General features: G+C 46.0%; 5 protein-coding genes across 15 annotated transcripts; 4 read left to right on the plus strand and 1 right to left on the minus strand.

The window, feature by feature from the left end:
- Positions 1 to 1,588: 1,588 nt before the first annotated feature.
- On the plus strand, positions 1,589 to 40,455 carry Cpsf100 (cleavage and polyadenylation specificity factor subunit 2). Its single transcript, XM_037416127.2, has 16 exons — positions 1,589 to 1,878; positions 5,145 to 5,410; positions 7,341 to 7,586; positions 11,854 to 11,942; positions 12,703 to 12,801; positions 14,476 to 14,598; positions 15,475 to 15,642; positions 17,237 to 17,334; positions 18,963 to 19,050; positions 19,762 to 19,868; positions 21,301 to 21,386; positions 23,843 to 24,087; positions 28,254 to 28,422; positions 33,052 to 33,104; positions 35,443 to 35,577; positions 40,338 to 40,455. The coding sequence occupies exons 1-16, from the start codon at positions 1,730 to 1,732 to the stop codon at positions 40,428 to 40,430; spliced, it is 2,214 nt and encodes a 737-aa protein (XP_037272024.1). The 5' UTR covers positions 1,589 to 1,729; the 3' UTR covers positions 40,431 to 40,455.
- Positions 40,456 to 41,093: 638 nt separating this feature from the next.
- On the plus strand, positions 41,094 to 60,274 carry Akt (AKT serine/threonine protein kinase). 5 transcript variants are annotated; one of them, XM_037416131.2, is made up of 8 exons: positions 41,094 to 41,245; positions 41,947 to 42,078; positions 43,659 to 43,828; positions 46,228 to 46,350; positions 46,925 to 47,036; positions 49,061 to 49,571; positions 50,946 to 51,401; positions 58,020 to 60,274. In XM_037416131.2, the coding sequence occupies exons 3-8, from the start codon at positions 43,684 to 43,686 to the stop codon at positions 58,254 to 58,256; spliced, it is 1,584 nt and encodes a 527-aa protein (XP_037272028.2). In that variant the 5' UTR covers positions 41,094 to 41,245; positions 41,947 to 42,078; positions 43,659 to 43,683; the 3' UTR covers positions 58,257 to 60,274. The 5 variants fall into 5 exon arrangements, with proteins under 5 accessions (XP_037272028.2, XP_037272026.2, XP_037272029.2 ...); XM_037416129.2 differs by lacking the exon at positions 41,094 to 41,245 and adding an exon at positions 41,346 to 41,521; XM_037416132.2 differs by lacking the exon at positions 41,094 to 41,245 and adding an exon at positions 41,625 to 41,779.
- Positions 60,275 to 63,599: 3,325 nt separating this feature from the next.
- Positions 63,600 to 83,917, plus strand: cn (Kynurenine 3-monooxygenase cn). The gene is made up of 14 exons (XM_037416133.2): positions 63,600 to 63,802; positions 70,701 to 70,770; positions 71,469 to 71,659; positions 74,871 to 74,919; positions 75,618 to 75,705; positions 75,767 to 75,935; positions 76,806 to 76,999; positions 77,148 to 77,205; positions 77,726 to 77,815; positions 79,499 to 79,556; positions 80,253 to 80,335; positions 80,524 to 80,625; positions 82,949 to 83,008; positions 83,601 to 83,917. The coding sequence occupies exons 1-14, from the start codon at positions 63,758 to 63,760 to the stop codon at positions 83,754 to 83,756; spliced, it is 1,413 nt and encodes a 470-aa protein (XP_037272030.2). The 5' UTR covers positions 63,600 to 63,757; the 3' UTR covers positions 83,757 to 83,917.
- A 3,960-nt stretch (positions 83,918 to 87,877) lies between these two features.
- On the plus strand, positions 87,878 to 97,900 carry LOC119164033 (RNA-binding protein Rsf1). 6 transcript variants are annotated; one of them, XM_037416136.2, is made up of 3 exons: positions 87,878 to 88,012; positions 95,878 to 96,398; positions 97,620 to 97,900. In XM_037416136.2, exons 1-3 carry the CDS (start codon positions 88,010 to 88,012, stop codon positions 97,630 to 97,632), a joined length of 537 nt encoding a protein of 178 aa, XP_037272033.2. In that variant the 5' UTR covers positions 87,878 to 88,009; the 3' UTR covers positions 97,633 to 97,900. The 6 variants fall into 6 exon arrangements, with proteins under 6 accessions (XP_037272033.2, XP_037272035.2, XP_037272034.2 ...); XM_037416138.2 differs by having other exon boundaries at positions 95,878 to 96,365; XM_037416137.2 differs by having other exon boundaries at positions 87,879 to 88,012; positions 95,899 to 96,398.
- Positions 97,774 to 119,722, minus strand: Pu (GTP cyclohydrolase punch). 2 transcript variants are annotated; one of them, XM_037416134.2, is made up of 6 exons: positions 119,359 to 119,523; positions 109,577 to 109,953; positions 100,726 to 100,891; positions 99,806 to 99,837; positions 99,550 to 99,634; positions 97,774 to 98,095 (listed from the first exon to the last, which is right to left on the minus strand). In XM_037416134.2, exons 2-6 carry the CDS (start codon positions 109,872 to 109,874, stop codon positions 97,963 to 97,965), a joined length of 714 nt encoding a protein of 237 aa, XP_037272031.2. In that variant the 5' UTR covers positions 109,875 to 109,953; positions 119,359 to 119,523; the 3' UTR covers positions 97,774 to 97,962. The 2 variants fall into 2 exon arrangements, with proteins under 2 accessions (XP_037272031.2, XP_075726962.1); XM_075870847.1 differs by lacking the exon at positions 109,577 to 109,953 and having other exon boundaries at positions 119,359 to 119,722.
- Positions 119,723 to 131,536: the final 11,814 nt, after the last annotated feature.

Genomic DNA, 131,536 nt, shown 5'->3' on the forward strand with positions numbered 1-131,536 from the left:
GCAACAACTAGCGCTTTTTTTTATTTAAATGCTTGCCGCTTCAAAACAAAAACGGCTGTTGCCACAATCTTTCTCTTTTTTCTATTTGGTTAGTGTTGGTCACTAGCGCCACTTGTGGTGAACGGCGCACCAACCATCAATTTCTTAATTTCTATGTCTGCCGCATCAGAATGAAAAACGCTGTTTTCACAGTCTTTCTCTCTTTTAAATTCAAGTAGTGTTGGTCACTGGCGCCACCTGTGACAAACAATGCAACAACCAGCGCCTTTTCTTTATTTAAATGCCTGCCGCTTCTGAACAAAAGCGGCTGTTGCCACACTCTTTTTCTCTTTCCTATTTGATTAGTGTTGGTCATTGGCGTCACTTGCGGTAAACAGCGTAACAACCAGTGCCTTCTTTATATAAATGCCTGCCACGTGAAAACAAAAACAGCTGCCACACCTTTTTAATTGATTTGTATTGTTCGCTAGCGTCACTTGCGGCAAACGATGCAACAACCAGCACTTTTTTTTATATAAATGTCTGCCGCATGAAAACAAAAACCGCGACCACACTCTTTTTAATTGATTTGTGTTGGTCGCTAGCGTCACTTGCGGCAAACAATGTAACAACCAGCGCCTTTTTTTTTATTAAATGCCTGTCGCATCAGAACGAAAACAGCTCTTGTCACACTCTTTCTTTCCGTTTTACTTGATTAGTGTTGGTCACTAGCGTCACTTGCGGTGAATAGCGCAACTACTAGCGCCTCCTTATATAAATGCCTGCCGCATCAAAACGAGAATTGCTGTTGTCACACTCTCTTTCTTTCTTATTCGATTAGTGTTGGTCGCTAGCGCCATTTGCGGCAAATGGCGCAACAATTAGTGTTTTTTTTATTTATTTAATAGTCTGCCGCATGAGTATGAAAACAGCTGCTACACTCTTGGTTTCTTTTTAATCCATTTGTGTTGGTCACCGGTGTCACTTGTGGCAAATGATGCAACAACCAGTGCTTTTTTTTTTATTTGAATGCCTGCTGCATAAAAACAAAAGCAGCTGTCACACTTTTTTTTGCCAGCGGTATTTAAGAACGTTAATTTTTACTAGTGTAGGTCGTTAGCGCTATTTGTGACGAGCGGTGCAGCAACTTGACATTTTGCATAGCCTTCGTAAAAGTTGTGCATAGTTTCAAACATAGTGTTTCTCACAATTATGTAGCAGGTTTTGAATAACTTTTTACTAAGGGGCTTTATGAACCACAATTAAAGAAACGCTTTAAATTTGATGATGATGATGAGTAGTTGGATAGATAACTAGATTAATATGACTGTACCCTTCAATAATGGCGGCGCACCTTTCTTTCCTTTGTGGGGCGGCGGTACAGTGGCTAGAATAGAGCCACTGTACTATTCTAACCACTGTAGCAACGGCTAACGTCATCTAGCCGTAATGATAATGTTGGTCGCGAGCGCCACTGCACGGCGTTTGCTCAAAGTTGAAGGCAGGGCGACTGCGCGAGCAAGTTCACGAGTCATTCGTCAGGCATAATTAATAAAGGGGGCGTTGGTGAAAGACATTTTGCAGACAATCCAATCCACGCAAGCGCGCAAAACATGTCAGATGCGATGCCGGCGTTTGTTCCGCAGCATCGGACTCTCTGAACTTTCACGCTCTCAAATGTGCATATTTTGACCGCGCAAGCTGTCTGGGTGCTCAAGCTAGGGCACTTAGGCGAGATTTTTTTTTAAATATGACGTCTATTATAAAATTGCACGCCATCTCAGGCGTTCAGGATGAATCGCCGCAATGCTACCTTTTGCAAGTGGACGAATTCAAGTTCTTGCTGGACTGCGGCTGGGACGAGTTCTTCAGCTTGCAAGCTGTCAAAGAAATGAAGAAGTGAGTATGCGTGTGCAACCCTGCACACTGTGGCTAGCAGCACTTGTCCCGCGGGTTTATTTTCTGTCTTCGCTTGTCGCCATACAATGCTCTGTGAATCCACAGCAAATGAGCCCAATTTTTCGTTAAGTGCATCCTGTGTAAAGACTAGTGAGTGTCCTTACGACCACTGCTTGTTTGCTTTCGTAGCCAACTTAAGCTCGAGGTCGCCGGTTCTCACGCCGGCCGTGTTTCAATGGGTGCAAACTGTTAAAACATCCGCCTATTTAGATGTAGGTGACTGGAGAAAAACCCCTAAGTGGGATAAATCAGTGTGGAATCTCCCACCACGGCGTTCCTCGTAACTGTATTATGGTTTTAGCACACAAAGCTCCGTAAGCCAGCTTTCATTTCAGCGTCTAGGTAAAGGCAATGATGCAAATACTAAGCATTTCGAGGCATGGTATTGGTTTAACATATGTAGTATGCTCCTGAAGGGCCACTGTAGTGTACGACTCGACAGGCGCAGCGTTGCATTATTTATTGTGTAAAGGTCACATCATAAAGTCTCGAATACATCACTGTTTCATAATTCATATGGGTAGGCACTTTAATTTAATACTGTTTCTCCGCGCGTCTCTTCCTTGTTTTGCTTTGCATAATACTGACTTTCACGTCAAGAAATGCGCATTTTAAAAATACTCAAAGGAACTTAAATAAGTAGAGCTTTAACAATGTGAACTGTGATACAAGCACAGTGAAACTTCACTTGAACTAACTTCAAGGGACATCAGGAAAAAATTTGTTAAAGTGAAAGATCCCCAAAGTGAAATAGCTATGTTGCAACTGGTTAGTAGGAGGTAACAAAACATCAGTTGTTTAAATGAAATTTGAACCTTTTCAATTGCAGTGCCAGTTACCTGAATCTGAATTTCGGCTTTTTTGGCATTATTCAAGAACATAGTAATTTTCTTCAGCACTTGTGCGCTTAGCACTTGTGCACTTCAATTCTTGCTGCTTCCTCTACAAGGGTTCCTTCTCTCTTATCCTTAGCTAGGATGCTCGCTATGATCTCTTTTGCAGACACAGTGGCCCTTGTCTCAATGCTAGTCATATGTGATGTAGTCCTCAATATCCAAAGTGCTTTCCGTACCCAGTCTTTCAGACAATTTCTGATCAACATGATGTGAGAGGCATTGGATGGTGTCCCAAAACATGTTTGTAGAACTGAAATGCATTAGCATTGGGTTTAACGACACTTCTGTGAGGGGTGCAAAGAAGTTCGTTTAACCGGCATTTGTTCAGGTGGTATTTTGCTGTACTACACTCAAAGTTTCAGTATCAAGTGGCAGCATTAATAAACATAACCAATCACATGGCAACATTTAGACACTGAAAGATAGTGAGTGCCCCCTATCGTATACCTTGCAAACACCTGTAAGTCGGCTTTTCTGCTAGAATGTTTTCCCATGAAACCTTTTGTTCCCAGACTGCGTTTCTTGCTCGAAGTAGGCTAACTTCTCCACATTCCAGTGAAAGAGCCAGCGCAGCACAAATGCCTTTCAAAACACACTGCAAGAGTGCCACACCTCATTGTAAATTTCTGGTATACGGAGATAAGATAAGAAGGGAAAGAGGGGGCGAGTGATGAACAGATAAGAAGAGGAGGCCTGCACGGAAGGTACAGCACAGTCACAGCGGAAGCTAGAAGAGGCGCCTTTCAGAGCCCTTTCAAAACACTCATTGGGTAACTACTGCAAGCACACTTGCTTGGTACCCACTAGGGCGTTAATAATAAACTTTTGGGTAGTAGGCCGGCATTCGCTATGCTATTTATCATCATTCTTCTGAGAAGCGTGGTATCCGCTAAACACTTGCCAGGAATTTTGTGCCAATTGTCCATGCAGTGGCGGACGACGATGAGGAATTAGGGCTGAAGTGGGTATGCGCCACAGTTAATAGGGAAACAAGAACAAGCTTGTGTAATGGGTTGGAGCATTGGATGGCCCACTCGTTGTGCTATTCACATTGTGCGACGACGGGATGTTCTTTCACTGTTGTGAAACGCTTTAAAAGTCGTATTAATGTGATTGCTTTCCCGGCATCAAGCCTGCAAGTTTGATGACAAGTCACAAGCACCGGTGTAGCTCAGTGGTAGAATATCGAGCTGGCACACAGTGGACCCGAGTTCAAGCCCTACTGTACCATTGGTGCTAAGTCATGCCTGCCTAAAGCAAGGTTTTTTTCTAATTTCGCGCGATGTGGTTACGGACACCGGCGGCAACAGTGGACAACATGCAACTGCGCGTGACCCGAAAAGTGATCTCTTAACAGCTATCGCTGTAAAAAAAAAATTAGGAGGAAATACCACGCAATGAAAAATAAAGGGTGCTTCAGCTCCACTGCAGTGAAACTTAGGGAAGAGTGAATCAGGCAAGGCACCGGCGTTTCCTGCTGCAAAATCTTTTACTCACAACCAGTCCACTGGTGCACCATCACTTTGCAGATACGCTTGAAAAAGTGGTGTTTCAAATAAGCGACATTACTGTAGGGATGCACGTTTGTGTCTCTGGTTTTAGACGAGAAATTTCAGTGCATCAGTAAATTTCGCTGGGCTTTCTGATACCACGGCTAAGCCAAACATAATGTTTTAGGCAGTATCAAGCAACCTTTAACTCATAGTGTGTGCATTATTAACCAAGGGCTTTACCCAATTTCTGTGGTGCATACTCGTTTATGATGGATTGTAATGATTACAGAACACACCAATAAGTCAATACCATGTCAAAAACACAGCAAGCCCAGATTTAAAGTGCGTTGCCTTTGAAAATAGTTTGTCTGCTAGTCTGTAATTGAGATAGTCCGTGTGGAAGACATGCTTATGCATCCGAAGTATTCGTCTCATAAGCTGTCAATAGCTTCTAATGACTGCTTCAGGTACAGTTTTCTTTCTACAGCGATTTAAGAGAGTAATTCTTTACAAGATTTGGTGGTGAAAATAAATCGCTTATTGCATTTTTAGAAGCAATGTACACCCTGACACTCTGCATTGTGATGCCATATGCAAGTTGCATGCCTTGGAACATTATATGATATTTTTGTGTGTTTTCATATGTGCTATAAAATGGCATGTGTTTGAGCAGTGACAGTTCCTTTCCTTATGTTTCACTCGTGTGTGTTTCTTTTTTATATGTGTTAATTCACTCCTGCGATAGCCCATCAAGGGCTGACAGTATCGATAACTAACGAACAAGCGTTCATAATGGCCTCGCTTTTTATGAACATAGGCATGCAAGCCAGGTGGACGCAGTGCTGCTCTCTTTTCCCGACTGTGGACACCTGGGGGCACTGCCGTACCTGGTAGGCCAGTGTGAGCTCAAGTGCCCCATCTATGCCACCGTGCCCGTCTACAAGATGGGCCAGATGTTCATGTACGACCTGTTCCAGTCGCGCCACAACATGGAGGACTTCACTCTCTTCACCCTCGACGATGTCGATGCCGCCTTCGACAAGATCATTCAACTCAAGTACAGCCAAACAGTCAATCTCAAGGGTTAGCTCGCCTCATTTGCCTGCCCTCTTTGCTATGTCCCTTTTTTTCTTCATACTCTAATTGAGTCCCGTAGTACAGTTTGATTTACATTTGTTTAGAGGGGTCAAGTGCATGGTTGTGGACGTGCTGTCTATAGGTGCTACGCCGCATTAGCTACAAGCTTTCCTTCATGCTTTTATTATGCACTGAAACCTCAATATAATCAACACGGGTATAAAGAAATATCAGTTATAAAGAAACAAATGAAAAATAGTCTTGTAATAGATGCAATGTTAGGAATAACCTTTATAATGAATTTTTAGATATAACAAAAGTATTTTGTAAAATGCAACTCTGTTTATTATAAGGTTTGAGTGTAGAACAACGACGTACCATGCAGCATCACAATGTTTGCTATCATTACAACATTTTTATCTGTATATTTTTGCAAAAAATAGTGGTGAAGCGGCTAAAGTAGTCCGCTGGCCGCTCTTGCTAAATGTGGTTCAGACTGTACTAGAACAGCTTAGTGGTTGACGGGTGAAAGTCTTTTTTCTGGTATATGCTCCTTTACTGAGCAAGTCTTTTAACCATGTTTTTGCTATGACATTGCTTGTCTATGTGTCCGCATCTTGCACATTGAACTGATGGTCCACTTAATTGAGGGTGCATTCAAAATCATCCTTTACTTCCTTATTTCTTTGGCACATAAGCCAAACAAATAAAGCATTCAGCTACTGCATAAGAATTTTGGTGCTGTGAACATTGCTTGCACCTTATGATTACTGAGAAAACAGATGTCAGAAACACAGCTGACATTATTCACTGTCCATTAGGAACATTACTGTCTTGCTTTAGATCTTCAGTTCAATGAATAATTTTTGTAGAAGGCAGCTTCATTTTTTTTTTTTTTTTGCAAAAGTTTCAATATCACCTATTAATTTGTTCCTTCAATACTTCTCAGCTACATATAGTTACATTAAAGTTGCTACAGAATTTCATGAGCTCTGAAAAAATCTCAGGTGTTCACATGCAGTTACATTCATAATTAATACATTGGTTGATTAATCTATTCACTCTTCTGTTAATTGATAGTGTGTAATATCTCAAAGAAATGCAAGTTTTATCACAGGGAAGAAGGTAGGCTGTTTGTTACCTTGGTGATTGTCAGTTGCATGGAATTGCCATAGGGCAGTCCTTACTGATTCTGTTAAAATACATAGTGAAGCCACTAATGCCCACAGACCACACTTCGATATAAATCATAATTACAGGCACTGTTACTGTCCTGAAGCAGTTGATAGTATGAGAGACATTGCAATAGACATATAATGGGCATAATCTATACATGCTTAACATACAGTACTTGAGCATGGATGAAGACAAAATGGGTGCGGCCGGGAGATGTTGCACTGGAACAAGATAACCACCAGTCGTTAAAAGTAACAAACTAGGCAAGTGCATGAAAGAAAGAGAGAAGGTTAATTGTGCAGATGAAATTGAGAACTTGCGGGTGCAGAATGGGAGCTGCAAGCACAGGCTCTATTTGATTGGCAAAACATGGGAGCAGCCTTTGCCCTGCAGTGGTCGAAGCCAGGCTGTTGATGGTGACAACGTTCATGTGTTGAATCTCAATCATAATGCACCCATCTCCAATGGGAAGTTGGGCTCATCAACTCGCAACCGATTGTAAAATACATGCAAACATTGATATAATGAACACTGATATGTCGAAATATCTGTCATAACGAAGTATATGAAAAATAATCTTGCAATAGACTTAGTGTTAGGAATAAACCTTTATAACAAATTTTAAGATATAACAAACTTATTTTCATGTCAGATGCAACTTTGTTATAATGAGGCTTGAGTGCATACTAGTGCTGCTAAAGAACCATGGCACCTACATCTCACTTTGAGAGGCAACGGTCTGTTTCATGTGTCACAACAGGCAAGGGCCAGGGCCTCTCCATCACTCCACTTCCGGCTGGTCACATGATCGGGGGCACGGTATGGCGCATAGTCAAGGACGGCGAGGAGGACATTGTGTACGCCGTGGACTTCAACCACAAAAAGGAGCGCCACCTCAATGGCTGTGCCCTGGAGACCATCAGCCGCCCCTCTCTGCTCATCACAGACTGCTACAATGCAAACTACGTGCAGGCACGCCGTCGGACGCGCGATGAGCAGCTCATGAGTAAGCGTCTGTCTTTATTTAACCTTTATGCTGTAGACTCCCAGTAAGTCGAACTCAAAGGTACCCTTGAACATGTCTGATTGCAACATGCCCACTATACTCAGCGACAACTTTTCTTGACAGTACTGTGGAAGCTACCGAACAGAGGCACATGCCTGCTATTGTAGTACAGTAAAAAAAAATGTAGTACAGTAAAACCTTATTAATACGAACTCGGTTATTTCAAATTTCTGCTTAATTTGAAGGATCTCTGCCGTCCCGTGCATTGCAATATAAGTTTGAGTGATAATTTGAAGCGCCGGTCAGCACCAGTCCGGTTAATTGAAAAACTGTGTACCATGTGCCAATTACCTATCCTTACTTCACCCCAAATCCGTGGAAACGACGGCTCTTAGGAGGCACAAGGCAATGCAGTGTAGCGATACTAATGAGTGACAGATGAAGCATCACAGCCACGCTTCTGTTAGTGCAAAAAAAAAAGACGTTCTTGTGATTGAGTTAAGTGTGCGTCTGCGGAGAAGAAGACGCACTTCTTGGCACCACAGCAGTGACACGTGGGCACCACGTCGCATGCTTCTCACAACGTCAGCTCGTTATAATTTACCCGTTCTTTCTGAGAATATAGCTAAATAAATAAAGGTCAGTCTGATGCTATTTGCAATGTATGCGAACTTACAATTGGGGATTGCTCCAGCAATTGGTGCACTAGCACTGCTGGTTGAGTTCCTGTCTGCAACGCCTACTTTGAAAACTCGGTTAGAAAATTTCAGTTATCGTGTTTCCCAGCCAAAACACATCTCAAATTTCATCACTCTGGTCATTATTAAATTTTTTATTTTACCAGTAAGATTGAGCAAATTGTCGCGTCAGAATACGATAACAATGACGCTGCGAGGAACAGGTGACATGCTTCCCATGTGTCATTAATATGTTGCAGTGAAGCCCTTTTTTTTCCCGCAGGCGCACGTTTTAGTTTATTATGAGACTATTTTTTTTAGAAGCGAAGCTTCTTACGTCATGGGTCATACATCTCCTGTTATCCTAGTCGTCGTAGTAGCCAGTTGCATTGCATTGCATGTCAATAAAAACGGTGTGACAGCATATCCACGGAGTGGAGGATGATGGGTGGGGCGAAGCGTTCACCAGTCCGTCCGTGCGTCCCTCTTTCTCACGTCTATAGTTTAATGATCGACTAGGGCGATTAAACTCCCTGCGGAGAGCTCCGCCCCACTCATCATCATTCACTTCATAAATATGCTTTTCTTGTTTTTGTTTTTGTCCCGCTGACAGCAGCGGTGCCCGCTGTTCACCCGTGTTTGCGGAAAAATTGGGCCCTGGTATTGTGGGAAAACGTAACATTTGGAGTTAACGCAGCAAACAACCACCTCTGATTACTTTCAATAATTCAAAGTTCCTAGCCCCCCAATATTTATAGGTTTTGTTAATTCCAAAACCCACCCAATTCAAAGATTTGTACAGTCCCAGTGACTTCGAATTAACGAGGGTGATTCCACGAGAGATCGATACGGGTCGAAAAGTTGATATTTTAGATTTGATTGCTTAGTTTATATTTTGTGCACATACCGCTCAGTAGCCTGAAAGTGAACTTTGTTTTTTCATTAAGTGCATAGTTTAGGAGGAAAAAGATATCGAACTTATTTTGTACAGAGGGACCAATCTCGTTCCTTGTCATTTTCGAAAGTTAACGACCATATAAGAACACAAATATTAGCTTGTTGAAAAAGATTTTTTTTTTCTAGTAAATGTACGTGTAATGAACAGTGAAGCAGCATTGTTTGAAGCTTGTATGCTGATGAAAGTATTTCTGAAAAATGTCTGAACAGGTGACATTTTTTAAAAGGTGCTTGATTTGAGATTTTTTTTTCTCCTAAGCTAAACTAGCTAGTGTTTCATAAATTAGTGACCTATTACAACATAATGTTTATAATATTGCCTGTCAATACCGTTGCTGTACCTCAAACATATATTTTATAAATGGCCTCAAACTTTCAAATTTGTCAACAGTAAAGCCTATTGAAAAATCAATATTAGAAAAACCCCATCCACGATTTTCTTTTTTAAATCTCATAAAATGTTCCTCACAGATGATAGAAGAAAAATATTCAAAAACATGTTGCATTATTTTATTTGCAGCGTAAATATTACGGGTGGAAGTACCAGCTTTTCGAGCATGCACTTAGGCAATAAATGCATGAGAAATTGGGCTGAAAAAAGTGGTATTGAGCTTCTAAGTCGTTTTAACAGGGCCATACTTAAAGAGGAGAAGCAGGTTAGCACACTGGGGAATAAATTTCTGTAAAGGCACATTTCTGGGGGCTTTGCTCAGCTTTAATGCCGGAGGAGCAAGACATAATGACACACTCTAAGGCAGTCCGTACATATTTGCAGACAACGCGATGTAATATAATGCTCTAACACCTGCATAGGACCACGCAAGGCAGTACATGAACACTTGGAATGACCCCCTCCTTTATCCCCTCTTAAGCTGAGGAATGCATTAAACAAAAGCCATGGTGTGCTCAAAACGCTGCAATTTTTTAGATGACTTACAGCAGTGCTTGACACTAACAAAACACAGCCATAATTTGTATCATTAGGTGAGGTTGACGAAATGCACCGAAAACATAGGCCTGCAACATGTGGCAAATATATGCACTAAAACAATCTTAAAGTAACGAATGCTTCATGTAATCAAGGTGAGCTACTGAGGTGCTGAAAACTTGGGTGTCTCGAGCGTCGGCTTGAAATGGCAAATTGAGGTATTTCAGAATGGGGTGCTCAAAACGGTCATTCCCGTTTACCAAATATGCTTTTCGTCTGTAAATATGGTCCTGTTCAAAAGACTTAGAAGCTCAATACCACCTTTTTTAGCCCGCGTTCTCGTGCGTTTATCGTCTATAAGTGCATGCTCGAGCAGCTAGAACTTCCACCCGTAATATTGTCGCTGCAAATAAAATAATGCAACATGTTTCTGAATATTCTTTTTCTACCATCTGTGAGGAACCTTTTATGAGATTTTTTAAAAAATCGAAGATGGGGTTTTTTTAAGTGTTGATTTTCAACAGGCTTTACTGTCGACGAGTTTGAAAGTCTGAGGCCATTTATAAAATTATATGTTTGAGGTATAGCCACGCTCTTGACAGGCAATATTGTAAACATTATGTTGTAATAGGTCACTAAGTTATGAAACACTAGCTTTTTTAGCTCAGGAGAAAAAAAATCTCACATCAAGGAACTTTTAAAAAATGTCACCTGTTCAGATATTTTTCCAAAACACTTTGCTGCAGCATACAAGCTTCAAACAATGCTGCTTCACTCTTCATTTGCGTACATTTACTAGAAGAAAAAAATCGTCTTCTTCAAGCTAATATTTGTGTTTTTATATCATCGTTAACTTTCGAAAATGACTAGGGACGAGATTGGTCCCTCTGTACAAAATAGGTTCAATATTTTTTTCTCCTAAACTATGCAGTTGATAAAAAACTAGGTGCACTTTCGGGCTGCTGGGTGGTATGTGCACAAAATATAATATAAACAGTAAAATCTAAAATATTAGAGTGATTCAACTAGAGATCGACCCGTGTCGATCTCTAGTTGAATCACCTACGAAATTTTACTGTACTTAAGCTTACTGATCATTTTTTCATTGATCTTGCTGATATAAAGGTTGCTTTATTTATTATGAGACTCAGACAGTTGCGGGAAGCCGCAGGCAAAATATAGTTATTGTTTACTTTGAAAAAATGCCTTCCTTTTTTTTCCATTTATTTAATAGCAGCACCTTTTCAGTTATCCAAAGTAAACATGGCATCAATAACATAGTGGGTGTGTGCGCTGCTGCAAACACGCCTTTCAGTTCATCGAGAAAAATGTTCTCATAATGTGGCACTAAAATGCGCCCTGAGTCATCAATAAATGTTTCTCGCATTCGTATTTGCATGAGTATAATTTTTCTAAACGAATTAAGATGCGAGCAAGTGACACCGAAATCAATGACAAGCTGCCGTACTACTTACGGAGCAACACGAATGTGTATTTTATGGCCCACTTTTTCTTATCTATATATGCATTATCAGACTCTCTACTTCCAGTTTTTGCTGAAAGCCACAAGTTGTTGGGTGACCGTGTCATGGCCCCTTTAATCATGTTGAGGTTCAGATGTATGGGGCAGTGTTGGCGCATTTGTTTGAATGTCAAAATGCCGTGGATATGGTACTGTGTGACACTTCTGAATGGTGCCTTCCAGCCAATATTCTCCAAACTCTGCGGAACAGCGGCAACGTTCTAGTGGCCGTAGACACTGCCGGCCGTGTCCTCGAACTGGCCCACATGCTGGTACGTTGAAACTGGTCTGCATTGATGTTACCCGTAGCACCATCTTGTGGTAGAGCAGGGCACCTCATGGCTTAGGAGCACTCGAATCAAGAAGTTTAATCAGACGTTTTTCTGGGGAGTCCATTTTGACAGCAGTAAAATGGATGAAATATGTCACTGAAACCTAATAAAAATGTGTTCTTCCATCCCCCTGTTCTATGTTTGCTGCTGCTAAACTTTGTTGCGTACATCATTTGTAATACTATGGAACCTAGCAAGGCTTCTTGCAGTATTCATACCACGAAATAGTTCTAGGATTTTATTACCTGTAATGTTTTTTTTTACTCAGTTGTAAGTGAAGGTGCTTTGTGTCTTAAAAATAAACTTTAATTTGTAAGGTTGTCAATAAGCTATTGTAGATTGCCTAGCATTATCATTGTTTCTGTGAATATTTCCAGTAGTGGACAGCCGGAGCCAGTTGCAGAGGCCTTGTTTGAAACGAAGAAATGCGCTCACGGGCTTAGGCACTTTGCCGATTGCAGCTTTTACAATGATGCATGTGGTTGTGTATGAAACTGAGTATAGTTTGCTGTATCTAATGCCAAATGCTCGTTGGTAAAATGCATGTGTATTTCACAAGAGATATGTGGCAGGCATCCAAAGTATGCACTCTCTACATTGTCCAGTCTGTTAGCTAGTTGTGTTCAGTTCTCAAATATGAGTTCAGATTTCTTGTTAAGGATGCGAACATATTGAATCGTTTTTTCATTTCCTTCCACAGGAGCAACTCTGGCGCAACCAGGATTCTGGCCTGATGGCCTATTCTTTGGCCCTCCTCAACAATGTCAGTTACAACGTGGTTGAGTTTGCCAAGTCGCAGGCGAGTGTGCACCTAATGGATGGAGAACAACGTCTAGAATAGTGATCCCTGTGTACCAATGGTACATCCCCCCCCCCCCCCCCGTGTAATTGCAGCGCCACGGCGTGAAGATACTGAGGGAAATTCTCTTTGGTGCATTGCAACTGTGCTTCAGAAGTAGTACACTTGATTCCATCTGATACTTCCTTTCTAGAAAACGAGTAGCCTGATGGAAAAGAAGTGACACATTCGCAGAAGTATCTTTAAAGTTGTTTTATTGATTTGTTATGCGTTGGAAAAATTAAAATGCCAACTTGCCATGCTTGTGCTTCCCCATAGAGGGTGACTCTCTTGGAACTGATCTATTTACTGGGCTTTAGTTTTGTTTAGAGTGTCTGATTTTTATCCAGTTGTGTGCAAAGGATGGAAATTTAATGGTCCATTCTGTTTTTTTGATGTGCAACACGGAAGAAACAGAACAGAGATGTAACAAAGGCTGTAAAACTGTGAAATGCTTTACAAGGAGGGAGTGGCTAGAGGTGTAGAATTCGCATCCGCCAGTGGCGGCTCAAGTTGGGAACACCTAGTTCGTCATGTTTCGTTCACACATAAACCAAGCCCCTATACTGCTGCATGCGCACAGTGCCGTGTAAACTTGGTGCATGCATTTTCCCATGCCCGACAATCTTCTTTTCTGGAATTTTCCAAATGTTGCAGTTTTCACAATTCTATACTTGTTCTCTTCTTTTTCTCAGTGTTGTGTATTAAAAGATGGAACAAGCCTTTGAATTTTTGTCCTTCCAGAATATTTTACCGCAAACTGCCTAAAAATCTGGACAGCCTGTTAGAAAAATACAGCCCAATCAAGTGGGTCACTTCTAAAAGAATCACCCTCTGTGCTATATGTATGCTGATATCAATAGATTTTATGCAGTTTATAACTTGTTTTACTCAGTGTAGCACTGAGTGTATTGTTGAGAACATTTCTTAAAATGTGTTCTATAAGCACATTGCCATTGAGATAAACAAGTTCTGCAAATGTGTTGTAAATTTGTACTTGTTGCTTTATTACTAGTTATGCTAATAAATTATACTTGCAGGCCTTAAAGGGACACTAAAGTGAAACAATAAACTAGTTGAAAACTGATAAATTATGGTGTGAAAATACTAGTGCTGTGAATTTCACCACATAGGGTTTATTAGTAAATGAAAAAAATTGTGTCGGAAGATTCACTTTTTTTTTTCACTGAAATCTCTGATGGTCGCATCACAGATTTCAAGTTCTTTTCTCATATTTTGGCCACATTGATTCTACAAAATTTTCTGGAACTTGGCATGTTAAATCCTTGACTGCTTTATCTTGAGCAGCTGAGAACTACGTAGGCCCTAGAAGACACTGAGAAATTCTGCGATGTCCTAGTGACTGGGTGCAGAAACGTGTTTTTTTTTTTGTGCACATTTTCTCGCTTAGCAAGCATTGTTTTGCAGAAAGCATGTTTATTTTTGGGGGGGGGGGGGGGGGGATTGCAAAAAAATTATTTATTCATATGAGAAAAAGCATCTTTCTCTTTACTGTCTCTTTAGTTGGCCGTACGTCTCATTGGCATCTTTTATAGGAGATTTGCAGCACACATCGCATATTCCAGCAGATTTCGTGGCAAGGAATGTGACAATGCGTGTTACTGCTTCTTCCAGGTCGAGTGGATGAGCGATAAAGTGATGCGCTCCTTCGAGGGGGCACGCAACAACCCGTTCCAGTTCCGACACCTCCAACTTTGCCACGGCATGGCAGAACTCGCCAGGGTGCCCGAGCCAAAGGTCAGCAGTGCGCTCCTGCATCTCCCTCCGCATAGGCGGTTATTTTGTTGTGTGGTTTTTTTCTCTCATCGGTAGCAGAGTCCACTTTCAACGGAGTATTAAACATGCAGATACCGTATTTTCTCATGTAAAAGCCGCACAATAAAGTTTTTAAGAAGGTGAGAAATGCAAATTTTGTCCTGCAAAAGTGACTTCGCGGTAGTTCTTCACGGCAATGCAAAGAAGCTAGCTTCACACCAATATGTGTTGATTAGTTTTGAAAAATTTTCCGTGAATTGTTGTTGAGGGTGCGGGTGATGTACCAAAAAATTTTCATTACATGTAGATATTGACAAGAAGTACAGCCAAGCTTCAATGTAACAAACACTAGTATAATAAATTAATTGTTACTAGGAAGGGAATTAAAAGTCCTGCCTTGAGCAAATTTTCAAATTTAATTGACTTATTTTCATGTCGAGTGCGACACTGTTGCATCAAGATGGTATTGCACTGGAACACACAAGGCAAACAGAATTTGATGGTGACTCAACATGTTCAGTGTATGAAATTAATAGATCGCAGTTGTTGTTATTGCAATTCTGTGCACTGTACAATAGACACTTATGGAAACGTGACAATTTTAGGGGCAACAATGTGCTTTTTTTTTTCATTTCCAACGTCTTAAATTTTGCGTCATATTGGCATAATTTTATCTCAGACACTTATGTCAGAGCCAGCATTATCCTTAGCAGATATATTTGCAGCGACATATTGCAGTTAACGAGCGATTGCTCGTAGCAGTCGTTATATTGAAAAAAAAAAATGATGCATTTTAGTTCGTGAGTGTTTGCACAGAAGATTGCTCTTACCTTACCCGGACAAAACAAAATTACATAGGTTGTGCTTGCCAGCATGGCTGACATGGAGTGTGGCTTTTCGCGAGAGCTCTTCATCCAGTGGTGCAGCAGCCCGCGCAACAGCGTGGTGCTGACGAGCCGTTCGGCGCCCGGCACGCTGGCACGGCAACTCATCGAGAATCCGCACCAGCAGTCGCTCACTATCACGGTAAGGAGTCCGACATCACACGTGCTAAAGAGGAAAGTAATTGCTGGTGTTTCAGTAAAATATAATTCCACAATGCCGACTCTTACCTTGTGAGGACGTTCGGCAAGCGAAAATAGATACAAAAAAAAAATCAATGCAAGCAGCAACACCACCTTCTACTTCCTGCTCTAAACAACATATCATACGAAAATTTTGATGGCATTAGTTAGGTCTTAGGTAGTTCTTAACTGGCAAAAATTAGATACTACGTTGTTTTCTGAAGGGGCCATAGTCTTGACATACCAAGTTTCAGAAAATTTCATCAAGCTAATGTCGCCAGAATACAAAAAATACACCTTGAAATCCGTGATGTCACAGGAGGAGATTCCGGCGTGAAATTTACAAGTGAAAGTCTGACCTTGATTTTAGCTTTTATTAATAAGCATATAATCGTGAAATTAACTACTATAGTGTGCTTATAGTACAGTTTATCAGTCTAAGCCAATTCATTGTTCCACTTCAGTGTCCCCTTTAATTTGCCAAAGTTTGTCAAGAAAGATCTTCTGTCACCGTATTCACAGGTTGCACTGCAATGCCCGCGATGAAGAATTAAATAAGCGGCTAAGCAAACTGCGGCTATCTTATGACTCATATCTTTTCTTTCATAAGTCGTTTAAAAGGATAGCTTCACAGGCATGGCATTAAGAAACAATACATATTGCTGCCCGAACAAGGCGATGGCATTAAAGAATGCTCTGAAACTGAACAGGAAAGTAGCCTACTGCACGCTACTATAGGTTGTGAAGTTCTCTTGTACACTTAATGTTAACATTACTATTATTATTAGCTTAACATTAGCATGAACTTTATTCATTTCTCAGCTTTTTATCTGCTTCAACACTCTTCTCGCTTGTTATCAAGCATACCCATTTGCCTGCCTGATGGCTGAATGTGGTGTAATGAAAAAAGGGAGATTGCTGCATAATCCACCCGGTACCGTCTGACATCAGCCGTTTGGCCACACAGTTGTCTACCACCCTTGAGGGATTCCTTCTCTTACTTTTAGGGCGCAGGTTCGCCCAGTAAGCTCTCTTTAAGTTTGTTGCCGATGTAGCCCCTGTTTCTGTCTGGGTGCTGGCCAGCTCACCGTCACCAACTTAACAATATGGGCCCTTAGCTGTTTTCATAGCAGTCCAAGTGCGTGAATGTTTAGGAATTGCGTACTTAGGTCTAGGTGCATGTTAAGAAGGAACCCCAAGTGGCTAAAATTTCCACAGTCCTCCACTGGCGTATTCCTCATAATCAAATCATCATTTTGGGATGTTAAACCCCAACAGTATTATTAGCAATCCAAGTAGATCATCTTCAGTGATAGCCACAGTTGAAAGCGATTCATGCTTTGACTACAATTATCTTTTTTGAGGGGAGGATGGTGATAAGTATTTACTGTATTTATATATTTTGTAGTCCAATGGAAAACCTCGGGCATGTTTAGTTGAGCATGCAGATTAGTGGGTTTCCTTTCACATAATCGTGGAGAATAAATTTTTTATAAGTGCCATGTGCTTAAGCATGTACCGAAACTAACTTGTTTGTTTCCCTCTCTTCTCCACAGGTCAAGAAGCGTGTTCGCTTAGAAGGCTCAGAACTCGAAGAGTACATGCGCAAGGAAAAAGAGCTTGCCGCAGCACGACAGAAAGCTGAACGCGATACGTGAGTATTTTTTTTCGTAAGAAAAACTTGACAATGGGCTAGTTGGTTAGGCATGGTCGATGTTTCCTACGCAAACTTCACAGAAAGAAAAGAACTAAGGCAGTGATTAAGGACATACGAAACACATCAGCACAATCGAATCGGAAAATGGTGGTTCACACCTACTGTTGTAGCACAGGCAGTAGCATTCTCCTGCTAATATCTAGGTTGTCTATTTCTGCTGCTCCTCTTGCAACATTGCTATATATGCATATTTTTCTCTGTGTGTAAGGGCCTTTCACGCTAGTGGCAAACCTCGCTCACCATTTGGCGTTCTCAGGCCGCTGTGCACAAGCTGTTTCCTACGCCCACGTCTGCCTTTCTTTGCCGCTCGAAGAATGGGTCTGAGACCCATTTTCGTGCCGTTTTCCATTTGCCGTAGAGCTATGTAGCCAATCAGCGGCGTAGGATCTACGTCGGTGAGCCACGTCGTCGGCTTTCCGCGTTGTCTGTGTCTGCCACGCACTGCTTCGAGCTGCTTGCTTCTTGCTCCGCAGTTTTCACGCTGTCAGTGTGGATGTCGGATGTTTGTTCCCAGGCTTGGTTCCAGCACTTATCGGAGCGTTATAACCTCTCCGGTATTCCAAAAAGTGCAGTGTAAAACCAAATAACGTGCAATAAATCTGGCGCCCGGACAAGTGCCACCTGCTATCAAGTGTTAGAAACAACTAACAAACGTGTAATATATGCTTAGAGATTCGAGAAGGCTCACTAAGTTTATAACATCGATTATTTGTTTATGACTCTCAAAGGTGCCGAATCACTTACAGCACTGTGTTGTCGAAGCTGAAGGACATGAGTCTAAAGCGAATATCGAAGCTTACAAGGTAAAGAACAACAGGCGGTCGTTTGATAGATTCCAGGTGGTCGACAACTACATATAGAAGAGCAGCCACATTTTTCGGAAGCTGAAATGTTTCACCGGCAAAGCTTGCCGTGCACATTGAACACCTTTCCCGCGGACTGTGGCGGCCGACAGTCTACGGCACCGCGCCATTAGGGCAGACTTACCACCAGCGTGAACGGGCCCTAAATGGCCCATTACGCTTGTAACTACTGCCTTGCCCAGGTTGCAACGAAGCCTCTTGAAACATCCCCAATCATTTTATAATCTTATGATATGATTGCATGCTTGACTCAAACTATAGAAATTATTCTGAAAATAACACGACTACCACCGATAATGCTGAAATCTTTGATGCCATATGTATAAATAGTGAGTTGCTTTACTGCAGATTAGATCACTAATGGCTAATCACTGTGATCATGTCACTATCAGAGCACAGCGTGTATTGCTTGTGCCCTGACTTTTCATTTCCACGGTACAATTTCGCCAAATCAAAAAAAGTTTTCATCGGTATGAGCGTTTGTTTCGCGTACTTCACTGTCATGACTTTGCGACAATGTGACGGTGACAAAATTAAGAGATGGTTGTGCATTAAAATTTAAGCACACAGCTTATGTGCAAAAGAGTGCAGACATTAGCACTTGAGATTCCTCCAGCAGGTTTTTCTTTTTCTCGGAACCCTATGGCTGCCCGTACACAGGCAAGTTCGGCACATGCGTTTCACTTTATTGTACTGGTGCAGGGAACTGGATGCTTCCGACTCGAGCGAAGAGAGTGAAGACGACATGGACATTGACGAAAAGAAGCCACAGCCAGAGCCAAAAGGAGAGGTGAGTCGCACAGTGACAGAGTGTAAATGCTTATAGCCCAGAGTGGCATCTCTGATAGCCCAGAGTACGGGCTCGAATAGGTTCATGCTATGGTTCATAGAAGGCTTAGTGTGGTCTAATTTAGAAATCGCAGTATATCAAGAAAAACAGCGAACCTTGCAAAATGTTTGAAGCTGTAACTGGCATGTATGTAACAAATGAACTAAAGAAGGACAATATCAAGTGCTTGTTTTTTTCTTTCTTAAATGCAGTGCGAAAGAGAACTAATAGAAAAGAAAGCCAAGAAAAGGGTAGGGGATGTTATTTGTGGTAAATGTAAAAAAGTAAAGCGGATGAAAAGATAACTCGCTGCTGGCTGGGACTTAACCTGCCACCTTCGAATAATGTGCCAAAGCTCTACCAACTAAGCTACAGTGGCGGTCATCCAACCAGCCACTTCATGGGACATAGATGTGCATTTAGACGTGGAAGTGTTAGTCAAAGTCCCTGGTAGCCATGACGGCGAGGGTGGAACATTCTTTTTCTGCCTGTTGATGTTACGCCACCACTTGATGCCTTCAGGTAGTATGTGAGAGATTATTGGTCAGCTGCCAGCTTGTAGCTCCCCTCATATAGTTTTCCTAGCAATAGCATGTTGTTGCCCCTGAAGGCTGCTTCATTTGTTGCGTGGGATTCCTTGCCTCCAGCTGTCGATGCACCTCTCGGTTGCAGGCGAAATCCAAGAGCATTGGCTTCTTCAAACAAGCCAAAAAGTCGTACCTCATGTTTCCAGTGAAGGAAGAGAAGATCAAGTGGGATGACTACGGAGAAATAATACGGTCAGTTGGAGGCTGTCTGGCTTTTTGCGGAAAACAAAACAAAAAAAGCAACCAGAAACAGTAGATGGAAACTTGTTGACATGGATTATGTGCTCGAATCTGTTGACATGGATTATGTGCTCGAGCGAATGTTTCGTCAAGTCCATTTGTAGAAATGTTGGCTCAAGTACACAACCCCTGTTTGCGTTGTTTTTTTTTCCCTTTCTTTCTTTCTTTCCTTCTTTCTTTCGGAAAAGTAATGCGGTTAGTTGGACGCCGTCTGGCTTCATACAAAGACACTATACTTGTAGAAACGATACTTGCAGCTTCAGGCTTTCTTGCAGCTGTATTTCACTTTCATCCACCTGCATTAGCCTAAATTTTCAAGTAATTCTGTTTTTCAAAAGGCGTCACTTGAGTGAGGCCCAGCACATCTGCATGACCATTGCAGGTACACTTTGTTGTAATGCAGCATTTCATTGATGGGGATCAATTTGCAAGGCGTAGAGTCATTTTGCGTTGGATGGAGAACAATTTTACAAATATGTGTCATACTTGTGGTTCGTATGATGGCTGAACAGTGCTCGCAGCTTTAATAGGTAGCGTCACAGCATTTCTCTCGAGTAATTTTGATAGGAACTTTTTTTTTCAGTGTTAGTTTGCTCTATGGTATCAATACACATTGCACGAAATTGTGCAACTGTATTTCATCAGTGAAGTCCAGGAGAGGCCTGGGATTGGACTGTATATGTATCGCTGCAGTTCAGGTGTGACCTGATGTGCTGCAGTCTTGCACGCCGCAGGTAGCGTCAACGAGATAGACCAGCACTTTTTGGCAAGCAGCACAAGCTTATCAGTGATAAGACATATCCATTGGCACAAGTTATGTGTTTCGCGATAGCAGGAAATACATAAGACACAGCACAATGTGTTTGTCGTTCTCAGTCTTTCGTGCCCTTATTAGACTTTTGTGGGATTACCTGCCGTGGTAAGGTGCATGTAAGGTGCCGTGCTACTATGCTTGACGGTGCGGTTTCGACTCCGTGGCCACATTTCAGGGGGGGGTGATATGCAAGACCATCCGCATATTTAGATTAAGGTGCTCGTTAAAGAACTCCTTGTAAACGAAATTACTCCGGAATCCTCCACTACGGCACACCTCATGATCATATTGCAGTTCTGGCATCTAAAACCCCCTATAAATAGTCTACAATTCACAACGACTAGCGTAGCTTTTTCAGTAATGAAACACCCACCACTGCTCAATGAAGAAGTTTATATACAGCCTGTCGAGCACAACACAGTCTATTGCTATGAAGTAGCGAAAGGAACTGTCGTGCAGTGAAGCGTGCGCCTACATTTCTTATATCAAAACTATTTTGTCATCTTGGTCAGGTTCAATATGTCTATGTGTATAGGGAAACTGTTCTACATTGTGTTGTGGTTTCTGCAGGCCCGAAGACTTTATTATCATCGACAAGACAGCACAGGAAGAGGAAACCGACGAAACCAAGGCCGAGGACGACGACCTCATGCAGGGCGAGTACTTGTCTACGCTTTCACAGCTGCTCCAGCATGAAATAGGCAAACATTGTTGGCCTATATAAAAACTGGGCTTGTTCATTGCATAGTATAGTCTGAGTGCCTGCACATCTGACGATGTATGCATGATTTGTGCATTCTTGCTGTCAGTGTTGATAATGTAGGGCCTCAGTTACTGGAAATTTCTCGAACTGAATCGCATTTTATATAAAAGAACACATTTAATTTGGTTATGTGCATATTTTTATATTGCTAACACAAAAGAACTCTCCTTAATGGGAATAAAAATGTTTGTATCTCGCTGTCTACGGAACCTTTCATAATATTGAGAACCCTACGCGAAGTGCATTTCTTAAATTAAATTTCCTTTTCAACCAAGCAACAGGATTGGAATATCTTTAATATCCCGCTTTCTTTTGAGAATTACATTGCTTAGAAGTGTTTGCAGTGGCTAGGTAAATGAGAAAGGACTAATACACATATAATGCATCGTATGAATAACTGCCACGTCATAAATTGAAAGTCCAAGACAAGTTATCCTTATCTTTTATTTTTTGTGCTTGGCCTTTCTGGGAAAAAAACATCAAATGTTTATGGGGCATGTAGCACAGCACCCCTAGACTCATTTTTCTTTTTCAGCTTTTTTTCAGTAAACGAAACCTCTTATAAAAAAAACGTAATTTCCTGGTTCTTTAAAGTTTATTGAAGAATCTACACAGCTAACATTAAGGCGCTGCCGCCTGGACCCGGCACGCGCGGCGGTGTTCCTCCGGCCGTCTCATTTGGATGGAGGAGGCGTAATTGCAAAAGGGACACAGACAGACGAGCACGCTCACATACATGCATATTCGCATGCACAAAAGAACACTATCGCGCAAGCGCGTGCTCTCGCCCACACACACAAGGGTGCACACGCAGACAGACGAGTGTGCACGCTCATGCATGCACATTTGTGTACACATGCACAGAACACACACAAAAGAATGCGCACACACGCGTGCACTCGACCACACGCTCACGCACAAAAGAACACACACACACTGCACGCGCACATTAGGCCCCTCACAAAAGTACACACACACACACAGTTTCGCATGGAAGAACACACACACAATCGCCTTCCTAATCGGCAGCACGAAGTCCTCACTTTTCAGCGGAGACTACACTTCACCGTATAAGGAAGCAAAAAGTGCAAACACCATCTTCATTGCATCTACCTCAAATTTTCGCTCACGGCCAACGCAGCTTTTCCGCTCACACACAGCCGGCAACGACATAATTTCTGCAAAACAAGTTCTTTAACGATGTCGCGCTTTAAAACAAGTTTCACCTAAGTGAACTAAAGTACTTTGGTATTGGGGTGACCGATCCTTGGCACCCTACAATTCGCAAGCTACTAGCATCGCCCATCATTTTCACGTTCATAGTCGCCTGCATGCGGCCTGTGCTTAGATGAGAAAGTCACATTCGCAACACCCTCGTACCGTGGTAACTTGGAAATTCTAAGTGTCGTGCCCACAACAAAATTTCGCCGATCATCGTGCTGGTGAAAATGACTGTAGCATTACCAGCACTACATTTTAGTTTTCCAGCAATGTGATGCTGTGACGACAGAGCTGGACTGTGTAACATAGCTACATATGCAGGGGTCGACAACGACAAAATGCATTCCTTGCAGGACAAGGCCGCCTAAATTGACACGCACCCATTCAGGCGGCGGTGGGAAAAACGATCACTAAATAAAGTAATGAAAAGTGTGGTAGATTATGTAGTCAGTCAGCTTAATACGTGTGTCATGGAGGCGAAATTTGCGAACAAGCTGCGTCACACGCAGTCGCCTCACACTGCTTGGCTCTGTCTCGGTCAAAGCATGCTACAGAGAACAACACTGTGTCAAGCTCAATTAAGAATGCATATTAGCGTTCCATTATTCCAGTCGCCACGTGAACGGCGTCCAATGTGCATTTCTCCAAGCATGTCTACAGCGCGGCGCCCTCGTTGTCGTCTGCAGGAGAGTAGGAACTTCTTCAATTACGTTCTCCAATGAAACGGCCAAAGAAACACCGCCGCGCGCGCCCGATCCTGGCAGCCGTGATTGAGGGCAGTATGCCATACCATGAATTAAGTAAACATCAGCCACTCATTGTTGAATATTGCATCTCCCAACACATACAGCAGCCATAAAAAATAAAAACACTCGTGTTTTGAGAGGCCACAACATTGTTTGGGAACCCTTCTTATTAGGAGCTGATGCTTGCTTTCATGAGGAAGGAAGGTGTGCATGCAGAAACAAGCTCAAGAGAGGATATCAGGACAAACCAAATGCATGTTTGTGTTGTCCTGACCTCTTTTTTTGTGTCCATGTTGGCACGCGTACCTTCCTTTGTCACGAATCCATACCAACCAGCTCGACAGCAGCAGTTATTCGTGATCAATGCTTGCGTGCTGTGCAGATGTCACAGAGGTTCCGACCAAGTGCCTGGAGAGCTCTCTGCAGTTGGACGTGAATGCATCGCTGCAGTTCATTGACTTCGAAGGCCGATCAGACGGAGAGTCAGTGCGGAAGATCGTGCAGATGATGAAGCCGCAGCGGGTAATCCTCGTGCGCGGTAGTCCCGAAGCCACTCAGGCCATGGCTGCGTTCTGCCGGTCATCGGGCTTGGTCCAAGGTCGCGTGTTCGCCCCACGGATAGGCGAGGTGCGCTGTTGTTTACACATAGTAGTAGTAACTAGGCTTGTGCGAATAGTGAATTTCATATTCGAAGTGAATAGCGGTTTTGGTCTAACAATTTCGAATAGCATGTATACCGCATAATATAAAAAAAATGGGCATATTTGTGATGACCTAACAAACCTGCACAATATTTTTTAAAAAATGAGATCAGGCCGGAGCAAATACAATTTTTTTCATCAAAGAAAGCGGCAACAACTTTGAATGGTAGCATAATTCGACTTTCGCTAGAATGCAAGCGTTAGCCTGTAAAATATGTTACTTCTTAAAATTTGCTGTACTTGGAGCATATAAGTAGGTATACCAAGCTTCTAAACTTAAAAAATAATTCTATACGAGAGCAATATCCTCCTTTAACCTCGAAGTGGGGCTTGGCGGCAGTGCTGGTTTCTTCTGGTTATGTTTTCATGGCTTCACACCACTCCACCGCAGTGAAACCATCTTTACAGGGTGACACATGCGAGCTAGTATGAATTTATTTGTTTGTTTCGAATAATTCGAAATTTTCAATATTTTAAATTCGATTTGAAGCGAATTTTAATATTGCATTATAGGTTCGAATATTCAAAGCATTCGAATATTCACACAAGCCTAATAGCAACATTTAAGGGCTAGACGTTGCATGTGTGTTATTGTGCACAGTGCTTGCAGATTGAAACCCGACGTATAGGGCTAAGTGGACCACGTATCTTCGTTTCTACCCTCAGTGAGTAACAACAGCAGTTCCCACTCACTGTCTTGCATCAGAGCCAACATTTCCTTTAGCGGCTAAATTCACGGCATGGTTATTTTGAGCAATATAATATCAGTCATTATGCTGAAAGTATTGATCTTGCGTTTCAATCTGTCAGCATTGTGCATGGCCTGTTTTTCCAGCCAGGTAATAGTGACAATGGCTAGTGCATGGGTTTGCCGAAGCATTGTCATTCTAACTTTTAAACAGCCTTCCGACTTTGCAGACTGATCATTTTTGCCATGAAATAGTATTTACAGTCTAATTCACTTAAATCGATCCCAGATATAATAATCTAACGGTTATAACGGCCATATTTTGATGCACTTACGGCTTTCCTATGCTGCCCTTTGAAACTGAGTCCACATACTGCGAACATTTTTTCAAAACCTCCTCCTTTTACAATGAACACTGCCGACATGGACGTGATAAAAATATGGCGCATACAAAATTAAAAAAGAAAAGCGAATGTGATATACGTGCTCACGCGTGCCCCGCCACAGTTTACTTCCGAAGAAGATATCGTAGACCGTGGCGAACCCCACACGCAGATTTCGGATGCCGTGAGCAAGGTTTCTCATATTCTAGGCGGTTCTTCACCGACAGAACGGGAGTGAGAGGGAAAAAAATGAAATCAGAGGCAGCATGAATACTTGCAGCCAGCTTTTTCATGGCGAACTTTTGTGACGCCGTCCTCGGCATCTACGACCCCCGCCAATTAACCAACAACGCCTTTGAACGCAAGAAGTCATAAATTCCCCCCAAACTCCCACCCGTCGAGAAGCCACCACTTTCTATTACATAAACGTTCACTGCGACGCTCAGCTCGTCGACACCACAATGTGCTGCAAAAGGTTTTCTGCCTTTCAGTAATGGCAGAGACCGGTCAATTAGTGATAACGACTTCTGCGCGGTTCTAAGCATCAAAATGGCAAAGTGGCCGGTGGCAATGAATGTGCCATTTTGACTCATCACCGGCAATCTTACCACAGTCATCTGCAGATATCTGCTGAGCGGATTGTCGGAGGGACAAGCGCATCATGCTGTCGGTCGAAAGTTCGCTGCCGCCGCGTCATGTGTGGCTGCTTGCGCACATTACTTACAAAATTGGTCTTCATTGTGTTAGACAAACAGGCTACTTGGTGCACTCGAGCGCGATTACGATTGAAGGATGCACAAAGACCACACAAACGCGCGCATGCATTGGACTGCATACAACCCGGCAAGTGACGACGAGAGCCGAGTAAGCGACACGCTGCATGCAATCAACCAGAAATTATTTGTTCGACGTGGCGGTACTACACTTCAATGGAACGGTGTGAGTTCATTGCAAACGTAGTTTAATAGGTGACCAGTAAAAGAGCGAGGGATTGTGGGATGCACCGTTTGCTACCGCCTTCCGGTTCGAGAAGAGTAGACGACAGCAAACCGCTTCGCCGCAAGCCTCAGATTATTCGGAATTCAGGCGCGGTCCCCCGTTTATGTTCGTTATAATAAATCATGGTCAATTGTTCAGCCGTTGGCTGTTCCAACTCGAACGTGAAAGGCAAACGGCGTGTATCGATTCCCGTGGAACAAAGGAAGAAAAATGAAGCGGGCTGCGGCCGTGAAGAAGAGAGCCACAGCGACAGGTAGCCTTTGAGTACGGAACGTGGAAGCCAGAGTGTGCGAAAACCATTTTATCACAGATGCGTGTGCATTCCAGACTAAAAAAAAAAAGCTTACGCATGAATTTGCTGCGAATAATATATTGAGAAATAAAGTGTCACACAAGCGCCTAGGAAATATATAATGGGAACGCGCGGGTGAAATTGACTTCCCATACGGGATGAGCGCTGGCCATTGCACCCATATATATGACAAAAAAAGGCAAAAGCTTCACTCAAGAGTATGTTTACTCGAAGCGCTGGACGAGTCCATTTGCGTTATCTTTGTCAAAATGTGCACAGGACGGCACCCAAAGAAAGAAGTGCATTTAAAAAGTGGAGGGTTTCGAATATACGGCGCCGACAATGTCTTGACTGTATTGTTTATGTGTCACCGTGCCGTGCAGCTTGATCAAGATCAGCGTTTAAATAAGCATCTGGCTTCGACTAAGAAATACATCTTATAGCGCGCTGAAGGCTAGAAAAAGAAGATATCTCAACGAACTCAATAAGTGCTGCGCTTCATGCCGATCGACCGACGATGTCAGCCGAAGCAGTGATCACGAAATGAACTCTTAGTATACTGCCACAGTCATCCCCATACCCTGAGACCTTTAAAATGGTGATTTTTTATCAGCAGTAACGTATCATACAATGAAAACTGTTTTCTGTATCGACTGATGTGCTAGCCAAACTGACAGTACCCCCGAGCAGCATAAGAGCATTGGAGATCATTTCAGTGCGATAAAAAAGTCTCCTTGCCGTTCATGGCTTTTGTAGCTTGTCATCGTCACAGTCATGGTTAGCAAAAACGAAAAAAAACAACTTCTAAAGCACTGACGTTTTATGGGAGGTGTTTTTTTTAACAGAGCTGTACAAAAATGCGCGCGTGCCGCTGCTAACCCGCGCTGTGCATCGAACCGAAAGCCGTCGTATCCCACAGTTTCCTGCGGTTGCCCATTTCACCGGTCACCTATTCACTCGTGAGCAAATGGTGGTCTCTTTAACACGCGGAAGGGCCTAACTTGTCAGTGGAGGGTTCGTTAGCACTTTGCAACAAGAATACACTGAAAAAAAAAAAAAAAAATCTTGGTCACCAAGTACATATTTATATGGGTGAGTTCATATACAATGAACTACCGATATAACGACCACTTGTCACGGCACTTTTGAGTTCGTTATAAATGGGTTCGACTTATGAGTATTGTGATTCCCCTTGTGATCACCCTTGCCTGTCATTTGCATGCATGAGGTTTTCCTTTAGTACTGACTAAGTTTGCCATGTTTACGTCAGTGAAAGAGATTTTGCTTTAGTGCCGATTAAGTTTTCCGTGTGTATGTCAGGCTTGTCAATGAAAATCTCTGTTGCTAGTACAATGCATGTTCTGTCCGTTGGCTCGTCTCCATCACAAACATTTTTTTAATGCTACCCAAACATTGTTATAAAGCTGGAACAACTTCCTCATCTTTAAGATATCATGAGGATTTATTTTTGCCCCCACCTGACATAGTGGTCTAGCGGTTATGCTGCTTGACCGCTGACCCAAAGGTCGCAAAGTCATATCCCGGCGCCGGCAACTGCATTTCCACGGAGCGAGAAGGCTAGAGGGCCATGTGCCTAGGTGGCTAGATATACGTGCATCTTAAAAGATCTCCACATTGTCGAAATTTCAGGAGCCTTCCTCTGTGTTGACCCTCACAATTGTATCGTTATTGTGATTCACGTTTGGTGACGTCTTGCCCCGCCTGTGCAGGTGGTTGACGCAACAACGGAGTCGCACATCTACCAGGTCAAGTTGCGCGACTCGCTCGTGAGTTCCCTGCAGTTTGCTCGGGCCAAGAATGCCGAGCTGGCATGGCTCGACGGCGAGATCGCGACAGAGGAGCATCTGGCCCCCGATGGGACTCGTGCCGAAACCATCGGTGGGTGTTGCATGTCTTCCGTTTTTAAGAATATCATAACTATCGTGTACCCGAAACCTTCTTGGAAGGTTTCAAGAAACACAAGGACTGTAGTGTTGACAAAAGGTAAATTTGTCATTGGTATGCACAAAGCTGTCAGAGAATTCTTGCGTATTCTCAAATGTAATGTGCCATAGTTTGAAAAAGAAAAAAAAATAAGGGGGGGGGGGGGGGGTGAGCAATTTACCCTAGCCAGGTAAAGCTTAAGGGGAGATGCGGGTCGAAAAATGCGAGTTTTTTTTTTCAAAATTACCGATTTTTTATTTTTGCCTGTTTTGATAAGATTAGTACCTTTTCTGTTATGAAAAAAATAGTACAGGTCGAGACTTAACTGGAAATGCTTTAAAATTTCATCTAAAGAACACCAGGTGCCTGTTAAAAAGTCGAAAGTGTGCAGTCTTCGAGCACCTTGCCGCCGATATTGCGCCGCCGCTAGCCATTGTTGATCGCATGAGTCGAAGAGTCGAGCCTCACTCTTCAAATAACAACAGTTTCACTCGCTGATGCAGTGCAAGAAATAATAAAAAGAATCACTCTTCTGTGCGTTTTTCGAGCGCCGCGACTGGCTTATCACATGGTACAAATCGTGGACCGCCATTGCTCGCTGCGCACCTCTATGTGCTGAGAAACCTATTTGTGGGGTCCATGTCTTGTCGAGCAGCGCAGCTGAACAAATGCTTTTCTCATGTAATTATCTCCGTTATGAATGAAACAAGGCATTGCTCGCAAGTGAAAGCCGTTGTGCGGCGCTCTCTGTAGGAGTAGGCTACGAGCAGCTGGTCCGATTTGTGGAAGTTGTTGGCTTGGAAAAGCCAATGCATCAAATTCATTCACACCCGTCAGCCGGAAAGTTCATGATGCGGCAATGGATGACGTCAGCGCCAATCTTGAGAGGTCGAAAGAGCTCGCAGTGAGAGCTTAGCAGGGACGTCATTGCCATTATGTACGACGGTATGTGGCACAAACATGGCTGCAAAATAGCATGACACTGGACTTAGTTTGGATTTCGCAGTCCTGTCGAACTTCTTCCTAGCTTGCAGTTGGCACAAGGCTCTGCCAGATGGAACGGAAGTTCGGCAAGCATTTCGTGGCCCTGTCTGTGAGCGAAATGCCTGTGAGGAGTCGGCTCGAAAAGGCCGAGAGGGACAAACTCATGGTGGTGGCGTATATTAGTCACAGTGGCCACTACAAAAAGGATTGTTCTTTTTGGTGTGCAAATTTCATGTGATTTAATAATATCGTTCAATATAAAAACTGAATTTTAACTTTAAAACTTGTCTTTCTCAAAACACAAATTTTGCCTTTTTTTTTAATGTGCCCCTCCTTTTTCGGACACTTCTAGTGCTCGCATCTGCATTGAAATTTTGCCCAAATTTTTTCCAAAGTATGACAAATGCAATTATCTAGTTTAAAGTTCAATACTTTAATGTATAATAAAAACATTCTATGTATAACTTTACTAGGGTAGGTGAAATAAGGACTTTTTACGTCTATTATTTTTCACGCATATTACATATTTTGTATGTGCTTCCTAATTAGTTATTTGCACTTTACACTTTATTTGAAGCATTATGAACTATGAATGGTAAAAAATTACAGAATTTTAGGAATGAAAAGAGGGGGGCAAAAGGGTTATGGTTTTCACTTTGTCATGTTGCAGAGTTAAAAGTGTGTAACTTGCAAGAAAACTAATTATATATTTAAAATGAGCATAAAAGGTTCCATAAACAGCTCAAGTTTCATTGCTGTAGGTTGAATATTAAAGAAAAAGTGTCTTCGAGTAGCATCTCCCCTTAAAAAAAAAAGGAACATCGGTCGATCATTGGGGTTTAATGTTGCCTGCTTGGCTGACATTAGGTCTTTCCTTGGTGCAGACACAGAGTAGAGCCGAACCACAGCCCATCATATACAATGCAAGAGTGTCCAAACTCAGCGCTAGAACTAACGTGCAGTGCTGGCTGTGGCAACCCCGGTAAAAGCATGGGCTCAACAAAAAGGAATTTAAAACGGGTGCATTGCTTGCACTAGATTTTCTCCAGCCGCCATTCAATTTTTTTTTATGAGCTTGTTTTGCAGCATCAGTGACACATACATGATGGGATGTTTTCGCTTTACGGTGCTGATCGTTTGTGAGGCACACTTTTATAGTTTAGGTGCCAGGCTTGATCCCCATTTGTTTAATTAAGATATCAAGTGTGCTTCTGTTGCCATTATTGAAATGACACACATTGTCACACAAAGCAAATTTTTTTTTATGGTTTGCAGGCTCACATTCATGTCCTTGAGCGTGAACAACACATGTACCAGTTTACGCATTCATCTAGTGAGAAGTTTATGACTTTTACCGTTAACAATGATGTGTTGACAATGTTTTTAGAGCATTGTGACATGTTTGCACTAGATATGATTCTAGATAGCCAACAAAATAATACATATCAAGCTAATCTCATGATGCACATAAAACTAGCACCTCCTGTTTTGGTTTCATAGGCGAGGGGCAATCTAACATTTTGCTTGCATATTTTTAAAGAAACCGCGTATATGGAATCTTTATGCAGCACATTGACTGGCAATAATTTGCACATTTAACATAACCGAAAACCGGAAAACGGCATTTGGAGAAAAAACTGGCTTTTTCCACTGGGGCTCATAGACTACTCTCCGTAAGCCATATGAGAGCCGCCATGTTGGGCTGTTGAGCTGATGTTTTCTGATTTTAGTATACCGTGACATAAATCAGTAAGGCCATGAAACATCGGACGCACCAACCCAAACCTTTTCATGCATATGTGTCTACTGTAACACTGTTCATTCAGTTGTTAAGGATACAAAACACAAAGGCCAACAGCCCAACATGGCAGCACTCAAACTCATCTGTAAAATATTATACTATACCTTAACCTTAAAGTAGGGCTTTGCGGCAGTGCGGATTTTTTCTGATTAAGTGTTTTCACGTCTTAGCACCCCTCTGCTGCAGTGAAACTATCTTTACTGGCGGACTACTATAAACTTGTTTGTTTATTTTGCATACTTCGAAATCTCCTATAATTGAGATTCGAATCAGAGCAAATTCGACTGTTGTAATATTGATTTGAATGTTCAAAATGTTTTAATATTTGCACAAGCCTACTTCTTTGCACTAGTACACTCAACAGCAAAAGTTTATGGGACACCGGTTCCACAACAAATGTGATTTTTTTTTTCTCTGTTACTGCATAACGCTTTTAGTCTAGCTGATGACTCTGTAGGTTGCATTACTAACTCTGGAATATTTATTTAGATTTTACGTTGGTAGACAAAGCCAAGATAAAGCTTTCATAAACGTTTCATGTTTCAAAAGTAGGCTTGTGTGAATATTCGAATGGATAGCTGAGTATTCTAATTCACTTCGAATTTAAATTGTCAAATATTTTCGAAGAATTCGCAATGAACAAATAAGTGTATATTAGTCCGCTTGTAAAAGTGGTTTCACTGCAATGTAAAGGTGCTAAGCCGTGAAAGCATCTGTACAAAGAAAACTTGTCTTGCCGCGAAGCCCTCCTTCAAATTTAAGGGGCCCTGCAAAACTTACTGAGCATAGTCAGAAAACGCTGCCGATCAGTAATCGAGGCTACCGAGAAGACGCGAGGCAAATATTATAGCTCAGCACGCGGCCTGTAGTTCACAATAAATTTTCAAAGCTAAAAAACTGCTTTCGTCCCTTGGCAAATGACACTATACAAGCTCAAAAATCGCTTGTCACTGCCAAGAAGGAATATACGGTTCTGGTTACAGCCATTGGCTGATATGAGCATGGCGCGTTCATCGTTACCAGGGCCGCCGCTTGTCCACGAGTATGTGCGCGATTGCACTGAAAAGCCGCGTAATCGAAGAAAAAAAAACGTGCTCAAGGTCACGAGGTGCGTACGACGTATTTTCTTCCACCGTGCCATTCGTCTCTACTTAGCTTCCAGTATTTCGTCAGGGCGAGGAGAGAGAGTGCAACTGCAGCGTGCGACAAATTTTTGGAACTACGATCGTACCGGACTGATTCTAGAAACTTTGTAGCAGTAAATTTGTGAGGCAACAAGCATGTTTACTGGCTCCATGGCTACTTGAAGAAGTGCTGCAGGGCCCCTTTAAAGGAACATGTTGCCCTCAAATCAATTCTTCATTTTATTAAGCTTGTTAAGATGGCTTATATGCTCTAAGTATAATAAATTTCAAAATGTTAAGTATCTTACAGGTTAGCACTCGCATCCTACCGAAACTACTACTCAAGGTTGTTTCGACTTCCTTTGAACGAAAAAAAAATGGCATTTGCATAGAGCCCCTATTTCAATTTAAAAGAAATATTGTGCAGGTCAGTTATGTCATGATAAATATTCCCTTTTTTTTATATGTCATACATACCATTCGAACTTGCTTCGAACCTAAAGTTCACTATTCGCACAAGCCTACCCAAAAGCTTTTGCTGTTGGGTGTACATAACAAAGTTCTCGTCATGTCACTTTAACGATAAGGAATTATATTTTCACTCTCTTGTCTTAACAATAACTCGTCATCCTGTATGAATGGGCTTTCATTCGGTCCCTTTTTTTTTTGTTGCAGATGAAGACGGTAGAGAGAGCATGTACATACTTCAACCATTGCCACCCAGTCAGGTAAGTCTTGTGGAGTATAATACCCATGTCACACAGCCATTTGGATGACCTTCCAACCGATAGTCTGTAGACTTGGTGGTAAAACAGGAGCTGCTACATGGAACATTTCAAAGGTCATCGAGTCCATAGTCTATTGTGTCAAAAGAGCACCCCACAGTTCCATCAACAATTTAATGGCCATTGAGCAACGAAAGCGGAAACAGCAAGAACATGGCCTCTCATTCGCAGTGTGCATGTGCTTAAATTAGAAACACAGTTTAACCAGCATGCTTTAAAAACACTACATTTGGGCATTCTGCAATATATAATGTAGTATTTTTGCCACTTCAAATGTGAGAACTGGAGCTACTGTCGACTACAGTGACATGCAGGCTGTCTTGCGGTGTTTTCTCCTCTACACTTTCGCTGCTCAACAACTTAAAACAAGATATGTATTTGTAGTTGTGTGTAAACAATTTATTAAAATCTCCGGAAGAACCATACATATTTGTGCTTTTAAGAGATTTATATTGTTTAGCCTTCAGTGGCGTGAATGTGAAAATAAAGATCCGTAGTGCCCCATAATTTTTTTGAGAGAAACGACTGAACTACTCAACGGCCTTTAAAAACTGCTGTGTAGCAGCACAACAACTTTATCGAGTCAAAAGAGTTGTGACGTTTCGATCAACTCGACGGCCTTTTCAGAGTGCCGGTGTGACACAAGTTTAACTGGCACTGCCTGAAGCATTTTTTTTTTCTCTAGATTCTTGCTTACGTGACAATAAATATGATTTCATTAACTGCTGCTCTCTTAGTGCCTCGGCTATACAAACTTACTACGTTCTAAGCAGACAAAGTTTATGTTAGTGGAAGTTACGTTTCGTGACCTTCATAAACAAGAGTGCACACCCAGGTGTCATCTGCATATTTCAGCAGCTATTTGAATTGCAGGTGCCAAACATGTATGCATAGTCAGATCTGTATTAAAAGACAGGATGCTATTCTTGCAAAGTACAGTTCAATCTCATTAATTTGAACATGCCTAATTCGAACTTCCGGTTAATTCGAACTCACGCTGAGGTCCCGTCAAAGCTATGTGTATTCCAATAAGCGAAAACGCCCTGTAATTCGAGAACACGCGAGCACTTGGGACGGTTAATTCGAACATACGGCGCTTCGAAAATGCTCTCAGCACTACGCCCAATGCCGTGGCGGCACCTCCGACACCTCAACTCTGTGCACGAAGGAAAAGAAAAGGCTGCTGTAGAATGTTTGCTCTCTCTCAAATGCCGATCTACGACGCACATGTGCCACGCTTCTCCCTTTTTCGTCCCTGCCACGCAAAGACCCTTCTTTTCAATGCTGTGCGTGAAGAGAGAGGGAAAAAATAAAAATAAAACTGTCACGGAGTGTTGGCTTTCTTTCACACGCCGGTGCCCTGCTTCCCCTTTCCCGTCTCTGCCATGTAGACCCTTCTCTCAGCGACGCAAGCAAAGAGAGCAAAATAGAAAAAAAAAAAACACTGTCGTGGAGTGTTGGTTCTCTCTCAAATGCCGATCTGCTTATCTCCCCGTGGAGACGCTTCTCCTTTCTCGTCACATGCTGGCCACGCTGCGACTGCAGTGCAGAGGGTGGTAGACCAGTAGCGGAGACGCAGGCGTTGTTGTCGTCTTTAGAGAGCGTCAGCGCTGGACGTTGCCACGCGCAACTTCTCTTGCCAGGAGAATGCTGAAGCTGAAGTAGAAACGCTTTGCAAGCTGCTTGCGAAGTTGACTCGCTGCTAGGCAAACATGTGCAGACGCGCATCACCGATTACTTCAGTTAATGACGGATGTCCTGTGATTTGTGAATAAGTGTAAGTCTTCTGAAACTTCCTCCTCGTGTGTTAGCTCAATGCACATGCGCCGCGGCACGGTGAGCCCTCCGTTCATTTAGCCTTCAATGTTCGAACTTCTTTTAATTTGAACAAATTTTCTGGCCACTTCAGCTTCGAATTATCGGGATTCGACTGTACTGTGTTTGTGTGTGTGCACGTTTTTGTGCGAGTCTAGGTCACAACCGACCAAATTGCACAATGTGGGTTCAATATGTCAAATGTATAAAGACTAGCGCAGAAACTAGTTATCTAATCACATTCGAACATGTGTACTCTCACCGACAACTTTGTGGCTGCAGTTCAAGAGGCATTCATGATGTTCCTAGGGTGATGAAGTTGTCCTTTTGGATTATGTGTAATTCATTTTTTATATGTCCATGAGCTTTGCAGGACTCCACAGATTTTTTAATGCATTTACAGAGAGAATGTTGCATAGTGATACTCATATCAGTTATCACTTTTATCTGTCTTTTTTTTTTCCAGGTACCGGGACACGCAACCATCTTCGTTAACGAACTCAAGCTCTCCGATTTCAAGCAAGTTCTTCTTCGCAATGGAGTCCAAGCCGAGTTTTCCGGTGGAGTTCTGTACTGCAATGGCATTGTGGCCGTGCGAAGGGTTGGTATCGCATTTGGCAGCCTTATAAAGACTCTGTATTAGGGGTAAATAATTTTAGCTGCATTGCTAGATTAACCTTCCACCTTACCATGAGCATGAAAGAAGGGGAACAGTTTGAGGGACTTATTTTTTCGTCACACACGATGAATAAATTTAACAGACAGTTAGGCCAAGCAAAGTGTAGGGTACAATAATGTTTGATCTAATTGTAGTGCAGTAATTATGATATAAATGGGTTAAAGGGGACAATCACCCTTTCCATCGGTGGGATCCGAACCAATGACCTTCGAATCATGCTGCCCCCTCATGCGTAGGTCATGTGCCACGTGATGCTGGCAAAATGAGTGCATCACACTCGTCACCTTGGCTCCAAGCAGCATTGGCGAACACTCTCTGGGATTGTACACACAGAAGCCCCTCAGAAAAGTGGACGGGGGAAACGCCTTCCATCGTAGCTCAATTGGCACAGCATCGGACATGTAACTCAAAAGTTGCATGCTTCGATCCCATCTATGCTGGAAGAAGTGCTATTCTGTCCACTTTAATTCCTTTCAATCAATGTCATAATTACCACACTACAGTTAAGCACAATAATACGTTTACGTTAGCCCAGTGTGTAAGTTGACTTTCCTGCAGCAATATTTTCTAACCAAAGCCTCCTGTTCCCAGACTACTTTTCTAGCTCTAAGCATGTTCACCCCTCCACATTCCAGCGAAGGTACAGAAGCACCACAAAGACATTTCAAAGCACACTGCAGGAATGTCGTGCCTCATTATATGTTCCCCTCGTGCAACAAGAGAAGGTAGAGGAAAGGCGAATGGAAAAAATTGTTTGTCGCTAGTCTGTGGTCGAGGCTGTCTGGTTGCAAACAAACCTGCTCACGCATGCGGGGTACCTATTTTTCAAGCTGTCTGTCATCTGCTGGATTCCTTTGGTTGTGCCATACCATAAGTCACCTCTCTTAGGGCCCAATTCATGCAGCCGTCCAATACTGTCACGTCACGGCACCAGTGTCCTTTGTGGAACACTGTCGCCCCGCCGCGGTGGTCTAGTGGCTGAGGTACTCGGCTGCTGACCCGCAGGTCGCCGGTTCGAATCCCGGCTGCAGCGGCTGCATTTCCGATGGAGGCGGAAGTGTTGTAGGCCCATGTGCTCAGATTTGGGTGCACGTTAAAGAACCCCAGGTGGTCGAAATTTTGCGGAGCCCTCCACTACGGCATCTCTCATAATCAAATGGTGGTTTTGGGACGTTAAACCCCACATATCAATCAATGTGGAGCACTGTCTTCTCCCTACTTTCCTGTAGGTAATGTCACATCGATGGCATCAGCCAGCATTTTTAATAGTTCCGCCAACCTGTCGTTTAAAGAAACAGCTGCTCTAAAGAAATGCTGTGTAATGACGGACACCGATGCTGTGACAGTGACATGATGGAGCGTATGGCCATTGCTCTGAGAAGAGGCTGAATTTTTTTTGTGGCTTGCTGTGACATATCAGAAAAAAAAATGCAGCAACAACAGACAGATTAGAATTTCAAGTTCCCACAACACCTCGCTGTAGCGCCATGAATTTTGACAGTGTCTGTTCAAGCCTGGGTAACTTTTTATCACTAAGAATGAATCTAAGTTTGCGTTAGAGAAACAACATGCTACTTATTTAGCAAATGTACTGTTACACGGTGACAACATCTTGAAGAATCTAGTCCAAAGCTATTGGCTTGAGATTAACGCCCATGGCGCACGGTCACAAGCAAGGTTTAGTATTTAGGGCCTTAAATTCCTGAATTACCATTGGGGGGGGGGGGGGGGAGCTGTCACATGTCCGAATTGGAATACATTCGACCTGACAATGCTGATAGCACTAATAGTGGTACTAATAGGGTAATAAACAATGAGTGCACATCATTTACAAGTTTGTTTATTCCACATTCAAGACTAGTGAAATGAGTAATTAAGCATATGTTCGTGACATAAGCTTGAGTTTTTTTTTACAGCATTGCAACCAACCACAACCATTCCACATTGAATCTGAAGTGTAGGAGCAATGCGACGCCTACCATATTAAAGCCATTGCTATGTTGAAATAAATTTTTCCCAGTGCATCAGGAAATAAAACGAGGTTTGTCGAAGTCAAGTATGAAATATTTTCTACGCGATAGTCTACACTCAAACCTCAGTATAACAAAGTTGTGTTCCGGTCGTTATATCTGAAAATTTATTGTAAGGGTTATTCCTAACATCATATTTATTGCAAGACTGTTTTTTATTTACTTCATTATAATGAATATTTTGTCATATCTATGTTCATTATATTAAAGTTTGGGCGTACTTCAAATGTTTTCAAGCACACTGCATTGCACAAAAAGTACGCTTTACAGTTTAATGAGTTGTGGCAAATGATGCTATGTTTATGCCAAGGTTCACTAGTGTGGCACCATGCAAATGGCATTAAATCTTGAGCCGCTTGGAAGGTAATTCCATTCTATGTGCCTCTGTGGCACAAGCACTTAAGAAGAAAATGTGGGCCTCATAGCAGCGGATAGCTAACAGTAGCCAACATTCGGCCAACTCTAAGCGATGTTGGTGGTATGTTCAAATAGGGTATTTAGTAGAGCTGTGTGAATAACAACATTTTGGGTACAAAGCACATTCGAATATTAATACGTGAGTGTGAATCGAACATTTTTTTTAATATTACTCTAACATTTCAAGAATATTTTCCTAATGCCTTGAAGTGAAATTGTGGGATAAAAAGCCGGAAGGGATCTCTAGGCATATTTTTAAGGAATAACAATACGAAAGTGTTTATTTTGGCTAGGTTGATGAAGCGCTGGCAGTTGGTGCTTCATAGCTACCTTATAAGAACGAGGCTTTGTATCTATGTGCATGACTTGGGGCAACTAAATTGTTACCCACAACACACGAATGGCAGAGGTGCCATTTCCTCGGTCTCTCCTTCTCGTTCAACATGTGGGGAAGCCCAACTGATGTGGCAGACAAGGGTGTGCTCCCTTTGAGTTCCAAATCTGCCTTGCAGATGCCTATCTGTGTAATAGCAGTGTTGCATGAGCTGCCACACAGGCGGTTTCGAAAGCCATTGAGTCAATAGTGTATCGAGTTAACTGAACACCCTACAACTACGCTGAGACGTTAATAGCTATTGAGCAATGGAAGCGGAAACAGTGTGCCTGAATCCCCGATTAGAAAAACAAAAATTGCCCCATTATGATTTAAAAGTACCATGCAAGTATTTTTGCCATTTGGATTGTCCGAACTGCTCATACTCTCGACCACAGCAATGTGGTGGTGACAAAGACGCCACTGTTTCGCTGCTTAAATACTTAAAACCAAACATGAGAGGCGCAAATGTTGTAGGCCCATGTGCTCAGATTTGGGCGCACGTTAAAGAACCCCAGGTGGTCAAAATTTGCGGAGCCCTCCACTACGGCGTCTCTCATAATCATATGGTGGTTTCGGGACGTTAAACCCCACATATCATCAAAACGGAACATGATGCATTCATAAGTATGTCTAAACAATTTATTTAAATATTTACACAAAAATTATAGATGCATATGTGTGTATGTATATTATTTCACTTACGATAACATGAAAGCGAAAAAAAAGTTTTTGTGCGCCACCCAATTATTGCGAGAAATACATGAATCACTCAACGGGCAGTGGAAGCTGCTGTTTAGCAGCACGATAACTCTATTGAGTTGATGGAGCTGCAGCATTTTGATGGCCTTTCGAAAGTGCCCGTGTGACATGGTTATAAAAACACCTGAAATTTTGGATGCTAAAAATCTTTAGCATCAGACTTTTCATACTTCGTGCCCAAAATTCTGGTCCAAAACAGCATTAATTTATCCCCCACCTCTGTCACATCTATCATCGCCAATGTTGGAAAGAGCATTTTTTTTATTCAATACATTTGCAACTGTAGCAGAGCTTGAAAGGCAGCTTTGCCGCAATACAAGAGTGTGATGGGGTGAAGCACATTGAAAATTTGAAGGAGCCACTCGCAATTAGAGTTGGCTGTATTTGTCTTCGGGAAATTCAAATAGTAAAATATCAGAGCAAAACCAATAGCTAACGCTTCGAAATTTCGAATATTCGCGCACGTCTAGTATTTAGCTGAGAAAGGCCTGCATTCCAGGCCAATTGCATTCAGCCAGAAATTATTGTCAACATTGTGGATTTCATATCCTTCATTATACAATGCGAGAAGAAGTGATGCGTCCCAACGGACACAGTTCCAGCACTCCATTGTTGTCTCTATCTACACGACATGTGGCCTATATCTCTGAGGCTACGTGCCACCTTCATTGATCATGTGATCAGTCATGAGATCAGCGAACACCTGTAGTGCCCGCACACTCCAACCTTCTATGTACTTTGTGATATTCAGCTGTTTTTGACAACATCGTAAATTAACTATGCTGAGTGCAGTGATATTTGGCTAACATGTATGTGACAAGAGCCTCGGCAGAGTTTTGAGACAGTTCCAAAAGTGTTATTATGCCACTATTTAACAGAATAGGAATCTATTATAGGACTCGTTTCCTGTAAAGTATTGTGTGCAAGTGTATTTCGGTACTGCTATCATTTCTGTGTTCAACCCAATTATTGTGAGAAATGCCTGAATCACTCAACGGCCGTTGAAAGCTGCTGCGTAGCAGCACGGTAACTCTATCGAGTTGATGTAGCTGCGGCATTTGTTGTTATTCTAGTTGTAACATGTCTCTGATCTTTTGCAGAATGAAGCCGGCAGAATCAACATTGAAGGTTGCCTGTGTGAAGACTACTTCAAAGTGCGCGAAATCTTATACCAGCAGTATGCCATCATCTAGAAATAAACATGTTTTTAGAAATGTACTCTTGTGACATGCCTCACTCTCAAAATATTTCATCCTGATGTTCTACCTGCTGCAGGACCTAACATTTAGTGGAACCGATTCATTTCTACAGCGAAAGCTGCTATAAGATCACAACAGCCGATTCTGGAACCAACACCAGCATTCGTAACCGCTATCGCGCCTAATGACCAAGAAAAATATCCTGGATCGAGCGGTATTTGAACTCGGGCTTTCTGCGTGGCAGGTGAATAGTCCATCACACGGCCACACGTTAGCGCTTGTAACTCTGTCGCAAAGAGACCCTATACAGGCTTCATGTCCAACATGAAACCATGTTAACAGGTGATTGATTGATTGATTTGTGGGGTTTAACGTCCCAAATCCACCATTTGATTATGAGAGACGCATGTTAACAGGTGTGTGTTGTAATGACTGGCGTATTAAGGCACTTCATGATTCCTTCCTTTTTAAACCGTGAATAAGTACTACAAGCAATTCATTTGTAGCTAGTGATTATTTTGTACAGTGAATCGAGTTTTAGCACTCTTTAATTTTGCTCAAGGTCATCGTGCAGCAATGTTTAAATTTGCCGCCGCAATCGCGCGAACACGCCGAACGAGAACTTCCCGGGAATCGTGCATCGTGACGCGGCGGTAGAAATTTACAATTTTAACTACTCGACCGCGCAAACGAGCGAGGTGACCTTGAATCGATGTGGCCATCGTCGTCGATGTTAACACGGGCCACGTTACACGAGTTGGCGCCTCATCCGTGCACGTTCATGGGTTCGATGTCGACGGGCGGCAAAAGTAAGCAAAATAATCGTGCCTGTCGGCTTCGATGCAGCGCATCCTTCTATAAAACTGGAGCAACTCTTTCAAATTGACGACGGCCTCGCCCATCATAACCTACTTGTTTGATATCGCTCGTGAACTTGGCGGAGAGGAGGGGCGCTGGCGCGGATGGTCACACACGGGAAACGTGCAAACAAACAAACATTGGAAACGACCGTGGGGGGCTTTCGGTGCGTTCTCGGAAGTTGCGAGCGACTCCGGCAAATGTTAACTTTTCCTGACCATGTGCGGGTAAGAAGTGTTTCCTTGTAGATCGCAAAATCACTTGACACGTGTTCTGTACGCGCGTCTTCGCTGAGCACGGTTTTACTACGCGACCGATGTTTGCCGACACGGAAGGCGGTGGTGGGAGGCGAGACGGACGGCACCACAGCCGCCGCAGTCGTCGCTAAGCCTACTTTGATGATCGGAGCGTGGTCTCCGGATTAATCGTTCGCCGGCGGTCGAAATTCCCGTTCTTACCGAGCCGCCTTCATGTTCACGTCGCCGGTGAGGCCCGCCAGTACGGCGACACGGCGTAGTAGAAGTAGGAAAGTGGCGTGCTGTTCTGATAACAGTCTCCCTTCCCACCTAGGTGTTGGCAGCGGGGCTGCCCGCCTTGGCATATTTTGGGGTAGCGGTCAAGCTAACGCTGCGCGTCTGTTTTTGTTCGCTAGGTTCGCTCATCGACGGAGCCTCAGCACTGACTGGATATAAGCGGAATACACCGGTGACCTGCTGCTGCTTCGGACGGCTTGTTTTACGGCATCAGTAATCTCTTCGGGCCGGGGTTAAACTGCGGCTGCGAGGTGAGCCCACTTGCTAGAGTCGAATTGCGTTGGCTTCCACTGGGGGATTACAGCCTTGTCGAATATTTTTGTGACTGAGGCTCTCTGCGTGAACTGTCATACTGTGTCCTTGCTGGTCGCCTTCGGGTCCCGTGAGGTTACGCCGCGTCGTGACCTCGAGACAGCGGCGTTAGGTATTTTACGCTACCTGACGAGTTTCGTGGCAGCTTTGTGTGTTACTTGTGTGGGGCGCAAAAGAACACCTGCGAAGATTCTTCCGCGTAATCGCTTATTAAACAGTCTTCGAATCGATCTCTCTAGTGTCGAGATCGTCGTGCGCTTGCCAAAATGTGCGCAGCACAGCCTTCGGTCAAATCTTGTTGACAGTGCCCGCCGCCTTCTCTCTTCTTGTTTGCGGCCAGCAACGAGTTACCAGCGTGAAAAACGAACAAAGTGTCTAACGGAACTCTCTCCGTGTCTTCCCGTTTTCACCTCGTGGTCGTATTACGCAAGGTCTAGCCGCTGCAGCGTCGCTTATCATCTGCGCCGTTAGCGCGAGTTAGTTGCCGTGTCCCCCTTCGAAAAAACACCTACGGCCACCGTCACAAGATGTTTGCGCGTCTTCGGTTCAGTCGGGCGACCTAACAGGCGAGGTCGTTCCCGAACTCGTCGTTGCATTACAAGTGCGGGTGACGACGTTGCTCGCTAAAAGCGGAAATGTTGTTCAGTGGACGACGCAGATTGTTGTTTATCCGCACCTGCGACCGAAAATACGCGCTAGCGCGCCGACATCCGCTTGCGATGGCGCTGTTTGTCTGCGCTGATCGTATCGTTGGTAGCTTGCAGGTTTAGTTGAAAACGGCCGCGTCTGTGCAATTTCTTTGGGGCGCGGAGAAGCGATACGGGGACTGGCAAACGGAAACGCAACCGAATTATCGCCCTGGGAGCCTGGTTGCTTGGAGATGATCTACGCGCCCAAGAGGTGCGAGAAACCTGACTTCGATGCGATTCGTTATGGCAGTAGCTCGACTGATTTTGTATGTTGTGTTATGTGAATGCACAGAATTAGCGGTGGCCCTTTCAGTCAACAGGTATTTCGGTGCGCTCGTCATTGGTCCCTCATAGTGCTTTATTCCATGCATTGCGGCTAATAACGTGCATTGCTTGAACTGTAGCGCCTTTGTGCCAAATTAAATTGCCAGTTTTACATAGCGTGTACTGCTTGCTACCTTTTGAAACTGCCGTGGAAACATTTTTAATTCAGCTAAATGTTTTCTTCTTTTGTTTTGTTCACATCATGCTCTTAGCCAGCAGGCGAAGTTGCACTGCTGTGACAGCAAGGAGATCTATGAAGTCCTTTTGTATTATACACCATATAAGTGTTGTGCGAACCATCATTTGCAGCAAGCTAAGCCAGATCATCGCAAAGCACTTCCAAGGTTAAAATGATGAGTATGTTAAGTTGTTTTTGGAAGCTCTGTTTCAGTGAAAAATGTGTGGGTTGTACTTGTAGGGTCTTGCCACAGTTGGTGTATGACATTATTGTATTTCGTGAACTCTGCTCCACATTGCGGGCTTTTACACAACATGTTGTCGTGCAGGCTGGCTTGGGCCGGCGGGGTCACGATGATGGAAGCGCCATTGGCGCCGCAACAGCGTGCCCCGCTCGGAATGCATCCAGGAGGCTTAGGCATGGCTCCCTTCGGCATCGAGCCCATCGCTGCCGACCCTGAGCCGTCCATCGTCAAGGAAGGCTGGCTCAACAAGCGAGGTTTGTCCCGAGGCACCACTGAGAAAATGCCCGTCCTTGCGATGGATCGATTCGCCCTTAGCAACACGGTTTAGGATCGACTTGCCTACAAAAGCGTGAAACTTGCTTAATTTGATACAAAATTCTGAGAACCAATCATTAAATCAGATGGAAGGGTTAGAGTGATGCCATATCAGTGATGGTGACTCTATTTGTGCATGCAACTTGTTTATGCTAGTTGTATCAACTTGTGGCCAAAAATAGAGCAAGATTGATTATTTATTAGATAAATTGAACTTTGTGCATAGTCAGCTTGAATTAACCTCAGTGGGCTGCGTGTGACTTCACTGTTGGGAAGACAGCACATGTTCCACTTGCTGCATTCCGGAATCAAAAAGTAGTGCTTTTCTGTTCTTCAAACGAATACAACCAAAAACTAATTGCACACACATTTGAAACCTAATGTTTTATTCTATTTAAGTCTAAATGGAACATGACTGACTGCAGATTAAATAAATATTTAATTGCATGCCAATGGCAACTAATTGCTCTAACTCACACAATAGAACACATTGCTTCATTTTCTTTTTTGGAATGTAGTAAATCTGACAGATTTAGAGACTGTGCATCATAATTCGTGCCTGAAGGAGATAAATTACAGTAGCCTCAACAAAATGAATAATGCACTTCATCCGCTTTAGTTCATTTCTATTTTCATCATAATTATTACACTGCAGTTAAAAACAGTGTCCTCTCTTCTTTATCTGACCTAAAGGCAAAACCCCATAAGGGCAAAAATGCACGTGATAGCAATGCTGTGTAGATCGCCTTCACGTGAACGGTCTCTTGCGCGGCCAAACCTCATCACGCGACAGCTTTGGCGAGCGAACTCTGCTGTCGCTGGCATGTGGATGTCTACTCGTACCGAAAGTGCCACTTGGTCAGCGGTATGCAATGCAAAAATAAAATGTGTTTTTGCATGAAACCACGAAACGTGTTTATTATTGCCTTGCAGCACTTTTTTTTTATGTACACACGCATACACATCTCATTATTTCTTCGTTTTGTATGCGTGACTCTGGCGGAGAGGGGGTCATTGTACTGCGGTACATGTGACAACAGGCAGTACGTCTACGTGACAACAGGCAGTACGTCACTGATGTACATCCTATTTCGGTGCTTCGCTATTGGCTGCAATCTGCTGCTTTAGCATATGACCTCCTGGTGTTGGACGACAGTTTTCAAATTTGAAGCACCGAGCGATCGCGCGACAGTTGCGTGAATTTTTTCTCTTAAGGGTTTGGCCTTAACGATCCGTTAAACTTATTTGTGTATAACAAAAAAATCAGCCCCTCAGTAAATTCCCCTTGTTTCGTTCAATAAGTTATAGTGTATGTTACAGCCGTTGCAATTGCAACATAAATATTTTTCAAGTTATTTCACAGCCATTCATGCTGCATTTTTAATAAACTTATTTCAATGACCTTTTTAAATTACATGCTGTAGTTATTTGCTCATAGCGAGCATTTTCTAAGAGGTAAGGAAATGTTTTGAAATCCATGCCTAAATGTCTAAATCCAGCCTCTTATTAAACACAGCACTGCCTTCACCAAAGCGACCGTGTACAGTGAACTATTTCGGCAACAAGTGATAAAAGGGATCTTTAGGCAAGAATATGGCTTAATTTATCATTAGCTCAAGAAATGGGGGGTCTCTTACCAAAAATGTGCAGCATGGGTAAAAGTAAGTCATGTCTCCAAGTGAGGACACCACGTCGCAAAGGGTTACCGCCAATTTCAATGGGTTATGTAACTTCCTTACAGTGGGTGTCCCAGTGGAGCCACTCTAGTTCTCCAACCTGTATTTTAAAGCCTTCTATAATGGTTTATGCAGTCATGCACTACGTCATACAGTATCATATCCATCCGCAATATGTTGTTGCACAACAATGTCGGTACGTCGTGAATTAATTTGCTTCTGTTCTTGCCACCGCCTTCTACAGCTTTTGCTGTTCTTTCTCTGATGTAAGCTTATTGCAGTTGAACTTCACTTGACATTTTAAAGGATTTTTAAAGTGTTTACTGAAAGGCTTATTCTTCTGAAGTATAGGTGATTCCCAAGGTAAAATAATAATAAATAAATAAAATGATAGGGAGTTCAGTAAATTGTATATCGTTTATTCATGCACAATATCCTCATGACATAGCATTTTAAATGGGGATCTAGCTAGTGGAGATTCTTCAGGAAAGGAAACGAAAGCAAGCCAGTTGAGGATTGTTGTATGAAGGAATGGCAGCATATTGGGTGCAACTGTTTCATTTAAATATTTCTCATCATTACTGCGGCTTAGCGACAGGTGTTTAGCTTGAGCTGGTGTCTGTACATCTTCTTTACCCGGCTTTTCAATGTGTTCATTCTAGGGGAACACATCAAGAACTGGCGGAAACGCTACTTTGTGCTACGCGAGGACGGCACGCTGATTGGTTTCAAGCTTAAGCCTGAGCATAGCCACGCCGACCCTCTGAACAACTTTACTGTAAAAGGTTTGTGCCAAATCAAGTCAATGTTTATTTACATCGTCCAGATGTGAGCAAGCCTGGGGAAAAGAAACAGTTCACTTGAAGAAAGCCAATGCCCCCATACAAGGCATACTATGGAGCCATACAAGCATGGGCAAATATTATATAATCAAACCATCACGTTATTTGCATGAAAAGATAGGTAATGTGCCAATGTAAACCTTGTTTGATTTATTGATGTTCACAAAGATAGAGACGCATGTAATGTAAATAAGTGGAAATAGTGATCTGGTAATTTAGTCTACTGAGTAATCCAAACCACCACCAACAGAAAAAAAAAACATCACACAATATAACAGCAATTGAGCTCTCTCCATACTATACAGCAAATGATTATGCACAAATTTAGTTACTGGAAGTGTTTTTAATACCACTTGTACTATGTTTCCCAAGCTGTTTCCAGAGTGTGAAAAACTATACCTTAAAATTTGTCATCCGTATTCAGTGTGGCAAAGAATTTATGTTTGATGTCGCACATAATTCTGGGAAACGGTCGGCCACAATGGACGGTAAGCCTTTGGTGTCTTATCTTTTGTAGGCTGCCAGCTGATGAAGTCCGAGCGGCCAAAGCCATTCACCTTCATCATTCGTGGCCTGCAGTGGACAACGGTCATTGAACGCATGTTCTGTGTTGACTCTGAAGATGACCGGTGAGTCCTTGCTGTTGTGGACGAGCTTATCCTCAAAGCTTTGTGTTTTTGATACTTCTGAAGATGTGTGTCATCCGTTGCACTGTGCTGTCGGCAAGTTGTTGGACAGCAGTTATTGACGTGTTTGAGTGCTCATCTGACCACAGTGCTCTTTGCCTGTTGCGACGTGCGTGTGACAGGCTGTCTGTAAATGTATAAAACTTGCATAATGTCACGCCAAGGTTCTGGCAACCTAAAGCAAGTGGAAGTGTTACAATTAGTAAGTGTATTTTATAGTAATTAATTGCAACAGCAACATAAATAATTATCTAGTTATTGTACAGTCAGTTATACTGTATTTTTTTGTTAGCCAAATCCAACGACCAACTTAAAATACATGTGATGATTATCTGCTGGCAGCAAGCATTCCTAAAAATATACATTAATTTTAAAATTTTCACATTAACACTGATGTTCGTGTCTTGTTAAACAGGATATGGTCATCGTCGAAGTGACTTTGTGTAGCAATGTATTTCAGCCACAGGGGGTATGGGAAAACTTTATGTAATAAAAATGTTCAATGTATGTGGCCTCCTCATTGCCAATAGTGCACAAAAATGGCAAATGCTAGTTGTGTATCCAAATGCAGATGCTATGTCATGGAGGGTTTGTGAAACTAAGATGCTCCTTAGGTCATCTCATGAGGACTGCCGGTTTACTGCAGTAAAAACGAATGTTCAAGGCAAAACAAAATGAGGTTTCTTATGTACGAGAAGGCTAGATAGTATTTTTAATGCTTTTGGGTAATGTCTAGGCTTGGGTGAATAGAAAATTTTAGGTTCGAAGCGAATAGTGATTTTGGTCAAACTTCAAATCGAATTTGAATAGTGTATATATCACATATTATAAACTAAGAGGGGCATATTTGTCATCACCAAACTAATCTGCACAAATTTTTTTTTAAAATTCAGACAAGGCCTGAGCAAATGCCTTTTTTTTTCATCAAAGCAAGTGGAAATAACTTTTTATAGTAACAGGATTTCACTTTCCATGGAATGCTAGTGATAGCCTGCGAAATATATGATGTTTTAAAATTTGCTATACTTAGAGCATATAAGTCATTATAACAAACCTTTTAACAGAAAAAAAGATTATTGATGTGAAGGTGATATCTTCATATAACCTTTAGGTGGAGCTTCACGGTAGTGTGAATTTTTTGTGATCACAAGTTTTCATGGCTCAGCATCGCTTCACAGCAGTGAAGCCAGTTTGAGAAAAAGTTACATGTAAATTAATTTGTTTAGATAGGAGCTTTCACTGCTTAGCACCCCTAAACTGCAGTGAAACCACCTTTGCAGAGTGTTTTATGCGGATCTATATGCACCTATTCATCCGTCTCGAATAATTCGAAAATTTTAATAACTTATATTCAATTCATAAGAGATTTGAGCACTGCATTCTTTGTTAGAATATTCAAAGCATTCAAATATTCGCTCAAGTCTAGTAACGTCTTGTACTAAATGCTTTATTTGTTCTGCTAGTAACCTTACCTAACAACAAGATACCAGGCCAGAAGTACTCTGTTTTATAGCAGGTGTGTGTTTATTTATTATATATTTTATTTATTGAATACTGCATACCAAGAACTGGTCCAAGCAGGACAAGTACAAGAGGCAGAATATAAATACAAAAGCACATGTAATAACGTAAGAATACATAACGAGAAATAGAATCGAAAACCCGTACTAACAGAACGCATAAAAATTCAAAATAAAGACTCATAAAAAATTTACATGAATTAGAAACAAACGCAAGTTAACAGTGAATATTTTAGCTCTAAACAACAGCAATTTCGCTGAGATAAGTCAGGCCGTTCCACTCTGACATGGTACGTGGAAAAAGGGAATATTTAAATGCGTTGTTTTTGGTGAAACACGGGGTAAAGAATCGCATACATTCTGCATTTTTTAGGCATTGCATTGAAAACCTGTCCGTCTATCTAACGGCCCCGCTGACCTCGTGGTGCTTTTCTGTGCTTGACGTAGGGAGGGTTGGTGCCAGGCCATCCAGCAGGTGTCTGAGAAGTTGGCGAGTGAGGAGGACGTCGAGATGGCAGAGCCCAAGGACGAGCAGTCGCTGCGCGACAAGTTCAGCATCTCGACGCGCACGTACGCGACGGGCAACCGCCTCAGCCTGGACAACTTTGAGTTCCTCAAGGTGCTCGGCAAGGGCACCTTTGGCAAGGTGGTGCTGTGTCGCGAGAAGTCCACGGAGTCCCTGTACGCAATCAAGATCCTCAAGAAGAAGGTGGTCATAGACAAGGATGAGGTGGCCCACACGCTGACTGAGAACAGGGTGCTGCGCAGCACAAAGCACCCGTTCCTCATCTCGCTGCGCTACTCCTTCCAGACGGCCGACCGGCTCTGCTTCGTCATGGAGTACGTCAATGGCGGCGAGCTCTTCTTCCACTTGTCACGCGACCGCGTCTTCACGGAGGAGCGCACCCGCTTCTACTCGGCCGAGATACTGCTCGCCCTCGAGTATCTGCACAGCCAGGTGTGTGTCTCGCTTGCCGCACCCTGCTTGATGCGCACGCATGAGCGTTCAGTGGCCTTAGGATGTACGTTATTGTTTTGCTGCTTTAAAGTAAGCACTCGAGTGAACGCTGTTCATATTGCTGGCCCTCTAACAGCCAGTTGATAAGGAATCAATTTTCATGCACTTTACAAATCTGTCAAAAGGAATGTGAATTGTCAACAGCCATCAACAGTAGTTTTACACATATCTAAGCCACTATACTTTTGCAAGAGAGTGAAATCTGATGAGATGCAGCACCTGCAGGAGTGCGAAATCCACTCAAGCGCAGGAACAAAGTGTTCCCATTAACCGAGGACCCCTCTGTGCTCTGAAAGGCTCCGTGTAGTCAGCGCAGTGTGAACTACTGATCCAAATGTGTATAGAAATCTCGTCGTCTCCACTCCCCATCGTTACCAGAAATTACTGTTAGGCTAATTGGTTATCCGTGAGCACTGAAAGAAGTGTCTGCTTTTCCTTTTGTGCCCTCCACCTTTAGATGTACTAGCCTTTTGTAGCCTTGTTGCCAAGGAAGTACAGATGTAGGAACAGCTGCATGCGTATTTTGGGTGTCTATTAATAATTAACCAGAACGTCAGAATATATTCCAAGGCCTCCATCTTCACATCCATCATGGCTTAACTATGACTGCAAGATATTCACTACGGTCACCATGTTTTTACATCGAGTAGTCCTTAGCCACAATATTATTTTCTTTTATACAGACCTTGCACGTTAACTACCAGGAATTGTGGCAACAGCATAGAGATAAGCGTAACAAACTTGTAGGAAGTGGTCACGTGGAGGCTGTGTTTTGTTGTATAAATGCATTCGTTCGTCTCCCTTTTTTTCTTCTCTCTCTCTCCCTCTCTCTGCCTACATAATTTTCAAACCATGTGGAAGGTCTCGTGTAAAGATACTACACATACTCTCTTATAATAAGTGTCGAACTGCCTTGGAGAGGGGAGGAAAAGGGGCTGGCTTCATGTAGACAGGCGACTAGAGTCATCAGTTGAAAGATAGCCTTTAAATGTTTCTGATGAGCAAAATCCTGCTAATGGTCTTTCAGTCTGGCAGCCAGTTGCGATGGCCTCGCTGCTTCTTTTCTTTAAGGCCTTGTTAGTTCTAATATTGGATTAAGATAATGACAAACCCAGCCTTGGAGGACAGGTACACGAAAGGATTAAATTGCTCAAACAACCAGTGTGTGTGTTTGGGAAATGTTCTCACCATCATTCGAGGCTGGGTCTGTCGTTCCTTCAAAGTATGTGCCAACAGGCTCAGCATCAGATTCTACCAACATTGGAGCCTGCTCCACTTTGCCGAGAACTTTCTCACATTCGTGGGCTGACACAGGGCATTATCTACCGGGACCTGAAGCTGGAGAACCTCCTGCTGGATAGGGAGGGCCACGTCAAGATTGCAGACTTTGGCCTCTGCAAGGAGGACATCTCTTTTGGGTCCACGACAAAGACCTTCTGCGGCACGCCCGAGTACCTCGCACCCGAGGTGCTGGAGGACACCGACTACGGCCGGGCCGTTGACTGGTGGGGGCTGGGCGTGGTCATGTACGAGATGATGTGTGGCCGCCTGCCCTTCTACAGCCGAGACCACGACGTACTGTTTGAACTGATCCTTGTCGAGGAAGTCAAGTACCCCAAGAGCATGAGTCCCGAAGCGAGACACCTGCTCTCCGGCCTGCTCGTCAAGAACCCGAGGCATCGGCTGGGCGGCTCGGTCAACGACGCCGCCGACATCAAGGTGCACCCCTTCTTCCGCCCCGTCAATTGGGACGATGTGGCCCAGAAGAAGGTGAGTACCATTCCTGCCGGTGTTTATCATTGGGCAAGTTGGGTTGTCATACTCTAACTGCCATAGCACGAACGGAGAACTTACCTAGACACCGTCTTTTCGATTGGCTGGCTCAACCCCAAGTTTTTTTCATTTTGTGATGTGCTGCACCAATTCAGAGTACTATTCTTGCTGTTTGGACTGAAGCTTGCCGCTTCACCAAGCTTGGTTTGCTTTTATTGTAGCAGTAATTAGCATGGTATGAGTATTCCAACCACACTAGTGGCATCAGTGGTAGAGAAATCAGGTGACTATGAGCTTTAGGGAGCCCTTAGCAGAAACATATTTTGTGAATGTGAGCGATTTTCATTTATTTCTTGAATTGTTGTACATGTATATTGTCTGCACTCATATGTTTTTAGTCCTATGGTATATTTCGTGTGTAGAAACGCAGCATTTTTTGTTCGAGGGGCCATGACTACCAATTTTTTAACGTAATCTAGTTATATGGTTTAATCCTTCTGCACTCACAAGCAAGTGGCAACGAGGCAAACTAAAAAACAAATAACACCAACGCACTTGCGAGTCATGATGGAGCAATCTGCTTGCTGTGCAAGTGTCTGCATTCGGGTGAATGGTATTGCCGTTTCAGCTTTCTTCAGCTTGCCATTGAAATCGAATTATTTAGAGCCGCTGAAACTGGTTGAAGATGATGGCTCCAACCATCATGTTTGACCCATGACGTCACAAATGCCATGGCAAAATGGCAGTCGCTGGTGGTGAGGAAGGTTTACAGCCAGCGACTTCTAGAGCTGGTATTGCGCTGAGATAGTCTTTTACAGTCCATTTTTTTATACACGTGCAGGCACAGTAGACATGTTTCTTAAATTTTTTCCTGGAAACCCCAAATTGTTAGACTACATGCCGTGGCCTCTTTATAGAGCCGTTCACCAGGCCCCATACCAAATTTTAGTTAGACCGGGGAAGTTGCCGATTGCCTAGGCTGTCCGATGAGGAACATTTTGCTACAAAGATTTTTTAATCGGTCCATTACGAGCTGAGAAAACTGTGTTTTTGAAGCGGCGCAAAACGAGCATGAAAGAAGGCGAGCTCGAAACCCTTGCCGCTCCTCCGCGTAGCCTTCGCAAGCCAAATCTCTTCCCTACCCTCTCCGGCATCCGACCAAGAGGTCACGTGCACATGTAGTGCCTGAACAAGCCCAACCCTCCAGCACGTGAGCGACGTTGTTTTGTTGACCAGGTTATTTTGTTGTCTACTGCCTGTTTCTGCGGGAAGGTATGGAAACGCTGGCTTAGACGCTGAATAGATGAGCACAATGAGTGCACAAACGCATAGGAGCGTTGCACGGCTGTCGTCTGCTCTATGCGCTGACTGCGGAATCGCAGGGGCACAAACGCATGCGAAACACCGGCACATTAGCCCCGCATCTCGTTGCAAATCACGGGGGGGGGGGGGGGGGGGGGGGAATGAAAAAAAAAACGCTCACATTTCTTTATTGCGTCTCATTATTTATCTAGAGATTAATCTCTTTGGGCAACAAATACATAAACTACAGGTTGTGTTTTAAATAACTTTTGCCATGTCATGTGCAGCTGTTGGCAACGTCAGAGCATAATCGTCTACTTAGAGAACCAACGTCGCTGCATTGCCGTGTACGTAGGGCCATTCATACGCGCACGTCATGCCCTCATTCTCTGGGAGCGCGCCCGCAAAAGGAAGGGGTAGCAACATTCATCTTTAAATTTGACCCATTTCTGCAGCACAAACCATTGGAAGTTTTGGCAGACGTGATCATGAACGCTTCATCTATGCATTGCGTTTGTAATCTCAAAATTGTCAAACCTTGTGAGTGGCCCTTTAAGCTGCTTTATGATAACGAAAGTTGTAAAAAAACTAAACTATTTTTTTCCAAAGTTAATTTTGGATTCTGGCTTCATAGATGCACAACTTCACCGATTTTCATGCAGCCTCGATCAATATCATAGCCATGACAGCCTTTTATATGACATCAGCAACTGATCGTGTTTTGTTAATTGCTCCTTTCCCCATCATTTTTTCACCACTGCACAATCTTCTGAGAAGCATTTTTCAGCTTTGGCACTCTATTTTAATTATTTTCGTTGGTCTGAAAAGCCCAATTTTCAGAGGGTGCAAAAGGGCATCAACTGTCACTTTGAGAAGTGTTTTAGAAAGCTTAAATAAAAAAATTGTGCCATTTCTCAGTCGTTAAAGTAAGAACTTTCTTCACAATTTGTATTCTTGAAAAGCTAGGACTGTAAAATTAGAAATTTCGCATGCCTTGGCACGTGTGAAATCCAGTGGCACTTTATTCAGCAAGATCTGTGCAGCCAATTTAAGGGGGGACGTGGCAAGTAAAACTAATTTTTTTATTAATGTACTGTTTGTGATGAAATTTGGTGTGTGTATGTGGATGATTGTGAGGATTCCAAATATGAAAACCGTTTTCAAATACCTCTTGTACTTTTTGAGTTACAAGCATAATTATACTAATTAATGCTCTTCACACTTGAAGAGATAATTATTGCTAAATGAAATTATTTTTTCATATTATTATGTTCCCAAAGCATCAACTTGTGCAAAGAAGCTATTAGTTGATTTTTCTAGTTCTTGTAACCATAAATAAAATTTCCAAAACATGGATGTTGTTTTGCGCACACATCGCAGTAATTATAAAATGTGTTCTAAAAATTTTAAATGATGAGTAAGAAGAGAGATAAAGCTTTATTGCACTGCTAAAGGCCTCCTGAGCCTAGTGCAAAAAACGGAACGACTCTATCAGTCTTTGTTAGAAAATGACAGATGTTCTAGCGAAGGCACATAGGCGAAAATCAAGAGTTGAGAAAACTGACTTTGAAAGTTCACTCTTGTTTGGAAGTTCACAACATGGCTAAAACACTCAGAATCCTCCTGGGCAGTAATCCTGAGATGCTGTGGCCTTGGCCTCTGTAGAGCGCAACCCAGTTTTGCGCTTCTTTGTCGTGGAACAATGCGCTTTTTGAGCCCTCTTTACCCTTTTGGCATCCTTTTCGGCTGCTCGCCGCAAAGAGCAGTCTCCTGGATTGAAGCCCAGTTGAGCAGTGATCTCTTGCAGCGCACTCTTGCAGCCACCATTGAAACGGCAGACTGCATCTGCAACTGCACTTTCCACACTTCGAAGGGAGGCGAACTGGCTCTTGGACTGGAGTGACCAAATGAGGCTGTTCATACTCTCCACAGCGTTCTGGGTTTTTCCCTGCGCACACCTTTCAAGGAGCTCTTTGTTCGAGAGGCGCTTGTAGATTGGCAGCAGTGCCACTCGCACGTGAGGGGGCAGTTTATGTTTGTGAGGCGGCAGCGGCTCTCCCTTGGCCAATGCCTGATTGTGCGGGCACCAGGAGTCAGTCCCACTTGGGCACAGGTTGTGGTGTGGATCCTGGTCTGTGGATGTTACATGGTAATAAGTGGCCATGATGGCCCTCTCCATGCCAGGAACATCGTTGGGGTGGCTCTTAATGGCCCAGCCATAATAATTCGTCAACTTCTTTATCAGGCCCTGCGTCAGCCGGCCTTTGCCACCCATGCTCAGTCCTCGGCCTTTGGATTTGTGCTCATCAAGAAGGTTGCGCAAGGAAGTGCCCATTCTTTTTTTCACATGGTTCACACACTCCTGTTTCTTAATCACCATGTAGCCATACACCTTGTCTTGCGTGAGGGCAAGGTACGTACGGCTGTCACCGTCGCAGAGCACATTGATGTATCGAAGCTTGTACTTGGTAAACGATCTTTCAAACATGATCCTAGCTGCTTCTACTTCCATTTGGCCTGCATTAGCATCGGTGTTCTTTTGGCACTGTGGCTTGTGTTTCTCAAGCCACTCCTCATAGTTGTCGTCACCAGGCTTGGGGCCAACAGCACAGCCTTGGCAGTAGTTGGACAGGACACAGTGGTCCAAGACCAAGCCTGTGTACAGCTCGATTACACAGCCCACGCCAATATGACTTCTGTGCCCCCTCGTCATCCACGTGCCGTCGTAAATGACGTCAATGTTGCCTGGCACTCCTCCTAGGTCCTTGTAAATGTCATGCACCTTCTGTGCACTTTCTGCTTCAATGCGGGTGGCAGCTGATGTGGTGGCAGGGTGGCTGTACTTCCTTTGCAGTCTCTGGTAGGACTTGTGGTGCAGTGCTCGATGCGAAATGTCCATCGCAGAAAAAATGTCATTTATGGCAGATTGTTTTCTGCCAACTGACTGCACAGCCCTCAAAGCACGCACGTTTACCTCAAAGGGGTTCGTTTTTTGTTGCCCGGAGCACCTCGGGGACGACCACGCACTGTTCACTCTGCCACAATTGTCACAAAAAAGTTCCATCCTCGCCGCGAGTCCAAGGCAGTTCGTAGTCTCGAGGCGTATCGACCCTTCGTCGCACTTGTTGCACTTTACTGACGAAAGCAGACCGTTCAGCATCTTCTTATTTACAATGAAGAATGTAGAGTCCTTACCGCCGTCATTTTCGTCGCAGCCTTCGTTCAGAAGCTCGAGCTTCCGCTTTGAAGCGGACTTCGATGCTACGGCATCCAAAACATCCCGCCTTGTCTGCGCCCGCTGCGCGATTTCTTCACTGCTCGGAATCTGGGCCGAAACTCGCGATAGAATGTTCGACGCGCGCACGCCCGGAGTTGCAACAACTGCCGACGCGGTGCCACCGCAATCGGGTTCGCGAGAGCGTCCATCACGGTCGACGGCATCCGGCGGTCTGACATACGACGATGTGGCACCTTCCACACTCTCGGCCTCACAACAATCAGCGAAGGGTCTGAGTAGAGGCTCCGTGACGCTCGAAGAGCATGCTCCGTCCGGAACTGCGACTGGGACGGCAGCCGCAGTCGTCTGCCCTTTGTTCCAAGCTTTCCGACGCTTGCCGTACTTGTGGACGCTCCGGAACTTTTTTTGCGGCAACATAGCACCGCAGTATGAGCAAGCACTCAGAAGAGACCACCGATGTAACAAAGCTTGGTAAAAAAAGCACGCGAACTATCACAAAAACAGCAAACTGGCAAAAAACGAAGCGCACGCCGGATGATTCTCGACACGGCGGCCGCAGATGCGCTCGCGCTTCCAAGGTTGCCAAGGTGCGCGGCGCAGCTTTGACCAGTAAGAGGTCGCGCCTGCTACCACGTGACCCGCGCAGCCAATTGCCGTTCTTCGTTTTCGTTTTTTTACTTGCTCCTTGCGCTTTTATTTTCACTCGGCGAAATACGAGACCACGACCATCGGGAAGCCGGCTTTCTCCTCTTTCCAAAGCTACCAAAATGGCGGCCCACGGTCAACAACTTGGCGCGTTTGTGCGGCGTGAACAACACCGTTTCAGGGGCTTTTTTTTCGCACTTTTTGGCGACTAGCCTCGGCAAAAACACTATTTGCGGGATTTGTAGCGCACGTTTCGCTGTAATATTTTAGAACAAGGAAGTTGAAGGTCTGAAGATTACGAAAAAAAATAAATCAGAAAATCGCATATTTTGACCAAAATCGGCACTTTACTTGCCGCGCCCCCCCTTAATAAATACATGATCAAATGATGTCATGAATAATTCATTTTAATACTGATATTATAGTCTGCATAAAAACTTTGTTTATATTTTGTATCACCTCGTGAAAGTACAGTAAAACCTCTGTGCCTCGTGGGGTAACCAAAAACGTTCGTTTCATCCGAAATTCGTATCACCTGAAAGCATATAAGTTAAGTATGCAACAGAAGAAAGCCAATATACACCTACGACATACATCTACGTAGTACCAAGTGCAAGTATAGCCTAAAGCATATTTAAAATCAATTTTAAAGTGCATAGCGCACGACTGGGCGAGATGCTGAGCACCTCGCAAGGCCGACATGAACATGGTGCCAATGTAAAGAAAGCTGTCACAAGTTTGCGTTAGCTGCCAGAGGAGGCGCTGGTTGGTCAGTGCGGAAAGTGCGCCACCCTCTCGCATGCAGCACCCACATCACAGTTTTTTGTGGTTACATGGCCAGCTGTGTTTACTTAGCCATCGAAATTGGCCCAGCCTAGCTCGGTGCTCTTTTAAACTGAAGCAGCAACTGGGTACTCTGAAAACGTCTCTCAATAAATAACCATCGCACACTCACTCAAACGAGGTTACCAGCTGTGATAAGTGGGTCATAAGCTACCTGTCTCGACAAAAAAGAACAAGGTGCAAATTTTTTGTCAGTGCTCATTTAAGGCCTCCAAGGTTCACACGCACTATCTCAAAGGCTACTACGGATCTCTGCTGGGCAAGTGGTGGTGGAGCACACATGCCCATGCGTGGGTTCCCGCACTAGCACCATTGCCGAGTCTTCTGCGACAGTGTGGGCTGCACCTGTTTTTACCTGTGCGGTAGTGTATGTTACGATGAAAATCGGTTTACAACAACCATACTCCATTACATTGCAAGCTAATGTGCCTCAGTCGGGACCACAGAGAAGTTTGTATCACCCCGAAATTCGTACAAGTTGTGATCGTATCACTGAGGTTTCACTACACATAAATGCCGAAGTTCTCATCTTTCTAGTTTAAAAGATATAACAGTTCCTGTCTAAAAACTACTTTCCCTTATTTAAGGTGACACCGCCCTTCAAGCCGCTGGTGACTTCCGACACGGACACGCGCTACTTCGACCAAGAGTTCACGGGCGAGACCGTCGAACTGACACCGCCCGAGGAAGGCCCCCTCAACTCCATATCTGAGGAGTTTGAGCAGCCGTACTTCCAGCAGTTCTCCTACCACGGCAGCACGGGCGCCCTGTGTGGTGGAGGGCGCGGCTACTCGGCCAGTGACCGCAAGGCCATCCTCTCCTGAGCGGAGGCCCCTCGTTGGAACTTGGTGAACAGTGCAGGGCACAGCTGAGGCACAACGCGTCATTTAAGACTGCTCGGTGCACACGCGTCATCGGCCACAGTGAAAGAAACAGAACACATGAGCCACTGAAGGATGAAGTGTGTCGTCTATCGAAGGTTACCCCCCCCCCCCCCCCTTTCTGTCATCTGCAAAGGTTACCCCCTCTTAATCCCTCCTGTGTTGTTTATGATAGTTACCATATTATGAATGATTTTACGATTGCAGAAACAATTGAATGCCGGGCATGTTGCCTCTGTGTCTACTATTACGTCCTTTTTTGCATGTTTCAGAAGTGCTTGTGCAAAAAAACACTAATGTCTCAGAAGGAAAGACACTCCGAAATATTTATTGCCTTCACCGTCTACATTCAACTCTCAAAGGGTGCAACGAATCATGACACTTGGAACACAATTCTTCTTTGGGCTTTGCTACAATGTCGTCTTCCGAGCTTGTGTTTAAAAAAAAAAAAACTGAGCAGCACTTGTTGGCATTGGTCTGTTACGTGCTATACTAAGGTAACAGCGACAACACAAATTTGATGGGACATCACGAAGGTGTAGTGTTTTCACTAAGGACGTTCATGATGCATGACTGCGGGTAAGATGTCCCTCGTTCATTGTGTCGATAACTTTTATCTAAAAATGTCCTTCAGAGATTTCTGGTCTCTTGTTTTTTGATGTTGTTAAGTAGATACTTTCAGAATACGCAAGACATTTCACCTGCCTATTCAGATGTCAATGTGTGTCTGCAAATGCTTTTGACTGAAATCACAAAGTCCAATTTTCAAATCACAACTTGGCATCTATGCACCACAGTTTTAGTAATAGTCTTGCCCTGAAAGGCTTTCTCGTGGCTTAAAATTGTGTTGGCTTGGCTAGATGTAGCACTTGATTCTTAAGTTCTAGACACAATTCTAAAACTTTGTGGAACCCTTAAATTCAAATAATTGTGGTCATTGAGGGTTCACTCTGAAGAGAGAAATAATGGAAGTTAATTTTTGTATATAAAAATCTAACCTGTAGGGTTTTAATGAGCAATCCATATTGCACACTGCAAGGTGATGACGTGCCTTTGACGCTTGCAGTGCTGTTTTTCTATATTTGTGGGTGTTCTTCAGCAAGTTCACACCCCCGCACTGCAGCCGCATAACGTTCTTGATAATGATAGCTTGATTCTTGGCAGACGAAAGAAGTACATACTGTTGCACAATATGCAAAACTTCGAAGTGCTTTTGTCCAATCACCTCGCTCTACCTAATGAAGTTCTAGGCCTTAGAACTGTAATCATTATTAAGATATCAACATGACAGGCTGGTGATATTATTTAAAGCCAATCCCAGCACTGCCAAAGCTTCCAAACTTGCTTTTCAGCATTAGCAGTGGTAAGAAATGCAATGAGGCCATCTTGTTGAAGGCAAGTCGGGTATGTGCGGAGAGGAAAGGGGGTTGTTAATAGAACTTTGCCTGTCTGGTTGCAGCCGTATTGGAGGTTTTGGCTTGTAAGAGAAGTTTAGAAATAGCAATGCAAGTAGTTGGCTTGTGCGAAGGAACGATGGCGTAAGTAAGAAAAAAAAAAAAACAGCAGCGTCACTCATGCACAGAACCTAAAAATCTTTTGTGCAAAGGAACAATGAAGGTGCACTAACATTGGGTCAGCTATCACTAAATCTACGCTGAGATTCTGTGCAAGCCATGCTGTGAGGCCTTTGTGGGGCACGGTTTCACTGGAACCCCTGGTTTTTGAAGGGGCGGGAGAGGGCAAGAGATGCGCTGCAGTTGGGTGCCGCGTTTTTCCTCAGCTGTATTGTAGTAGTAAATCCTGTGCCACGGATGCACTCGCATTTCTGCCCAACCAGTTGGTGCACCGTGCGCAGTGGAACCAACCGAGTTGTCCTTCCGCTCGACACCCAAGATGAACGGAATGCAACGTGTACATAATGTAAGGCCTGAGGTGGGGCTAATAAAATGCTTCACAGAGAATCGCAGCTGCCCTGTGTTACTACAGTATCTACTGTCGAGAAAACACATTATGCACATTACTATCAGATCAAAATAGGCAACATTGAAGCCAAAGATTGGTCATGCTTTCGAATCTAGCATCTACACTTCGTTTCACATTGACGCAATTTGGGACGAACTCTTAAATCAGTCTCAACATTGCCTATAACAGCCAGATTCGCTGCGACATGATGCATTTTCAATGAGCTATTGCTCATAGCTGTCATTTCAATTTTTTTAACAGTTTGGCATTTCAATTCATGTATACTGCAGATGCTATAAGCCACGTATGTGTCACAGGCCAAAATGTCCAATGTTGACAACACAAGCAGTATCAAAATTATGTCCGACAGGGATAGTGACATCAGTTTGCACGTGCTGTACCATGAAAGACTTGACTGTTGTGTTTGTGATGGGTCATGCTTTACGCCTTCATAGGTACCCATGTAGGGGGGCCTGACATACAGAACCTGTCCTAAATGTTCCCGGAGTTTTTTTTGGCAGTCAGCAGTCACCTGGCTGCCACAGATTACCGGTAATCTGCTGGGTATTCATTCTCGCATGAAAAACAGTCTCCACGTGAAAACATGAAAATCATTCTCCACATGAAAAAACAGTGATTCTTGTTTAGCTACCCTGCTGCAGTAATCTAGTGGCTAAAGTACCCAGCTGCTGACCCGCTGGTTGCGGGACTGAATATTAGCTGGGGTGGCAGCATTTCCGATGGAGGTGAAAATGCTGTAGGCCCGTGTGCTCGGATTTGGGTACACATTAAAGAACCAAAATAGTGTAAATTTCCGGAGCCCTCCACTATGGCATCTCGCAAAATTATATGGTGATTTTGGGACGTAAAACCCCACATATCAATCAATTTTTGTATAGCTAGTAAAGTGGTGTGCCTGAAGAAAGATGTCCTGTTGGACTACAGGAACTCTTGTTTTATGGCTGTTCTAGGTTCATTTGGGCGCAGTTTATAGTTTGAAATATCCATTTTTTTCTAAACATTGGGGTTAGTAAACCTTTAGTCTCATGTGCCCCTCAGATAACTGCCTCACCTTTGCAGAACTATGTATTTGCACTTCTAGACTTGTCTTTCTTGTGAAAGAAAAGCTGGGGAGATTTACTTCATGTCGCTTGCGGTACTAACCAATTGGGTTTATTGTCACATGTGAACTTAAGGCACTGTTTAAATATATTTGTAGCCTTATGCATGCAGCAGATTGCTGCCAATGGCCGACATCTGACACACCAAGAGAGGCGCTTGGGTTAGGGAGCCTTCAAGTGCGCGCCACCTTCAAAACTAGGCAGTGCGCACTTAAAGGCTCCCTAGTTTGGGTCAAATGCATGCCACTTGCCGAACAAGTGTCATCCGAGTGCGCCAATGTTACAAAATGGCAACACTAGCGCACACCGGAATAACGCCGGGAGCTGGTGATCGTGTTTCCCGACGCGCGCCCAAAGTCATGACGTGTGCATGATCTTGGGCCCACTTCTTGCAATATTTACCTGCATAGCATGTAGCGTGCAGCGTATTTTTTGCTCTTACTCCACTCGTGCTTCATAGATTCAAAGAATGTTTGCAGCAATCGACTCGGGAGGCAATAAACTCTGATACTGAGGTTAATCGTCGATTACGTGGAAGGGTAGTTCTTTAACGCGCTCTTCACACGACCGCAGAAAAAAAATCCGCTCAGTAATAAAACGGACACATTGCCCACATCTGTGCCTCGGAAGAATTTGTCCTTGAGGGCAAGTCTGGCTTTTATTGAGCGTCTATGCCAAAACCATTCATTTTTTGAGCACATTCGATGTCCTTAATTCGTTACAGTCTACGTCCCGAAACTTATTCCCTTGCCTCATCGACAAGTGGCACAGGTTGGCCCACGGTTGCAGACATATTACTTCAACATTAGGGCATCCATGCATGCTACCAGCTTGGGAAAATCTAGCCCATGACCGTTCGCTAGTATCGGACAGACACCATGGGGGAAGGACGTGTTAAAGAGACTATGATGCACAGGCGTCTGTAGATCCATTGCTTGTTAAATTGCACCCTGTTAGCTTCCTTTTTTGTTACTACCTGAAATATATCTCGGAAATTACCTGTAAAACCTAGTATATGCTTGAACGTACAAGCTTGGTTCTGCAGGCGAACTGTCTGCATTGTTTGCTACTCACAGTCTTTGCAGAACTAATTGTTCTATGAAGGGCGTATATTGCAGCAAAGCGTGGCTGGAAATGCGAGGTAACGAAACAATACTGCTCGAGTTTCCCGTGACAGACATTAACACTGCGCTCTTGCAACCAGACGTGTGTAAGTGCACGTGTGTAAGTGCTGTTTTGATAAATTCTAGGATAAATTTTTAGTGCACATAAAGTAAAGTTGGAACATAAGGCGATGACAGGGCAAGATGCTCGCTGAAGACGGAAAACGCGACGCCACCTTGATGATCCCGCACCAAATATTTATGACGTCGTAGATATCGAAGGCGTCTACATACAGCTGTGGCCTGCATGGGTCATTTCCTCCATGGCGTGCGCGGCTAGTGCCTCAGCGCGGGAAGTTTAAGGAAACTTTAATAACCCGCCGTAATCACAAGGCATCAAGTTATTTCAGGGTCCGTGACATCACAATGGCATTCTTTCGCAAATTTTACGGCGCGAAATTCAAAAATAACTGTTGACCTTCATTTTAATTACTACTGCGCCGCGCCTTATCTGAGCTTCGGGAATGTCAACGATAGCCCCGTGCTAAAGGCCCTGAGTTCTACCCAAACTTGAAGAGTCAGATTTTGATCATCACCAACCAGGCGCGTAGCCAGAAGTTTTTTTTTCGAGGGGGGGGGGGGGGGGCTCCCTTTTAATATGGCCTTTTTTTTTTCTTTCTATGCCGTGGCGAAAAAAGTTTGGGGGGGGGGGGGGGCACGTGCCCGGTGTGCCACGCTTTGGCTACGGCCCCGTCACCAACACATCCCATCCATCCATTCAGCGATGAAAGATTGAGAAATTGTGAAATTAAACATAATGAAAAACGCGAAGAATAATTCATCAGTTCAAGTCATTCAGTGTTTAACTTTAGTGCCCCTATAAGAGAAATTTCGAAGTGAACCGGCTTGACTAATAATAAGAACCTCAATGTGGACGACAATGGCCTTCTTCGCAATATTGTTTCCGCAACCGTCGGTCCCTTGTCAAACGTATTGGCATCGGAATGCCAATACCTGTCACGGGCGCACGTACTAATGGAAGCGGCGACAGGACGCGAGCCAATAAAGAGGAAGAGAAACCGCCCGCGGCAGTTCTGTCTCCCTGCCTTTCTCTTTCCAGTCTGCGCACAGCTGGCTGTATCGCGAAAAGCGTTTTACAAGCGCTCTCGCCCCGCCGTTCGTGGATCGAGCGTGCGGATAAGCCCGGTCTTTCCGTCGTCCCAGTCGCCGAAGGACAGCGCACACCAGCGGGCCGTTCATGGCTGCGACGGAGGATTCGCTGGCGGTCGTCGGAGGAGGCCTGGTGAGTACGTGTATCTCTCGAGATGGAAGTCCTGACGGAAGTCCCATATGGTCGGGGAAGCCTTCGTCATAGAAGAACACCAGGGGTGCGAGAGAAGCTCGCAGAAACGTGGCGCGACTTGAACGTAGACAGGAAATGCGGAACACATCTGTCAATGTCCGTGTCCCGATTGCATTGATCCCCAGATCATATCGTCCATGCTGGGTCAGTGCGCTAACGGGCTCTGCTGGTGTCCCGGAGGTCGCGGGTTCGATACCGGTCGCATTTCGACTTGGCCGTGTAAACTGTGTGAAGAGCAACAGGTGGTCCGTATAGCCCTCCACTGTGGCGTCTATCGTAATCATATCGTGGTTTGGGGACGCGGCTACCCCAAGTATTATCATTATCTCCAGAGTTGTCGCTAGTTAGGTCTCAACTTGCTGTCCCCACGTGACATAGCGCCAAGTCGGACATGTTCTGACACGCAGCTCTGAAACTGCGCCTTCGATATCAGACTGAAAACGGCGTTAAAAACACATTTAATGTGTTCCGAGGGACTCGGGTATTCGGTGCAGGATTCTCAGCCCATATGTTTTTACGCCGAGCTTTCGATGAATCGAACCTGCTGCGTAAAAAATTTGTTTTCACTTAACTTCATTTGGCTGTGCATGTGATCACTCTGCTGAAGCCACTACGACGTTTGACGGGTCGTCGACGTGCCTCTTCCTGCATGCAAACCATGTTTTTCTTGCTCAAAATGACCGTAGCAAAAAAGAAAAAAAAAGAACTTGCGCTAGATTGCTAGTCTGAGATTTTAATTCATTTACGACAAAGCAGAGGTTCAATGACTTCAGGATCAATACATATTTAACTAAAACTTAATTAAGATGAATTACTGTAAGTCAGATGAATTACCATTACATATTATCGTGTTTTTTTTTTCACTAAAGACAGTTATTCACAGGTGACGTATGAATGGCTTTAAGCAACAATGCGAAAATTTCTAATATCTGTGTCAGTGTCTTTGAGAACACTGTTTATCTCTTTTTTTTAAATAGTGTGTGAGGCCGACGGGCCCTTCCATGGCGCAACTTCTAACGTATCCAGGACGGCACGTATCTCTGCGCAGAACTTGCAACCAACGAATTCTCTCAAGGACGCGATGCAGCTAACCGCTGTCGAAGCATTGGCGCATAATGGTGGCAGGTCCTCGACATCCTCCCTTTCGGTTAGCGCTCGCACTTAACCCTCCGCAGTGGCTTCGACAGTGCATGGCAGTGCCATCTCGGCGCGATAGGCTGCGCGCGAGAATTCAACGCAAGCTGCATTATATCGCAACACTTTCGAAGTGTGGCACAGGTTACACTTATCGGGTCGCGAGGCCGAACGACAACCTCGCCTCTTGACTGAAGCCTGCCTTACGGAAGCACTTTGTGATAGCCGCATCGCGGTTAGCTCAATCCGGGTAGCACATCAACAGTGGTTAAGAAATGGGTGAAGTGGGACATCGGCGTCTATGCCCAATAAAAAGGGAAGAAACGGAATCGATGTACAGTTTATTGTGGATGTAGTACAGCGCGACAAACGTGGACGCCGAAAGACCGCATGGTACAGGCTGTAGACTTCAGGTATACTTTATAGTTACAAAAATCATATCTTTAGAAACCAGCAAAACAATGTGGTCACACATTCGGTAGCACAAGAAAACCAGGTACACATTCAGCTAGATGATCAAAGAGAGAGAGAGAGAGAGAGATGTAAATATTTATGGTAAAAAAAATCACAGCATATCTACGAGGTGAATGATGATGAGTGGGGCGAAGCGGACGGACGCATGGATGGAGGTGTTGACGGACGCTTCGCCCCATTCATCATCGTTCATTCCGTGGATATGTTGTGATACCGGTTTTATTCACATGCAATGCAAATGCAACTAGCTACTACGACGACTACGATGACGCGGGACATGCAACCCACGGCATAAGGAGCATCGCCCCTGAAAGATATTGGGGGCCAAAGCATGACCCCGCTACATGGTCTGTGTCCCTATTCCGGGACAACTCATGACGAGGCCCCGACTAGAGCCCGTCTCACCAGAGTCCGTTGAGACGCCAGCGAGAAGCAGTTGAGGAGGGCAGTCTCCCATGCCTCTCGCGAAGGTTGAAGAAGGGAGCAGGTGGGTTTTTTCCACGTGCCGACACCACGTGGAAGATGTCACAGGTCTCCCCACAGGGTTTGATAATTGCAGGACAGAGTAGAGTACCTGTCTTCAGGTGCCTTAAAGTTCGCTCATATATGGATACAAAATACAATATAAAATACGACCGATTGTGACTGATCGCCTGACATGAAACTTCTCTTCAGCCCTCAACAAACGCGTCGTCGTTTCTTCAGCTGTCACTGGTCCGAGCATTGAAGCGAATAGAGCGTTAAGCACGTCAACTGCTTCCATCGCTTTCAGCTTGGGTTCCTCGTGATGGGAGAGGTGGGGGGTCATAGCAGCTACCCCCTACTAATGAAATCATTGTGTGGGGCAAATTTTGGACCCCCCCCCCCCCCCTGATAGGTAACCAGGGTTTCGGTCGCCCAACTGGTCCCTGTGCGTACGCCTATGGTTACAAGTTCCAAGGTGTTCCAAGATGGCGTACTCGCATCGCAATCGCACAGTCGGTTTCGACGAGCTGCCTCTTCTTTAAACGTCGTCGTGTGTTTCCTCGTGTGAAGGCAGCCGTGTACACTGCCAGCTTGGCTCACTTCTAAGATTAGCATATATGGCTGAACGAGACTTTCTCTCTCGTTCTTTTTTTTTTCTATTTTCTCCCCGACGCGACCAGTCCGGCCTGTCTCGAAAGTCAAGCGACTGTTTACTCGGAGGTTGCTCATCATCGCACGTGCGAAAACAGGTTGTCATACCCTGGTGAAACGTGCGGCCGCTTACAACCGAAAACCTCCGCGTGTTCTCCGCTGTGTACGAAACGATGCAGGCCCGTCGCCAGCTATTTCTTTCAGAGTGTGGAAGGGGCGGGGCACACCGATGACCTTCATTATTTCAGAAAAAAATTAAGGCCTATTTTCAATAACCGCCTACATCAGCATTTAGGTGGGAGGGGAGGAGGGCTACGGCACTCCATGGCTGTGAGGCTGCCCCCCCCCCCCCCCCAGAGAAAAAAAAAACATTTCGCCTGTGCCCCCGCCCCCACTTGCTAGCAAACGTAGTCAAAATAGAACGTAAGAATCGTAAGCGTGCGCATGGAAAATGTAGGGGGGGGGGGGGGGCGGCGTAATGTTCTGCCCTATACATTGACTTGATAGCCAGAGGGAGCCATCGGCGAATCTCCACCACCCCTTGAAGAGGAGCCCTGCGCGCGCCTAAAGTAATACTTATTTCAGAACCTTTTTCAAACACTCCTCGGGTCTCTGGCACTAAGACACTTGCACGTTACCCACTACGCCATAAATAATCATATTTTTTGTGTGATAGGCCGGCATTCACCATGCCATCCTCCGTCATTCTTCGGAGAAGCTTGGTACCCACTGCGGACTTGCAAGAAATTTTGTGCATTTTTTTACAGCGAAAGCTGCTATGAGATCACAACAAGAGTCGCGTGGGGCGCCGTAGTAGTCTGTCGCCACCGCCGGTGTCCGTAACCACTATACTAAGGGCACAGCGGGATTCGAACCCAGGTCCCCTGCATACCAGCCCAATATTCTACCGCAGGTCCACACAGGTGCTTGAAACTCCTTTGCAAACTGGCCTAAGGCGGGCTTGATGTCGGGAAAGGAATCGCGTTAGTATGAGTAATGAAAACGTTTTATCTAGAACAGCAAAGGAGCAACCAGGCGTCGCAGAATGCGAATCACGTAACGAGTGGGTCGTCCAATGTTCCAACCCATTATAAAACCTTGGTTCTTGGTCACCTATTAACTGTGGTGCATACCCACTTCAGGCATAATTCTTCGTCGTCGTCAACCACTGCATAAAAAAATTGCACAAAATTCCTTGCGTGTGAAGAGGATACCACACTTCTCTGAAGAATGACGAAGGATAGCATAGCGAATGCCTATCTACTACACAAAAATTATGATTATTTATGCAGTGGATGCCCAGCAAGTGTGTTTATAGTAGTAACCCAAAGAGTGTTTATAAAGGGCTCTGAAAGGTCACTCTTCCAGCTTACTCTGAGACTATAGTGAACTAGAACTGCGACTATGCTGCGCGTTCCACGATGGCCTAGCGTTGTTTTTTTTTTTATGCTATAGCTGACGATGATGAAGAATTAATGCTGAAGTTGTAGTAATGGGGTTGGGGCATTTGACGACCCACTCGTTACGCAATTCGCATTGCGTGATGCCTGGTTGTTTTTTTGCTGTTTTGAAGGTTATCGCTCGCAGCCGGATGAAAGTAGTGTGTTATCGTCGCTGAAGAGGAGGCCATGTGGGGGCAATTAAACAGCATGTAAAGAATATTAACCCACAAGAAGCGCCGATAAGCTTACGTTATCAGCTATCAGGGCGCTCGAATGAAGACCACCCGGTTACTGCGACCCCGTACAGCCACGTTTGAGACAAACAGCGAAAAGTGAGCTTGTTATCTCCTTATGTGGGGGATAGGGGCATCGCGAGACATTACAAGGGCTGATAGGCAGGGGCGGCGCCAGCGTAGTGTATAGGGAAGGGGGGGGGAGTGGAGTGGAGCCCCCCTCATAATTTCTGTCTGCCTCTCTCCGCTTTTCCCCCCAAGAGCAAGCATTGTCGAAACACAGCGCGTAAGTTGCTAGCCTTCCTGTCCCCCTGAAGGAACTCGCGTGTCGTGAGTCGTCTCCTCCCCCCCTTCCCTTTCTGTTTAAAAAATCCTGGCGCTGGAGTCATTGGGTCTGAATATAGCACTGGAAGGGGCTATGTCAGGTTTCGCCATATTACCGAATTTCCTAATGGCAGTAGATGATTCCGATCAGAATGGGCGCGTGGCCGCCCTCCGGGGTCATAGAGTTTCTCACAAAAATACTCCATGCCCGGTGCAATCACAACCCGCATGCTCACGAATTTGGCAATGATGCACAATCCGCCTGTTTTCATTTTCCTGTGTTGGCCACTGCCGTACTAGTAGGGTTTCCGCCTCCGAGGTAAAGGGGCATTTGAAGGCCTTCCGTTTCAATGCGCATGCGCCGTGGGATTCGCTCGGAGGATTTCAAGCTGGACGGTTGTGCCCTCGCGATCTCCGACTTCAGCGTAGCTCCCGCCGACTGGTTCGCCCTCCGCGGTCTCCTGACGCCGTGCAGCTCTCGCATTGTGGCACCCCGCCCTTGGACTGCTTCGACCGGATCCCCACTTTCCTATCTCCTTCTTTTTTCCTCTCGTTGGCTGGCGGCTTCTTCTCCGTCTATTTTCCTTCTATTCTTTTTATCCCTCCTTCCTTCTCCCTATATCTTTTATTCCCCATATCCCATTCCTCTGCTGACCTGTTGAGGTGTCCTCGTAAGGAGAGACAGTTACGGGTCGGCACCTTTCTTTTCTTTTCTTCTGATATAACCACTTATATAATAGCGAAAAAAAAAAAGGGGGGGGGGGCGTGGGGGTGGATTCGAAGTTTCCGGAACAACACTCAGGCTGCCCGATGAAGACATTATAAACTCAGGCTTGTCAATTCTTGGCCAAACGGCAGAAATCCGCAAGGTACTAAATCTGTAACCCTTCCGCCGCGGTTGGCCGCTGCCCTGTGCAGCCCCAGCCTCAGTGACCAACTCTGGGCCGTCCAGCAGGCCCGCGAGGTGGCGGTCAGGCAAGGTCTTGACGTGTCCCCACGCGGGAGACCTAAGGCCCGCGAGGCGAAAGCTCTGCCGGACTTCAAATAAAGTTGTTGCCAACCGACCAACCCAACAGTGTGTGTGAGCCACAAGAGAATGAACAAGAACGCCAACCGCTGAATCACGCGGAGTGACCTTGCTGTCGTATTCTTTCGTACGCTGTCGTCGTCGCTTGGCGTCACGCAGGCTAAACCATGGGTATAGCATCGCTATATTTAACACATCGAGCACGCGCTCGCGCCAAGGAGAAGTCTTCCTGTTGTTCATCGAGCGCCTTGGTGATGATATTACGTAAGTGTCGGCATTGCTACTGTGGAAGAAAACACGACAACACAGACCACGCATAAAAATTGAAAGAGGAAGCAAGCGAAATATGTAAAGAAAAAAAACACGAAGAAGATAGATATAAAGAGAAACAACACACACTCAAAAAGAAAAATGCAAAAATAAATAAAGCGATGTGGAAACAAAGAAACAAAACGAGGAGAGAGTATACTGCCCAGCTCGACACTTCCTTCACCCCAAATTAGAAGCTGGCTTACTTTTTCTTTTTTTTTTCCCCAATTTGGCTGCCTCCGCTATGGCCATGTTATGGCAAATCATGTACGCTACCGAGCTGTCTGCAGCTATACCTCTAATATAAATAAACAACATAAACTCGACCGCATGACAGTAGCTTTTATTACTGCCCAAATCCATTTTATCTTCTCAAAACGACAGAGCCCTGACCTTGTTATATTAATATGTCGTGGTGGGATTCTGTCACGGAAGCGCACGTCCTAGAAATTTTGTAATGGTCTCTAAGATCAGTTCGATGTGACAGGTGCCCTTTATCTATTATTGCACCGTGCTGACAATGGCTTAAATATATGAAAATTAAGAGCACACGTAAAATCTTTTTTCCTGAAATTATGCAAGGTGCAGTTTCTTCTCTTTCTTTAGTTTATGGGAACTACGATCAAAATATTTATACTTATAGTCTGACAAAGAGCGCAATCTCCCAACGTGATGCCGATGAGAATGATGAAATGCAAGACTGATGTACTGTCGGAAGTGAGTGTTATGGTCAGCAGGAATTGCATCATTTGTGTATTTATGAAGATTACATCCCGCAGGTGGGATCACTATGCGCCTGCCTCCTCGGAAACCGTGGCTTCCTAGTCGACCTCTACGAATCCAGAGAAGGTGGGTGATGTCACAATCAGCGTAGCCTCATTCATGTGTGCATCGGGGGGTGGGGAATAATCAGCCTCACACCGTGACCTAATGGAAGGAGGGCACTGCAATTAGCCTTCGCCCCCTCCCCCTCGAAGTGGAACATCGCGCATCTACGCTTATTCATTTTCAAGACTATATACAAGAAGGGGTCTGCGAAGTGACTCGTTCGCTGTGTCGGATTTACGTCAATGTGCCATCCACAATGGATCACCTGAATTTTCGAGCTGGGAACGTAAACGCAAAGGCTATTCATTGCAGTGCACCCTGCCTCCTGCCAATCAAAATGAAGTGCTAAGACGGAAGAATTCGGGAAGCACCCCTCCCCCTGTTGAGTACCTTACTATGAGAACGCAGTGCTAATATGGGGGATGAGTGGAATGCCTTCCTCCTTTCTTTTTATCGTCATTATCAACCCGCCTACGCCCACTGCAGGGCACAGCCCTCTCCCATGTTCCTGTAATAACCTTGGTCCTGTGCTTTCTGCGCGTTATGATGGTTCAGCGAACTGGGAGCGCGGGGGTAAACACAGACACAAAGCAAAGAAGAGGCACACAGCACGAGCGACCGTGAAACGAGAACTGTCCGCGATCCATGTGCAACACCGAACGTCTCAACAGCAATGACGAACAAGCGCGGGTATGTTTTCCATTTCTGCGCATGCGCAGACATCCGTCTGCAGGAACACGTGACGGGTCGCAGCATCAACCTGGCGCTGTCGGTGCGCGGCCGAGCGGCCCTGGCGCTGGTGGGACTCGAGGAGGAGGTGATCCAGCGGCACGCCATTCCCATGCACGGACGGCTCATTCACAACACGGACGGCACACGGAAACCCATCCCGTACGGAAGGAAGGGACAGGCGAGTAACCCGTATTATTAGGAAGGGTGGATATATCGCGGTGGCTATGTCAGTCGTCTGAAACGGCTGTTGCTTCGAGATCTGCTCCTTTTTCTTATGTGTACTGTTGCGAGAAATAAAATATACCACTGCTGCTGCTATGTAGGTTGCCAAAACTGCCACGAGCCGGAACGTATAACTAGACTAGGGGTATGTATTCTCAGGAATATCATTTCCCGTTGTGTGTGTGTGTGTGTGTGTGTGTGTGTGTGTGTGTGTGTGCGTGCGTGCGTGCGTGCGTGCGTGCATATTACAGAAACGTCAATATTCATTTTTTTTCTTCGCCTTGATGGGAACGTGTTTTATTTTCCTTCATTAAGATATAGAAATCACAAGGAGATTTATATTTGAAAGCATCTTATCAACATTTCCTTTCATCAGAATTGCACTCCGAATGGCCATAGCCTGAAATTATTAAAAAAAGAAAAAAATGTGAAAGATCGCGAAAGCATTAAGTCTTCATCTTACGGGCGTGGCGACATGCCGCTTATGCCGTCTTATCAATAGCGCCACTCGGACTGTGACCTCCGTCCGCAGCCGGCGGCGCTATATGTAAGTACAAGTATCCGAAAAATACGGCCGAATCATTTCCCGCTGCGAAACAGGCCGTAACAGACCGTGGGCACTTTACCTTGGGAGGTGCTTTGGAGGCCGAAGATAAACTGGTCATAGACGCACCTGTTGCAGCGTGTGGCTTTATGACGCGGCACAGCACCCACCCTTCTACGAAGAGACAGGGGGTGCAACTTCGCTAAGCCCCGCGTCTCTCATGCCAAGAGGGAGAAGGCGTGCCGCCGCGTCAAAAGGGTGGTGGTGGTAGTGGTTAGAAGAGGAAAATGGCACCTAATTTGGTAGTGGTAGTGGTTAGAAGAGGAAAATGGCACCTAATTTGGTAGTGGTTAGAAGAGGAAAAAGGCACCTAATCTGGTAGTGGTAGTGGGTAGTTAGAAGAGCAAAAAGGCACCTAATTTGGTAGTGGTAGTGGTTAGAAGAGGAAAAGGGCACCTAATTTGGTAGTGGTAGTGGTTAGAAGAGCAAAAAGGCACCTAATTTGGTAGTGGTAGTGGGTGGTTAGAAGAGCACAAAGGCACCTAATTTGGTAGTGGTAGTGGTTAGAAGAGGAAAAAGGCACCTAATTTGGTAGTGGTAGTGGTTAGAAGAGGAAAAAGGCACCTAATTTGGTAGTGGTAGTGGTTAGAAGAGGAACAATGCACCTAATTTGGTAGTGGTAGTGGTTAGAAGAGCACAAAGGCACCTAATTTGGTAGTGGTAGTGGTTAGAAGAGGAAAAAGGCACCTAATTTGGTAGTGGTAGTGGGTGGTTAGAAGAGCACAAAGGCACCTAATTTGGTAGTGGTCGTGGTTACAAGAGGATAAAGACACCTAATTTCTGCAGCCCGGTAGGGAGCACGGCGCAGTGCCTGCGGGGAAGGGAAATGAGAGAAAAGTTGAAAGAAGACAAAAAGGTGGTGGTGGTGGTCGTCGTGGTTGGAAGAGGAAAGAGGCACCTAATTTTTGAGGCCCGGTCGGGAGCATGGCGCAGTGCCTTTGAGAAAAAGATGGTGGGTGGTAGTGGTTAAAAGAGGAGAAAGGCACCTAATTTCTGCAGCCCGGTCGGGAGCACGGTGCAGTGCCTAAGAAAGAGAAAAAGATTCGAGCTGCAACGGGAACGTGTGATCACGCCTTTATGGAGAGAGAGAGAGGGCGCGCAGGTTTGCGTAGCGAGGCGCTCTCTGTCTCTATCGGGAGAAGGCGCCGTGCCAGAAAGCCCCGCCAAATTTTGGTAGTGCATAGGTGTTCTGTGGCCCCGCGCTGACGCGCTGCAATGGGCACATGGGGTTCGGACCTTTAACTGGGCCGGCGCGTGCTCTATACGTCCTCCTCTTCATCTCCCGCCTCGCTCCCATGATTTGTGGGGTTTAACGTCCCAAAACCACCATTTGATGGCCTCGCTCCCAGGACAGCCAAGGGGGATTAAATAAAAATTGCTGGAGTGGAAGCTCCCGCAATGCCTTGCCAGCAGAAGTGAAGCCACCTTTTGCCACTGCCAAGATGGCGGAAACATGCTCTTTTCTGATAGTGCCCACTTAAAGATCAAGTGGCTTCGATACGTTATGTAAATGCTACGTTAGTTCTATATTAAAGGAGAGTTGTTCCCGACGAAATAACACACAGAAACAAATATGGATGACTGAATGTTCAAAGAACTTTGCCTCCAACTAGAGGCTCACTACGGAAAACTAGTAACTTTAAGACGCACTTAGAACACTATGTAACCCGAAACGATTACCACATTATACTCGTTGGGCGTGCAAGGGAAACGTTTTGTTTTTAATCGCTGAACGGTGATACTTTATCATGCCCCTAGTAAGATGGCCACCACCCCAGCCATCCTGCCAGAGGAACGGCTTCAGTTCTGCGCAATCATTTCCACTCCAGCAATTTTTTTAATCCTCCTTGGCGCTCGCAAAGCAAGCGCTGCTTGTTACGTCACGGTACGCAAGTGCGCCAGTGTTGTGGGACTCTCGAGCCGCTCGATTGTTTATAATAATAAAAAAAAAATCATCGTGAAGAAAGTGCTCCGCCAGATCGCCAGCTATTTTATGGACGCACAAGGATAGACCCACATGTCACAGACTATAATGGCAAGTTGGGTGTCATGGTCCCTCTAAGAGCAGCGCGCTTGGACATTCTAGTCATTTCTTTAAACTGAATGTACTCGCAGGGTAAGCTTTTTGCGCCATGCTGAATAATGTCTGTAATTAGCGTAATTATATTACTAGCACTTGTCTACTGTGTTCTCCGTGTTTCAATGCAGATTGCACTATATCGCAGTTTGAATGTAGATTGCAGATCCAATGACGCTGGTGCCAGCTAGTAACACTGGATTCCGAAAATGTGGTTTAGGAATTTATGAACAATGCGCAGTATATTATTATGTTAATGAAGGTGCCGGCAGAAGGTAATCAAGCAACAGTCATGTTAATCAGGCAAATGTAAGCAATTTAATTAGGCAAATGTCGCGAGATGATTAGTGAAGTCCTTGTAACCTCATATTTTTTTATTTCTTATATATTTTACATTACAGACGTATACCTGTAAGTTCTTATCTTGTTATCTTGCTCAGTGTATCGGGAAAAAATAAAAAAATCGATTCACTCCTTTATCTGCAGAGCATATTCTCCGTTGGCCGCCGCTACTTGAACGAGGTCCTTCTTTCTGGTGAGCATTCATTCATACATTTACCATCAAGCATAGGTGCGTGCACGAGGGGTGAAGGGGGTGGCCGCACCCATAGTCACCAAAGAGGGGGGGGGGGGTTCAAAGTCAGCCCTATGCATTGACATAAAGGAAGGGGGCACTGCGATGCTGGGCTGGCTAGAGTTACTCTATACGTAGCATATACAGTAACTTTAGGGCTGGCACGTGCACAGCGGCTGGGTTCGCTTGTCGCAACGGCGCTGTTGGCGTCTCGCTCGGTTCGCGACGCTTGCGATGCATAAAGTGATGTGCGTTGCACTCAAGCTAGGACTTATTCTGTGTCAGTAGTCAAAACTTCAGGCATAGTTGGTATTGCCCCAATGCAAAGTTGCGCTTCAGGCATTGTTGGTATTGCCCCAATGCAGAATTCGCGTCAGGCGCTATCGCAATCGACGTTAAATTATTTTTTTTCTTTGCAATGGTGTGTTTGGGATGTTCGGCGTCGTTGCCCACCCTTAATTGACGGGGCTAAGTTCAGCCGCACTGTGTAAATTCACACCGACCATCGAAACATTCCGTCGTCGGAATGTGAGCATGCGAGGCCTGTGCCACACTTGCGCGCAGTGAAACGATGTCACACTGGTGAACGCTGCTCGCGGTGTGCTACTTTATTCGGTGCGATATATAATGACGTGGCGCGGTGGTGTATGCGGTTGCAGCTTGTGAAGCGAACCCCAATGTCCGGCTACACTTCCGGCACAAGCTACAATCGGCCGACCTGGACCAGGCGGAACTGAACTTTCGCGGGTGAGCTGCACTCGTTTCTTGCATAACGTGTTCGTCAATAAATCTGATGACCTCCTTACAGCCCAGACGGCAAGGATGTCCGCGTTCATCACCGCGCAGTGTTCGGCTGCGACGGTGCCTACTCGGCAGTGAGACGCCAGATGCTGCGTCGGCCCATGTTCAACTACTCGCAGACCTACATCCCGCACGGCTACCTCGAACTCTGCATTCCGCCAACAAAGGATGGAGAGGTATAAGTCGTCCTCGAAAGAACTTTTTGGACGAATTTGTAACGATCCGGGGAGGCACTTGGAGCGCACAGAAAACACAAGACGCACAAGTGTTAATTAAACGCATGTGCTAAATTTTGTCTGGCGTTAATTAACTAAGAGGTAAATATTTGTTTGTTAGTTTAGGAATTTGGGTATGCATGTGTCTTGATATTCGTCTCTCTTTCGTGAATGACAAAAGTGGACTGAGTTTTGAGAATCAAACTTGAGTTTCAACTTGGCCCGTGTCCAAGAACGAAGCAAGCGGCTACGAAATGGGAACTCGCGCACTAAATCGTGTTAATTGGTTAAAATAACCACTGTGCTCGAAATGCGCATAATTATCAAAACTACATATTATAACTAGTGTGTGTTATAACACGCACGCCGACAAAGTAACTGAAAAGAATACTTTTGAGCAGTTTACGACAAAGATAATGAGCACGAAATCAACGTGAGGCAAGGCGAAGATGGCCGCCAAACAATCTCATAACTAACAGCTGAATGTTTTATCGCAGAAAAACGCATATTCACAGGCCATCGAAAACACGAGTTCACAAAGAACTCACAAAAATAACCAGAGGTGCACAGATAACTTATCTAAGTCTACCACACAACCTTTCAGATTGAAGAATGCCTCAACCATGCTCTCTAGTCAGTTATGTCCTTGTCCTGTGGCCAACGTACTTCACGCTGTATCACGTTAATTTCGTGCTCATTCGTCGTGGGCAATGCATTGCTTATCACGCCTTTATTATCGCCGTCGCCCTGGTTTCCTGCAAGATGTTGGCATATGGCGACACAGTTCCACCATGGACTATCTGACAAAGCAAATGGTTCGCGACTGCGCAGTTCGCCATGGAGGTGAACTACCTGCACATCTGGCCCCGTGGCGAGTTCATGCTGATAGCGCTGCCCAACCAGGACAAGACGTACACGGCGACGCTGTTCATGCCTTTCGCCGTGTTCGACGGGCTCACCGACCGACACAAGTTGCTCAGCTTCTTCGACAAGTACTTCCCGGATGCCGTGCCTCTCATTGGGCAGTCAGTATATACTTATTTACATTAATCAGTGTGCGTCTCTGTTTATTCGTTGAAGACCTTGTCTTCTGTCATTCTTCATGCGTCCTCCCTCCTCCCATGTGCAACCCGACTCTCAACAACGCTTCGCAACACGATGTTGATTTTGAAGGGACCACCTGGTGAAGAGCTTTTTTGCTGTGAAGGCATCACCCATGGTCATGATCAAGGTGAGAGTCGCGACTGCGTTCTCTTCACTAGGGGTAATTGAAGAAAACAATTGGTCGACGGCTCAATCATTAGACAATACTGTAGCCAACAGTCAGCCAATATAAGCCGGTGCTCGTGGCGTACAAATAAATAGGTTAATTATACTGTCAGAAATTACTATAGACATCTTGTTCTGTGTTAAATAAGGTAGGTGAAATAGAGCCTTAGCAGGCGTTATGTAGTACAGGAAACGTAACTACAGGTCAGTGTTGCCAACGGCCACTGACTGCACGCTACGACTCTTTGATCACGTGTTGGGCCGACGTGGTGAGCTTCACTTGTGTGACGTATCCTTCTTTTTCCTTCCTCCGTGGAGGTGCACGCCCGCAACAACGTGTTAGCGACAAAATACCAGCAGCTTGAGGCGTATACTTGTCAATCGGCGCTTTGCTCTTCATAAGATGTTGTTGCTACTTCTGAACCATGGGGTCGTTCTCAACCTACACGCCGTATTACGTAAACGGTTATCTGTCGTTACAGTGCAAGCCGTACAACGTTTCGGACAAATCGTTGATCCTTGGTGACGCTTCGCACGCCATGGTACCATTCTACGGCCAGGGGATGAATGCGGTGAGTATGGTGGTCCCCAATCGCCCCAGAACGTCAGCAGCATAGATCCGCAAACACACTCGTCAGGCGACTCACTCTGATCGAGTGGTGAAGGTGACTCTGAATGAGTCCGGACGAGTAGTATCTTTTGGCGAGTCTGACTCAGGGTGGTCCCTAAGTGCAATATATATTTCTCGGGTGAGTCTGAGTGAGCTGCACATTTTTTGTCGACCTATGGCTGGTGAAGTAAGATTACGCCGCTGAACAGATCGGTGGTTGATTTCACGAGCCGAGATCGACTAATTGTCATGGCGGCATTCGGTCCGTGGGCAGTTGGACCGATGAGCGCGCGGGGAACGCCTCTCAACAGCCCGGGTCCCGTGAGCTGAACAGAAAAGTCACCGCCGTTGCCACGCCCGCTTCTTGCTTCAAGTATTTGAGTAGCGACTCCCGGCCCAGATCACGCCGAAATGTTCGTGGAGCTTCATGATTGTCCAATTCTTCCAAGGTTACACTCGGGACTTGTACAGTCACGTTTCGTTTTTTTATTATTTAGAGAGAGAGAGAGAGAGCTCTCGCAATCGCCAGCGATAACGCTAGAACCTTTAATGTATAAATACCGACGTGCCTCACCGCAGATCAGATTATCGATGGCCGACGCTCTGTTCGTCGCTATCACAGCGACGCAGTTTGAGTTTGCGTTTCCCGACCACAAGTTCGGCCAAATAACGCGTTTCATCTTGGACACGCCGCCTGTTCCCTTCGCCAACGTCACGACCCGTGTGAATGAACTCTACGAAGGTTCAGCCTGGCGTTGCATAAACATCGCTGTGTACGTATCAGTAACTGTTACGTGTCACTGCATGAAGGGGGTGGCTATCTACGCTGCGCTGCTTTGCGGTTCTCTTTATTTTTGCCCGCATCAGGAATGCGATAGCTAACTGTAAGATCAACAATAACGGGCCGCTCTAAGAATGACGTCACACGTGACGTTTTTGATCAGGTGACTTGATGACTGGCTCCCTGGCTCTTCCCTAGCTGAACATCTACTCGGTGCTTGATATGGGCTTGACAGATGAAGGAAAGAAACAGAAAATAGGCAGCACGCCTAACGTCTGCAAACCGACCTCCTCTATAGCCGCTTAATTGCTCCTCGTGTTCGCGTCACTTTTCCCATGATGTTCCTGTTTCATTTCAGTGGATTGGTGAACAAAAATGAGCGCGCGCCTAGCGTCCAGAAGCCAACTTCCTCGGACGGCACTCCCCTTCCCCCCCCTCCCCCCATTACCATTCTCATACGCTGGGCTCACTTCCCATCATTTTCCTGGGTCATTATTTTTTATATAGCAGGGCTTCCCAATTTTCACGTGACGCTTCCCTCCTAGTTTTCTTTTCCTCCGTGGCTGGACATGTGTGTTACACTGGGGCGTAGAGGAATATTTTTATGAAAGGAGGGTGGAGGAGGGGAGTGATTACCACCTTTTCTGTATTTTCGGGGCCGGGTATAGTGGAGGAGGAGGTTAGACCACCGCCACTCTCGGGCTGCACCAATGGCTTGACATCACAGGTTCCCAATTACGACCTATAGAAACATTGGTTGTTGCAGCCGGTTGTTCACTGTGTGAAAAAGAAATATCTCTGACATTCTTATTTCTTTTTTTTTTTTCGGGAGCACGCGGCCAATTCATTGTGCCGTATGCGCAGGGATTCGAGGACTGTTGTCTGCTGAATGAACTACTGGATGCCCACGGCCACAACTTGAGTAAGGACATTATTTTCTTTTACATGCTTTGTAGCTTACGCTGGGAAGTAAGCTTGTGAGAGAAATCCGTGCCACTAAGATCGCGATATCACCCATTGATACCGCTATCCTGTAGTTTAGTCATAGCCTTATTAATCGATTATCGCAAAAAGTCACTCAAGTACTAGCGGAGTTACAAGGATTCGTCACAATTGCTTGAAGTATTTTCTCATTCATCCCGGCAAATGTGCTGGTCTTGCTCCACAGAGGAAGATGACAATTAACGTTCAAGAACCTGCGGCTGCGCGCTGAACGCCATGACGCGTGCAACAAAAGCGCACGTCATGACCTTGGGCATGCGCGTGTTGACCTTGAAGATGCCCTCACGATGATCGAACCAGCCAATGGCCGTATCCTTCCCTCCATCGACTTGTACGGGCCAGACGATGACGTAATTTGGCGCGAGGGAATAGTGAGATTTAATAAGTTCCCTTGAAATGTTAATTACTGATGCAGCGCCGTGATAATTGTTTACCTCACGTATTCACATGAGCCTCGACTTCCGAACGTTAGCGTTTCCTGGCCATGGTCGAAAAGTGTGACGGAACCCATGTGCGCATTTTCTGCTCCCTGTAGAAAGCCTAGGGCGAGAGTTTGAGTGTCCAGTCAGAAGCAGCGCTTGCTCGCTGTCGATTAACAACCTACAACCGAACGCAGGTGTCATCTTCGACCAATTCACCGAGACGAGGAATCCGGACGTGGAGGCTATGTGTGACCTGGCTCTTTACAACTACGTTGAGGTGAGCGCGTGGCTGTTTATTCACCACAAGACTGGAATGTGCGTATCAACGGTATTAATATTGCACGTGTACATGTGTACCAGATACCGTGTCCAAGAATATCGTGTTTGTGTTTATCAATGTTCTATCTACAGACTTATGCACAGAGGAAGACGATCGAGCTCATCATCTGTCGGTTATTGTTTCAGATGCGCCACCTGGTGAACTCCACCTCGTTTCTTATTCGTAAAAAGTTCGACCTCTTTCTGAACGCAATCCTACCGAACTTCTGGATACCACTCTACACTACGGTACGTGCAGTATATATGCCTATGTAGAGCAAAATAAATTCGGGGAGCCTTAAGCTTCGCCTTCAAGAGTTGAACGCGATAACGATGTCATTTTCCCAGTGCGTACTTCAAACACTTAGTATATGAAATCTTTTCGAACTTGATATGCATACACCGTTGTAGCCTTGAGGGAATAGGCGCAGAAAAGTGTGTGCCTTGTGTGGTTGGTGACCGGATTGAAACCATGAAGTCATTATGATAATAGCATGTTCTGGCGCCCGGTGGCAATGGACGCTTGTACCACGCATTATAATTTCAATATTTCATGTTGTATTGTGAAGAATGTATACAGGACGCGTGTATTTGTAAAAAAATGAGTTACAATCACTGTATTTTCAAGCGGAGGTAGTTATTCTTACTGTATGCACAAGCAGATTGGTGGCTGTGTGATGGAACACCCGCTTGCGCGCAAACGACCCGGGTTCGATCTCCACTCTGACCCAGAATTTTTAATATTTATTTTATTTACATCTTTCTCGATTTTTCCGTCACGCACAAGATAGTGATTTTTCGCGCACAAACAACGATGCCGACACCGACGCCGGAATTTCGGTGAAACGAGCTATTCTATCTCGTTAAAATTGACGGGGCTCATTATGCATTAGCCTCCCGCCTTCTTCTTCTTCCTCTTCTTTATTTTTTCTCGGTCTATGTACTAACATTCCACCCCCTAGGTCCTCCGACACCTAACGTGGTTTTCGCACTGCCACCGAGATCGTAGACATCGCAAGCTTTGGGCACCTTACCTCGTTATGCACTGCCTCCGTGATTGGCCCGCATTTGACCAAACAACTATGTCGTGTGACGAACTCATTACGATGACGTCACATATTTTGGCACACTACTAAATGATACTGACGTCGTCACACGACAATCTTTCGCATCACTCGTGTCGGCACCAACGCCACCAATGGTCAGTTTTCACGTTTGATAACGCATCTGAAGATTTCGCCTTAATAAACAAGCGTTCGCGGGGCGGGAGCTATTACTCGGACGTATACTTTAGCGGAACGAATATGGGCTTTTTTTCTGTAAATTGCTCTTACAATTGCATGTAACCTTGAGCCGGTGAATCAGTGATTTCGCTCGTCTTTCAGCTTGCTGGCCTCATCCGTCTATCCATACATTATGTATTGCCACGCGCGTTAGTTGGGGAGCTATTCTCGCGGTGTCCAATTCGTGGGGATGTATAATTTGCCAGAGCGCATTCACTTACTAAAAAAAAAAAACATTGAGTCGTGACGTCATGGTGCGCTTGACGACGTCGGCGCACCAAACTCACCAGCACACTCCCAGCGTGAAAATAAACTGGGTGTTTCGGAGTGCTCTAGAGCGCTCTCCTGGGAGGGAGAGAGAGAGAGAGAGAGAGATGCGCTGATAAATTGAAAAATACACAACTTCTCTCTCATGACTGAGAAACGACCAGTCAAAGATGGCATATAAGTGGACGAAACGTATAGTAACAGGACTTTTAAACAAACTTGACAAGTCTGCACGTGTGTATGAACGTGTTGAGATGTTTAAAGAGTGTTGCAAGGAACCTAATTCAAGGGCTAACCTGATTAGAGTCTATGCATGGCTTCAGAGATGTGCGTCTAAAAGCGTATCTCTGGGGCAGCATTTGCCGTGGCGAAACGTTGTCCGTCTTCCTCATTTGTGTCCAAAGTTGTGAACGCTGCGTGGCGTCAAAATGGCGTTGCGGAAGAAACACCGGAAGCAGGCGGCGCGCTCTAGCCAATCAGGGGAGGCCTAATCGGACACCGCGATAATAGCTTCCTTGCTTCACTTTTGAGGCATTTGGCTTAAGCCGACAAAGATTGTCAGAAATGCTTGGCGCAGATAGCGTCTCAGTGTTCGAGAAGCTTCCCGATTGTTGCAGATCATTTTGTTATGATTGCGTGCGTGACACGAACACTCAACTTTGTTCCAGAGGTTGCGCGACCACCAGTGATGAGGCTGGAAAGTTCGAATTCGACGCGTGATGCATGAAAAACGGCGCGTCCCAACGTTGATCAGTTTTTTTGACGACCGGTGCTCTGTGCCCCATATCAGTGTACAGCGTGCATTGTTCTTGCTGTTTTTGAGTTTCTGTTTCACAGCCCCAAGTTTGGCCAAATTACGTTTCACTTTAAAGACGCCGGCTCCTCCCTTCGCCAATGTCATGACCACGTTACACTCACTCACTCACTCACTCACTCACTCACACACACACACACACATACACACGACGTGTGTGTGTGTCATTTTTATTACTACTGAAAAATGTTTCGCTCTCTTTTTTCAGGTTACATTTTCGAGGATTAGGTATCACGAATGCGTCAAGAACAGAGCGTGGCAAGACAAGGTACCACCATTTACGTTATTCATCCAGATAGATAGACAGATAGACAGATAGATAGACAGATAGACAGATAGATAGACAGATAGATAGATAGATAGACAGATAGATAGATAGATAGATAGATAGATAGATAGATAGATAGATAGATAGATAGATAGATAGATAGATAGATAGATAGATAGATAGATAGATAGATAGATAGATAGATAGATAGATAGATAGATAGATAGATAGATAGATAGATAGATAGATTCCGACTCGGGTTGAGCCGCAAGTCTGCGCCTGAGTGAATCCGAGTGAGTAACTCTTTTCGGCGAGTTTGAGCCCGAGTCGGTGTGGTTTAGAAAAAGTTTTATTGAGTCTGAGTCCAAGTGAGCCCCAAGCGCGAAGCATGTTTCTTGGGTGAGTCTGAGTGAGCTCCACATTTTTTCGACCTATGTCTCCGTGAGTCCATTATCGAGCGAGGGTTCTAAAGGCCTGACCACACCAACTCGTTGCAGCGCGTGGCTTTCTTGACGCGGTGCCGCGCCCTTTCGTCGTGGAGAGAGGTCCGTGTGGTCGGGCCTTAAGTTAATCGTGTGCACCTTTCTCGCAGGTACTGTCTCGCATCATGAACGGCACCCTGGTGAGCATCGCTGTCGCAGCCCTGGCGGTCGGCTTCAAGTGGAATCAGATGTACGGCTTCAAGTGGATTCAGTTGTACGGCTTCAAGTGGATTAATATGCACGGCTTCAAGTGGCTTCAGATGTGATCACGTCAACTTACCAAACGCGAGTTCTCATCACAGTGGAGACCTGTGCAAAATGCTTAGTCTGAGTTAGTTGGTTTGTTATCCTAAGAACTGTTATAAACGAATAGGTGAATGATGTGAAAAAAGAACGGATAAAATAAAAACGTTTATTTCTCAGAGGATTCCTAAAATTATATCCTTATGAGATGAGAACACGATGTTTGCCTTGCCTATTGTCGGATAAGCTAAAGACGCCCGCAGCATTCCACCTAAAAGGCACGCAAGCCTGCACCAATAGCTGTGTTCTCTTCGGATGACGTAATGAGTCGGTCTGCCGGTTGGCTCCGCCTTCATAGGACACTGGCGAGTGTACGAGCACATTAGCCTCATCATTAAAGATAACATAAAGAGCACGGGCAGTGAAATGGATCACATGCACACAGCGCCAATAGACAGTTATAGTTTACCGTTAGGGTGATACTGAAGGTTAATGGAATGGCGTTAGCGTGCAGCAAACGTGCGTTGCTGACAGAGTCTATAGTTTGGCGGGATAGCATTTACGAGGTTTACGTGCCCCTGTTGGGATGGTGGCGCCACTTATTGGAGGGTTGAGAAGTGACAACAGTGAGAAGTAAAATAAAACGAGAATGTCTGTCTGTCTCACCACGCGAAGCATTGTTACAACTTTATTTTAGTAATAATGAGAGCAAATAAGTATCAAACACGCACTGATCGCAAAAACATTTATGTTGACGATTTGTTTACACAGATCTTGCAGTTAGGCCTAAACACATTCGAAATAGGAAGCCATCTCAAAAACTACGCCAGCTTATCGGTAATACTCGGTCGTCGAAGCTAACTGAAGGCAAACGAAGTCACTTTAAACAGTCGTTTGCTGTGAACAAAGTGAATCTGTCAACAACTACGCCAAAATTACTTCGAAGCGGGCGTACGAGAGCGCCGCTATATTTTACGTACACGTACGTTAACACGGTAACGTTAAATTTGAAAAATAGCGTGCGTACGGTAAGCGGTGCGGGTAACGTACGCATCTGCGCGTGCGCACTTTGATCCCGCTATCACGGTACACCCGGTATTATGGTGAGCCCGGTATACTATAACTGTCTAGTGTTGCATCCTATCGAGGTAGGTCACGGCGGATTCCGCAGTTTTCTTGAAGCGTTGTGTGGCGATGGCCCCAAACTCCCCACACGGAGTGGGGCGTTTCAGGAATTTCATGCGGAATTTCTTTAGAAAAAAAAAACGATTCTACCCTCACTTTCTTTGTCAGAACCTGTAGGCGGGCAGCTGACCAACGCTTCGACAAAAGAGTTAATCGGGTCGAGCTCTGACAAAATAGCCTCTACACGATGAAAAAGTAACGAGTAACGTGACACCACACGTTACCGAAAAAATGTAACGTAAGTACGTTACCCGTGAAAGAGCTTGTAAACCACCCACAGATCGAAATTCAGTTGTGGGGAAATTGTGCACGACCGTACGACGAAGACGGAGCCGTGAGAATTTGCGAAACGGTGCAGTAATAGCCGAGTTAGACGCATTTGATTATCGAAACCGTGATGACCGCACATTTTGCTCTCTCCTGCGATTCCCTCCGCTGGTGCCCTCTCCCACGCCGCTTTGCCCTCTCGCCGAGTCTTGCGTGGCATACGTCATCGCTGACGCGCTGCTTGAAACACCGTCTACTTTTGTTTGCCGCGACTCCCACCATCGACTCCGTCAGTCGCGTGCTTGTTGGCGAACTGTGGCTGCCGTAATCGTGTCAGTAAAGAACCCGCGCAGCGCCCATGCCTTCAAAAGATTGCCAACGCGATGGACCCGTACGTGGACATGCCGTGCCCCGCACGTGTTACCCGAACGCGAGCAACACGATGAACAACAACAAGCAGCGTGGACAGCTGCTTTCAGACTGACCGGAAGTCGTAGGCTCTTGGCAGATCAGCTCTGGGCTGTCCACCAAGCCCGCGAGGCGGCTGAGGAGCTTGGCATCTCAGTCCCCACGTGGGAGCTGCCCGCAACACAGTGATCTGTGTTTGGGAAAACCAAATAAAAGTTTATACAATCCCATTGCTCGACAGCATATTTGGCATATTTGGCTAAGTGTTGTTAACAGTTGAGTGATTCTCGAAGGAGGTAGGAGGCACCTAATTTCTGTCAGCCTCTTGGGCGACACGGCGCAGTGCCCAAACTCGGCGTGCCAGACTTGTGGGCCACGGCGCGTCACGCGGAGGCCCGAATGGAGGAGGTATCGTTTCTTGGAATTTGTGGTGGTGGTGGTGGTTGTGATTAGAAGAAGGAAAAGACGCCTAATTTCTGCAGCAGGCGACTCGTAGCACTGCCACGTGCAGAATCGTTGACTGTGCCGTGCCGCCCAAGAAGCAGGCTGAAATTAGGTGCCTTTTTCCCTCCTTTCCTGAATCACTCAATCAAAATGGCGACGGCATTCTGCACACAATGCGCGCGTTTGCTTGAAATGCTTGAAAATAAATAGGAAATGGTTTACGGGTCCTTTAAAGTTCTAAAATGAAAACGAGTGCGTTACTAAGTTACGATAAAAGTAAGGCGTTACCTGTAACGGCGTTACAACAGCTTAACAAATGGTTTGACCAATAGGACTGGTTGACGTGAATGACAATTTCGTCGCGTACGTCGTCAAACCCTTTCTGCCAGACATGTGGCACATACCCGATGGCGGGTATGTGCCAAAGGTAGCTGGCAGTTTAAATATACCCAGGAACGACGAGAAGAGACATGGGTAATTTTAACGCTTGATTGTTAAAAAAAGACAGCCATCGGCAGCGTTGACCATACGTATGAAAAGAATAAATGCCATTGTCCCAGCAGGAATCGAGCCCCAGCATTCTGCGTAGAAATCAAGTATTCTACCACAGAGCCACCCCAGGTCTAGGAACTACGTTTCTAATAAACCCGAATATTCGTGTAACGCCAATTGAGGTTGCAGTGCTGGCTTTCCAATTTTATAAACATTACACATAGCCCCGCCGCGGTGGTCTAGTGGCTAAGGTACTCGGCTGCTGACCCGCAGGTCGCGGCTTCGAATCCCGGCTGCATTTCCGATGGAGGCGGAAATGTTGTAGGCCCGTTTGCCCAGATTTGGGTGCACGTTGAAGAACCCTAGGTGATCGACATTTGCGGAGCCCTCCTCTACGGCGTCTCTCATAATCACACGGTGGTTTTGGGACGTTAAACTCCACATATCAATCAAAACATTACATATGTCTCCTACGAGGCAGCCGTCACGTTTAGGTTTATTTTTGTAGCAGTTTCCAGGACTACCATGCTCGCGAGCAGCAGCGTTTCATATCAGCTCATCGCTTCTGGTGTTGTTATGTTACTGTTGGCATAGTTACGCAACTGTAAACCGGTGATATAAAACATATGCGTCTGTCGAACGTATATCTGTGCGTGCATTTCTACAAATCATTAGCTGAACTTCGCAACGTTTCGCTCAATAAAAAATTACAACAGTCAGCTTGCACGTGGATGCTTCACATAACGTGAGATCTGCCGAATTTTTCCACTGCCTCGGAGATAGAAGGCATCCGAACTTTCAGAAGCGTTCAGTACCTCACGTGGTATTGTGATGCCTCCGGGATCGACCCATCTGTCACCAAGCAAAGGTGTCTTGTGATGCCGTCTTCGTCTTGTTATGTGACGTCATGATGGTGTCAAAATTTTTGGTGACTTGTGACGTCATGAGACGTCGTATGAGGACAAAATTAGAATCTTTTTGCGCCATTTTTCGCGTTTATGAGGCATCTGAGGGTCTGGTCTCAAAATATAGGTCTTGTGGGAAAAAAGCTTGTTGCTGGCTTTGCACTGGACGCAGCTCAGGTAACTATGAAGAGCACGAGCATCCCGTTCAAAGACACGCTGCTGCAAAGGCCGCAAAACAAGAAGCCTGCATGCGCGTGCATCGTTGCCTACGAGCGCGCCGCTCGAGTTTCTGCGGCGATGTCGCGGAAATCCGTCGCAATCCAGAGGCGGCCAACGCCTCCGGCCGTCAGAAGGACGCCTCCTCTTTCCCATGACTAGCTTTCTTGCTGGCGTCCCTGCCGAAGGAATAGTGAACCCCGCAGACGCGTCCTCCTCTCCACTCTCGCTTTGGCGCTTGTTTCTTCTCGCTGCCGCCACTATCGACCGACCATCGCCGGCTTGACAAGCGCTGTTTACCACTGAGCCGGCTCCTTCGTATTGATCGCTTCGCATCGGACGCCGTCCCCGACACAGTCATGGTACGTGTGCGAACTTCAATTCCCAACAGCTTTTTTCCGCGGAAACTTGTATACCGCTGTGTTCCGCCTGTGTCAAACGTTGATGCCGCCGGCGCCGCATTTTCAAGCATCCGCCCCGGCATTTTTCTTTCTTTCCCGCGCCGGCGGCTTGTTGCGTCGTTGGCCGCCTCCTTAGGACTATCAACTCACGCCGCGAGCATTGTGTCGGCGGGACGCGCTATTTTGGCCGGCGTCGTGTCAAACGCGGCGGCGTTTTTCAAGTTTGTTTATGCAGTGGTGCTCTTTCTGTGGTACTGGCGTTTGCGTGAAGCAAAACAAAAAGACATCCTGCTGTATTTCGCGTACGTTCGGTTCGCTTGTTTATCCTTAGAGCTGCCCCCAATCTTCACGAGGCCCTCCCAAGTTATCCCTGGGCCCATAGCTTATATCTAAATGCGGCGGCCGCATGGCTTTGTAAACGGTATTGCTTTACTCGCCGATTTCCAACGGCGGCTGGCTCCCTCGCAGCGCTGTAATGGCGGGAAAGCGGCGACCCACGCAAATACCGCCGCAAACTAAAAATAAATGAACTAAAATGTACCTAGCGACGCCGGTAGCATCGTTTACGCCTAGCGTTCGTGTTTTAACGCGCCCTTGCAGGTCATGTCCAGAATAATTGTAGCCGCTTCGGCGTAACGATGCCTCGTGGTTCTCTTTGTAACCGAAGCGGCGCTCGTGGCTTAACGTTCGCGCTTTGGAAACGTGCGAAGTTTTTAGTACTGCGTTGCGCGTACGTTGGCCTTTGCCACGCCGCTAGCGTTTGTGCAATGTGCTCTGCGTTTTGTTGCAGCCGGTCTACGTAGGCGATACGTCAAACCGCTTCGTGTGTGTATGCATATGCGCAAACATCCGCACCTGCTCACTGACTCAAGAGAATCCGTCGCCTGACCGTACCGAAATAGTATGCTGAAAAATGAAATTGTGTCCTTTGTTGAATGCGGTTTTGATCGAGAGAAGCGGGAACAAAAGGAGCGAGGCATACGTGCACTACCCACCTGTTGTACAATTTGAACAAAATTATTTTCTTGGCTACCGACGCTTCGTGTTTTTTTTTTTGTTTTTTTTTTCCACTGACCTCGTAGTTGCTGACGGCGCATTGTTGCCTCGAGGCAGTCGACGATTTTCCCCATGTTGGCGCTTTAAAGGCTGCGCACTTATTGCCCAACCAATCATTGGCTTATTTTGCTACACTACTGCAATTAGTATGCGTAGAGTGTCGACTTAGTTGAAGACGATTCGATTTCGGTCAAGTAGTTGCGTGCATTGGCCCCTCGATGCAATCGTACCCGCCACTAGTCACACTTGATTGCCATCCGCCGGTGTTTGGGGGTGTTTGCACCGAGATCTTGAATGACTGGGCGAGGACGCAGACCACGAGAGAGAAAAAATTATTGACGTTTTTTTCACCCGGTACCTTATTCACAAATGCAAAACATTTGTAAACAAAGTTGGCGTTTTTCTCTTCGACTTGTAAACGCCTTCACTGCAACGCAAGCGCGTTTCAAACCAACGTTTCCCAATAAAGCTTGCTAAACAAGCGCGCTGCATTGAAGGCGGTGGCAAGTCGAGGAGTGTTTCTGAATATGGAGATCGTAATCTCGCACGTTGCTTTGCAGCATTGGGGTAGCAAGCCTGACAGCTAGACCATTGTTTATGGCCGAGTTTTTTTTTTATCTCCAGCGCCTTCATTGTCGTTCGTGTAAGCTTCACATGATTAGGCTTCTGATGCGCTGCAGGGTAAGGAAAATACCGCCATCTAGTGAACACTGCAAGAACTAAACTAGAGGTGGCTACATACAGGCTACAGGGGACGCACGCCCTAAGGAGCTTCGCCCCTAAAAAAAAATTCTGCAGTCGCGCCTGACCAAAGTGCCGAGTAGTCTTTGCGCGAACAAATGCGCAGCACTCTAAAATGACCGCTTGTTTGTTCACACGTCAAGACTCAAAAGGGGCGCCTACTTTTAGTACGTGCGATTGACAGCACGTCGTAACCTTTAGACAGGCGCGTTTGTTTTTCGCTGGAACTCGTGGGTTCGCAGTTGAATGGCAGTTGCCTACTTCGCCTTACTAATCCTTTGCAGCCAAAGTAATAAGGTTTGTGACGTACGAAGCGATAGTACGAAGCTTTGCTGCAAGAGTGCTCTAGAAACGAGCACCATCGTTTTTCTCGCTCTTGGCGTGTTTAACCTTGCACATTCCAGCTAGCTTTAGCCATAGAAGTGTTGAATGGAAATTCGTTTTGAATCTTTTCCAAAGGTCGTCAATTGACTCTGTGCAAAAGTACAATGTGGATGTTCCTGCTAGTTCTAGTAAAGAGCCCTACCCCCACCCAAGGACAGGTTCCTTTTTCACAATGCCTATAAGCCTAGGCATTGGAAAAGAGGAACCTGTTGAGCGGGGGGGGGGGGGGGGGGCTGAAATAGGGAGCACACTTGCAAAAAAAAAAACACAAAAGCAGTCTTGCGCTTTTTTTTTGTGCAAATCGCCAAGTCCACACCAGTCCTTTATTTTGAGCGGATCATTTTTCTTTGCTACAGCGCACATTTTTTTTTCTTTTGCGCTTACTGTGGATCTTTTGTTCGACTGATTGTAGCACTGAATTATATTGCAGTAAGTCGCAGCGGCCATCACGCATACCAATGTCTCTAAGGCGCACGTTATAAGGAAAAAAAAAAAACTTCTGGGTGCCCCTTTCTTATTACCATGAAAACTAGTTTTTTTTCCCAGGTCGTCCCTTTAGTTCAGAAAATCCCTTTTCTCGCGCGGAGCATTCTCTGCGGTGTAGCGTCGGTTTAAAATAGCGTGTTTGCTGGGGGCTGCTTTGCAGCAAACAGGCAACGTGCGTTTGTGTTGGGGTTGTCTCATGTCTTTTAGTATTTCCTTTATTCATGTTTCTTTATATTACCGTCTAGGTCCCAAAGGACCTGTCACACACTTCGGGTGAGGCCCCGCCGATCCAACATCGACGTGCGGCAGACTCGCAGGCTTCCACTTTACGCTTCGGCCTGCGACGCCTGAAAGGCCTCGAAGTGGCACATTTCGAGTTTATTTGCGGGTTGGCCGACCCGTGCGGGGTTGCACGTGTGGTGATGTGTGGGCCTGACCGACGCACTCATAGAGCAGACACAGAGTTTGATTACACATAAACAAGCATTTAATTGGAACACTGGCAAAGGCAGGAGTTAAGAAAAATAACAGAGAGGAGTAACACTGATACGCAAAGGAAAGAACAGCTATATAACAAAATATGCTAAAAAAACACTACAAAAGATACAGACTAAAGACAAATATGCGGAACATTATTAAAATAACAACAAGATGGAAATCAAAGGAGAGAGACACTAGAAATTAATTACAGAATGATCATGGTGGCGCTTTAGAATTTAAACGTGCGACGCAGCGCACACTACAAATATTTAAAAAAAAGGCTGGTTAAAACAAGTTTACGGTTTAACAAAAAAGTCACAATAAAAAGTTCCATACGGACCAAACCAGCCCTTGGTGCACGTAGGGGAGTTGACGGGTGCCGCTGAAGGTCTCGCCGGCTTGGTAGACGACGAGGGTGCCCGTAATTGCAGCCGTCTCAATACGTTGCGCGGGTCACTCCGTGCTCGCCGCCTACGCGAGACTCGCGACACCGACGACCGCACTTGTTGCTGGCTGTACGTCAACTGCTCTTGCGATGCAGTTCAAACCTCCTCAGTGGCGTACACGTGCTCACGTCGCATCTGAGAGTAATTTTCCTTGTTGAGACCGCCGGTTCCCCTTCCGGTCAGGGGCAGGGAAGACGAGCCGGCGCCACGCTGGGTCGTTATAGTCGCCGGATGTCGTCCCCCAACACAAAAGCGCCCTTCCTTGGTAGGTGTGGCCCGCGGATGCTCCGAAAATTGGAGTCGTTTGTGACAGGACCATAGAGGGGGAAGGGGGGGTCACAGAATGTCAATAAGGCATAAAATGATCTACATAGAAGGAGCAACGAAGAGATTTGTACATTATTAGGAAAATGAAACACTAAGCAAATGCAGTTATATACGAAGGAGACAGACATGGTTGTGCGAAAGTCGAAAAAACAAGGTTGCAGTTTGCGAAATCGGACGGGATTTTTTTTTTAAAGAAGCAGTATCGCCTAAAAGGTTATTCCATAGTGCGACAGGGCAGAATTATTGAGCGACTGTGTGCGGCCGAAATTGCGCCCGAATCTAAGGTCACGATGTCGATTAAGTGTGTGCGAAACAAATTCAAGCGAGAGAGAACTGGTCGGCGAGTTGTAGCTCTTAGGAGAGCCAGAAAAGGGTGAAAAAGCGGCGGGAGTTCCTTTTTACTAATGCGCATGTCGCGTGTAATTTGTGGAATGATGCATACCTGCCAACTCTTCCCATTTTCCCGTAAAATGTACGAATTTCGACCGATTTTACGAGTCCTGTCTGAAATTTTACGAAAAAGTGTTTTATTTCCGATGAAAAAAAAATGAAATTAGTAAAATAGCGTGACCTCCGCGTTTGGCTACGGCCGTAGCTAGTCCCGGAGGCACAAGAACGGCGTTGTGCCATATTCCGCCACCAGGAGAGAATATCTATTTTCGTTATCATCACATATCTGCCTAGTTCTCCCGCGTTTCGGTTGGTTCTTCCGTTTGTACGGTTGCCATGACAATCTCTTGGAAATCAAAATTTGCGTGCAAGATCTGGCCGCATGGACGAAAATGCTGGTCAGTCCGTTCCAGGTATTTTACGAGCCCACTGCATTTTATTAACAAATTTGAGAGGCGTTCATTTAAACGTACTGTAGAGTTATAATGCCCAGGCACTATAGTAGTCTCGGTGATGCGAAACTGCGGCCGATACGAATTCTTGAAATTTCCCAGCCAAATTCGTATGCCCATTGGGCCGAAATTCGAATGTTACGAACTTCAGTACCGTCGGAACGAAGGCCGATCGAGAGCGGCGTGCTCGAAGTGCGACCTGCGCACAGCACCGTCTCGCTCAGTGCGTGTGGTTGTCGTTGCCACGACCGCCGTAGACGAAACCGCGGTTGGCCGACACGATCGTGTATGGCGTTACTGACTCGTAACTCCTAGAGTGTGCGCGCGGCCAACGCTCGAAGAGTCCAAGTAACGCTGCTTAAACTCTGTGGACAAAACCGCGGCAGTTGCGATCATTGATGGCGGGAAACGACTTGGTGTTGCAGGCACGTGGATTGAAAACAAAACTACCGTTTGTCGCAACCGCGATCTTCGGGGGCACGTGTATAACGCAGCTGTAGATTAAAGCCAGTAAAGACGTAAAAAAAAGGGGGGGGGGGGGGGCTAGAAGCGAGCAAAGCTTTGACCCGCGCATTCGCGGCAGCCAGCTGCGTCGTCCCGTTCGTTCACGTGTGAAGACGGGTTGTTTTGAAGGAAATCGATTTTGTTGCTAGTTGTTTTGATGACGCGACATTTCGAGAGCATTTGCGCCCTCCCTTCGAAACCCTCATTTTAGTGGAAAACCCTATCCTCGTGAGTTCGGCCGCTCCAAGCCGTTATGAGACCGCAACGCCGATGTTCGCGGTTGCGTTCCAGTTCCACCCCCCCCCCCCCCTGTTTTTCGCGATGTTTTTTTTTTTTTTGCGCCAAAATGGAAGAAAATAAATCAGCGCGTCGATTTGAAATATGGCGGCAAACCACGATTGCGCTTGTCGCTAAAGGCAAATCCATCACAGCTACAAATTAAAAAAACGAGTTGGTACCCCCCCCCCTTCCTCGCCCGGGGGTTTTACGAATTTCTGTTGCAAAATTGGCAGGTATCATGATGGAATTACGATTATGACGAGTCCTATAGCGAGCTACGCGATTTTGCATGGATTCGTTTTCGCTCCGTTGGCGGCCATGTCAGCGTTTATTGTTGTGCCCCTGCCAGTCTTGTCAGATAAGAGAAGTAGGCTGACGTCGCAACACTGGCTCTTCCCTTATCGGCCATACCCCCTTCCTGACGATTTGTGCCTCTTGTCAACTCGCTGCTAAAGTAAAAAAACAAGTGGCCCCGCACGTCGGCTCGTTTTAATCAGCCGCAATGTCATTGGCGCCGCCGCGATAATCGGTTCGCACTTTTGAAAAGTGCCTAGGGTAGAAAAAAATTGCGAGCCCTGTTGGTCAGTTGAAGCTTTTTAAGATGGTTGCTGCCAATTCTTTGCTAGCCAACTGCCTCGATCACCGATTGGCCGAACGAACTTCTTCAGGGGCGAAGCTCCTTTAACCTTGTTCTGCGTCAGGTGTAACCGGCCAGACGGACGCTTAACCTCTCATCGTTCACTTCGTGGATATTTTTCGATTTGTTTTTCATTCAGTATTACTTACTTCCATTTCCGTTAGTACGCCACGGAGATTAGTAGGATGAGTCGTGACGTACTGTAAACAGCAAGAGTGGGCGGGATGTGCAGCGCGTGGCGGAACACTGGAAAAATGTATTACTGCGCCGCCTACTGTGGCGTGCACCATCTTGTTGAGGTTATCGACCACGGTTTCCGAGATTTAGGTTCAGCAGCGGTTCGTTGTCTAAATGCGCCATTGCTAATCGCCGAGGCCGCTTACGGTGGCCTGCTGACAGTACCTGCTGTAAGTTTTAATCAGTTGTTGTGGAGCTGCGCGAAGAAGAAATAATGGTTGTAAGAGATAATTTTTGAAATATGGGGCACCACAAAAGTTGTGTACAGTGTATAAGCAATGTTTGCATGTGTGCCGCTACCTTCTGCGCCACAGCGCGCGACTCCGTGTAGTATACCTCGAGATGTCTTGTGCATTCTAATAGCACATACATTGCAAAGCTATCGAGTTTAAAACTATTTTCAGAGGCAGTAAACAAATTTGTGTGAGCTAGCTTTGTTCCTAGGAGATGCATTCAGCAGCATTGAACGAGCAGGTTTATACAAAAATGGCGAGCAAGGAGCGAAGGAAAAAAACCTAGGTTGTACTCGGTTGCAGCCGCGGCGACGTTAGCTCCGCCCACAACCATCGCTGTAAATGCACCATTCAATAGTGCTTAGGCATTTTAACGACGTGAATCTCTTCGAAGTGTATCAGATAGTGGACTGTCCCCTACAAGCACATGCTTTTGTGGCTGGTCGTAAATTTTGTGAAATGTTCGACACAGCTGCTCAGCTAAACGTAAAGATTCCGTAATAAAAAAAAACGATTGTTAAAGGGACGCCAGAGAGCAAACCGGTTTATCTGATATTCGTGAATTACTGTTTAGGTAAACGCTCAGCTGTGTGTTAGTCTGACACCAAGCTATAGGGAAAATTGTTGGGTCAATGCCGTCAACGTTTAATAACTTCGAAATTCCCGATGTGTGAAGATTTTGGCGCGAAATTCAATAATGACACTGACATTGATGTTTTCCTCTATTGAAGCTACGATAGTGAAATTGCCATTAGTGTTCCGAGCAAACTTTGGCGATCTAAACCTATTGTTTACTTTAGTGTCCCTTTAACCACATGAATCCTTCAATGATCTCGAGGAAGGCGGCGTATAGTACGCTTTGAGTATAATTTCGTGCCTTTCCGCCGTAGACCTTAGCATACGAAGTTTAAAAAATTTCGTTGAGCCAATGTCTCGAAAATACGGAAAAATGCATTTTGACGCCATGCGCGGAGATTTCGGTACGAAATTTAATAATGAAACGCCAGCTTTGACTTTCTCCGCTTATGATAGTAAAACTGGCGACTAGAGTTTTCAGAACTAAACTAAGTCGTTGTTTGGTGTCCATTTAAAGCAGAGAGCCACGCAGATCGCTTGTCTTGTTTTTAACCGTAGATTAGAGCCAGAGTATTGTGCCTGTTCTCTGCACTTGTAGTCTTACGAGCGGAAGCCGCAGACGCGGATCTTTGTTGGCGGCCTGGGCGACAACATGGCCAAGGACGACCTGGAGCGGGAGTTCGGCAAGTACGGCCGCCTCAACCAGGTCTGGGTTGCCCAGAACCCGCCGGGCTTCGCCTTCCTCGAGTTCGACGACGACCGGGACGCCGACGAGGCCATCCGCAACATGAACGGCGTCGTGCTCAACGGGTCGCGACTCCGGGTCGAGTACTCCCGCGAGCGGGGCGGCTCCCGAGGATTCCGCGGAGGACCCCGTGGCGGCGGAGGCGGCGGCTACCGCGGAGGACCCCCGAGGTCGTCCCCCGGCGGCGGAGGAGGCTACCGATCGGGCCCACCCCGCGGAGGTTACGGTGGCGGAGGTGCCAGGCGCGGAGGCGGCGGCTACGACTCGTGGGGCCACGACGACCGCTACGGTGGTGCCGGCGACGATGGCTGCCAGGACTATGGCACCGGCTCCAGCCCGCGGTACCGTAGCCGATCTCCCTTGGGAGCACAGAGGTATTCTGTTCGAGGAGGGATCTGATCGCGGAGGTGTGTGCTGCGCGCGCCAGTTTAGGTCGAAAAAAAAAAAAGAAAGAACAGGGGGCAGATGAACTGCCCGAGCATCTAGGAACGTCCCTGCTGTCGTAACGATTGATCGTAGGTCAGGGCAACGTCGAGGGCTCGCGAGCGTTGAGCGCTAGCCTATGTAGATTCGACACGGCGACAGTCGAAGGACGTCAGCTACGCGCGTCGCGGTCTAACACCATCGCGGACTGTACCCGAGCGTTCGCGACGACTTGTGCCTTCTGCGCGCCAGTGTTTAACACGACGAGGGCGGATGAACCGCCCCGATTCGTCTCCGGCGACACCCGACAATCGTCACTGGCCGAAGAGAACTCTGTGCCGCGAACGCTCAGTACACCACCTTAGCAGTACCCAAGTGTTTTCAACTACGCAACAGTGTCTCGCTCGCCTATTTATTTGTCAGGCCTACTAACGTCTATACTGCGACACGTGTGCCCCAACGAACTTTCTTCGTGCTTATAACGAACGCCCAGCGAAAGCAAGCAGTTCAGCCAGTACCATGTCACTCGCACCTGTGGTTCCTCCCGTGGGGTCCAGGAGTCAAGCGACTGTCCTTGGAACAACCTGACACACCACCGCAACCGTTCTCGTTCGTCACCCCGAGCTTCAGCCGCGGCAGTTGCATTGTCGTCTCGCCTGTGTGCGTTACTGTTACCAACAGGTCGTCGTAACCGATTCGGAGCCCTCTAATTCGTTATACACCCAAGCAGCCAGTCTAGGGTAGTTCGGTAAACCTTGTTACGAGTTAAGCCTCGCGATCATTCATTTTTAGTGTGGAGTTTAATGCAATCGATGAGTGCACGCGCTAGGTTCGTAGCGCGAAGCGGCCTGCTCCCACGTTAGTAACTGAAAGGCCTAGTTTTTCGACCGCTTTGCGGGTCCTTTGGAGTGCCATTATCTGTTATGTGAGACTGCATAGAGCTTCAACAGCTCTGCAGCATTCGTTAGCTCTAAGTATGGCTGAAAAGAAATAAGACTAGGGGCGGCGCCACCACCCGCTGTGAAACGAACTCTGCTCGCATTAAAAAGGGGAAACTGGGGTCGCCTGTATGCATGATCAGACGTTTATCTTCGCCCTAAAACAACCCGGCGTCGCCGGCAGCGCCTCGAGCTAGCGTCACAACGGTGCCTTCTCTCCTCTCCACTCTGCAGCGGCTACAATTGAGGCGCTGACGCAGTCGACACTCGGCCGGCCCGGGTCGACTCGCTACTTCTACTACTTCGCACTGGCCGTCCCTTCCTTCCTGTGTCGCTGAATTGGCCGGCCTAGAGAGAGAGCGAGAGTGCTACTACTAAGCGAGTGCTCTTCTCCTCACACAGCGTTTTTATTGTTTCTTTTTTTTTTTTTTTGCCGGGGGTCGTCTCGTCGACGGTTACGACGGGGCCCCCCGGCGTCACACGTTGTCACGACGAAATAAAAGCCAAAAACACGGTTTTTTTTTCTTCAATCGGGGTGGTGACCCTTCTTCCTCCCGTTGTCGACTGGCATTTCTTTTCACTGGCCCCCGAGCACGAGCTTGAGGAATTCCTCGCGAGTCTTGGGGTCTTCCCGAAATACTCCAAGCATGCAGCTCGTGATGGTCTTGCTGGACACCTTCTGCACGCCACGCATCACCATGCACATGTGCCTGCGCATGGAAGAACAGAACATCGACACCGTTGAGAAAATGCTGACCTGTAAGTAATGCACCTAGACGTAGTCTCGGGGGTGGGGGGATAATTCGTGTAGTAAACAAATAGCGATGCTGTCGTCGAGCCTACTGAGACATGTTGAGACCCAGGACAGTCTGAAGATAGTGAAAGAAGTGGCGATTGACTTCTATGCACTTATCCAGCGGGAGCAACGCAAGTATGTGAATATGGGCAGAAATGTGTTGATAGCTAAAAGGCGGTAAGCGGGCAACGTTTAATGTCGCAAATGTAAATCGGATGGGCAGCAGGGCGTGGCCGGCACACATTCTGTGTCGTATGTAGATGAAGCAACCTGTGCATCGAACTCGGTAAAGTATGTCGTGGGATCCGGGAAGTCAGTCTTGGGAAGGAGTGACTATCTGCATTCTGGACAGCGAACATTAGAGAGTAGCCTGCGAAAGATTCGGAATACCGCTTCGAAGAAAAGTAGCCAATGTACTTAGTTTAACCGTTAGACGTTCGTGGTGCTCCGAGCATGCGCTATTCGGATAAAGTGCATAGGATAGCGTGCCAGTGGCATGCATGCGATGTACACGCTCTTGCCACGCCATCTGCACGCTATATTTAATTTTCCTGGGACTCTGCGGTCGTGTTTCAAATAACGCCGTCCAGAAGGGCGAATCCAAAGTTAAGAAAAAAATCGCAACTGATTGGGTAAGTCGGATGTTTACCTTTCGATGAACAAACTAGCTTGCCAAGTCTACTACGCCAGCACGCTTCTTATAAGGGCTTTCGGTCTCTCCATGCCGTCGTATGTCCCAGTGTAGCTGTGGTAGCGCAGCCGAGCAAATTTGTGGTATTATACTAGGCGAAAAGTAGAGACTAACCGTCAGTGTGCGTGAAGCGACTGTTCCTACCGCTGGGCACAGCCTAACAGAAGTGAAGGTTGTAAATTCAGTACCTGTGAATCGTTGTAAATTTGTGCTACCGCTACGACATGCTATTAAGGTATCTGGTTTTGTTAGCTTCGTTGTCAGAGTTAAGCATTAGGGTTGGGTATAACGTTGTATTACGAAAGTGGCACCACTGTGACTCGGGCATTAGCCATACTTGTTGCATACCCGCTTTTTTTTTTTTCGCATAGATTTGCGCTGCCCTCTAATGTTTCGTTATGGTGCTCGCCGGCAGGGCCGAATCTAAGCCGCGGCTGCTAGCTGCATTGATACGAAAATTCTTGAGGCCAGAAGCGGCGCCAAGACTTATTCTCTGGAGTGCGGAGGGGGGCATTGACTACAATTTTTGTTGTACCCTACCCGCTGGCGCCGCTCCTGCTTCAGGCTATTCGAAGTTTCCAAAGCCCTCGTCTTCGGCCTCCCTCATACTCGCAGTGGTTTCTGATAGTTCAAGCCCAAATGATAGCGCATCATGCGCCGCTGCAGCGTCCACTTACGTTGCTTGTATCACCACTCCGACACCGGTAGGGCCGACTGCTTCTGTTACTGCCATCGCAATTTGTTTCGTTAGCCGCTCTTGTACTGCGAGGAGAGAAAAAAAAAAAAAAAAAGAGGGGACGGGTCAAAAACAAGAAAACATCGGCTTAGGCCCAGCATGGCGGCGCCCAGGTTTTTTGCAGGAAATAGTCTATACTACTGCGGTATGCAGTTGTGAACATAGGCAGAGCAGGGCGAAAAGCAGTTCAAACGTACCTTGCAGCCTCCTGCTGAATACCTCCACGATCCTGCAAAAGACAAGGGGATTTCAGCGATATTACAGTCGGTTCATTACTCGTCCCGCTTTTACCGTAGATTGTACGGCAGTTCAAGGCCATTTGCGAGCCCTTTATGACAGTCTTTGGTCTTCCGGGCTCGCACTTCACTATAACTTTCAGTCAATCACAATCAAATTAATTTCCACGCGGTACGCAATTAAGTTTCGTTGACGCCACATTTTTTGCATATATACGAATTGGGAGTTCTGCCGACTGAAGCCAACTTCAACGCGAAAAGGACAAAATGCCCCAAACTGCTAAAGCGGGCGTTTCCAGCAAGAAACATGTGGCCATGTTACACCAACAAAAAAATGAAAGCGCACAAGGTATTCGAGCTTGCTTTCACGTACTCGTGCTTGCGTAAATAATGTTCTTCGACTGACTGATCTGCAGGTTCGTCGTTCAGTGCCCGTGCCGTTTCTCAATCTTGATACGAAATAATCACCGGGAGCAGTTGGCACGTGTTGGATAAAAGAAAAAATGCGCGACTTTTTATCGTGGCCGCTTGGGACCAGTACGTGCTTTAAAGGTGCGACGGTTTTAGATTTCAACGCGCCATTTTGTTTTGTTTTAGTTTGACGACTGATATAAGCGATTGCTCGCGATAACTGAGTGATATCGCTGCAAATCCAGCCGTGAAAGGTAACGCTAGCTCCGACGCTCTAGTCGAAACTACGGAGATATGACGCGGACTGTAGGCGTTGGAAACGAAAGTGAGTGCCTGAAATTTCGCGTTTCAGTCAGTCGACGACTGTCATGCAAGCGTTGATAAAGATGGCACTGGGAAGAGCCTTCGCGACATCATACAAGACGACAGCTTTCCTGGCGGTAAGGGATATTTGTTTCTTAACAACGCACCTGGCCAGCTTGCTGAGCCCCAGCACTTTCTTGTTTGGCAGGTACCCGATGGACACCTTGCCGATGAAGGGCACCAAGTGGTGCTCGCATAGCGAGAACATCTCGATGTCTTTGACGATGACCATTTCGTCGTGGTCCTCCAAGAACACGGCATCGTTGACGACCTCTGCGGAGAACGTGAACATATTTTGTTTCTTTTTACACCCTGTAGCCGCGCGACTGAGCTGGGTGTCTAGAAAATTGAGCGCAACTTGCCACACTCCCTCAGACTCGCGGGAGTATCACACCCTATATACAGCCTCGTGAGGATACTTGCGTGTGCGAATGAGGAAGTACCATCTTACGCGCAATCTTCGAAATGACGTAGTACTAACTAGCCCAACAGCAAGGTGTAATAGGCTCGGTATGCACAGGCGTATTAAATGTGCATTGTGCGGGGCTCGATTTGTACCCCTTAGAATCGGCACTTCCCATTCTGGTGCGGGATTCGCCCCTCATACCGCTGCGGTTGCAGGAGATTCGGAGTCGGTTCCGGTCGAAGAGCTCGCGCGTTTTCTCGACACGGTTTTTTCGAACGCCCTCGTCAAACGGGAAGAAGAAACGGATTTGCGCTAAGAATTCGGTACACAGCCTAATCATGGATCGGAAATTATGCTGCTGTTACCAGACAGCGGACTTGGGCCGACATTTAGCAACGTGGGTCATTGTGAATCAGGGTTGGCTATGTGCAGGGCAGTTAAAATTCGGTTAGGCAGCGCCATTTACCACCATAATACACCGCCAAAAAGTGTGTAAAAGAGGCCTTCAAGGGGCTCGTTCTTGCTTACTTAGAGGGCGAACGAGACTGTTCGAATTACTCAGTTTGTTTATAGTCTTAATAGTTTATAGTCAATACATATCTTTCAAAACAAATGAACATACGCGTTCACCAGGAACATGGGGCTCCAGAGGTTCAATCCTCTGTCTCCCTTTTCACTCTACACACATACACACAAGCAGCGAGGTAGGGAAAATTTTCTCGATGTTTTCCTTCTCCTCCTAGTTTTCATTTGCTTGCCTTCAGCGTGCTCGCAAACCTTCAACGGGTCGATCTTTACACCTTTTCAAGAAGTTCGCGTCGGTTAATATTCCAAATAATTAAACTTTTACCCCCAAATTGACAAGAAAGACTTTTTCAGAGGATGCTTCTCATAAGTCCAAGCTGACATAATATTTTTATAAAGAGTGCACAACACGCCGTCTTTTTTTTCCTGTTTTTGTCAGTTATTCGCTATTTTTATACGTGTCGCTTTACGGTAAAGCTGCGAGCTGTGTGCGGTACTAAATCGCAGCAATCTCTGCCAACGCGTTCATACGTCGACGCAGCCGGACTATCCTCATTATTCGCGGTCATCGTCTTGGGAAAGCTCGCCCCCGTTGCTCGTGAGTGAATGAAGGAGCGGTACGCTGAGGAATGAATAATGCCGTACGCTGCACTGCGTTCTTTTCCCCTCGGACGGGAATGGATGCTCGGATTATACGCCGCGCAAAAGAAAAAAAAATAAAGAAATCGAGGAACGCGAGAGGTCGCGGTAGGTAAGTGGCGTCGTATCAAGATTGCTTTTGGCCAAAATATGTACTTTCAACCTTTCTGGCCACGGCTTCCATGCCGCCTACGCTGAGGACGGTTGGACTTTTGATGTTCATCCTGCTCCTCTTTCTTTCCTTCCTTCTTTCCTTCTTTCTTTCTTTTTTGCTTTCTTTCTTTGCGTGACCCCCTCAGTGACTTCCGATGAAACGTGGTGATCGATCGCATAGTCCTGCCACTGGCAGCTCGTGGGCGACGGAAGAGAGAGGAGTCGCGACTGAAACATTATTCTCTTGATGTTCTCCGAGTAGAGGAACGTCGGGGCCTGGCCCCACGTCGCAACTTGCTCTCGCTTCTCGGCCGTTGCCTGGCAACTCCGGTAGCATCCCTGCGTAACCCTATTCCCTTTCCGCGTTTCTTTTCATTCCCTAAACATCCCTGCTCGTTTCCCTATAGTCGCTGTGGACACCTGCTGCGCCGCAGGGTGCTCACGCTTTCGCAGCAGACCATTTGCGGTCCGCCCGACGAATCTCGAGGCAGCTGGCGCAATTCGCCGATTTTTTTTTTCTGCGTGACCTCCGAGTACGAGATTGGCCCGGATTTCATAACAACTTAAGCCACTGCCACTTCGTAATAGTAAAGAACGAGGACATACATGGGGCACAGACATATATGATGACACATAGTACTAACCACCAACAAAATGTTTATTTGTTTTATTGAAACGTTTTATTGAAAGTTAGCGTTGTGCGTCGTCAGATGTCTCCTTCCCCGTGTGTCTCGATTCTTTACTGACGCTACGTCAAAGTAAAAGCGACATGCCCTACATCGCTAGCCTTGCCGATTGCACCGCTATTATTAGACGACGCAGCCGTACCCGTGACTGAACAGCGTGGCACGTTGCTGTGCTACGGTTTTTTTTTTTACTTCAAATGCGGTGTGATCGCACGGCCACAAAATACAACTGCGATATGTAAAGCTGTCTCTCTTTATTTCTCTCTTTTATTTCAGCCACACTGCCGCCCGCTGTTTCTTGACCTCATCTCGCGCTTTCCTGCGCGGTAACGCCGTTTCGTTTCGTCTAGTTTGTCGCCTTTTCTTGTTGTTACACTATTCTGACGTTTTTGTTGTTGTTGCTGGTTGTTTTAAACTTACTGTTTTACACTCGGTTCGATCGGCCCGGCACTGCGAAATGTTTGTGACAAGCGCTCTAAGACAGACGCTTTCTTTTTGTTTAGCGAGGCACAAGTCATATAGCAACCGTACACTCTGCACAGTCTTTCATTCTTTTTGTGTTTGTCACATCGTTCTTGCTACATCGGGTACCACACTTGCACTATACTATCAGTTAGGTCGGGCGGTGATATATCAGCCCGTTCGTGACTTCTTCATTTGGAGTTTTAGAGAGAAAAAAGCTGTATTTTATCTGTTAAACGCTTAAATAAAAGGAATGTTATCACCGTCACTTTTATTAAAATAATGACTTGGTACTTGTATAACTTTCTTTAAAGATACAAGTTAACTCCCTTCAGCCCCGCCACGGGAGTCTAGTGGCTAAGGTACTCGGCTGCTGACCCGCAGGTCGCGGGATTGAATCCCGGTTGCGGTGGCTGCATTTTCGATGGAGGCGGTAATGCTGCAGGCCTGTGTACTCAGATTTGGGTGGTCGAAATTTCCGAGATTTGGGTGGTCGAAATTTCCGGAGCCCTCGACTACGGCGTCTTTCATAATCATATGGTGGTTTTGGGACGTTAAACCCTACATATCTACTCAAACTCCCTACAGAACAGTCTTTGTGCATGGGACATGTCAGGACAAAAAAGAAAAAAAAGAGTAGCAGGCAACCTTTTAGAGCGAGGGCTGACATTCATTCTCGGACTTGGTCGCGTAGCTTGCAAAAGTGAATTGCGTTATGTGAATCACTGCAACAGGTTGGTCTGCCTCTCTGAAACTATAATTTATTACCTCTGGGTCATGCGGAAGACCAAACCACAAACATTCTTTCGAAGCAAATAGTTTGGGCCCGTCATACGGGCTAGCGTTTCAATGAAGGAAAAAATAACGCCAAACTTGAAGTTACGAGATAAGCAGGCTTTTTTCGCGTCTGAAATTTGGCAGTGTACTACCCAGCTAATGCGAAATTCTGAGCCCAGATTCATGTACACCGATTGTGCTTGAAGTTTTGGCTATCCGCAGTTGGGGGGTAGCAATATGACCGTTAGTTACATACTGCCGCAGGAACTCTCGCGTGCTACGCGTAGCACTCTGTGGCTTCCCGAACCAAGCTAAACAGTCCCGTTGCCACAAGTGAAGCCAGCCGCAGTGACAGTCCTGGCTGCGCACGAGCTCCGACCGAGGGGCGGAGGAAGGAAGCGAAGCTGTGCTCCCGCGTTCGCTCTCTTTCGCCCGCGTTCGCTCTCTTTCGTCTGCGTTCGCTCTCTTTCGTCTGCGTTCGCTCTCTTTCGCCTGCGTTTGCTCTATCGTTGGCGCCGACGCCAGGTGAAAATGGCGACGCCGCTCATTGCAAGAATGGGCGCCCAACAGCTGACTGGGCCGTGCGGACAATACACCTTTGCACGGCAACCTGCACCAGATTTTACCCCCTTCTATTGCACCTTTTATTGCAGCCGTTTCCACGTTGTCGCATAGGTTCCGATTGCTATACGCTGTACGAATGCACGGCGGACCGTCGTTGTACAACGAGGCTTCACGGTAACGATGCATGGCGCAAAAGCCCAAACGTTACATGAAGCCATCGAACGCCAATGTAGCAATGACGGATCTAGATGGGGGCTACATGGGTACCCCCCTCCAAAGCCTGTGGCAGCAACCCCCCTTCCCTTCAGTGACTGTCATCTACCTCCTACGATAAGGGCAAGCGCGTGGGACCATGCCGTAATGGGCTTCTTGCGATGATATATATATATATATATATATATATATATATATATATATATATATATATATATATATATATATATATGAGATCTAACAGACAGTAATGCCAAGGAATGTACAGGGGAAGTTATTAGAACCAATGGAATGTAAATAAGAAGAAAGAAAAGTGGATGAAAAAATAACCAGCCATGAGCAGGATTCCTTGGCATTACTGTCTGTTAGATCTCATTAATATTGTGTTAAAACATGGAAAAACGAGCCCATTAGGTATACACTTCCTTCCCTTATTATATATATATATATATGTGTGTGTGTGTGTGGATAAACAAGATGGTCGCCATGACAGTATGTAAATCCCCTCCCCCACCTTGGGATTTTTCTGTATTTACGCCACTTTCGACAGTCACACGCACGAGCATGCATAAAAGAGTCAAAAGCAATTTCCGGCTACGCTCCTGGCTGGCAGAACGACCTTCGATACTAAGCATGGCTTTGCGAATAATCGGTGTTTACGCGAAAGGAAATTGGAGTCAACCACCTGGGACCGTTTAGAGATTTGGGAAAAAAATACAACAAGAGATAACGAGTTAAGGGCTGCCCCGGTAGGGCCTTCTTATCTAGTCGTCGCCTTCTTCCAGCTTGTCTTTACTCACCTCCAGCTATCAGACAGTCGGACGAGATAATCCTCGCCCGAGGTCGGCTCGTTGATGATGATTGATTAGCCACAGCCAGTTATAAAGTGTCGCGCGTTCCCCGCCGAGGAGGAGACTTATCAACCCGGCCTGTTTCCTGCGCCCTTTCCTCGTTCTGATAAAAGAGCGAGCTGATACGATTGCGAGCCACGGCATATCGCAAAAGGCCACGCGTCTCGCAGCGGGCACTCCGTTTCAGTGACAGCCTCATTCATTTCTGCAAATATTGCCGAAGGAATGAAGTCGTACGTGTGTGTCTACCGTATAATATATGCACGCATTGTGCACGATTGTCGTCGAACACCATCGGAGTATCCAATGGGGAACGTTGGGTTCTTGAGCCCCTCCCCCGATATATTTATTCTTTTTGCGAACATATACGCGCCAAACACAGCCACGTCCACGCTTGTGCGGAGCGCGCGAGCAGCCGGCCTTGACGGCCTTCTCTGTGGGTCGACACCTTTCGGCAGTTGAGGCTCTAGAGTAGAATGGATGCCCAGGAGCACGCGTGGCCTAAGAGACATGCTGCTCTGCTTTGCACGAGTGAAAGACGCAGAAACTTGCACTTGTCGAGGCTGTTGAGACATTTTGTTTTATCAATTTATTCCTGTATCACTTATTATTTTTTCTTTATTACAAATAAGGCGAAGATGACGCGTTACGACCGACTGCACGCGCTTGTCTCGGCGTGCGTTATCAGTCGAAAGGCGCCATCATTTGAGGAGAAGAGGGTCCTCTAAAAACTGTGGCGCTGCGATCGTTCAGTCACCATGGCAATGATAGGCATAGTCTTCTCGTTTGCGGGCTTCGAACACACTTGTGGCTCTGTTTATTGTTGAGTTTTGGTTTTTTAGTTTCGAATAAAAGAACGAACCGTTGCGAACTTCGTGAGCCCATTTGAATTGGTGGGCCTAGGTTGAGCTTGTGAAGCGTAACATAAGTTTTGCTGAACTTCCTCTTGCAGCAAAGCGGATTCAGGCCACACGGAGCCAAATGGTACCGAAATTACGAAGATTAGAATATCCGTATACTACCCATCATTCCCGTGCTGGCTGAAGCGCAGTGCGTTATAGCTCCCATAGACACTAGCGCCAGAGTTCCCTGTAGTGCAAATATAGGAAACTGTACGGTGTACAGGGATCACTGCACCCCGCCGCGGTGGTATAGTGGCTGTATCCGGCAAGGCTATTTGCATCTCGACTGCGCATCGGACCTGCGCAGATACTCACGGCGCGCTATCGTGCGCCTATATAATCAGTGACTGAATAAACCGATAGCACTTCTTGTTCTGGTCATCATGCTGTCTCGTCGTCCTTGCTAGCTACAGGGGCTAAGGTACTGGGCTGGTGACCCGCAGGTCATGGGATAGAATCCCGGCTGCGGCGGCTGCATTTCCGATGGAGGCGGAAATGTTGTAGGCCTGTGTGCTCAGATTTGGGTGCACATTAAAGAACCCCAGGTGGTCGAAATTTCCGGAGCCCTCCACTACGGCGTCTCTCATAATCATATGGTGGTTTTGGGACGTTAAATCCCACATATCAATCAATCAGTACTCGTGTATCCAAATACACGTGCATTCCAAGAATCTCTTGCTTCTCACGTTAAAGAAACCGACAACTGCCCAGAACGTGAAATGAAATGACTACGCGGACGGAAAGATTGTCCCTCATAGTGACTCAAACCGAAACGAAAAATGGTCTGTTGAGCCTCTGGTGGCAAAAACATGAAATATTCGATGTACCTTGTCACGTGACCGTAGATCAGTGTGCGCGGTGAATTGTTCTGTATATATTACAAAATATTGTTCGCTTCTCTATAGTGAAATATATCAGTCCATATAAATGTACATATAAGCCTCCGTTAGTAGTACGTATGAAAGTAGCGCTGCCTTTGCGTGACGTGATGATCTCGTGCTCCTCATCGCGTCTTGAGCAACATTTCTGCGTGCTCACGAAATCGTGCTTGCAGTTTCCAAGTCGCTAAGATTTTGGAGTTAAATGGTTTCTCTATCTAAACTTTGTCTCAGAAATGACGTGTACTGTTACTCGGCACGGTCGTGCATATGCTCAGTGACGTTTTCGGTGACTTAGCTTAATTGTCTCGTGTGTCGAGAGAGTAATGACGACGGGACGAGCCATCCACGACATAGGCGTACCGACCTTGGGCGCAGGCGCACACGACGCGGTAGAAATACACAGGAGCTGTTTAAAGCCACATCGTCTCATTGTAACAGCTTTTAGACTTCAAAAGACAGTTAACTTCAACAACCTAATGAAGCCAACAGGTGATAATGTCAAGAAAGTTTAAGGGCATATAAGGACATATCATCATCATCAGCCTGACTACGCCCACAGCAGGGCAAAGGCCCTATGATCCACCCATCAACCCGGTATTGTGCTTTCCGTTGCCACGTTATACCCTAGAACTTTTTAATCTCATCGGCCAACCTAACTTCCTGTCTCCCCTTCGTGCGTTTGCCCTCTCTGGAAATCCAGTGACCCTGAAACATTTTTTAACTAACCACAGAATGAATTCGTTGGAAGCGCTTATTGCTTCACGAATTTAACGCCGCAAAAATTTTAAGAATCCGTACAGTACGAGCGGAATTACGAAGATTTGTAATTACGAAAACGAAAGCGCTGGAAGCTAAGCAAGGAGTGATGGCAGGGACAAAGAAAACACGTCACGCGCGCTTCGTGACCTTGAGCACTTCTTTCATTTTTTCTTTGAATACGCGGCATTGTCAGTGTGATCGCGCGCGCACGGGTGGACAAAGTAACGGCCTCCCGTGGCGATCTCAGTAACGACAGGGCGCGCCATGTTCAAATCGGCCAATCACTGATAGATGGCCTTCTACGAGTGAAGCGTCTTCCGTCATTTCTCGAGAGAAGAGAAAGCAAATTTTAGCTGACTGAGATAATTTATTGGGAACTCCAGGCCACGTGCTGTGTGGCCTGGAATTTCGCTCGCGTGTTCTCGGTAGTCTTTACTATTGATCGGCATCGTTTTCTGAGTGTTGGAGGGCCCCAGAAATTATCCTGCCCACGTGCTACGTGCCCGGCCTATGTCGATTTCTTTTTCTTGAGTTCAACTATGATATCCTTAACCCCGATTCGTTCCCTGACCCACTCTGCTCTCTTCTTGTCTCCTAAGGTTACACCTATCACTTTCGTTTCCATCGCTCGCTGCGTCGTCCTCAACTGAAGTTGGACCCTCTCTCCAGGTTTCTGCTCCGTAGGTAAGTACTGTCAAGATGCAGCCGTTATATACCTTCCTCTTGAGGGTTAGAGTGTCAAATTACCATTTATGATTTGAGAATCCTTGCTGAATGTGATCCACCTCATCCTTGTTCTTCTAGTTATTTCACTGTCATGGTTCGGCTCCGCAGTTACTACCTGTCCTAAGTAGACTCCTTCACAGCTTCCGGCGTCTCTCCACCTATCGCAAAGTGCTGTTTTCTGCCGAGACTGTTGCACATTACCTTATTTTTGTGCATATTAATTTTCAGGCCTACTTTTCTGCTTTCCGTGTCCATGCTGGGCATAACGGGTGCATATATGGGATTTGGGGCGATGTATGGATATTATGGCTATGTTACGACACATAGGGACAATTATGGGGTCTGTGAGGGTTATTCGGAAAAACAACTGCGGGCGCCATCGGCAGTCATATACTGGCTATGCGTGATGCTCACCTCTGACGTCCTGGCTGTATCCGGATGTGAAGGCGAGCATGGCCTTGGCTGCTCTCTCGGGCGTCCGTCGCAGACCCTGGCGGTCGGGGTTCTCGCCCAGCTTCTCGAGGATGGATCGGTAGTCGCGTGCGATGGACGCAACAAGCTGGCGCTCTTGCGCGTCGCACGGCGGCTCCATGGCAACTGAATCCCTGGCGCCGTTCATGGAGGCGTCGTCGGTCGCAGAGGAGGAGACGACGCGCTCAGCCTGACGGGCCCCCTCGGACGAAGGGGGCCCCGCTATCGACGTGCGACCCATGTTGGCTCACCAGGTGGGGACAAGTCGCTACAGTGAACGCTGCAGCCGCCTCGGCGGGATCGAAGGCGGCCGGCCCACGCTGCGCGAGGGAAAGGGTTGTCAACTGTTGCGCTTGTGTGAGGGAACGAGCATCGTTTTTCTCTCTCTCTCTCACGCAAGACATTTTTGGCACGTGGGGAAACGTGTAATTGCCTAATGTAGCTAAATTGTTACGACTTGTGCAGAGCTCGTCGGTCCCCGCAATCTTCGATTCGAATTAGGCGTCCTCCAGTGCTCTACCAATTGAGCTAGCTCGATTGGCAGAGCTTTGACACGAACACACACACGGCTGCTTATTTTTTCACCCACTTTTCTTTCTTCTTATTTACATTACATTTGTTCTAATAACTTCTCATATACATTCCTTGGCATTATTGGCTGTTAGATCTCATCAATATTGTGTCAAAACACGGAAAAACGAGCCCTTAGGTATACACCTCTTTCCCTTATATATATATATATATATATATATATATATATATATATATATATATATATATATATATATATATATATATATATATATATATATATATATATATATCCCGCTAAGTCACCGCCGTTTTGTTTTCAGCTGATTGCAGTCACGCGGCCTTGAACGGTGGGGACACGTGTGCACCAGTACCAGTAAAATTTATTCGCACACATGTGTTCCGGAAATGGTGTTTTTGTTATACTCGCAATACTTTAACAAAAAAGGCCGCTAAGCTCTATATATGCCACCAAAACACTCGCAGAAAAATGAGCCAAACAAATATCGGCAGCTGTCGACGATGGAAACATGCAAATATCAGATCCGAATGCTTTTTTCATAGGCATGGTTCTGTGTGCAATCTCAAAGAAATAACGGAAACGCTAGCACGTTGCCTTCGCAGCGTTGAAAAAGCAAAAAGTTTTAATGACATTGAGAAATGACAGAAAGGTCAGCTCCGACGCAAGGGGTGAGACATGGAATGCGATAGCAACAAACTGAAATGTTACACGAAGTAAACCTACCAGCTAGATCACTCGTTTAGCAAGGAGCCTGGCGTAGCCCAGCAAAGTAATGGCGTTATGAAACAAGGCCGCTGCAGCTGAAGAAGGGACCTACACGTTGTTCATGGCTGCAACGCCAGCATTGAGAGGCAAACTGCATGCTGTCTATATAGCTTCAGCGCAAGCTTTGAGGTGCAAACAGTATGCTGTCTATGACTTCAAAGCAAGCATTGCGATGCAAACTCATGCTGTCTACGACTTCAACGCCAACACGCACAACCGGATAGAGTTCCCGAACGGTATATGTCGCACTCGACTATGGATCCGGCACGTAAAACTACTTAATTCTTGCCGGAGCGACGCAGCCCCCCTTGACCGCCCTCCGCAACCTCTCCGTGCACTTCTCGCGCAGCGAAAACACCATATTCACATTGTCGCGTGGTTATGATAGTGAAGAAGGCCTCAGCCAGGCTGGGAAATATAGGACGTTTTATTCGGGCGAACTTGTGCTCGGAAAAAGAAAAAAGGTGAACGTACAAGTGATTCACGCTGTGAACTGATATATAGCGACGAGAACAGTCATCGACCGTTGAGTAATGGAATAATTGGAAGCGCAAACCAACGGGACACAAGAGAAGACACAAACAAGCGACACAAACAATTAAGCGCAAGAGAAGACACAACTGCGCTTGTTTGTGTCTTCTCTTGTGTCCCGTTGGTTGGCGCTTCCAATTATTCCATTATGAATTTGTACCAACTAGCCCTCCTGTCAACCCTACTGCCAGTCATCGACCGTTGAGTAATGTGATCTGCGGTTAAGGTGCATCGGCATTTATACATGCGGCATCTAGCTCGATATACAACATCTAGCTCGATATTCATCTCTAGAACTCGCGCCGGAGAGAACCCTACGTTTCTCTGAGCCTCTCGAAGCGTCTCGTCTAATTGCCCGCCGATGCCTGAAGGCGCCCGCGTATAAACGCTGCTATACGCGTCAAATTGCCTCCACCATTGTCGTCAGAGATGGCCTTTAATGACTCCCTGCCAGGTACCGACCCACGTGATCGCTTCACAGGTACCGCAGAGAAAGTGCTTGACCAATTTGTCTGGGGACACCGAGCAGACGTCTTGCTGTCTCGTTCGCCGCTGGTCTAGCGCATGCCCACGTCAATCTCGCGCGTGACAAGGTCAAGTCGAGGCTCACGCGAGAGTCACGCGAGACTCACACGAGAGTCACGCGAGACTCACACGAGAGTCATGCGACGTGACAAGGTCAGGTCGCGTGGCTGACGGCGTCGTCCCTGTCGAGGATTTTACGTAAGAAATGCGGGCCCCGCATCCTGGGGCTGGTATGCGAATATTTTCTTCTTTAGCAAGCTGCTAAGCTATCCGGCTGATTTTTTTTTCCCCAGTTGTGCGCGCTAAACACACATATGCAGGGACAAGAGCATGATATTACAGCACAACAAACATGCACAATAAAAGCGACTCGGCAAACATGGCATAACGGTACCACTGCCGTCAATCACTCCTTAAACAAGCGGCATAAGCGTCGACAAGTGCAAAAAAGGCACCCCCCCCCCCCCCCCCCACACACACACACTCTCTCTCAAGCCTCGCAAGCACTTGCTCTCACTCAAGCTACCCCAGTATTTTCCCCCTCCACGAGCCGCGATGGAACACTGGCTTACATGAACTCCATCCTAAGAAAATGTCCGGCCGACCACCGTGGTCTCCAGCCATAAGGGGACATGCTCTCCAGCCATAAGGGGACACATTCTCAAGTTAGTTCTTTTTACCTTGATTTCCCATTAAAGAGTACTCTACCTTTATAAATCGTGCCATACCAAGAAAAATATCTCGCCAAAAAATGAACGCACACAGGAAGTGGATAAGACAGGAAAGCGGCTAAACTTCCAACTGCGATACTTTGCCGTGCTGGTCTTCTATCAGTGGTCATGTGCCACGGAAATTAGGCAAGCCACACCGAGTACATCAGGAGCGAACGAAAACTCTGCTGAGCGAGGTGAAGCCCATGACACACGGGAAAGAAAGAGTTAGAAAGGGCAAGAGGAAATAAAGAGAGAGAGGAAAATCTGTATAATTAAAGAGAAAGGAATGAAAACAAAGATTTAGAAAGAAATAGAAAGAAGCAGATACAAAAAGGAGATAGAAGAGATCAAGAAATAGAGAAATATAAACAAGGGAATAGGAAGAAGTTGAGATAAGATGAAGAAATTAATGTAGAAAGAGTGAGAAGCGGAAATAAATTGATAGAGAAAGAAATAGATATGAAAAGAGAGTCAGGAAGCAAAAAAACAAGAAAACAATAGAGATAAACTATAGGAAGGTCGCCCAGCAAGGCTCTTTCCTCAGGCGCTGCACCACTATAGCGCGAAACCGAAATAATTTCTTTTTTTTTTTTACTATATTGGTCGTGAAGTGTTCAATGCGAGAATCCAAGCGTTTTAATGCGTACGCGTCTACCGTATCGCTGTCATTTAGTTGGTAAAGGTTAAAAAAGTCACCATTTCGCCGCAAGAGCGAAGAAACTAATGCAATAGCAAGACATTGGAATGTCACACGAAGATTGACAATCAGCTGGAACCTTGTGGCGCTCCGCTGAAGCACAAAGAAACACGCTCGAAAAGAACGCATGGACAGGCACGTACTAACAGCTGTCACTACGTTCAGTCGAGTTTTCCAGTCTGACTGCAGCGCCACAATACATAACCTGATAAAAAAAAAGAAACCTTGAGACGGCCTTGGTTAAAAGCGGAAGGCTACGCGAGCGTCCCACCCTCTGCATCTGTCGGCGGATTGTGCTCGGGATACACAATTGGGGACGCCATAGTTTTCCTAAAATTAACTAGAGGGGACTCTGGCGCTGCGATCGTTCAGCGACCATGAGAATGATGGGTAGTAAACACATTTGCCTAGTCTTTGTACTTGCGGGTGGCGAATCGTACTTGCGACTTCGTTTAAGTTGCTGTGTTTCGGTTTTGTTTTGAGAGAAAGATTCAACCTTTTTGAAGTTCGTGACCCGATTTAGAAAGGTAAGTCTAAAAGAATGAGATGGTGAAGCGCGACCGCTGAACAATAGCTAATATTTGTTTCTTGAGAAAACAGCCCCAAGCCACACGAACGCACACACAGCCCAAAGCAGGCCAGAAGTACGAATATTAGACAAATGTGTGTACTACCCATCATTCCCATGCTCGCTGAAGCGCCGTGCATTGCAGCTCCCATAGACACTAGCGCCAGAGTTCCCTCTAGTGTATATTAGGAAACTCTATGGGAGACGTGAGCACGGGTCTCTTTTCTGCGTGCCCCTAACGGCGAATGTCAAAAACTTTGAGACGGGGCAGTGTGAGCAATGCAGCTCCCTCTGGTCAGTGTGCTGTGCCTGTACACCTTTTCACAGGAAGGAAAAAAACACCACCATGATGGGCTGTGTCTGGGAGTACAAAGGCTAAGGGCGCAGCGTTGTCAGTGCATTTTCGAGGAGACGCGCCAATTTGCACAGTCCAAGGAGGGCTATGGCATCGCCCAGGGAGGCGTTTATGAAAAGGTGTATACGAACCGAAATCCTTAACTCATAATAACTTTGCTTAAAATAGGAGTAACTTCCGGCCAGTTTTCGAAGGAAACTGTAGGGACGTACTCGTGGGTCACCATCGGTTTTTCTTCCATACAGATAGGGGCGAGTACATGCAGGGCGATAGTGAAAAGTTTTTGCGACTGCGTGCGCGGTGGCGTAACATCCTGGCGTGGCATACAGGCTGAAAGCGATATCCGCGGATGACGCTGGCCTTTTTTTTTTTTTCTTCCTTGCTCTTTCGGAGGTTTTATCTTCGGAAACGCGGGCTCTACCCAACTTCAGTGCGACACCGACCACGATGTCGGCAAGTTCTCGGCTAATCGCCCACGACGTCAAACGGACAGTGGCGGCTGGCTGCTTCGCTTACGCATGCAAATCGCCTTGCTTTTAACTTTCGCATCTTTCTTGTCGTTCACTGTATGATCGCTCAGAGGAAGTTTCTTTTTCTACGTGACTCCATCTTTACTTTAAAACGAGCATCGCTAACGAACACATTGCTGCTTTTATAAACGATCCTTTCTTTTATCCGACACAAACGCCCAAACGCAATAATACCAAAGCCACATTGCGTTGTAAACCGGCGAGCACAATGACTAGGCGAAATTCTGTATTACCCATCATTCCCACGGTCTCTTTAACGATCGCAGCGCCAGAAATAGGCTATCCTAGGAAACTCTATAGCGTTAGCGGCCACTGGCGAGTGCGTGACCGTGGCTGACGCGTCCAGCCTTGTTCATGGGGTGACGATGATGACGATGGCGCCAACATGCAGCGTGCTAAAGACCATACAAGCAGCGCGGAAGTGCGTCACAGTCTTATGTGCCGTCCCATACGATAGGTGACGTCAGTCGCAACCGACGGCTTGTCATTACCGAAGCTTTTCCGAACTTGAACTGGGAGTGGTCGGAAATAAACAGGCTGTGGTTAATGATCTCTGGTGCGCTGAATAGAACGATGTGCCGTGTTATAACTAATAGGACTCGAGCAACATATTGCAAAAAAGGAAAAAAAAAAGACCAAAATTTTTTTTTTCTTCGTCAGTACCCTTTAATGCGAACATTATGAGTACGTGTCACAAACACAACAGCTGTGTTGATTGATATGTGGGGTTTAACGTCCCAAAACCACCGTATGATTGTGAGAGACGCCGTATAGTGGAGGGCTCCAGAAATTTCGACCACCTGGACACAACAGCTGTGTTACTTTTCGTGTTTGTACACGTCTTTACAACAGCGCTGTCAATCAACTGCTGACGGATAACCACCGCCTGATTTATGTTCCTGAATAAAATTTTTTAGGGCACCTGCGCGACAGTTTTATTTTTTTTTCAGCTTTCCCGTGTTTTTTTTTTATTTTTTCGAAAGCATAATATAATCGATTGGTTTTTCTGCGCAGCACATGTGTACCGCTACTGAGGACTGGAGCTGCACATATGGAACTTTCAAAATGAATGAATGAATGAATGAATGAATGAATGAATGAATGAATGAATGAATGGTCTACTTAGGCCTTTTGGCAGTGCATGTGTTGGGCATTATGACAGACGGATAGATAGATAGATAGATAGATAGATAGATAGATAGATAGATAGATAGATAGATAGATAGATAGATAGATAGATAGATAGATAAGCAAATAAGATATTTATTAAGTTCTAGGGTCTCTAACATTTCGCCTTTAACGATGTGCGGGCGCCGCGATTAGCAATCTATCCCAACCTTCGGGTCAGCAATTGAGTTATTTCCTATAATCTGTACGGACGTTTTCTTTCATCAGCTCGTTACGTACGGAACTTGTACTTGATAACTTGCTTGCACGTGATATTTACTGCCGGCGTATGGCGAAATATTCATTGCGCGCCGCCAAGGCGGCATGACGAAATGCACCCGTGGAGTGAAATAAGACTGGCGCGTAAACTCGGTGCAGTCCTCGACGTCCACAAAACCGAAGGTCGTCGACTCACTCCCGCCTCGTTCACGGCCGGACACTTGCCGCGCCCGGCCTTGCTAATCATTCACCCTTTGCAGTCAATGTGGTGACGTGTTGCACTACTTTGGCTTCGTAGTCGAGATGGGAGGGCACGGCGCAGAGGCCTTCTGTAGAGTGCCCTTCCAACTCGACGTTCCGATAATGAAAAAATAGTGTGGAAAAACGTATAGGTCAAGACAGCATTGGTCGGCGAACCCACTCATGAGTAGACTCACTCAGATAGAGCGGCGAGTCCTGCTCAGGAATATTTTGGTGAGTCGGAGTAAATTTAAAGCACAAGGCATGTGCGAGACGCTGTAAGCGCGCGGATGCGCACATCAGAGGTTCTCGGTTTTGTTCGCAGTGAACATGTGGTTTTGCTTCCTATATTAATTTTTTTTTCCTATAAACGTTCAGTTGTTGGTACATGCTCCTGTCTTACATGTTTTGTCTTGTATTATTCGCCTTGTCCCACGCGTTTTCCGCGCTACTTCATGGTTTATCAACTCGCCCAACAGTCAATCGCGTTTAATGTCAACGTTCCGGTGTGCTGCCCCATTGACAGGCGGGTGTTTCCAAACTCATGGGCGTTCAGAAAAGTGCTGGGTGGTGGCTGACCCCCCGACCCTCCTTAATACTCAGTCGGGCTTGTCTCGTCGCTGTTTAAAGAGCATGGTTATTATCCCAACTCGCACGGGAGGCGGGACGATATGACGATAGTTATAGCGCGAGAGGGGGAGGGGGAAGGGGAGGGGGAAGGTGTGGCGACTGCCCTTTTTTCCAATTCGCTTCTTTTCCTTCATCACACTTTGCCTGCCACCAGAACTACGGTCGCTGTTGAGGTGTCGTACTTTGATGCAGACAGTTACAAAGTTCACTTTTTTCTTCTTTTCTCTCTTTTAAAAATCACTTAAAAGTCACCGTCCGCTTTCCCCTCCCCGCTGGATTCCGTGCCGACCGGCTGTGCCCGCGCGATCTCCGAAGACAGCGCAGCTCTGGCTGACTGGCTCGCCCTACGCCATCTCCTGCCATTGACAAGAGCTCTCGCCGAGTGGTGCCCCGTCCTCGGACTCCTACGACCGTGTCCATCTTTCCTATCTTCTCCTTATTTCTGTACGTGGGTCTCTCTGTCCCTGCCCCTATCCCTATCCCTATCTCGTTTATTCCTCCCTATTCTTTTCAATCCCTCCTTACCCCCATCCCTCATGTACCACTGTTGACGTGTCGCACTATGATGCAGACAGTTACGGGGCTCACTTTTATCTTCTTTTCACTATTATAGGAATAACCCCCCCCCCCCACCCGTGGTCTGCATCGACGTGTCGCTCTAGCAGTGACGTCACACTCGAGGTTCCTGCACAGATCACGTGACCACGACCGGTAGTTTCGCTAGTGCACTGTTCAGTGCGCGAAAACACGCTTCCTTGGCATTTCCGTATGCCAGGATTGCTGTGTCTTAGTTTTGTCTCCAACAAAACAACGGTCAAAACGATCAAAGTGGCGAAACGTGCTTGCTAAACCCTTGCTGACCTTCGTCCTGTGGCAAAAGCAGATTCAGGACACACGGAGCCAAACGGAACCAAAAGAACAAATATTAGACAAGTCCTTGTACTAACCATAATAGCCATGCCGGATGAAGCGCCATGTCTTTCAGCTGCCGTACACCAGCGCCAGAATTCGCTCCAGCTAGTGTACTTAAGGAAACTTCATGACTTTTACCACAGGAAAGTCGAACACCAAATGCAGGCCTTGTAAAAAGAAGAACCCCGCGCATGCATATGCTCAGCAGTACGGTGCACAAATACGACCTTGCGACCTTTACTGTCTTTTATTTTTCTTTCAGGCAACATGTGCATAGTTCATAGACACCACTGGTAAGTACGGCGGAAGGCGCTTAAAGCACTCTGAATAGCATAAGCGTATGGTGCAGCAGGCAGGAAACGTAGGTGTTTGCTTTTGCACGAAGCTATTTGACTATATAGCACATACACTTAGTGCGCCGAACTGCGATACATTTCAGCTGCACCTGTCCCTAGTTCTGTGGAATAAATTGGGCAATTTATAAAAGCCTGCATCTATCTATCTATCTATCTATCTATCTATCTATCTATCTATCTATCTATCTATCTATCTATCTATCTATCTATCTATCTATCTATCTATCTATCTATCTATCTTCGAAATTAATCATTAATCCCCTGCTACATCGTGCATCATGATCGTGTTGTGATTCTGCACGTTAAGCCCGAATTATTGTTCTTTTTTTATACTGACAACTGCGCATCTCTACACCGCAGCTATACCTCGCGAGTAAAAACGACGAAGTAAGATGGTAAATTGAACAAGATAAACGTGTTTTGTCATTGCTAAATCATTTTTGTTTTTAATTTGCCATTCACCTGTATAGTAGGAAAAGAAGAAATTACACGTAATTTAGAGAATATCTAGACATTCCCACAAGTACGCTACATGATTCTAATTGTTTTTTTTTTCAAGTTTCACTCGGGTTGGTAATTCCTTTCACGCCGGCGTTATTGGTGTTCACGTCATTGGTGTTCGTTGTTGGTTATGTTAACGATATCGCCTGAAAGCTGGTTACGTTTCAGTATTGTTTTCACGACGAACGAACCGCCAAATCGCTGCCTGGTGTTTTACGTTCTAAAAGCAAGATATGATTATGGGAGACGCCGTAGTGGAGGGCTCCGGAAGTTTTGACCATCTGTTGATCTTTGACGCGCACTGACAACGCACAAAGCCTCAAGCATTTCGCCTCCATCGGAATCGAACCCGCGACCTTCGGTTCAGCAGTCATTGTTCCACCGAGGCGGACTTGGCTCATTCAATCGCAGTTCGTTGAGGATTAAGGAAGTTCGTGCGCTAACCGCACCGATCGTCACTCACCTGCTGTGCCGTGACAGTTGCGTCGGGTTCGGGGAAATCCTGTAACGTGGCCCAGCTGAGTGCGTCCTTTCCGGAGAGGCCGGGTCGGTATCGAAATGGAGCGGCACCGAGTCTGCCAAGTCGCCGGTGCGAGTGGCGACGATAGTCGAGGCAGCTCCGTTGTCACTGGCGCCTCTAAATGACTCGGGTGAGGCGAGCCCCCCCGTCGGCGACACCACGTGGTTCCGTGGACGACGAAAGAGAGAGTGGGACGTTTCCTCCTTTTCGGTGTGCGTGCAATTAAGCCGGCAGCTGACGTATCTGCATTCGCTTTCGCTAAGCAGAAACAGGTCTTCTTTGTCGCGTGCATTTTTTGCCCGCGTTCTGCAGTTCGAATACAAAGAGGTCGGGGCACTTTGTAGATAGAGCGTGGCATGCGCTGCCTTGCTCGGCGTTTGGTAGAACCACGAGTGATGTGTGAGTGATTCTTCATTCATTCGAAAAAAAAAAAAAGAAGGAAGGAAGGAGGAAAAAATAAAACAAGAAAGTTCGAGGGAAGAGATAGGCGACTTGGGAGAGGAGTGCACAACTGTCGCAATGAGGACACCTTAACCGAAACACTCGTGGGGGATGGGGATAAAAGAGACGATGAGAGAGAAGAGAAAACTGTAAAGTATGTGAGATAATCGGCGTGGCCAATAAGAAGGGAGGGGAGGGTGCTTGATGTACACCTCCAGAAATTTTGATTGATATGTGCCCGAAACCCCCATAAGATTATGCAAAACGCCCTAGTGGAGGACTCCGGAAATTTCGACCACTTGGAGTTCTTTAACTTGCACCCGAATCGAAGCACACGGGCCTGCAGCATTTTCGCCTCCATCGGAAATGCAGTGGCCGCAGCCAGGATTAGATCCCGCGACCTGCGGGTCAGCAGTCGAGTATACCTTAAGCCACAACACCACCGCGGCGGGGCACCTCCTGAAATTTTTCGATTTTGCAAGTGTACACAAAACACACGCATGAACATATATGAAGGTAAATTAACCCTAAGCGGTTAATCACTACCCCCTCCCCCCTAAATAAATATACTTCTGGCTATGCCCTTGCATGGGTTGGTTAATGGCGAAGCCGTCAAATTTGGCCAAACAGCGCCAGAAGCTTCAGGTAGCTGGAACTTATTGGGTGTAAGTACTGGCAGGTCCAACTAATCATTTCAGGTTAAGGGTGGTGGTGGAGGGGGGGGGGGGAGGGGTTTTGTTTTTGGAGTTACTGTTATCACCTGACTTTCACCGTACCATATGTACTGTTAAATATTTTGTGGCCCAGAACCCACTGACATGTTCTGTCATGCGTAAACAGTAGATCAAACAGCAAATATGACTTAAATCTGTCCGAACAGTAAATCTGACGAAGCACGCAAACGTAACAAATGTTCGTGTGGGGAGGGGGGGGGGCAACGGTGTTGCTGGGTCATTTGTAATGGGGGTGACCCCTTCTCCTTTAGATTTTCAGCTATACGTAAAGGACTGTACTGCACGTGTGAAGGAAAAACGTGGAAATTTTAAGCGCTCGTTTTAGGGCAAAGGTCCTTAAACCATGGGCTGTGCGTCCGCGAAGTATGTAGCATAGTAGTAGCAGTAGTCTTAGTAGTAGTAGTTGTAGTCGTAATAGTAGCAGGTAGCCACCTCTCGTTTAGTCCTTGGATGTCCGAAGGATGGCGTTACTTCTATATGATGAATATATGATGAAAAGATACGAGATGGCGGTACTTGGATTGTTCACTAGATGGAAGAACGGATGGACGCACAGACCATGGATGAATGCACGCACAGACGTGCGGACAGACGGACGCACAGACGGACGGATGCACGAATGGAAGCACAGGCAGTCTTGCGGACGGACGCATGGACGCTTCGCCCCACTCATCATCATTCACTCCGTGGGTATGCTGTGATTTTTTTCTTTGATAGGCATGTTATTAATGAGAACTAACGGATAGCGATGCCCAGGATAGTGTAGCAGATGTCACTAGAAGTAAACGTAACTTAAATGTGACGCTAGAAAAATGGACGTAAAGATAAATTGCTGCTGGCAGGGACCTTACCTGCGACCTTCGAATAAGGCGTCCGATGTTTTACGAACTGAGCTAAAGCGGCGCGGTCATCCCCCTGTCCACCTTGTGTACGTGCATTGAACGTGGGAGTGTCAGTCAGCGCCTCCAGTAGTCATGATGGCGAGTATGGAAACCATTTTTTTTTTGTTGGCGCCACGTAGCACGTGATATTATTGCGAGCTGGCGGCTGGCCAATATTTCCTCGAAGGCAGTGTAAGTGTGGTTCCCTACTTCATGAAAGTTAGTGGACGTTTAGTGGGTACCTTGCGTGTGCTGTGCCGGATGACGGACCACACACTAGCCTAGACCCTAAAATGCTTTGCAGAATGCTGGGGTTCGACTCATGCTGGGACCCTGACATTTTTTTTTATGTTTGTCGTGCCAACGCAGCCGATTTCAGCTTTTAGGGGCGAAGCTCCTAAAGCCGTGGGTCTGTACGTGCCTGTCTCTTTGTCATGGTGCGTGACCGCCTATAGTGGCCTAGTTCTATGACTCGCTTAGATAGATAGATAGATAGATAGATAGATAGATAGATAGATAGATAGATAGATAGATAGATAGATAGATAGATAGATAGACAGACAGACAGATAGATAGATAGATAGATAGATAGATAGATAGATAGATAGATAGATAGATAGATAGATAGATAGATAGATAGATAGATAGATAGATAGATAGATAGATAGATAGATAGATAGATAGATAGATAGATAGATAGATAGATAGATAGATAGATAGATAGATAGATAGATAGAGTGCTTGCAGTACGCAATGAAGTGCTCCACATTTGAAAAAAAAAGAAACGATGAAGGCCAACTATGCAGCTTCGCTCTTTCAGATTTGGCACCAATAGTGCGAAGCTGGAATATATTTTTTAATTTCTCTATTACTACGTATTGGCGTATCAGTATGACGCAGAATGTGTGTATATACACGTCCCCGATTACCGGCCCTTCGCCATTCAGTAGTGCTTGAATTCGGGTTGGTTGATCTTCTTTAATTTACGCTTGGTAGTAACACATGGAAGAAAACATGTGTTCACCGAAGAGGAAACAGAGAGCTCGCATCCTTTCGCATAGGTCGGCCGGACATAGGTGTGCACGTGGCGTCGTTTTGGGCAATAAATCTGTTCATTCGGATGCAACAAAAGAAAAGAAGTGGCTTTCAGCCGTCAAAGGACTCGTTCCCCCTTTCCCCCACTCTATGGTGTGATCGTAGACGTGTGTGCACGAAGGGGACAGGGGAGGGGGCCGCCACCCCTAACCACTTCAGAGGCAGGACCTTCGCCGCCCCCCCCCCCCTCACCTGACGCAGAATCCTGCACATGCCTGTGATCGTCACCTGAGTAAAACTTGTTTTGGACCTAGTTGGTTCACAATCCTAGAGGCTCTTTGGGGGTACATATGCGATGACAATTGCCGAAATAAACTCAGTTGAGCGCTTGTGTGTGTCGTCTCTTTCTTTGTGGTGTATGTTTACGTTTGCGCTTTAAGAGTACTTCTAAGAGTATGATTGTGACATCGCAGCCGACCACATTGCGCCTTGAAGCAACACTTGGACCCAAGCTTCTATGGGTGCGTATGTGCCGTACAGCAGTTCCTCTGGAAGCATTTATTGCGAGCAAACATTTCGTTCAATATCTTTTATTTCCATTTTTAAGTACAGCACGTGAAAGAGTTTGTGGTTTAAAGACAGCTTGTGAGAGCATGGTCTCACTGAAGGAGCCGATGAATTGTGGCGAACAGTTGAGGCAGCCATACTGGTTAAGGTCCGTCAGAGCGGAAGAACACTCATTCCTCTGAGGGTTGAGGCATCAGAGTACAGTGTCACCCTCTGCTGCCTCTCTGTGTCGGTGGTGTAGCAGGGGCGGGGCTCCGATCCCCCTTTCTTGTATAATCATCCCTAACAAGAAGGGCAGACACATGTACAAAATAAAATCACATTTATTCGATATTTCGTCGTAGGAGTCTTCCTCAGGAGCTACGAAAAATACCGGTCCAGGGTCGAAATGTCCTTTTTTTGTACGTACGCCCGCATTTTTTGTACACGCTGTTATGACCGGCATCGGTAGGCGCCATGCTGTCGCTGAGAAGCGTAGCCGGGCCGCGTTCCCACGCCTGGAACCCAGGTTTTCTTGGAACCAGCGTCGAGAGCTGACGGGGGAGCGGCGCTCTTTTAATCTTCAAACAAGTAGCCGGCTCGCCGAATGCTTATGCCCGCCAGGTATTGTCCCGGCTAGCCGGCGGATGAGACGTCACGTCGCCACGAAGCGGTAAGCCGTTCCAGAGGGGACAACAAAGACAGCGTCTTCCTTTGTAGAAACGGCGACCGCCGCCACAAAGTGCCCTGCTAATTGAGCGGACAAATTGGCGGACCGTTTGATGTCTGCTGTCCGAAGCTTGGAACCCCTCGACCAGCGACATACACGACGAGCAAGAGACTCTCTGGCGCCACCTTTAAGTGCAGTGATCTTGACTCGAAATTGGCTGTTCACGTGCGCCGTGCATGCTCGTACCCCTCACCTGTTGTGTGTGTATGTGATTGGTGTTCCACTGAAGAAGGAGGAGCCCGACAGGGCTTATAACGGCACCGCAGAGTGCAGGACGTCGCTCTGAACCAAGAAAAGGTTCAACCACCACGTTCGTAGTTTGTGAAGCTCTGAACCAAGGAAAGGTTCAACCACCACGTTCGTAGTTTGTGAAGCTCTGAACCAAGAAAAGGTTTAACCACCACGCTCGTGGTTTGTGAACTCTTAACCTCATGCTGTAAATATTTGTAAATAGTGCCATAAACCTTGTTTGTTTTTCGTATCCCCATCTTGTAAGCGCTCGTTTCCTCAATCCGAAGCTACACCACGCTACCACAGCACCCCGGGATCACAACAACTGGTGATCAGCGGTGGGATCGCGACAACTGGTGGCAGCGGTGGGATTCCCGACAACTGGTTGGCATCGGGAGGGATTCGGAGCTACAAGTGACAACAACAGTCGGCCCAAGAGAAGCAGTTGGCTCGAGACATGGATCACGTATGGGTGAGTGCTTGGCTTTTCCTTTGAGTGAACCAGGTTCTAAAAGAGGGTAAATTTTAGAACTGGTAGTTAACTTTGCCGAAAGACTCAGTTTCGCCGTTTCGGGAAGTTATTTTTGGAAGTAGCGAGCACTCAGTACGATCATGGACTTACGGGAGCTGCAGAAGTCAGACTTGTTGCTGTTGTGTGAGGAATTGGGGATCGATACAAAGGGTTTGGCACGAAAACCCATAATCATTCAAGCGATTAATGATTTGGGGGCTGATGATGAGGAACTAAGCGAAGAATGGGACCTCATCATCGAAAGAAAACTAAGAGCAGCTCAGATGGAAGGAAAGAGTGAAGACGAAAAACTACACCTCAAGCTAGAGTTTTTCAAACAAGACTATGAGTTGAGTATGAGGTTGGGACGCCAGCTAGGAGTACTTCTCGAAAAGGAGGCAGAGTTCGAGATGTCTAAGTACATGCAGCCATATGAGGTATCATGGGATATGGGCCTGTATCTTAGACTCTTTGAACGAAAGTGTAGTCAACTTAAGTGTGAGCGAGACACCTGGTCTCAGAAGCTACGCACGGTTCTGCCCTGCGAGGCAGCGGACGTTGTTGCGCGACTCAGTGAGCAGCACGCGAACAACTACGAAGTTGTGAAAGCAGAGCTAATCAGAAGATTTGGAACTTCTATTAGCAAAAAGAAAGAAAGACTCGCACCGGAGTCTGAAAGCGAGGCGCATCGCAAAGCGCCGGAAGTTGAGGCGCCTCATAAAGCGCGACAGGAACAGATTGCGCCAGAGAAGGGCCCGCATATTCTCGAATACATTCATGTAAATGATGTAGAGAACGAGGCCGTGGCCGGTCTGGAGGTGGGGACGATGTCGAAAGACGCTCCTTGCGTGGACGAAGAGGGTGCCAGCAGCCCTAATGGGCCCAGTAAGAGGCTGGAAACCTTCTTCGTGCCTCAGGGGGACCTTTCGACATTGTCAAATTTAGGCATGGTTAGCGCAGTGGCAGATGAGAGCAAGAGCGCCACGCTTCAGCAGAGCAGCGATAACACCGAGCAGGTTTGCAAACATCGCAGAAAAAGGAAGAAGCGAAAGCGTTCGGCACTGACTAAGCATAGGACTAGTCCCACACCGCCCCGGGAAAGACGAAAGGGTAGGCCACTAATCCGTTTAAGGAAACGTCAATGGGGCTGTTCATGGAGGCACAAGCGGCGAGTCAGGTGTGGAGGGAGAAAGGGAGGTACGTCACCCAAACGAAGCGCGCGGTTCAGTTCGACGACTTCGGAAAAGCGGCCATGCCGGAAGGGTCAAAGTCGAAAGGGCAGAGTGGCTAAATACCGCGCAGGGTTGAATACAAAGAGAAAATGGCACAGGCTCCCTCCGAGCTACTGGCGTCACTTTCAAATTCCTACGGGGAATAAGCCGAAGTGTAAAATGAGGTGTGACGGAAGTGCACTGCTTAGAGTTTGTACATTTTGTAGCCTCTGGCGTGCTCGAAAACCGCCGGGACCGCAACCCCATCGTGTACGGTTAAAGGAACCATGAGAAAAGGGGGCGGTCAATATGAGTAACTTTTGCACAGGTGGATTAACTATGACTACTCAGTATTGCATTGGAGATGCAGATTTCAACTAGTTTAAATTGGGTAAGTTACGTGATGCGGTGGAAAATTTTCAGAAGGAAAACCGCCGAGCCAAAGGCTGAAAGTCAGCATCGAATTAGTTTAACCACGAATGCGAAAATTTGCGTAAGGTAAAAACAGAGAAAATGTGTCAATTTTCTAGTTTTTTCAAAGGTTTAGTGCGACATCGTATGCCTTCAGTGCCATGGAGATATGGCGTGAATTGGCATTTAAGGAGGAAGATGTTAACATAGACCAAATGATTTCATAAATTGATTATGTTTGGCGCGACACAGAGGAGTTGTCATTGCGCGCATTGAGTATTGAGAACATTCTAGTGCACTGTTTTAGCATAAAACCTGTGCATTGTTGTGAGGTGCTTTTCAGGTGTTTTTACCTATGGTTATTTTTGTGTTGTACACGGTGTGTTACAATGTAACGTAAGAAAGACAAAGTGTGAGGGATTAAGCGTTTGGTTAATAGCGCCGTGTATTTTGCAATGCTTAGAAATGAGAGTAATTGAACGCTCAGGAGAGCCCAGTGAGATTTACTCAGAGGCATTAGCAAAGGCAATTTGCTTCAACCAAACGAACCTTCTAGAAAGAAGTGTTTGTCTCTGTTTTGTTGGTTTTCTTTGAAGACAATTGATCAAGGATCATATGAGCGAAACGGTAAGCTTTTTCTAATTCTGAGCAAACTAAGAGTATTTTGGCCACAGTGTAGGCCAAAGATTCAGAAAAGCTAGAGAGCTTTATGTCTCAGTGGAAGACAATTATGGGCGGCCGTAAACAAAGACGGACGTTCGGACAAAATTAGCGCTCACTGAATCCGAGTTCCTGACTGATGCTCTCAGCGGGACAGAACCGATGAAAGTAGTCAGTGATTAAAAGGAGGAGGCAGCCTTAAGTGAAGAGGCAATACTGATCGTCATCCGGTTTTGAAAGCTTCTGTTGACTACCGAGAATTAATGGTTCGGTGTTATGTGAGAGATCGAGGCCTAGGTGCCGTTCTATGTCAGGACGACAGTGGTAACAAGCAAAGCTGCACTTTACTTGAGCCAGAAATTGGGCTACAGGAGATAACGTACTGCGCTTCAGGAAAGGAGTGCGCTTGCCTTGTGTAGGGCATTCATCAGTGGCAGTGTTATTTCAAAGGGGCTAAATTTAAAGTAGAGACCGACCAGTGTCTCCTTACTTGGCTGCAAACCAGGACATCGAAGAACAGTCGCCTTGTTAGGCAGAGCTTGATTCTTCAAAAATATCATTTTGACATTAAGTAAAAAAAAAAGGCAAATTGAATGGTAACGCTGACGCGCTCAGCCGCTCTTTCTAAACCATTCTGGGATGCTCTTTATGTATCAAAATTGATATTTTAGTTTTTTTTTCGTGCATCTTATGTAAATTTGTAAGGTAGCACGTCCGGTTTTTCAGCTCAAGTGAGTCCTGAGAGTTTTGAGTGTGAGCTTTTGTTAAAGCTAAGAAATGAAAATTGGTTTCCATCCCTCTTTTGGCTTGGTTTGATCGAAGGGGGCCGAGTGCTTGCTTGTACAGGTGGTCGAGTATCAGAGATGCTGTCGAAGATTCGGCAATCACCCGGACCATGCCACAAGCGAAGGCCAGTTCCTGGCATTCAACTACTGACCTTTTCGTCGTCCCTGCGAGCAGCAGTGTTGACTGCTGCCCTCCGTGACTCATCTGGCGAGGGGGAAGCTGTTATGACCGGCATCGGTAGGCGCCATGCTGTCGCTGAGAAGCGTAGCCGGGCCGCGTTCCCACGCCTGGAACCCAGGTTTTCTTGGAACCAGCGTCGAGAGCTGACGGGGGAGCGGCGCTCTTTTAATCTTCAAACAAGTAGCCGGCTCGCCGAATGCTTATGCCCGCCAGGTATTGTCCCGGCTAGCCGGCGGATGAGACGTCACGTCGCCACGAAGCGGTAAGCCGTTCCAGAGGGGACAACAAAGACAGCGTCTTCCTTTGTAGAAACGGCGACCGCCGCCACAAAGTGCCCTGCTAATTGAGCGGACAAATTGGCGGACCGTTTGATGTCTGCTGTCCGAAGCTTGGAACCCCTCGACCAGCGACATACACGACGAGCAAGAGACTCTCTGGCGCCACCTTTAAGTGCAGTGATCTTGACTCGAAATTGGCTGTTCACGTGCGCCGTGCATGCTCGTACCCCTCACCTGTTGTGTGTGTATGTGATTGGTGTTCCACTGAAGAAGGAGGAGCCCGACAGGGCTTATAACGGCACCGCAGAGTGCAGGACGTCGCTCTGAACCAAGAAAAGGTTCAACCACCACGTTCGTAGTTTGTGAAGCTCTGAACCAAGGAAAGGTTCAACCACCACGTTCGTAGTTTGTGAAGCTCTGAACCAAGAAAAGGTTTAACCACCACGCTCGTGGTTTGTGAACTCTTAACCTCATGCTGTAAATATTTGTAAATAGTGCCATAAACCTTGTTTGTTTTTCGTATCCCCATCTTGTAAGCGCTCGTTTCCTCAATCCGAAGCTACACCACGCTACCACAGCACCCCGGGATCACAACAACTGGTGATCAGCGGTGGGATCGCGACAACGCAGACATCTGCGCACGTACACACACAAGAGCGTCCCACTCAGAGTCGCCATGACAGGCTAGTACATCGCAGGAAGCCTATAGGCTTCCTGCGATGTACTGGCCTGTTTGTACTGTACTGGCCGATGTACTGGCCTATTATAATAGCGAGGCTTTCTTCTGCGACGTCAAGACTGGACGAGAGTCTTTCTTCTGATGGAGAACGGGCTGGTTGGGGATGACATATCGTGAAACTAGTGGGGCGCAAATACAGACACAGACAAGGACACTGTCGTCTCTCTCTTTGTCCGGGTATCTTTTGTGCGCCACAAGTTTCGCGAGAGGTTGGTTGTCCAACTTGTTTGAAGCCTGACGGTATAGATTATCTCAGTGTGAGCTATACACTCCGGGCTGTCGCATAGAACATGTCGAAGTGTTTCCTCGTCGCCTCAGTGCCACACAGCCGGCGGCGCATAGGTAAACGGTAAACAGGTAAACAGAACGGTAGCGTCAGTTCGGCCGCCTTAGAGAAGTCTTCATGTGATTCGATGTCTGAACGTGGGGTCAGGGGATCGTGCATGCATTAAGTGTGGATCATTCCGATTTATTTGAAAGTGATTCCACTGAGGCTAGTTGGCGTGCCATTCTAAATTAACACGATGTGTTGATTAGATGAACAGAGGCGAATCACACAAGAACGCGAAATGGACAAGGACCTTGCGATATAGCAACTTCCATTCAATCGCTTTCGCTCGTCGAAAAATTAAAGGTGATGTGTGCAGTGACAACAAAAAAAGTGCGAAATATCAACACAAACGTGTGACGCAACAGCTACAGTGAGCACGTGACAAGACATGAAGAAATCGAAGTGTACAGTGTCTGAATAGCGTAACCGAAGAAGCGTTTGCACAATGGCGACCTGTTTTATCTCATTCGTAAAAAAAAACAAAAAACAAAGACGCTTGCATAATTTTTCTATCTATTTTTCTATAATTCCCACAAGTGCTACAGCTTCTTCTTCTTCTGAATACAAGCTGTGTACTTACAATTAGAGCAGTGTGCGGCTAAATTGCCTGAAATCGTAAGCTTACTTAACAAATTGTCATGCTGCTGCAGCGTTTTGTTCAGGCAATGGCCGATTTGACCGACGTGTGTCAATCGCCACATGTAAAAGGAATTTCGTACATAACGCCGGTTGAGCACTCTACGTATTTATACATATATGTTTCACCTTACAAGTTTCCCGTGACGCCTGCTAGGCATTTGCTTTCTTGCACAGCCCGTGCAGTTTGTGCGGAACTGGAAAAATTACTTCCACCCCGTTCCTTTCGCCTGCTTTTTTTTTTTTTTGAGCCCCCCTGTGATACTCCATGTACGCGCAGCACAACAGCATGATCGTCGGCAGGAGTTTTTCTTGGTGAGGTGCAAACCAGTGTGGCAGCGTGGTGGGGGAGGGGGAGGACACTGGTGTAGCTTGGTTGGCAAGTGCAGGTGAGCCTTGAAGGATTTATGATGATGAAAAACATTTAATTCTGTAAGTTATGCTCAAGGAGGGCGGGTAGTGGTCCTGAAGGGGTCGTCCCGTATTAACACTAGGTGGGCACCCCCATAGTCAAGTGTGCCCGGGTCGCGGCCCGGGCACGCTATATTAAGGCCCGTTGGGCTGTCAGGTCAGAGCAGCGGAGCAGGGCTGCTTCCCTGTCGTCCCGGGAAGGGTTGAGTAGAGGAGTGAGGTTGGAAGTTTTTTGACCTGCCCACACCATGTGGAAAATTTCAGAAGACTTTTCCTCACAGTGCGGGCACTTCCCCGTGCAAGTGGCGTTGAAGTGTTTCAAGTTTGCCGCGCACAATAAAGTTTTGGTTTAAAGCGAAGGTGGGCTCGCTTCTCCGCCTTTGCGTGGCCCTTACAGGGTTTGTGATGGATTTGATGGCCGAATCGATAAAACGGGGTGACCTCCTAAAATGTATAAGTGGGATTAGGCTCGAGGTCCGAGTCGTAAGAGGACGAGGATGGTGCCCGGACAGTGAGCGCGCGGGCAGCGGCATCTGCCGACTCATTACCACCGAGGCCCGTATGAGATGGATCCCAAATGGCCGTTCGGTGCGTGGGGGCACGTATAGGTACTGGCTGTTCCAAGGAAATGATCTATGATAATACTCGGGATAGTTCTGTACTGTTTGAGGCCAGGACGGGAGTATTGCCAACCAAGACATATCGGGCCAAATACGAAGGGGTAGACACGGTGTGCAGTGCATGTGAAGAGGCGGAGGAAACTGCCGAACACTTGACAATGTTCTGTAAAGGGCTTCACCCTATAGTTCAGGATGATGGCGCAGAGTTTTTCAAAGCACTGGGGTTTAGGGACAGGGAGGACAAAATAGACTTTAAGCGGGTAGAATTAACTAGAAGGAGGTTATCTGATTGGTGGCTAAAGTCAAGGCACGAGTGAAAATTAAACCCTTCACTGCAAAATACCAGTCCTTAAATTCACTATTAAAAAAAAAAAGATGAATCTAGCTGTTGGTTCACTAAGTATTACGGCTGTATGGCGTTAGCCGCCGCCCGATCTAAATGGTACAGGTACAGCCACATCAATCTATCCATCCATATTCTGCATCAACTCGCCCTCCAACAGGACCGTCTAAACTGCTTCACTGCTGCTTCAGATTGAATATTTCCTCACCTGTTTCACTTATGATTAATGAAATGTTATAACAAGCGTTGGCTCTATTCATTGAGGTAAACGAAGGTTTATAATTCACGATTCAACTGCCAGATAATGCCAAGTTGCAGGTGAAGTTGCTCGAATTTAATCATTCTACAATATTTACCGGAGGCTGTTCTCTGCAAATCTCAAATCCGAGCTCTTCATCGTAAGGGA

This window comes from Rhipicephalus microplus, chromosome 8 (assembly GCF_043290135.1).
Source record: "Rhipicephalus microplus isolate Deutch F79 chromosome 8, USDA_Rmic, whole genome shotgun sequence".
NCBI classification, from domain to species: Eukaryota; Metazoa; Arthropoda; class Arachnida; order Ixodida; family Ixodidae; genus Rhipicephalus; species Rhipicephalus microplus.

What these genes read in the sequence shown, in the direction of transcription:
- Cpsf100 (XM_037416127.2), top strand. Translation starts at nt 1,730, where the DNA reads ATGACGTCTATTATAAAATTGCACGCCATCTCAGGCGTTCAGGATGAA. An exon ending in CAGAAAGCTGAACGCGATAC is followed by an intron (nt 17,335 to 18,962) that starts GTGAGTATTTTT and finishes GTACTGGTGCAG; the next exon opens with GGAACTGGATGCTTCCGACT. An exon ending in TCGCCCCACGGATAGGCGAG is followed by an intron (nt 24,088 to 28,253) that starts GTGCGCTGTTGT and finishes CCGCCTGTGCAG; the next exon opens with GTGGTTGACGCAACAACGGA.
- Akt (XM_075870846.1), top strand. Translation starts at nt 43,020, where the DNA reads ATGATCTACGCGCCCAAGAG. An exon ending in AGGCTGGCTCAACAAGCGAG is followed by an intron (nt 43,829 to 46,227) that starts GTTTGTCCCGAG and finishes TGTTCATTCTAG; the next exon opens with GGGAACACATCAAGAACTGG. An exon ending in ACGATGTGGCCCAGAAGAAG is followed by an intron (nt 51,402 to 58,019) that starts GTGAGTACCATT and finishes CCCTTATTTAAG; the next exon opens with GTGACACCGCCCTTCAAGCC.
- cn (XM_037416133.2), top strand. Translation starts at nt 63,758, where the DNA reads ATGGCTGCGACGGAGGATTCGCTGGCGGTCGTCGGAGGAGGCCTG. An exon ending in CCTCTACGAATCCAGAGAAG is followed by an intron (nt 70,771 to 71,468) that starts GTGGGTGATGTC and finishes GCGCATGCGCAG; the next exon opens with ACATCCGTCTGCAGGAACAC. An exon ending in ACAGAGCGTGGCAAGACAAG is followed by an intron (nt 83,009 to 83,600) that starts GTACCACCATTT and finishes CCTTTCTCGCAG; the next exon opens with GTACTGTCTCGCATCATGAA.
- LOC119164033 (XM_075870848.1), top strand. Translation starts at nt 94,488, where the DNA reads ATGTATTACTGCGCCGCCTACTGTGGCGTGCACCATCTTGTTGAGGTT. An exon ending in GCCTGCTGACAGTACCTGCT is followed by an intron (nt 94,641 to 95,877) that starts GTAAGTTTTAAT and finishes CTGCACTTGTAG; the next exon opens with TCTTACGAGCGGAAGCCGCA.
- Pu (XM_075870847.1), bottom strand. Translation starts at nt 119,707, where the DNA reads ATGCACGCGACAAAGAAGACCTGTTTCTGCTTAGCGAAAGCGAATGCA. An exon ending in ATTCAGCAGGAGGCTGCAAG is followed by an intron (nt 99,635 to 99,805) that starts GTACGTTTGAAC and finishes CTCTCCTCGCAG; the next exon opens with TACAAGAGCGGCTAACGAAA. An exon ending in GGAGTGGTGATACAAGCAAC is followed by an intron (nt 98,096 to 99,549) that starts GTAAGTGGACGC and finishes TTCCATGCGCAG; the next exon opens with GCACATGTGCATGGTGATGC.